The sequence below is a fragment of the Rhamphochromis sp. 'chilingali' genome, assembly GCF_963969265.1.
Source record: "Rhamphochromis sp. 'chilingali' genome assembly, chromosome: 4".
Taxonomy (NCBI): domain Eukaryota; kingdom Metazoa; phylum Chordata; class Actinopteri; order Cichliformes; family Cichlidae; genus Rhamphochromis; species Rhamphochromis sp. 'chilingali'.
Window position 1 is genome coordinate 29,302,940 of NC_137948.1, and position 144,179 is coordinate 29,447,118.

The 144,179-nt window shown below is 40.7% G+C and overlaps 7 protein-coding genes across 25 annotated transcripts in view; 3 read left to right on the forward strand and 4 right to left on the reverse strand.

The window, feature by feature from the left end:
* The window catches only part of tlr3 (toll-like receptor 3), an 8,673-nt gene extending 7,477 nt beyond the window's left edge, over window positions 1-1,196 (reverse strand). Inside the window, exon 1 of the mRNA XM_080880302.1 lies at window positions 1-1,196. This exon is cut by the window's left edge and continues 1,216 nt beyond it. The gene's annotated coding sequence lies outside the window, so the exon portion shown is untranslated.
* A 13,923-nt stretch (window positions 1,197-15,119) lies between these two features.
* sorbs2a (sorbin and SH3 domain containing 2a) lies at window positions 15,120-70,530 on the forward strand. Of its 18 annotated transcripts, none has more exons than XM_080880128.1 (30): window positions 15,122-15,718; window positions 23,633-23,784; window positions 33,521-33,576; window positions 35,698-35,787; window positions 36,995-37,021; window positions 37,150-37,274; window positions 37,591-38,214; window positions 38,897-39,313; window positions 42,356-42,482; window positions 42,846-43,021; window positions 45,204-45,270; window positions 46,025-46,075; window positions 46,205-46,421; window positions 46,562-46,676; window positions 48,311-48,382; window positions 53,062-53,118; window positions 53,938-53,987; window positions 55,867-56,042; window positions 56,482-58,314; window positions 59,766-59,842; window positions 60,076-60,173; window positions 60,562-60,676; window positions 60,787-60,915; window positions 61,501-61,695; window positions 62,344-63,384; window positions 64,178-64,639; window positions 65,105-65,188; window positions 65,507-65,544; window positions 66,789-66,895; window positions 68,266-70,464. In XM_080880128.1, exons 3-30 carry the CDS (start codon window positions 33,567-33,569, stop codon window positions 68,325-68,327), a joined length of 6,642 nt encoding a protein of 2,213 aa, XP_080736254.1. In that variant the 5' UTR covers window positions 15,122-15,718; window positions 23,633-23,784; window positions 33,521-33,566; the 3' UTR covers window positions 68,328-70,464. The 18 variants fall into 18 exon arrangements, with proteins under 18 accessions (XP_080736270.1, XP_080736267.1, XP_080736264.1 ...); XM_080880139.1 differs by having other exon boundaries at window positions 65,108-65,188; XM_080880140.1 differs by having other exon boundaries at window positions 15,123-15,718; window positions 60,127-60,173.
* Window positions 70,531-72,238: 1,708 nt separating this feature from the next.
* LOC308395350 (PDZ and LIM domain protein 3-like) lies at window positions 72,239-86,273 on the forward strand. 2 transcript variants are annotated; one of them, XM_080880159.1, is made up of 7 exons: window positions 72,239-74,868; window positions 80,845-80,996; window positions 81,421-81,505; window positions 81,602-81,789; window positions 83,469-83,596; window positions 84,198-84,309; window positions 85,802-86,273. In XM_080880159.1, exons 1-7 carry the CDS (start codon window positions 74,776-74,778, stop codon window positions 85,989-85,991), a joined length of 948 nt encoding a protein of 315 aa, XP_080736285.1. In that variant the 5' UTR covers window positions 72,239-74,775; the 3' UTR covers window positions 85,992-86,273. The 2 variants fall into 2 exon arrangements, with proteins under 2 accessions (XP_080736285.1, XP_080736286.1); XM_080880160.1 differs by lacking the exon at window positions 72,239-74,868 and adding an exon at window positions 77,396-78,144.
* Window positions 86,274-95,172: 8,899 nt separating this feature from the next.
* Window positions 95,173-97,390, reverse strand: npy2r (neuropeptide Y receptor Y2). The gene is made up of 2 exons (XM_080880158.1): window positions 97,278-97,390; window positions 95,173-96,531 (listed from the first exon to the last, which is right to left on the reverse strand). Exon 2 carries the CDS (start codon window positions 96,507-96,509, stop codon window positions 95,400-95,402), a length of 1,110 nt encoding a protein of 369 aa, XP_080736284.1. The 5' UTR covers window positions 96,510-96,531; window positions 97,278-97,390; the 3' UTR covers window positions 95,173-95,399.
* A 30,903-nt stretch (window positions 97,391-128,293) lies between these two features.
* LOC308395353 (lecithin retinol acyltransferase) lies at window positions 128,294-129,728 on the reverse strand (the record flags this gene model as incomplete). Its single annotated transcript, XM_080880163.1, has 2 exons — window positions 128,294-128,449; window positions 129,243-129,728. 2 exons carry the CDS (start codon window positions 129,726-129,728, stop codon window positions 128,294-128,296), a joined length of 642 nt encoding a protein of 213 aa, XP_080736289.1.
* An 835-nt stretch (window positions 129,729-130,563) lies between these two features.
* On the reverse strand, window positions 130,564-131,803 carry lrata (lecithin retinol acyltransferase a). The gene is made up of 2 exons (XM_080880162.1): window positions 131,077-131,803; window positions 130,564-130,971 (listed from the first exon to the last, which is right to left on the reverse strand). Exons 1-2 carry the CDS (start codon window positions 131,773-131,775, stop codon window positions 130,819-130,821), a joined length of 852 nt encoding a protein of 283 aa, XP_080736288.1. The 5' UTR covers window positions 131,776-131,803; the 3' UTR covers window positions 130,564-130,818.
* Window positions 131,804-138,004: 6,201 nt separating this feature from the next.
* On the forward strand, window positions 138,005-141,362 carry fgg (fibrinogen gamma chain). The gene is made up of 9 exons (XM_080880156.1): window positions 138,005-138,145; window positions 138,230-138,277; window positions 138,399-138,585; window positions 138,707-138,791; window positions 139,225-139,355; window positions 139,631-139,764; window positions 140,176-140,360; window positions 140,526-140,803; window positions 140,903-141,362. The coding sequence occupies exons 1-9, from the start codon at window positions 138,083-138,085 to the stop codon at window positions 141,085-141,087; spliced, it is 1,296 nt and encodes a 431-aa protein (XP_080736282.1). The 5' UTR covers window positions 138,005-138,082; the 3' UTR covers window positions 141,088-141,362.
* The last annotated feature ends 2,817 nt before the right edge of the window (window positions 141,363-144,179 follow it).

The following is a 144,179-nucleotide window of genomic DNA, read 5'->3' on the forward strand; positions in this document are numbered from 1 at the left end:
CGATTTTAAGATTTTCTTTCTTGTTTTTAAGTCTCTAAATTAGCTGTGACGGGTTAGCTCCGTCAAACCTCTCAGACCTACTCTCAGGTCAGCTAATAAGTTGCTTGTAGTTGTCCCTAGAAACAAGCTAGGGCCTTTGCGATTGCTGTGCCCAAACTTTGGAACAGTCTGCCTCTTCATATTAGGATCTCTCCAACACTTGACATTTTTAAAAACCCATCATCACTTAATTGTGACTGGGCTTTTGTGTGATTCTTTGTGTGTGTTTGTTCTGCTTTTTACTTTTTTACTATGTACAGCACTTTGGTCAACCTTTGTTATTTAGAGGCATAAACACAGTCATTTAAGACTGTGTTTTTGTTAAGTTATATTTAAGAGTACACCCTAAACAAATGTACAGAAAGCACACTTTACAGTTTCTCTCTCTCTGCTTTAATTTTATTACATTTATTCACAGAGTATCAAGTTCTCCCTGATTGTTCCGAGGCCTGCAGGAACACTGCAGCGTACAAACTGACATCTCATTACATGACCTGATATGTCCTTATTCAGAACGACAGAGAAGTGAAATCTTGTTGTTGTAAATCTGAACTTGGTGTTAGTAACCACTGGAGGGCAGTAAAACGCTGCTATTAAACCATGAGCTTAAGTAATGCTGTGCTGTTTGTTGGTGGGCGCTATGAGTCCTCTTTCAGGGTACAGCACATATTTATAGTGACAGGTCTTTCAACAGAATGACACAACAAATGTCAATGAGCCCGTATTATACAGTTTGTATGCATCTTTGTGTTGGAGATTGCATTACACATACTGGATAATGTGCTAAAATCTATGGATTTGTTTCTGTTTTGCAGGGTGCTTTAATTGAATATATTATCTGACCCCACATAACTTTTCTTCTTATTATTCTATTAGAAAATAGAATAATAAGAAGTCCTTTTGGTAGGGACCCAGAACAACACAGTTCAGAACGCAATCATATCTACACTATGGACATAAATGAAGCATCAATGTTATTTCACTCCTGACTCTTGCAACCGATGACACTGATTATATTTATTTTAGTTCAAATTAATTATTTAATGCAGGGAGTCAAAGATGTATGACTTCCACCAGAGATGTACAGTGCAGGTAATTTCATTTTAAAGTATAAGTTACTATGATTGCAGCTGTAGGCTGCAGCTAAGTGCATTACATAGGCAGTCCAAATACCTATAAATCTGAAGGTAATCACCATGGCAGGCCTTTAAAAGGTCAGCAGTGATAGAAAATCAGAAATTACTTACAGCTGGTGTAAGTTACATAAAAAAAATTAAAAGCAATAATGTTAGACTGACAATTATTCTTTAAACTGAATTTCACTTGAGATAAAAACCTTTATTTTTTTTATGGAAGCATAAAGATACAAGTGCCAGTTGAGCCAAAGCATTTTCATTATCTTAACATCAATTATCATACTGCGGGGGTTGCATGTCCCATCTTTTGCCATACAACACTGCCGTAGTTCAAACCTGCAATGAAGTGCTACTGAAATAGTTTTCACTGAACTTTAAAAATATTTTTTCCTGTATTTTCAGCCATCATTTAGTTTTTTAACTGTGGTCTGAAAAAAAGAGGAAAAAAATGGACCAATCTTAAGAATTTTCACTGTGAGCGTGTTAACATTTAGCCTCAGAGAGCTGCAGCTGTGCACTTTCTGGATTTATAGTATCATAGAACTGCATACATAAGTACTATCTTTTAAATGTGGAGATAGCAACGTGCGATTAACATCTTAAATCTCTTAAACTCCACAGACCGTGTCAGCGTTTTTCCTGTCTTTTTCATTTTCCATCTCTCCTGCACACTGCTAATCGATTAATTATGCAGAGATGGATGAAGGAAGGTCACTGACCCTGCAGCAACATTTTAACACAGCATGTTTACTCTGTCTATTAACTGGATTAGTGCTATGGATGAGGACAGCTGTGTTGCATGAAAAGGAGGAAACATTACATTGCTTCAGTTTGGAAAAAGAAAAGCCTTCTTCTCTCTGTAGTCAGACCCGAAGATATGTAAACACACCATTCTCTCACCTCCCTTTTCTCCTTCATCCCCCCCTCAGATTATTGGGCTGCAGAGCAGGTACTTCCTGGAACAGACCTGAGGCCACTGATTGGTTTACCCCACCACTTAAGCTGAGGCAGCTTACAGGGCGTTGTGCCAACTCCTGGATTGCTGAAGACCTGCAAAAACTGAAGACAGCTGGCATGGTCAGCACTGTGGTGGTGCTGGTGGAGGTCAAGCTAGTAATGCAATAAATAAAAGCAGGAAGAATAGATTGAAAGGATTCAGCAGGGGGGGGGGGGGCAGGAATAGGGGCAATCAAATGAAGTGAGATCAAAGGCGCATGGAGTGGAAAGGGCTGTGATGAGAACAGGAGCCTCTGCCATAACACCAACTAACTCATGAGATGCACCTTGATCAGCTCGCGAAGAGAAGAAAAGTAACCATCAGGTAACCATCTGATTCTGACCAAGAGGAACAACTTGGCGCTGGAATAAGGGATTAAGAATAAGGAGAAGCACCCCTACTTACCTGTGGACAGTGACAGGCGTTACTGTACTTATTTCACTTACTGTTGCCAGATTGTGGCCGGTGCGTGTTGTGCGTACGCGTGTGATTGAATGCACTCATGCAAAAGGGATAATTGGTGGGAGGCAACAGCTCCATCAGTGGGAGTATGTGTGCGGCTTGGGTTAATCTCCTCTCCCTCATTTATAGATTGAGTCTCCGGAGTGTTGGAATGCCCTAACACAAAAGGTGAGTTTGCCCTCTTGGCTCTTCGCTGTAGCGGTTGTTAACCTGTGCTATGTAATTATGTCAACAGCTTTAACTCACAAATAAATCTTCATCATCAGCGTGTCCAAACCCTCACTACACACTGACTGAGTGACACCTGTGCTTTGGACATCCATTTATTTACTCCCAGAATATGATTGTGTGCGTAGTTATAGGGAGTTGCAGTCTTATAGCAGCATACTGCCATTGTTTGGTGGACATGTGTGGACTTAAAAAAGACAAGCAGTGTTACTTTAAGTCTTTGTTAGCCTGACATTTTTAGCAGCGATGGGATAAATTCTCACAATAGGTGAAGTGGAAAACTGGAATGAAGAGATTTTTTGCAGAGAAGAATGGGGAAGAAGGGAACGGCTAATGCACATACAAGGAGATGTGCAGGCGGTAGAAGCAATGTTGTAGCATGTTCCCTCTGCAGAAAAAAAAAGACACTGCAGCATATCTCCCCCTCCCCAATTTGCTGACCAATGATGTTTGGAGGTCAGACTCCCAGCTCTGCTGTCAGCCCCATGACATACAGCTTGTTCAGGAACACACCTTAAAGGAAGCGCGGGGGAGGGGGGGCAAATAATCACAAGCAAAATATATGCACATATTTATGCCATCTGCTGAGAAGCTAGTGAGCAAAAATGTGCAAATATATGCATTCAGCATACTGTTACCCAAAAAATAAAGCTGCTCAGCACGGATGACTGCATGATGTGTCACCCCGCACAGAAACGGCTGTTTTGTCTTCAGTGCAGGAAAACGAGCAGCCGATGTCAGACGACAGAGATGTGGCCAGATAATTTTTGCACGCACTTGGAAACTCAGATTTTTAACAGTTTTGTCCTTATTTTGACTAAAAAGAGTGCTGTTGAGGAATAAACAAAATAATTACTGCATGTGAGTGTTTCTCATCAGTGGCTAGTGCTCACTAAGTGCTTACTCGGGTCTGTTCTCACTAGAAGTAGTCCCCGGGGGTGACAGGACATCAATACTGAATTGGAATCAGCAGCATGGATCTACTACCATACTCTTAACTCTTTGCAGTGTGCAGTGCAGCTCAGTGATATTCAGTGTGTAAGAGGCACAGTTTGAATAAAATGCCAGACATATGCATGTATGGATTTGAAGGACCTGAAATCAGCTTCTTGTTTTTAGAAATCTTTTCCTTTTTCTAATTTTCTTTCTTTCACATTTGAATTAATCTCTATTGATTTTTGTTCTTATCCTCAGTTACAGTGTTAGAAAATGTTCTGTTATTTTATGCGTGGCCTAAAATTTGCAATACACCTTCCATCTGGCTCGTTTAAGGTGGAACTTCTGTATTAGTCAAAGTGAGTCATCTCTCTCAGTGGCCCATAGAAAACTGCAGATGTGGGCCACATTTAGACCAAACAGCAGTTACTGCTGTCTGGGCAGTGAGTCAGCATCAGAGGTTTGTTTGTCCACGTACTGAACACCTGTAGGTCGAAACAGTAGTTAAACATATTTTGAAGAACTTGTCTTAGGGCTGTAGTTGAGAAGGTAAACTGGCAGTCATGTGATAATTTCACATCTCTATCACTCTGTGTTACAATAAAATAAAAAATTAGAGCAGCTTTAAGGAATTAAAAATTGGCTGTGGCTTTCCTTTTAAGCAGACTTACTGATAGTGTGCAGCTTTTTCAGGCTGATCTGAGAAAGCATGTGACGCGATCTACAGCAAACATTTTTATTTTTGCCTACAGCACAAACAGTGCCCGAGCTGACCCACGACCCAAGTTTTCCAAGGTTGCGAGCCTTTCTGTGAAGAGCTGAGACCTGAGCTTTCTCTGTGTGATAAATGCTGTCGGACATGTGGCCTTTTCAAAGAGAGATTACACATTTCTAGCGCCAGCCTTAAAGTAAAGGAGGCAGCCACAGCTTTGTTCCAACACCTTAAGCTTTGGCAGTCTTAACAACCCAGCCTGCCTGTTATGTTTAGCAGATGGGACTAAATGCCTTGATTTAAAGAGCCAAGCAGACTGAGTGAGTGCTGAGAGTCAGTGGTTTGCTTTTATGTTAAAAATAGGGCATTATATTTAGAATACATTTTTTTTCAGTCTTGTTAATTCTAATGTAAGAGCACAGTAAAGTCCAGCCACCTGCAGATCCTCCTTTAGTATTTTTCATGTAATTAATGTGTAATTACAATATAACTAATGTCCAACAGGGAAGATTGTCCTAAAACAGAAAAACAACGGGAAAAAACAATTTAGGCTCAACGCAGTAATTACTACATGTCTTATTTTCAGCTGATAAATTAAATAAAATACTTTCATTCACTGCTGTGTGAAGTTCATCCCCTTTGGGCTAAACACACAAATATTTTTTCTGGGTCATGTGGTCAAAACTGATTTAGCGATTTAGGTCTCTTTTGATGTAGCAGAGCAGCAATGTTACCAAAGAAGGAAGAGGGAGTTTCAGGGGTCACATTCCTCACACCGGAAAAAAAAATGGACAGACTGCTTTACTCCTAATGCAACAGAACCAGAACGAAGGACACTGAAAATTGAGAGCAAAAGTATTTTGATGAACGAGATAGTCAATATTTGCTGACAATTCTGTCTGCAGTTCTCCCTTTTTAGGCAAACTAAAAGTAAGCACTGTTTTTTTATACACAAAACACTTTGCCCTTTTGCTACTGTTTGCATCCCCTTGTTGGTCTCTGAATGAACTTAGACATTTTGTTTGGTCGCCTAGTTTTCAAATCCCACTGCAAACCATCATGTGTTTGACCTGTATTAGTCTCCTCCTGTTGGCTTCTAATAAATATCCCTGCTCCCCCCCCCCCCCCCCCCCCCCCCCCGGTTTGATAGGATTAATCGAGCCATTACTTAATTACAGGCTTGAGAAGAAGCTGAAAATCTATGAGGAGGATTTACAGCTCTTCCCATAAATCAAGGACAGATTTTTTTCATAACTGCTTTCCACTAACAGGATCATTAGCAAGGAAATGAAGGAAAGAGCTGGTGTTGCTGCTGATTCTGCTATCCAGGTAGCATTTCCAATGCTGGTCAGGAGCATTACAGTAATTACTCACTGTTAGAATGTGAAAATGGTTTAATAAATTTATGATTAAAATGTTCAATCAGGATTAGTAGCTCTAAATTGCAAAAAAAAAAAAAGCAGTGCAATTGTTCCATCATACTGTAGGCTTAGACTGTAGACTTTTGGCATAATGGTTCACTGCTACACTCTCATTGCTTGCTGAATTTGTAAATAATTACCTTACATTGAACTCAGAGACCAAGGATGGGGTCTCATTACAAATGCAAAAAAGTTTTGAAAAGAAATATTCAGTATTTGCTAAGTTAACACAACATCTCTACTACTGACTATTGATGGTGTAAACACTGCTTTAGAGTTGAGATCATGTCTAAGTATTTCTATACTCTGTTAGCAACCTCTTTTATTTTACCATGTAGAATAGCAGAGAGTTTGGTCCATGTTGGCCCAATAGCATCATGCTATTGCCGCACATTTGTCTGCCACACATCCACGATTGTACTGAGATCTGGTGACTGTACATTTGAGTACAGCGAGCTCACTTGCATGATCAACAGTTGATGTTTTGAGATTATACTTCTACAGAATATTATACAACGCATTTTAAAGATAAATGATCCAGTTAGCAAGCTCCTCAGAGGTCAGAGGAGAGTGGCTTGAGTTTTTCAAGCTAATGAAGGCAACAGTAGCTTAAATAAACACAAGTTACAAACAAGGTATGCAGAAGAGCATCTACAGCAGCAGAAGACCACACAGGAAACCGAGGTCATAATTTACACAGGTTCATGAAAATTGAAAAATAGAATATGGGAAAAATGGTGCCTGGGCTGATGATGATCAATTTCTGCATACACAACATAAAGACACGGATCAATCCTGCCTTGTATCAACAATTCAGGCAACTAATTGTAGTGTAATGACGTAGGAGATATCTTCTTGGCACACTTTGGGCTCCAACTTGTTCATGAACACACCTTAAAGGAAGCAGAGGGGCGGGGGCCAAATAATCACAAGCATAATAAATGCGAGTTGTTTAAATCCCGCAGCCTACTTAAGTATTGTTGCTGACCATGTCTATCGCTTTTTGTGACCACAATGCACCCATTCCCTGCTGGCTGCATCGTCATGTCACTGTCATATCATCTCAAACTGGTTTGTTGATCATGCAAGTCACCAGATCTCAGTACAATTGTGGATGTGCGGCAGACAAATGTGCAGCGACAGCGTGATGCTATCGTGTCAATATGGACCAAACTCTGCTATTTTACATGGTAAAATAAAAGAGGTTGCTAAAAGAGTTTGCAAACACTTGAAATGTTTATGCCGTCAGTAGTTAGTAGTAGAGATGTTGTGTTAACTTATCAAATATTGAATATTGAATATTTCTTAAATTGAACTGTAATAAGACCCCACCCTTGGCCTTTTGATTACAATGTAAGCTAATCATTTACAAAATCAACCAAAGACTCTCCAAACACTCAGGCTCTGAGCTGAGAAGGGGTGTCTATCCTCACTAAACACTTAGATGTGCGAGGAATGGCTAACTATGAGCCAGCTGGCATCCCCACTTGCCTAGCACCTCTAACTATCAGTCACTTTTCATACTTTCTACTTCTCCATACTCTCTCAGTGCACTTGCTAATAGTCCATTATCTTCTTTTTTGTCAGGGTCCCCCACCCAGCTGCACATCTATCAAGTTTGCTTTTGTATTTGTTGGTTCTCATTTCTGCATCGGCTCTGCCAACTGGCATATACACAAAGCTTGCATCAGCAACCGGCCACATTTCGCAGCACCACTTATCAATCCACTCAGCAGTCACACAGGAGAGGCCTGGCTTACCCACAGTGAAGAGTAGAGAGGTGTATTAGAAATGTGTTCCAGAGAGTCTGTCAGCAATTACGCTTAGAAGACGCACGTGGGAAACATGAAGAGGTAGCTATGTTGCGTAAGGAGCACAAGATAGTCTGCCGTCCTTTCATGCCCTGATAAGGAAAAGGAGAGAGGTGGATGCGGTTCCAAAGGTTTCAAATGTAAGATTGTGTGTTTCAGTATCAGGGTTAGATCAGATTTAATGGTGTTGCAGTCTTCATAACACTGACAAGACAACAATTACACATGCATGTGATTACTAAGTATTAAGTGTGTGTATTAATCTGACACTGATGGAATGCCATTCATTTTTGCAGGCCTATCATAAATGAAGGCACTGAACAAAACACACATAATGATTCACTTTATTGCTACCCTTTCAGGAGTGTCACCAGTGTCATTTCAGTTCATCCTCTGGACACCATGGAAAGGTCTTCCAAACCTAATGGCTCATCTGTTCAATATTTAGTCAGATATTTCAGTCTGGACCACAGCAGACCTGCTAAATAACAGACTAACACTGATTCACTCAATAGAACTGTGCTAAAGAGCCTATTCATGTATTATCATGGCTAAAAAAAGAGATAGGCCTATTAGGACTTAATGATTTCCATAATGATGGGTTAAAGGGTGAGGATAATTTGGTTATTCAAATTGGGTGAAAGCTGAACTTTAATCTGCCTTAAACGTTTATTACAATATGAGAAACTTACCAGCATTCAGAGTGAAAGAGACATAAGATCTTTAATATCTTGATGACATTGCCTAACATGTCCAATATTTGGCTATTTCCTTCTAGAAAGCATGCTATTCCTCATTTTAAAAGGTTATCTCTGTATGTCAGCTGTAAGTTTGATCCCCCTATGTAGCATCACACAAATTAGAAGAGGGAATGATATAGACAGAAGTTAGTAGTTATCTTAAACGCATCCTTGTGCCCTGCTGCGGTAATTACAGTGTTAATTATATAGCTACACCCTCTGTTGGCCTCTGATTGCTCAATAGCTGCTAAATCATAGTTTAAGGAAACACAGCTAGTGCCTAACTTTGTCTCTGTGAATTGTAGTGCCGGGAAGGTAGCGTATCCAAAAAATGGCAAGCGAAAAAATAGTCCAGGATGTCAGGTGTTGTAGAGTTTGATGGCCATAATGAACGACTTCCTGTGGCATTCTGTTTTGCATTGTGGTGGAAGGAGTCTTTTCCTGCAAATGCTGCTGTGACTGTTCAACATGCCACGGAAAGGGTGTAAAGCATCCAAAACTGTGCTTAACTTGGACAGCATCCTCCTTTCTGACACTGACATCAGAGAGTCAAGCTCTACAGCCACGATCCTACTGGGCCAGCAGCAGTTTGTTGATGCCCCCTACCCTCAGTCTGCTGCCCGTGGACACCACAGACTCAAAGCATGCTGAGCATCATCCAACAAATATTAAAAGACCTCAGCTTCTTCAGAAATAGAGATTGCTTTGGCTTCTGTGTTTTAAGTTAAGTCCAGTATTGTTTTATTCTATTCATTTATTTGAATGAAAACAGTTCCCTGTAAGATGAGTTTATGAGAGTGGAACCTGGGGACAGTACCATCAAAACAATTAGTGAAATTAGCCTAAAAAGCTCAATAGTACTGCAGAGTCAGGTCTAACAATCTGTAGCTTTGGCAATTTACACAATACACATAGTCATTTTATCCGTTGTTGTTATAGGACATATTGATTAGTGGACTTTTTGAAGACTTCACAAGCACCGCAAGCAGACCAAAGACACTGCCGGGAGCATTTCCAAACAGCTACAGATAGATTATTGATTGATTGATTGATTGATTGGTAATTTATTTCAACATGTGAACAATATACAAGTACATTTAGAAAAGAAATGAGAGAAAAAAAATATACTATACAAATTACATACAAAAAAACATTCTGATTAATTTACATGTTGAAAGGGAGTGGGAAGAAGTATACACTTATTTAATCCCACCCCTGTCCCATAAATTATCAGTGAATATTTAGTCAGCTTCCTTACTGATATAATTTGTAATAAAAATAGTGAACAGATTTCTGATATACTATATACTATAATATCACATCATGAATTTTTTGTTTGTTTGTTTTTAAATAGAGACATTCACTTAATTTAAATATTTTCCTTTTCTTTATAGATCGAGAAGATCATATTTTTATAACTCTTTTTGAACAGTTTTATGTTTGGACATTGCTTTAATTCCATATTCAGTTTGTTCCATAGTTTCACTCCTTGAACAGAAACACAAAAACCTTTTCTTGTAGTACGTACCTTCATTGTTTTGAAGTTACAAAAACCCCTTAAATTATAACTTCCTTCTTTCAAAAAAAACATACTCTGAATATTACCTGGCAGTTCTTTATTTTTTGCTTTGAATAGAATTTGTGCTGTTTGGAATTTCACTATATCGTCAATTTTCAATATTTCAGACTGCAAAAATAGTGAGTTTGTATGTTCCCTATAACCTGCATTGTGGATGATTCGAATTGCTTTCTTTTGAAGAGTAAAAAGTGAATGTAATGTGGTTTTATAGTTATTGCCCCAGACCTCTGCACAATAGCTTAAGTATGGTGAAACCAGTGAACAGTAGAGAATATGAAGTGATGTTCTGTCGAATACCTGTTTTGCCTTGTTTAGTACTGCAATGCTTCGTGATACTTTGGAATGAATATATCTTACGTGAGCTCTCCAGTTAAGTTTTTCATCTATTATTACCCCCAGAAATTTATTTTCACTGACTCTTTCAATATCAACACCATTTATTTGAATCTTTGCATTTGTATTTAAACTACTATTTCCAAATAACATAAGTTTAGATTTATTCAAATTTAATAATAATTTGTTATTAAAGCCACTGAGTCAGCAAATTCATTTGGGAGATCTATTACAATACTGAAAACACGTGCATGGGAAATCTTGCAGAAAATTAATTTAGTCCTGCCTCTTTTCCCTCTGCCTCCAGTCTGACTGTGCCAAACATCTTCAGCACTATTGGATTACTGGTAATTGCAAAATATCAAAAACCGAGTCGGCAGCGGTTTTGTAGCAGTATGCTACAAAAAGTGAGCCATGATTGATTTTATCATCCAAATGGCAATAAGAGTCTGAGAATCTGCCTCCGAGTGAGCCTAGGTGAGAATTTATGGCCGAGGAAAAAGGCTGAAATGCGTAATCTGTTTAATTAATTCAAAATATAATAAACATGATAGTGTGCGTTGGTTATGCTCAACATTTCACATGTCTGCAAAATAATTTAATTCAATTACATTTCTGCATGCAGCAACATGCTATCAAGTATAATTTTGTTATTATGGCATCAACCTCTGGTTCCCCTCTCGTCCTCTGAGCTCTTCACAGTCCTTTATATTGCTATTATATTTCAATTCTCTGGTATTCCTGAACTTCTCTCATGCACCATTTTTTTTCTGCTGCATCAGCGTTTCCTTAACATCTGTCAAAGCACTGGAAGAGCAATACTTTATTCAAACTGAAGAGTCATGAGTGACACTGGCTTTCACACTGGGCAATGCTCACTCTTTCTGACTGATTACAGCACAGGAGCAGGGCAGAAGCCAAAGTGCTGGGTTCACGGTAAATTATACCATCCACTGGATGATTGATGGGAGGCGGAAAGATTTTTTTTCCCCTTTTTATTCTATCTGTGTAAGGTGGAAACTGACTCTTGACCAAGTAAAACACAGCTAAAACACAGCTAGCTTGATTAAGATAGTTATCTGACTAACTGCAGTCACGCTGGGTAAAATAAATAAGAGCAAATGGAAGTTAGGGGGTCAAAGATTTACTTTAATACTTGAGCTGTCTCTAATGACTCTGCTAAACAGAGAGAGGACGTAGACTTCAACATCATCGCCCTCTTACAGATCTGCTTTGGCATTTCACCTGCTCAGCTCTTAGACATCAAAGTAAGTCAGGAATAGAAGTGAAAGTAGCATGATGTCATTCCCAGACAATGTCCTCCTGTACTCATACGCCATGCACTCATTCTGTACCACTTCTTTAACACTGGCCAGACGAGTGGACCTCAGTATCAGCTGTTCCAAATGTGGATCTCTTTGGATAGCAATGACTGAAAGATGTGACAGAGTGCCACTGTTCAGATAAAAGAGTCATTTTCTCACAAGATCAGTGTGCCACCCTGCTGTCCTTTGTCCCGTGGGCTATTCTGAGAGAGACTGCGAGGGTGCTTTTAGTATACACTGTATGTTAGGGCTATATATTTATTTATATACATTTATTTATATAAAAACATCAGTAGATTATGAGGGTGTCTTGTGGGAACTTTTATGTATTTTATTTAGAATGAGTTCTACAGTATGATGTAGCTGTAATCATGAGAAAATGAAACAGTTGCAGTTGTTTAAAGGTTAGGTACAGGGATACTCTGTGTGACGTGCAGCGTGTTGTCTCCTGGCTGTGGCCAGCTTCAGTGTGTCTTGTATTTAATGTCAGTATTTGGAATGCATTTAAGACTTTACTAAATGAACGATGCACTATGAGAGCCACCCGCACTGAGGATGATTCTTGAACGTCAGTGGAGACTGGTAAGGATTCTTGCAATTATATTCATTGACCACTTTGTTTGAGTACATCTGTTCATCTCCAAATATCAAAAAAGCCAATCATATTGCAGTAATTCAGTCCATTTAAGCATGTCAACATGTTCTGTTGAAGCTCAAAGCTTTAAAGAAAGGTGATTTAAGTGACTTTAAATGTGGCGAGGTTGGTTAAGCTACTGGCTTACGTCGGAAACTGCTGATCTGCTGGGATTTTCTCACACAACCATCTCTATGGTTTATAGATAGTGGTCTGAGAAAGAGCAAAAAGAAATCCACCGAGCTGGAAAAAAAATGCTTTTGTTGATCCCAGAGGTTCAGATGAGAATGGCTACACTGTGTCAAAATAACAACTTGTTACTACCAAGGTATGCAGAACAGCATCTCAGGGCACACAGCCCATTGAACCTAAAAGCACCAACACATGTCAGCTAAGAACAGGAAACTGAGGCTACAATTTACACAGACTCGCTGAAACTCGCTGAAACCTACCACCAGGTGGGCATTCTAGCCTAGTTATTTCATTTCGATTACTTGAATCTTTAAAGTCCATAGCTTCTTCCCTCGGTATGTCTATACCTGTACCTCCTGTGGATCTCTGCATACCAGACACAATGTATCATCATCGTCTTCCCTGGCCCTGTAAGAATGCATGCCTGATAGTATGCCAGCGGATAACATATCACCTATAAAAAGGAACCCTCTTGACCACAGTAACAGACAGTAAGGGCTGCTTTTACAGCACATGAGTGCTGGTGATAAAAGACCGAGCAGATGCCTGCATACACGCGCGCTCACAGAAACACATATGCACACATACACACTAACAGATGTGGTCTTGCTGACACCTCACAAAGGTCAGCCATCAATAATGCTCTAAATTCGTACAGCTTTCAAGCTGACAGAAGAAAGGGCTCTTTATGGATGTGCTAACGGCAACATAACACCTCAGCTTTAACGCTGCTGATGAAATGCTGTTAATGTGATTGAAGTTATAAGATGACACAAATAATAATCACTCTTACTGAAGCATTAAACAGTGAAAATGTATCAGAAATGTGCAGTATAGTAAAGAAACTCACTTGAAAATCAAATTCAGACATAGTTTAAACATAAATTTGGCATCTAAAGATGAAAACCCTGCATATAATGTTTTCAATAATTTCCATATTACTAGAAAATTAGAACAACTCAAATTTTTGGCTTTGTGTGTGATTCTGTATCAACTCGCTAGACCATGTCTAATGGCCCTCAAAAGGTTTTTAAGAATTTATGAGCAAAAGCTGCTTACTTTCACTTTAGAGTTACAACACATCTGCAGTCTATGTCTCTGTTACACTGAGACCTAAATAGATAAATAGACCAGCCACAACAAAGAGGTATTAAATTAGATAGATAGATAGATAGATAGATAGATAGATAGATAGATAGATAGATAGATAGATAGATAGATAGATAGATAGATAGATAGATAGATAGATAGATAGATATTATTGGACACATTAAAGACAAATTATTAAATGTGCATAAAGAATATCTTCTGTTGGCTATAAAGGCCTATAGTAGATCAAGTTTATATATTATTTAATAGCTGGGTGTGTTCGGATGGGGCTGGGGGAAATGCACTTAGCTTCCAAAGTGAAGCCAATGCAGCAGTGCCCTAAATAGGCATTCTTTTCTAACAGCCACCAGGGGGTGACACCTGTAGTTGCATAAAAGGCTTCAGATCCTACAGAAATCTATGAGATAACAGCACTCTCCCTTTACCTCTGTAAAAACTGACTTGTGTTGCATGTTTTGGGGCATAATGAAAAAAACCTTAAGTCCGTTTTGTAAAGTCTGGTGTCAGAGAGGAGGATTATATTATGTGACTGACAAGTCATTAGCCAGTGAGCGTATAAAACAATTAAAACTGACCTGTTTTAATTGTTTTATGGCCTAAAGTCATGCATGAAGAGTGTAGCCACTTTGAGCATCTGTAGCTGCTGGCTTTCTGCTAGATCTCACCTTAGATAATTTATCTAAATTTCAAATGCAGGACCACACCTCGTACACTCCCCTTCTGCTTCTCTGTCTATATATCTATATATGACGCCCCTGCACTACAAGCTACGAGTTTGTTCTCATTTTTGTTCCTCACCCTCCCTCTCTTTTTCAATTTATTCACTTCTCACAAGTGCATGTGTATCTGCCCATCCCAAGAGCCGACGCCAGTCCCCTCCAAGGCCTTTTCCAAACCGCAAAACAGGTAGCTAGCATTAGCTGATGACACAGAGCTCAAAACTAATATCCAAATATGATCATCAAAAAACCTAGATGGTGCATGCCAAAATGTCAAACTTATGACCAGGTGATGTCATAGTGGACATGTGCATCTTTTATATACAGTTTATGGTCAGCACTCAAATAAACCCACACTATCACAGCAGAGTATTTCCTGATAATTAAAAGATTTCGCTGCCAAATAATAATAATAAAAAGTAGAAACAAATGTATCTAGAAGCAAATACCTACAGCTCACGGTAGGGACATGGTAGCTAAAAGAACTCATTTAAACCTACAAGCATGGTGATGGACAAAATGCTACCAGGACAGCATAGATATAAATCTTAACACAGCTTCAAAGTTATTCCTAGCAAACATCTATGAATCATTTCTTATTTAGGCTTCGAGCCTTAGCCTGTGTCATGGTCTAACCATTAAAACAAACCGTCAGCACCCCGCCTCATATCTGAGGTCAGTCTATTGTGTGTTTCTGCTGCAGATAGAAGGCAAAGTGACACTTTCCTGTTGGTGAGCCGTACACAGGCCTCCCGTGTGCTGTGTGTGTCCTCTGCAAACACTGATTGAACCGCGGGCGTTGCCATGGCTACACGCAGACCCAATGAGAAGCTCGCGGTAGACTGTTGCTGAATGAAAATAACAGAGGCCATTTTGCGAACGAAGCCAAGACATCATTCACTAATAACGAAAAACGGAAACGGAGGCAGAGCCGGTCCATTTCTGGACTGACGCCGCTTCTCTTCTCCAGAGTCGCTAGGGTCGGGACTGCGGCGCGGCTCGCGCATGTAGTCGAGAAAGAAAGGCAGGCGGTAACTTAATTGTGCCGCCTTCTCCTTGGAGTGTCTTAAGGAGAGGGGACAGGTTATTTTCACCGCATTGCTGTCCGAGGCCCAGTGACCCCCCGGGAGAGAGGGAGTAGCCTTCAGTCAAGGTTGGCACAACATCCATGCGCGTTGAAAACAGGTGTACGGTTTCATCACACAGTAGCTCCCGAAGCCGCCGTAGCTTCACGGTGTGTGTCACTTCTGCGCCTGTCCGAGGACTTCACTCGTTTTATATGGAAAAGACATGTTATTAGACATGTTTCGGGAATTTGTCCGGTGAGGTGGCAGCTGTGTTAAGGTAAGTACACACTACCAGTTTGTTGTTTAAAAAACACAGGGGGGCTATATATTTATCTCTCCCTCCGCGTCGCTTTTAGCAGCTGCACCAGCAGCAGCAGCACTAGATCTGACCCTCGGCTTAATTTCGTGGTGTTAGAGCTGGTAAACAAGGCTATTTGGGTTGTTTTAACTGCCTTACAAGCAGTTATGACCCTGCAGTTGTAATTGACGAAACTCGAGAAAATGAATTAGCTTATCCGGGATGCGGTCGGGTCGACTCGGTTTCCATTTAAAGTGCATTCCGGTGGACTGGTGTCTCCAGTGCATTAGAGGAAGATGCGGTTGGGACTGGGAGGATGATAAATGACGAAACCACAAGCTTTTAAGCTTTACAAAGAATATTTCTAAAACCGTAAGGACCGACATTATGAGAGCAGTGTGGGAAGAACATGCAGCCTCCTGATAGTTGTAAACATGAACTGAAATATCCACGTTTAACCTAGATCTTAAACGCTTAGGATAATCTCTATTGTTAGCTTGCACTTGTGCATTGGTCAATACAGTTTCCCGTATGTGTAAGAAAAAAGGATATAAGCGTATAGCAGATATTTATTTTCTAACTGGACGAAGAACATATAACTTATTGAGTTTGGTTTTATGATGATAATAGTAACACTGTTACCCTGCAATTCTTTCATTTCATCTTGTGTGTAATATGTAGAGCAATGCTTCTGCGCAGGGCCACCCTACAGTCATCACTGAGTTGCAGTTTTTCCTTATTCCTGCTTCCTGAGTTCACATTCATCTGCCATTAAAGCTTTATCAGTCAGTCTCTATGCAGATAGGAAAACTCATCTGCTGCCTTGCTGTCTGACTTCCTCAAAGCCATTGCTGTCCCAGTTCAAAACAAGCAAACAAAAATAAAACGGATAACACAGCTTTTTCTGTCCAGTCTTCTAACTTGGTTAAACGGATGATGTAATGAGGGGCAACGGATAGTATCCGTAAGATGCATATGAATGCTGGATGAGCAGGGAAAATGGGGATGTGTAACACTATCACTCCGGGAACCACATACCACTCCCAGTGAGGCCTACCTTTCTACCTGCCTTGTGAGTGTCTTTTGCTGTGTGTGTGTGTGTGTGTGTGTGTGTGTGTGTGTGTGTGTGTGTGTGTGTGTGTGTGTGTGTGTGTGTGTGTGTGTGCCTTAGGCCATACTGGCCGGTGTTTCTGATGTTGTCTTTCTTGTATTTCTGTGACTACACACTTCTGTCTCTGATGAGGAAGCAGCGGGCAGGATGCAGTGTGACGAGCAACAGTTGGCTACTGACTGTTTCGCAGAGGACCAATAACAGGGACTTAAATATACACTCATAATGAGCAATCATAGCATTTTTGATTTGATTAATGGCCAGAGAGCCCAAAACTAAGTGTCTCTGTTGCTAACTCAGTTGCACCTGCTAGTTTAGAGTTACTGGGAGAGAAGCTGTGTGGTGCATGTGTGTCCGAGAGGGAGAGAGAAAGAAAGAGGATCAAGGCAGGTTGTCAGGGAATAGGCGAATGTGATACATTTTCTTCTGAAAGTACAGAATGTAGCAGAGGGGGTTACTATCACAGTGGCCTTTATTTCACTCTATCATTCTCTCACACTCATTTTCCCATGTCTATTCTTTGTTTTGGTGCCCTCTCTTTTCTCATTGTATCCTCTGCTCTGCTTCCTCCTTTATCTCCCCCTCACTGTGCCCTTCTCCAGAGTCTGATGTCATGGCTCAAGTAGTGTTTGAGAAGTGGTGTGTGCCTGCTCCCAGAGCCCATTAACAATGTCCTGTAGCGTGCATCATAAAGTGTCATGCTGATGACTTTTTTTTTTTAAAATCTCATCTGCTGAGCCACTTTTATCTAAAGAAATCCTCTTTTTTGCACAGTAATCAGTAATTCTTTGTTACTGAACCAGAGATACTTTATTCTGACAAATAAGCAACACATTGTAGCACAAAAAAAGACTTGATACGGTCCTGCATTGGAATCATTTTTGCTTAGTTATCTGGCTGTGCAACAGAGACGGCCCCAAAAAGCTGCTGTCGAGGCCAAATGCTGATTGTGGTGTGCAATGTAGTTGAGTTACCACAAAGACAAAGAAAAGCAAAAAACAACAGAGATGAAAGAAGCATGGATAGGAAACACAAACAATGGCTGTGATGGACAGTTCTGATTCTTTATTAGTCCTACTCCATTGTAGAGACGTTCTAGTAGATCATGACTTGACAGTGGCCAAACCAAAATGACTAACATGAGTGCAAACAAGAGCCCACATTACCGGTTGTTCCACATATTTTTTACACTGCCCCCTGGAGACAGTACACAGCGACAGCACACAGACGCAGGTCAGCCAGCCTCTGTTGCACCTGCGGATGACCATACAGGGACCTTAATCCCACCCAATATGGTTTGCTTAGTGGCAAACTTGTGCATATGTATGTGATGTGTAATAATCAAATGTGTAAAAATGGCAATATCTGATCTTATAAAATGGACTTGAACACATTTTTCTGGCTTTGTGAAAAACCTCTGCATCTATACACCGCTAGGGATGTTCAAATTATACTGTATCTGGAAAATTAAAAGTCTAAAAACTTACACTGCAAGTTGACAAGTATATCTTCACCTGTATTTCCAGCCAAGATCTTTCCCTAATTTAATCCTTGCACGTCAATCCTATTTCAGTCATGAGGCCTTTTAATCTATTTCAGTGGTTGTAAGAACAACCACAGGTTTCTAAATATAAAGGCTAAACACAGAAAGTAATACACAGCCAGCTTTGTTAAACAGCAGAAACACTAAGCCTCTGAGTACACTGAGTGGGCCTGCTATACCTCTGTTACACTTCATGTTATTCAAGTCCTGCCAGGTGCTTTCAAATTATGGTAAATCTAGAAAAGTGGACCAAAAGCCCGTGCAACACCACAGTTACTTGCTGTGGTCACATCCAGCTTGTCATACATCAGATTAAGCCCCGTGTATCCCTATATCATTAGGGGCTGAGGCCTAACCCCACTGACAAAGGGCAAAATGCAGGGCACACCCTCAGCAAGTCACTATACCGTCATAGACAGGGCTACCACATGAGGCAAACATGCACGCTCATACATATGACAATTTTAGAATTATCTACCAACCTAGTATTTGTGTCTTTGAATTGTGAGAGGAAGCTGGAGCAACCTGAACAAAACCCCAAACGGGGACAGGGAGAATGTGCAAACTCATCACGCAAATGCCCCCATCAGACCAGCTGGTTCAAATCTAGAATCGTCTTTGAGAGGGCCAACCAGTACAGTACTTGGCCACTCAAAAATGGCCAGATCTGAATGTATGAGTTATACTGAAGGAGTTCACAACACCAGTTATGTAATACATGTTAAAAAAAGTTTGTAGAAAAACAAATATTATTAAACTATTATATCTCTATTAAAGAGCACGCTGCTTTGTGAATATGCTTTTCCTTTTTTGATCTTCAGATTTAAGTGTTTTCCAGTAAGTGACACTTACTACATGCGCAGCTCTTCTGCTTTTTATATCCTACCACTTACTTAACTGGGAATGGCAGGGCCTTGGAGAAGCTGATAATGAATTAGGTGTTGAAACTGTACGGGTGAGAGCATGTCGACACGGCTACTGTAGTCCAGAGTGGCTCATAGGTCAAAGTGTCGGTGCGTTTGAGTGTGAGTTTGTGTCAGTCACTATAAAAATAGTTTGCTTTGGTACTTTAATGAGATCATTACTAAGCTGCTGCTCTGTCCGTTTACTTTAAATTGTCTTATAAATCATTCTTCCACATGCAGCACTAAGTAGGACACACCTAGAAGAGCCAAAATATGATCTCAAGTAAGGAATGTGGTCAAAAATCTGTTTGCTTTGATGTGTGATGCAGATCCTGCTGCTTGTGTTTGTCATGCCAGGTTACAAGATTAAGTCTATAGTTGATAGCACTTATGATAGAACTTTATTGGTCCCCTGGTACTGCCCTGATTTTGGCCTCAAGGTTGCATCATTAGCACCTGTCAGTTGTCAGCTTTTCACCATACCTCAGTGATCCTTCCCACATGATGAGATGTTTCTGGGGGGGCAACTGCTGTTTGATTATTGGGATGTGTTAAACAACTTAATTAAACAAGGATCTTCTGGAACATCATATCCTGAATATTTTACTGATGCAAATGGTGAAAATCACAACATGAGTAATATTGTCGATGGGTTCAATAAATTCTTCATAAATGTTGGCCCTGAACTAGCAGCGGACATCCCGTGTCATAAAAATGAAAATATCAGTAATATAAAATCAAATCCCTTTTCACTGTTCCTCTCAGCTACAAATGAGCAAGAAGTAATAAATATCACATTAAAATGTAAAAGTAAGTCTTCAATGGATTATCATGACATAAATATGTCTGTAGTTAAACAGGTTATTCTGAATATTGCTAGTCCCTTAACATATATCTGTAATTTATCATTTCAGTCCGGTTGTTTTCCAAAAAAAATGAAAATTGCGAAAGTAATACCACTATATAAAAGTAATGACAAACACAGTTTTACCAATTATAGGCCTATTTCTCTACTGCCTCAATTCTCAAAAATTCTAGAAAAACTTTTTAATTCAAGATTAGAAAAATTCCTTGAAAAACATCAAATAATAAATGTTGGTCAGTATGGTTTCAGAACGCAAAGAACCACTTCAATGGCGATAATTGAGGCAGTAGAAGAAATTACTGATACACTGGATAAAAATAAATATGCAGTTGGTATTTTTGTTGACCTCAAAAAGGCCTTCGACACAATCAATCACTCAATTTTACTGGATAAATTGGAAAGATATGGTATTCGAGGGAAAGCTGGTAACTGGTTAAAAAGTTACCTAACAGGTCGGGAACAATATGTTAGCATAGGGCATTACCATTCAGAGAAACTTGGTATTACATGTGGTGTTCCCCAAGGGTCAGTGTTGGGACCAAAACTTTTCAATGTATACATAAATGATATTTTTGATGTTTCTCAAGTACTTAAACTCATACTGTTCGCAGATGACACCAACATATTTTTCAGTAGCGATGATTATACTGATCTTGTAATGACTGTAAACAGGGAGCTAAAATTAATAAAAAAATGGATGGACATAAATAAATTATCATTAAATATAAATAAAACTAAAGCAATGTTTTTTGGTAATTTAAAATATAATATAGAATTACCAATTATCATTGAAGGTGTACCAATTGATAATGTGAGTGAAAACAAATTTTTGGGAGTTATAATTGATAACAAAATTTCATGGAAACCCCACGTCAGACACATAAAAACCAAAATTTCCAGAAGCCTCGCAGTTTTGAACAAAGTGAAACAATTCCTTGATAAAGATGCACTTCGTACTCTGTACTGTACCCTGGTTCTTCCATATCTTACATATTGTGTGGAAGTGTGGGGAAATACATATAAAAATACAACTAATCCATTAGTCACAGTACAGAAACGAGCACTGCGTATTATTCACAAGGCTGGTTATCTAGATCATACTCACAAATTCTTTCTTCAGGCAAAGTTACTTAAATTCCAGGATCTGGTTAATTACAATACATCCATAATTTTGTATAAAGCTTTTACTAAACTTTTACCGGCAAATTTACAAACTAGATTTGAAATTCGAGAAAAGGTTTATAATGTGAGAGGCTTTGGAGAATTCAAATTACCCAGAACTCGAACAACCCGTAAAGGCTTTTGTGTGTCTGTATGTGGTGTGAAAATCTGGAACAGTCTGAGTTTACAATTGAAACAATGCAAAAATATTCATAGATTTAAATTTCTCTACAAACAGTTGGTCTGGTCACAGTATACTCAATGATGGGTTTTAGTGTGCTCTGTAATGTCTGTCCTCTTACCATTGCTGGTATGGATTCCAAAATAAAAAAATAAAAAATAAAGTGTGCGTATGTATGTACATATATGTACTTGTGTGTGTAGATATATATGTATGTATATGTATGTGTGTCTGTTACTTGTAGTTATTACTGCCTGTTACCTGTGGTAATGCAATTTATAATTTATATATTCTGTATTCAGTTATGAAGGCTCTAATTGTTGGTTGCGAGCTGCCGCTTAGATGCTTGTATCTGCCCGGGGCTGTTGATGGGTCTGTATGCAATGATGGGCGTAGCTGCGGGAAGTTTATTGTTTTTTTTTGTTGATGAGTGAGTATAGGGGTGGGATTTAATAAGTTTTCTTCGTCCCACTCCTTTTTCAGGCAAGTTTTGTTTTTTGTTTTGTGTATTTTATGTTCAATATAGGTATTTGTTGTGCCTGAAAATGAATAAATAAATGAATGAATGAAATGAATGAATGAATTATGTTTGTTGACACACTGATCGCTGCTGTGGGGCTTTCAGGAACCCTAAAGTCTGAAGCCTAGGTGTTTGGGAGACATAGTTGGAGGAGCGCTACTCGTCACTGGATCCATTCGTGCCCATGTAGACAGGATTTTTACATTACCACTTCATCATCTGCATGATGACAGCAGGCACAGAGAGTGTTGATCAAGACTTAGCTGTGTCCATGTTTGATTTAAAAGTTGGCAACAGGTTTGGCAGAGCCTATGAAGCTTTTTTTTTTTTTTCTAATTTATGGCCTTATACTAAAATAGTTGCTGGTCAGCTACTGTAGAGTAAGATAAATACATTTAAAATGACAGCAAACTAAAGAGATCCGCCCACTGTTTGGTGGAAGGTTTGTAGTATGAATCTCATCTGTTTTTGTCATATCTCAGGATTTGGTTTATGGAAGCTAATTAATTTCTTTTGTAGTGGCACCTCGGCTCTGCCCGAGCCTTTACCGCACTTTAATTTGTAAGTTGCGGATTCTTGCGCCTCTTCTGTTTATTGTTAAAAACTTGTTTTAAGTGGATGCGTTGGATGTTGTCCAAATAGCATGTTACACAGTAGCTGCCTGGCTGGTTTTAGGTATCCAGGCTCTAAATATGACATGCTAATAGCAGTAGTTACATCATCATTCTAGGAATAGCAGGGAGTCTGGGGTCTAGAGGTGCTTCTGGCTGACCTCTCTCCTGTGTATATTCGGCGTCTGTGTGCATGTGTGTGGTCATTTTCCAAATATACAGTCCCATATGGATTACAGCGCGGGAAAGATTATTAATGGTACAGGTGAGTGGTCATATAATTTGTATATTTAGAGCCTGGTATGACGTTGACAGTACAAGATGTATTTACATGGATTTAAAAAGGGAAAAGAAAAAGTGCAATTGCATGTCATGTCTATGTGGCTGGATATTCACATCTCCGAGGGAGCATTCTTGACACAAAGTCAAGCTGACCACAACAAAAAAGGAAAGAAAGAAAATCTCATGTGAGAAGGATTTAAGACTCCTGTCAGTTTCTGTGTGGATGCTGCCACTTTACATAGCCACAAACTGACAACTCTGGCCACTGTGACATAAAACCTGTTAGGAGGAGATGAGTACATTGAGGTTCTCTTACACCCTTCTCACACCTCAGGCGAGCCTAACATCTGAAAGGTGTATCTACCCGATGTAGCATACAGTAGAATCACTCTGCGACTCCTTTGGAATGTATGAATTGTGTGAACGTGTGCTTAGAAGTAGTTTGTCTTCATGGGCATGCGTGCGCTTATACTGCGTGGCATGCATGCAAACATGTGTGTGGCAAAATAGAGATACTCAGGCCTGTCACTTATCCCCCACCCATCCACACCGGGGGGTTACTTTCCAGTCTCAAAGACAAGCATGCCAGAGTCTGAAAATAACCGTATCTGATCACTGCTTCACCCAAACAGGCAACTCTCTTTCCCTGTCACTCCCACTCTTCGACTCCGTCTCTTAACTTTCTCCTCGGTCTGTTGTCTCTATGCTTCCCAGGCATTGAACGGGGATCTTGGGACTAAAGCTTGAGCGGGAGGAGATACTTGTCCTGAGCAGAGGAGAGAAAGTGGAAGGCACAGGGGGACTTTAAGTCACAACGCCATACGTGACTCTTCTTAGCACTTCTCCAGTCTTTTGGGTTTATGACGGTAAGAGTTACATTTACTTTACTTGATGGACCATTGCACCTGCACTCTGTTGTCTGCAGTGGGGCAGGATTGCATTTCGTTGGCGTTCACAGGAAAACCATTTTTATTAAAACAAATTTAAATCCGAGTGTGGATATTTTGGATTTAACCTGTCCTAATATCTTATATTGCTTTCTTCAAAGACCCTCTTCAAGGCACGCAGATATTGCAGCGCTGTCTACTCGGTTGTCATGTGTCTATATTTACTTGTTATGAACACAGATGCTTTAAAAAGATTTAAATTAAAAGAGATCCGAATAGCTTTTACAGCCCAAACACCCAAAGGGAATAGTATTTATCTGTGCTGCCAAAACCAAAAATTATAGCCCAAGAGTAGAATTTTTGTCTTTTGTGACAGTGGACAGAGGAAATGGTGTCAAATAAAAACAGCGGTTTTGACCGCGGTCACCTAAGAAATAGGATCACAAAAAAAGCTTAGATTACAGTTGTGAGCGTTAACTTCCTGAGCATGACTTTATCAGATTTTTGTGTATTTGTTTGTTTGTAAATATATTTATAAGAACTCCGTAACCTCTTAACTTTTGCCCCAGAATCCTTTCCCTCTTCGGGCCCTTTTACATACTTCAGTCTCTTGTTACAGCCTTTTTTCATGGTTTCTTATTTCCTATTCAACAAAAGCCATGCACCAATTCCTCCATTAGGCCAATCTCAGAGGTGTTGTGGAATGTCACCTTGACCCCTTGGGTACACAGTAAGGGGTGGTTCCCAGCCTCGGTTTGTATCACGGGCGGCTGGATTTGTTTTCTTCCGGATCTCACATACACAGTCACTTTGTGCGTTCCCTGCAAACGTCACAGGGCAACCTCTTCTTTTTTTTTTTTTTTTTTTTTTTTCTTCATTCATATACGTCATTCCAGCCTCATTAAAACTGATTGCAGAGGTCAGCGATACTTTTGTAAAGGTTTTTTGGTTAGATAAATCTTTTTGTTGCTTTTATAAAGTCCACGCTTCATTGTAATGAATAGTTTTCTTCTTCAGCTGATGGCATTTGCTTGGTTAGATGTGTGTCATGTGGAGTGGCAGTTCTATGAAGCTGGTGTTATTAGAAAAATTAAATGAATCTGGCATGAAATCAGGGATTTTTTTTTCTGCAATGTCTGTGTTTAAAATTAAGGATAGAATATTTTGTGGTAGTTATGATTATGAGCTTACCCGGGCTGTTGTTTCAGCCCTTCTTTTCCGCATTCCTGATTACTGGTTGTTTGTTCTAAAGCTGAAAATTTTTTTATTTTACTGAATCAAAGCGAATGCAAGGCTCTTATTTGAGGCTCTCATGCAAATATCTAGAATCCTGGAAATAGGAAAAAGTTTTTTCTAATGTTCTTGACCAGCTTCGAGGTTAAAAGGTCACGGCTAATGGCATTAAATATAGCGCCTCCTCTAATCAAGTTCCTCTTGTCTTCATGCTCGACACTTAACACTGGTACCTGGGGAATCCAGACTATGCATGGGGAATTTAATCTTGGGCACAACAGATAGCCCTGCCGCTTCAGCGTACCTCCTGTCTCAAATCAAAAAATATATTTTTGAACTGTTTGTCTTAACAAAGTCTTAGACGTAAACACTTTGTTTTACATATTGTAATTTGGAATTTCTTTTTGTTGTCATCTCTCTGACGTGTTTGCATATTTTCAGGATACATTTCTTTACCTCGTCACACTTTGTCGCCCTCGAGATGGGCGTGTTTACTCGTAGCATGTGGAAAAACTAACTTCTGCATCCTCTGCAAGCACAAAGGAAAATATTGCTTTTATGAAGTCCACACCAAGTTGTAATGAATAGTTTTCATCGGCTGATGGTATTTGTAGTTCAAACATCATATTTTAAACTCAAAATGTTTCAGATTCCAAGCTGAACAACAGTTGTTCTTCCTTCACTCAGAAAGCTGGAGCTTGACTATTACATTACGTCAAAATGACAAGTCAGGAAACGCTCAAGCTTCATCTTTGAAATTGCTTTGACATTTAGCCTAATGTCACACTGTCCTCTCATTTGCTCACTCTATTATCTTCTCGTAGCTCTGCCTATATTAGCTTGTTGTGTGGGCTGCAGTCTGAATAATAGTTTTCAAGCTTTTGTTAGATATCTTTGTGTGTGTTGTGCTTATTCTTAAGGAGCCGGCATGAAACTGTGGCAGCTCTAAATGTATTGTTGAGCGGGGCTGCTCAGATGTGTCCTCGGGCAGCTTTTGGCACAGAGCTTACATAATGCAACTAATATAAATTTCCATTTTCAGTAGGATGCCAGTTATTTTGCACTTCCTTCACTAAACACAACACAATAGGAAGGTTTTCTCTTCATCTCTTGATTTTATTAGATTTCTATGCACTTTTTTATTTTTAATTTTTAAATTGCTCTCTCCTTACACACAGAGCACATCATAAATTCTGTATAGGAAGACTGAGATAACAAACCCACCAAGTGTCACATCCAATTCATTCTTTTTCTCCCATATCCCCGACTCAAAGTACCAGGGATTGTGTTACATAATTGCATTAGTGCTCTCGGGCCAATGGCTGTGCTCGTTAGCGTCGTTGTGATGCAATCTGGAGAACACACTCTCTGTTGTTTGCCGTATGGGCAGTGAGTGGGCACGCAGGGTCAGTGTGTTGACCTCCCCTGTCCATTCTTACAGCCAGAGGGGAGGGGGGTCCGCTAATGAGTGGCAAGGTTGAGCAAACAAGGCTGATAACAGAGACTTTGTTGCAAGTGGTTGTTGTTCAACTACTGGCAGTAATGTGCTGGTAGAACAGTAACATGGCACCGACAAAACATTCCTGCATCTAACAACAAATACTTTAGAGCTTTTGTGAGAGGCTTAAACTGTGTTCTGCTTGAGGATTGAAGCTGTTCGTTTTGTACTTTAGAAAGGTTTCGTTTTTTTAAAGGAATCATTAAAGACCATTTATTCAGATTTAGTGGTATGGACGGGTATTTAACATACTTCTAACAGGCTGGAGTGCGGGGCCTAAACTGTTTCATGGTTCGAGTAATCCGCTTTTCTAAAGTGAATTGCAGGTCAGAAGTTTCTTAAGGTATGTAGGAAAGGCAGCATGCTGAAACAATAGCACCTCAATCATATGAATGGGAAATGACCGGCATATTACCAGGAATCATTGTGATGTGGCCATTAAAGGATTTTTAACACCGCTGCTCAGCAGAGATTTTGACACATGCCTCTGTGTTAAAGTGCTTAAAATCACCGTGACATGGATTACTCATCGCTTTCTGAATGTAATATTTAAATCTGACTTTGTTGCCACCATTATGGGAGGTTATATTTTTCATTACTTTGTTAGGACATTTGTGTGGCTAAATGATGCCAAGATACTTGGAGTTTTAAATTAAGCATAGACAAAAACTTGTTTGTTTTTTTTATGTTCTTCATTATTTGAAAAAGGAAAAGGTTACAAGCTCTTAACGCTTCCTCTGCAGCTTTATTAAAAGGCTTATAAACTATTTCAATGTTTACTTTTATTAACATTTGTTGGGCTAACGTGGCTACAGTGTCCATTTAAAGCACAGTGGGCAATTCTTTTTACTGTTTTGATTCTTTCGTTTCTTTTACCACAATCCCACACTCCCCACATTTTTACCACAAAAATGCAACACTGAAGAAAAAAAAGCAAAAAATTTGGCTCAGTTTCAGTAATTAAGGAATGAAGCAATGCTAAATCCTGCCTTTTTTGGAGGGGTTGTTGTCCCCGTCGGTTTGGTTTCAGTCTGGTCATGTCTTGACTGAGATTTATGTTGAATCTCCCGGGACCTTCTGTTTCCCTGTTTAAAAAAGGAGTTTGTTTTCTCTGATTCCTCCTAGATAGGTTTTCCAGATTTCTCTGTTTGCTGTTGTTGTATCTGCGTAAAATGCACTGGCCTGGCTGTTACTGTGTAGCATCCCTACAGGTAATACGCAGAGCACACATTCCAACTCGTGTCCATTAATATTTCTGCTGCAGTATTTTTTGTTTTTTGCTTCTTCTTTTTCTCACTGAAGCTTGTAACAAGCATTTTGAACATTGATAAAGCTGTTTTAACATTTTGCAATATGCTGAGTATTGCAATAACATAAACTGTGATTCATCACCTTTTTTCAACTGCGAAGTATGTTCAGAAAGTTATACTTTGTCAGTATCTTATTGGATAAGAAAGATATTGACAAACTTGTCTCACATCTATTATTTTTTTGCATTAAAATCAGATCAGAGTGGTTGTGAGTGTACAACGCCCTCAAGTTCTGGGTAGTCACCACGGGTTATGTGGCAGAACGTGGGGAAAATTCAATACAATCACCAGGCTGCCTCTGACTTTTGGTGACGTACGGAGGCCGCTGTCATATTTTACTTGTGTGACTGCGCCGTTAACTTGTTCTAAATTAAAAGGGCAACTTTGTCAAGCTAAGTGTGTCCAGTGTTTGTTTTTGTTTTGTTTTGTTTTTTTCAGGTGAACTGATTTAATATAAGTTTGCTCATCTTGGGATGAGTTATCATTTATAGTTTTTGATATTTGGTGCCCCTGTATTGATACAATATTGCCATGCAAAATATTTCAATGCTCTGTTGTATCAAACATTTTCCCCACCCTTAGAGTGCAGTCGGGCACATCAGCTGGTCTCCCCAGAAAATAAAGAGTAACAATAAAATTGGTTTGTTTGATTTACGCAACTTATGTGCACAAATCTCAACTGTAAACAGACAAGAAGTCAAAGAAGACATTGCTGTGGTTATAGTTTGTCAAAACAGAGGCCCAAAATATCAAAGTCACTTTATATGGAGAGGCATGCCCAGCCTCACCTTCAAGTAAGCAGCAACAGCCAAACCAAGCTGGACATAAAGTTGATATATAGCTGTTCTGTTTTTCTGACATCATACGGATGATGAATCCGGGCAGCTCTGAGTCTGTTGTTCTCAGTTCTGTGTAAAATACAGAGATTTAATATACTGCAAATGCTACCTATTAAATGTATTGATTACTCATAGTCCAATAAAGCTATCATATACAGTGGTCTTATTGCATTGATTTACATATTTTCTTTCCTCAAGACCAATTGATCATTTAAAGAGTAGGTACAGTTTCAGTCAGCCAGAGTTTACATTGGTTTAACTTTGGCCTTTATGTTGATGTAAATGTAATTAAAGCTGCCATTGAAGCAGGCTGGCTTCGTGTTTTGCAGGACTGTGTGCACACAGAGTTGGTCTCAGATGTTCCTCCAGTGGGACATTCAGGGTCATATGCAACACTTTTAACAGATTTGCTACAAATTTTAATCTGTGAGTGCATCTTAGTGAGTGACCACTTCAGTACCAGAACCTTTGAGGCTGATGTCCCCTCATCACTAATGACCATTCACTCTCACCTGGTGATTTTCCCCCATACACACTCTTCTGCATAATCTTGAACAGCAAAGTATTGTTTTTATAATTATTTTTTTTCAATGCAGTTATAGCTTATAAGAAAACACCATCAGTTGTATAAGGTCCGTTTAGCAGGCACATGATATTGAAAAGTGCTTCTCTCAGCTCTTTAAGTACTCCCCCTAAAAGATGGTGGCATGTTTATTCTTAAGACTCTTGTTTTGTTTATGTCAAAGCAGTCAGTGACTAATGGTATCCTGTCGAACACTTTTTGAGGGCATATCTTTATTTTTCACAGCATCCTAGCTAAGTGACTGTTGTTGTTTTGTTTTTGTTAATACTGGCAAAGGCACTTGTTCCTTCCGGTCTTTGGTGGTCCAGCTTTGTTGTGCTGTCTCCGCTCGGATTTTATGAGATAATTAAAACAGCGCTCAGATTACACATGGAATTTCCCATACATGTACTCAAACTTATCAGTTGTTTTCAGAAGGACATTTGTGTCAACACGTGATTGATTAAGTCAACAATATTAAAAGTCTTCCTGTTTAAGCTTACCATGTGATGAAGGGAAGGAAAATTAAGAAAACGGCTCATGGTGAGAAACTCAGATTAGCAAAAATGTTTTTCTAGTACTGACACAAAACAACACAAACTTCCTCTTACAGTAACAGTCTCTTGTCTATAAATAAAGTTTATAAAGTTTAAGCCCTATTAGTCCAATAATGTAAACCAGGTAGGTCTCAGAGGGCCACATGGCAGACTAACGAGACTTGATGGCCCCGATACTGGACATCACAGCTTTCTGCAGCTTCTAGCTCTGAGTTGTATATTTGCTGTCCCACAGCTATTACACTCAGTAATTATATACACACTGGTCTCCAGAGTGGCCAACCGATGTCTAAATTACAGTCGGTGGAAAAACCACAGCAAAGTAAAAAAAAAACAAAAAATGTCTCGAAAGAAACTTGACATACCAACTTTAAAAAGTAGTACAAGAATCCAAAGCATCTTGCTGGAAAACAAAGTCCTCTTCTTTATTATTGAGTATTTATTTAAGGTTTTGAGAGCTGACAGAGTATCAGATGTTTGGTCTGTCTGCATTTATTTCCAGGCTTCCTTTTCAAGCAACACAGTAAGCATTTTAGGGGAGTATTTGCAGGATTATTTTGGAAACTTTCTTTCAAATAGAGTGAGGCACATGCTAAAGAGCTACTAATGGTCTATCCCAGGCTTTAGACGGGGTTGCTAGATTGTATTTAAAAGCTTTAAAAAGCTCTATATTGACAAGCAGGCAGAGTTGAACTGAGGTGTTGAGCCCGGAGTGTTTTACTTCCAGTGTGTAGCCTTAATATTACACCACGGCCACAGCTGCTGTGTCGCCGCTGATCTGTCCCCAAGAAACATGATGCTGTTTATAATCTGACCATCATTTGGACGCCGACAGCCTGCGACGCCAGACCCATGATTTACCCCTGGGTGCCTGCGCGCGTGTGCGTGTGTATGTGTGCGTGTTTGTTTCTGAGAGCAAGATTTATGAGGACACAGGGTATGAGGGTGAGGATTAGGTCTTGAGGGACAGAAAGTATCCCATGTTGTCTTCATGCACTCCCACAAATATTAGGATTTTATTTGCCAACCAAAATTAGCTGTGTTTGGAAGAATGAAGCAGTGAATATGGATAAACTAATCAAAGACATGGTGCTTGAAGGTTATGTCAAGAAGAATACAGATTAAAAAAGAATTTGTCAGTAAACGTTACTTCATGATAAAAACATGCTGATCCCATCTCTTATTGGGTGATAAGCAGGATACCTCTTGTAATTTAATTTATCTATTTAATGTACTCTTGTTTCGTTCCATCTCAGGGTGAGTTTGCTTATATAACTGCTTTACTGTGGGTCTACCCTGCTCTGAAGCAGATGGACACAGGGCTGAGCAGAGGAAAGTGTAGTAAAAATAATATTGTGTAACTGTAAGTGATAAAAGATTCAGCACTCAAAATCTCAAAGCCAGGGCAAAATATCTATAAGTTATGATAATAAAGATCTATGGCCAAAATAAAAACCCTTACCTGATTTATATTTGGCCCACCTCAACTTGTTACACACCTCTCGAGCATTTTGAGCTCACTGTGTACCTGCTACATTTTATCCTTTTGCACTTGTGCCTCTGCAGTGCATGCTGAATCTCCCCCATTGTCAAAGTGACTACCCTTCAGCTTGATTTTGAATTTTGGAAAGTGGTTGAAGTTGCAGGCAGCAAAGATTGGCACCTAGTCCAGGTGGTGAGTGAAGGTTGTGTTTGTGTGGCTAGAAAACACAGTTATAGTACAGCTGACGGTCTCAGCCTTGGGGTCGAGGATATGATGCAGCTGAAAACTGCTTCTGCATCGCTGTTCTCATCAATGATGATGCTCCTTACAGTCAAGTGAGGAGCATTATCAGGCCAAAAGGGTGATCTAAAAGGACAACCTTATTGGGTGACTGGCCAAATCAGGTAAGGCCTCAGTCACACTGGCTTGGGCCATTTGGCAACCCCCTGGCAACCTCTGGTTGCTGTAGTCTATTCCCCCAGTGTTGGCTGGAGGCATCTGGCTGATGCCTGATAAAAATCAGTTGAAAAGAGGTTGTTGCACAGATGCCCCTCATCTACAAACACTCGCCGTCTACTCTCCAAGCTGAGAAACTTTTCAAAGTCCAACACAATCTGGAAACAAAGAATGTTTGCCTTCATAGTAAAAGTTGTTCATAACTGCTGCAACCAACACGTTTCAAAACATTTACTATGAAGGAAAGTAGTCTCCATCCCCCGTTTGCATCACACTTCTTAGTTTTACTATTGCTTAGCAAGTAGTTTGTTACTATTTGTAGAAGATTCTGTGTCTTCAATTGGGAACCAAAGCAATCACAAGAAGGTTTGTCGTGCAGCACTGTATACCCCTGCAACCAAATCGACTGTCAACAGGCTCCCACGACACACTTTTCCCTAGTGACTAGTGGTTACCAGGGGTCTCCAGTCTCTACGCCTGCGTCAATTGATTTCACAGCAGATGCTAGCAACTGTCTGCTAACCGATCAGGGATTATAGATTTTTCCCTCATGGCGGGTAGTTTCCTGATGGTCTTTAGCCCCAAATGAGTTTAAGCTCTGTGTGACTGGGGCCCAAGACAGTTTCATCACACCTTGTGCATTTCTTAAAACCATTACAAGCAATCAAATAGAATCTGCTGACAGGAAAATAAAGTCCCTGTGATGGTAGATGTGTTTCACTATGTTTTGTATTACAAGTTAATGGTTGTAGCTGCATGTTTTTTGTCTTTTGTTTGTTATGTGTACATAAACTACTTAGTTGTAAATGAAATGGTTCTGAGAGGCTGGTGCTGTAGTTACTTGTATAGTTAGCAGCAATAAATGTTTCTTAGTTACTTCAAACTTAGTCTGTCATTAAAACTGTTTTGTATTTATCTCCTTGTTAAGACTGGAGTTGTGAGTATGGTCTAATACAGTATGTACTAAAATGCTGGGTCATCCATCTCGTGCCACTCATTACTGGGGACAACTGCTAAGGCAGTTTACACATTTATGTCAGAATACAATTGCATACCGTCCCCCAAATAAGCACCAGTAAATGACAGCTGTAATTATCAGGACCTCACATGCGTGCAAAGAGGCCCTAAGCTGTCACAGTGTTGAAAAAAATGTTTGGTGATACATGTGTTTTGTTGGTGAATATAATCTGTTTCATCCTTTTTAACAAACTGGCAACATACAGCTATGGGGCATATAGCCCAAACATCTGTGCATTTCTCTCCTCAGCTCTAAGAATAGAAAGATAAAAAAACAGAGTTAAACAGAATCAGGCAGTGTTAGCGATGTGAGTCTTGTTTCTTTGTAAAACAGGTGTGCTGTTTGCTTGTCAGTTGTAATGATTCTTTGCCTTTGATTTGTGTCCTTTTCCTGTCACTCGTATATCCAATAGTTTATATAGTTTATATAGTTTTTTAGAAATCATTTATTGCTGTTTCTCAGTGAAAAATGATCTATTCCATGTTTACAAAATACTATCATGCACCCAGCCTGCCATCATTTCTCAGAATGGAAAAAAAGCCAAATTAGTGAGCACACTAAAAACTAATCACAGTCATATGCTTGGTTGCAGTAAAGCAGGTACCTCGCTACAGTTTTGTGTTTTAACACCGGAATCTCCAAAATCTGCTTTTGAGGTTTTACCCTCAAGAAGATCTATTTGAGGTCTTGGATTTGAAACTCTATTCAAACAGTTTAAATCTCTTTCTAAAATACTTTGTATTTTGTTTTGTTTTTTAGGAAAGTGTGTGCCCCTGCTGCCGATCAGTAAGAAGTGCTCTTCAATATGAATACAGGTACAGTATATATCCAAAAACAAGTACAGAGTGCAGCGTTTACAGGATCGTTGGGAAGTCCCCCATCCACCTGTCCGATCCATGTCTTGCTTTTGTTTGGAAAAGTTAAAATAATTTTGTCATGTGGGTTTATCAGCCATGACGGTGATGAGCATACATGAAACTTTTACTACAAAACAGTGTCTTATATAAGACTTCAGGTTATAAGTGTAAAATGTATTCATCTATGAGAAAAATGGGAGAAATATAACAAGAAAGAGCATGTTTTACATTTCTGCCTGTCGTCATGTCATGATCATAAAATCATTAGTTTGGGATTTTTTTAAATTTATTTTTTGGTAATAACCCAGTTCAGAATCACGTTGATTTAAAAACAACTAATGTCTCACTTTATCTCTTGTAAATATTTAGGTTAGTGGAAGCTAATGCAGTAAATCATATTGACTTTGATTTGTTCACTTTTGCAGTTCTCGTGTTTGCACAGCTTTTTCCTAATTTTCTATTGAGTGTAGGGGCTGAACGATTATGGAAAATAATCTAATTGCGATTTTTTTGCCCCAATATTGCGATTGCGATGCGATATGCGATTATTTTTTAAGGTCTTTGTCTTCTGTATTATTAAACAAAGACAAGCAATACATCATATAGTATGGCCAATACTATATTACATTAATTTTAAACTGTTCTTTCCTGGAAGACAGACCTCTGTTATGATGACATGAGGTGATGCATGAATTGATGACTGACATTTTTATTTAACTTCTTCAATCACAACAGTATATTTGAACATACACAATAGTTTATTTTTAGCTTACAAACATCTGAGCATAAAGTGCTGACAAGGAACCCTGGTGTAAACATTAAAATGAAAGTCAGTACAATGTGCAGATTGCAGAAATATACATAAACAAAATCAGTGGCTTTACCACACTCATTTTTTCGACATCTGTGAACTACTAGACAGTCATTCAATTAAAAAATAATATTAAATAAATAAAACTAATAAATAAAAAATACACACATCTTACTGATCTCTGCAGTCAGTAACATTACACATAAAGTGCAAACATAATAGCAATTGTATAAACACACACACAAACACGCCTTTAAAGTTTAAAGGCGTGAAATTGGACGGTCTAGCCTTCTAATCAGAAGGCTAGTTCTGATTAGCGTCACCGCTGTCTCGGTGGAGTTTAATAAACTCGGCCGTCTGCTTCTTGCTATCTAAAATATAACCAGACACTGGTGTAAATTCTCGACTGTCTCATACTTCTGTTTAATAAGTTTTCTGTTTGACGTTTAGTCAGCTGTGTGAAAACCAAGGAGGAACCCACCCGGGGGATTAATAAAGTTTTATTTTATCTAATCTAATAACTTTAATCTCAGCCAAACCGATTTACTCACGAACAAACAAAACACTGAAAAAAGCCCAACAATAACATTTTTAGGTTGTCTAAGTGACTTATATATTACGTTTAACCCGAGCAGCGAAACTCCGCGGTGATCTGAAAATGATGTGCCGGGAGTTGTGCCGTTCTCGGCCGCATCAGTAATCCTCGAGCTCCCGGCTAGCTGTCGAGCTGGTGGGTAGCAGACGCCTCTGAAAACGTCGAAGCACTTTTGCAAATATGGGATATCTTGATAAACCGAGCAGATATTTGATGTTTACACAACTACTTTCTCGCCTGAAAATATGTTAAAAGTTTATTTTGTGACCCAGAAAGATTAGTATGAGTAATTTTAAAACTTAGTAGCGGCCGCCATTGCTGGAAACTGGAGTTTGGCTGGGCCGCGCTATGAATTCTGGGATATGGTAGTAATTTGGACAGCCTTATAATCGCAGTATAATCGCAGCCTTTGCGGTTAGAAAATTGCACTTGATCATGTCGCGATATTATCGCAAATGCGATATATCGTTCAGCCCTAATTGAGTGCCAGTAAAAATCAGCTACTTGAAATGCATGTGCTTTGCCTCCAAATCTGCCTTTGTTTGCAATATTGTTACTGTAATTATTATCTTTCCGGCTGAATGCATTTGTTTATGGCAGTATGCGCACAAGCATGTGCATGTATGCTTCAGCTTTTGCTTCTGTGATCATCTGCCTGGCTGTGATTTCTCAGATAGCGGAGGATATGCTCGCAAATGTGTGGCCTTGTCACTCATGCTCTCTCCCATGAAGAGGGTCCAGAGCTCACCAAATCTAGCCACAGGTACTAACACTCACAAACATACAAATGAACATAACTATTTCCCAAAATAACCCAAATAAAAGGTCGCTGCAAGTGTTGGCTGAGCCAAACTATCGGTCAAGGACATGAGGTACATCTAAGTGGCTTGTTGTTGTTGAAAATCCTGTTATGGCTTGAACACATTTGAAATACTTTGAAATAGGCTGTGGCTGCCTCGGTATGCTTAAGCAATGTTTGGATTGTGGGATGCTATTTTTTCCTAATCAGTTCATTGTGTAATTCTTTCATTTCCTTTTGTTCATTTCCTTCTTTTGCTTCCTTCACTCATTCGTCATATTTGTATCTATGTGCTGTTATTCTTTTGCTTCTTCTTTGTAGAAGTGATATTATGTTCTCACATCCCACAATGTCTTCTCCCTGTCTATGTGTATATTACCTTAATGTTTTTAAAGGGTTTTTTTAATATATGTTTCTTTTTTTGGTTAGGCATTACACTGTTTCCTTGACCTAAGCTAAATTATCCTCAGATACTCTGTGTACAGAAAATGGCATCGTTAATGAAATTACTGTTACACTAGATTCACCACAGAGTACTATTGTTTGTGAGTTCAGTGTTAAATTAGATTACAGTTATTTGATTGTATTTTTAGTCATAGGAAGCAAGTTCAGTCACTGAAGCAAATGCTGATATTTTTTTATGCCAGGAGTTTGAAATGCAGAAAAAAATCATTTTGGCATAGATTTTGATATTACAGTTTGATAACTGTCTCTATAGAGTCTCGATTTCTTTGATTTCCTTTTAGATAATTTCAAGTTCACTCAAAGACATTTTTAGGTTATCTCACATATTTTCCTAAAGCTCCAACTTGCCTTTCTTGAAGTGGCTCATAGTGGATTTTAACGTTTGCTTTAGATGATGCTCCTGTTACAGCGTGAAGCGTGAAAATTGCTTCAAGAATGAGTTTTCTGTCTCTATCCTTTAAGCTGACGGGAAAGCAACCTCAAGAGGAAACCCACAGACACGTTGTAGCATGCAGGGGGGAAAATCATTAGCTGTTAAAAATGCAGTAGAAGCAGTTCTTGGTAATTAGGTGTGAATTGTATCTTGATGTTTAAGAGCTTTTTAAAAATGTTTGCACAGTAGGTGTATATTGGAGTTTGTTGCAGAGATGAATGTAAGGAACACTCAGCCATGTTGCTTATTATTGCTGTGTCCTTTTTTCCCCAGGGAGTGATTCTCACTCATCGGACTTGGGTAAGTGCCTGATGCTTTTGGTGATTTCTGGTGGACAATCCTAACACTGCTGTAAAACATCCCACATGATCCCAGCAAACTTGGTCAGAAAACATTAGTAATGGTAAAATTACTAAATTTATCTTCAGATTCTTGGCGGTCACACAGCGCAACAGACGGCCTTAAAAACGGAGATGCTAGCAGCTCATCGCTTGCTGCCAAAGGCTTTCGCAGCGTCAGACCCAATCTGCAGGACAAAAAGTCCCCCTCACAGGTGAAACATCATTCACAGTACACTGACAGACACTCACGCATTTATTTCTGTTGTTGCTATTTAAAATTTAATTACAAGTGTAATTTCATGATGTGATGTGCTTCTGTTGGCTTTTGAGTGTCTGAGTGGGGAAAAAAGTTATTTTTAACGTCATTAGGAATTTGGATAATATACATATATTGTTGCTGTATTCTGAAACAAGTCTTTTAAACTTTCTGATCTCATGCTTTGTGCTGATGATTTTTTTTTTCTGTTTTGTTTTTCTTTTTTGCTGTTTGAACTTACATTGGTTGCCACTTTCTAATTGGCTAACAAGGATATCAGTCCATTGCCATTGCCACCCCCCAGAAAAGAGAGTTTTCACTTCTCGCCTGCAGGCACTAATCCTCAAAATTACAGTTCCCTTATTGGCCTGGCTAATGATTTGAGTCCTGGAATGCTAACAATCACTAAAAATGAGCAAGCAGTCTTGAAAGAGTCCTACACTGTAAGAAGCACATCATCCTACTCATACTCAGAAACCAGTGCAAACACAGTCCAGCAGCTGAATGAGTCCGTTGTCTCGAATGACACAAGCAATGCTAATACAAAAGAACGTAAGGTGTCTTCCCTTACACTAACTCCTGTCACCATCCCTGACCCTCCTGCACACCTCAATTCTTGTGTTGATCCCCAACATAAGACCCAAACCACAGGGTCCCCTCCACCCACTTCCTCACCTCCACAAAGAAGTCCCATCCTATCTCAACCCGTGACACAGACAGCTTCGATTTCTGTCCGCTTGGACAAAGAGAATAAAAAAAATCCTGCTTCATCTAAGACAAACTCCAAAGTGGAACTCGAGGTCTCAGATCAAATGGCAGCTCCAGCTCCATCCCAGGTGGAGATGACGAAGCCTCCTCCTGCAATTCCACCAAGGCCTTCTCCTGCAAAACTGTTGGTACATAACTGACTACAGACCGGTACAGCAGAGCAAAATACACAGTTGTGTTCATTTAAAGGTCACTTTAATCCAGACACTGGGTTTATGTCTTGGCGACATCAAGACTGATTAAAGGGTAACACACCAACTGCATCGTGTCACTTGGTTGCAGTAGGTCCCCAGAAATAACAGAAGTAGTCAAGCTACTATTACAGTGATGGCCCAAATTCTAAACTAGCTTCTTTTCTTATATGTTGAGTCTGACTGTGGCATTCTGTTAAAGCAGATATACCGTAGGGGTTTTAATGCATGTCTCCTACTTGTGTGTGTTGCCCTTTAGTTCATTCTTGTTCTTGATAATACCTTCCACTGAACCAAACAGTGATTCTACATTTGTGTGAACTTGTACTGCATTTTAACCAAGTGTATAATATGTTGTACACCACAGTTAATTACCATGTAATCTGGTGCTTTTTCTGTAAAGTGTGAATTAACAAAACATCTTCAGTTTCCAGCATTAATGCGTTCAGAAGAGGGTGCTGCAGCTTTATGACACAGTGTGGTTTCACAACAGTAATTCACCTGTTGTCACATGTTATTTTTACACATCCCTTTTGACGCCATGTCTAATAAATTATATCACTAAGCACTCTCCTCCTTTCCTCCTTTTCCAATGAATTACCTTTTATTCCAACCTCAGGGGCCTCCCTCGCCTGACCCCACAGCACGGCACTCCCCCTATCGCTACCACAGCTCAGAGTCACTTGACTACCTGTCAGGTCTAATGCCCAAGGCACTATCACCCACTCCGTATGTCCCAAGTGGAGCTGGTGGCACAGCTGGTGCGGCCAGCGGGCCAAGCCACGGCGCAGTCAGCAGTGTGAGCTGTGCCTCGCCCTCGGCTTCCCCCGTTACCGTGTCAGCTCTCAGCCACTACTCGACATCCACGGTCGGTCTGCTGGACGAGCTGCAGATCTGTAGCCTGGACTCGCCTGTCGCCTCACCCACGCCATCGCCCACTCTGAGCCATGTCTCTACCTACACGCCCACTGCTGGCCGTGATGATGTGCTAACAACCTCTGTGGCCTCCACTGCTGCAGCAGCCACTTTCACTAATGTAATTATCCAAGTCACATCTATAACATACATCATTACCAAGAACAGTTGGTTCCCACGCTCCCTCCACTCATTTTGATGGCTGAATCAGAACTCTACAAAGTGTGTGATCACTACCAATTTTTAACTTTCACTAACTGTTATCTACACCCTACCTGTCAGATACTGAAATTAAATCCAGCCCTCTTCGTTCCCTTATTATGTTACTGTCTGTACTCATTCAAACATGTCTATGCGTGTCTATATTTCTCCTTTTGTCGTTTTTGCCATCGTGTTTCTTAAGGCCAGTTCATATCAAACATTCATGATGCAATGGAGTGATTTTTTTCTAAGGTGAAGGTGCAGTACTCTGCTGGAAGCCATTAGCTATGGGTTATTAGCATCTAAAAAGACTGAACTCCTGCTGTTTTTCTTCTTTCTTTTTTTTTAGCACTGCAGCATGTGTTTGGACTGTAATTATGTGACCATTCAGCTCATTATATTACACTGCAAATAGACATATTCTACTTTATTGTTTCTCTATGTTATGCTAGGAGAACATACATGTGTATGCTGTGTTTGCAGTTATGCAAGTATGATATTGAAAGCAGTAGATTTCATTTTGGTAAACTTGTTTCTTAGTATTTTAATCTAATTTTTGCCTTTGGGGAGAGCATGCAGTGCTTTGTAAATGCATGTAACTACACTGCTAATCACTATGTGGATAACAAGTGTTTGCAAAAGTACTCTAAATACAGAATTCTTCAAACCTTTTTTTTCAATGAGATATACAATGTTACCATGAGAAGTTAATTAGTCATTTTTGTTGTTTCTTCCTGTTAAAAGGGAGTTTTTCCTTCCCACTGTTACGGTACAAAGTTTTTGGTCATAGGGGGGTTGTCTGATATTGGGGTTTTCTCTATTATTGTAGGGTCCCTACCTTACAGCATGAAACACATTGAGGCACATTGGCGCTTTATAAATAATACTTTATCTTTCTGCTATATGACCACTATGACTAAAATATCACATTGGCCTTTCTTTATTCAGTTTATTAAAAAATCATATTCTAATAAGTAGCTTTAATTAGTATTCTCTGTGTAAGTAGATTAGGGTACTACAGGCAGGCAATCTCACTTGAACCTATGTATAAAAATAATTGTGTGTGTGTGTGTGTGTGTGTGTGTGTGTGTGTGTGTGTGTGTGTGTGTGTGTGTGTGTTTTTTTTACATAATTTTATACTATTCATATGACAACATAATAGCATTATATGCCAAGCACACTTAAAAAAGCAATTCATTTTTTAGTCAGTCTTTCTTTGGGTTATCTGAGTCGAAGATGATGGTGCTCTGGCTCTGTAGTACCTCCCTCTTGCTTCACCATGAATCTTTGGTGTGAACAGGCAAACTTTAAAACTGAAATGCAGTGCTGTGAAAAAGTATTCGCCCTTCATGAGTTCATAGATCTTTGCTTAGTTCTCACACGTTTCAGAAAATATAACTATGCCACCCACAGCAGCAAGTATAACTGTCAATGATCTGTGTCAGATCGCTATGAAGGAATCTTGAAGAATTATTTCAGTTTAGCAGCTTTGCGGGGTTTCCAGCATGAACAACCCGTATAAGGTCATGCCAGAAAGTCTCAATGAGATTAAAGTCCAGACTTTACCTTTTGGTTTGGTTTGGTTTGGTTTGTTGGTTGTCTTTTGTATCCAAGTCTTGGGGATCATCAAGATGTTTTCTGGTAAATGTGAGACAGTCGCTCTGTTCTTTTCGGTCAGCAGTGGTTTGCTCGTTGGAACTCTCCCATGGATGCCATTTTTTTTTCTCTTAGTAAATTAAATCATCATTTAAAAACTGCATTGCTTTTACATGGGTTATCTTTTTCTAATGTCAAAATTTGTTTTATGATCTGAATCATTTAAGAGGGAGAAATTTGGGGAATAACAAAACTATGAAATCAGGAAGGGGGTAAATGGTTTTCACAGCACTGTACAGACTTTTTATTCTTTTTCAGTTAATGTAACTTCTTCCTGTGACATATTGAATGGGAAGAGCATCCCATTGTAAATATATCATGTCCACTATCTTGTTTATGTCAGATGTTTGTTAACTAAATAATGAGATGTGTGTGAATGTGAATGGGCTTACTGTCTCTGTTTTAGTCTTTTGTTTTTTTCTTTTTTCATGTATTTTATGTACACTGTGACGTGTTTCAGTGAGTGACCCTTCCCCCCACTAACTGTCTTTATGTTTTAGTCACTTCAGATTCACAACTTACTGTGAATCACGTTCACTGTATGTTCACATGTCCATCCACTCTTAATCAGAACTGGTTCTTTTACCCGCTCTGATTGGAACAATGTGATGACTAATGTTGGATGGTAAGACTTTGTAATAGCCATTGCTAATAAACCACAAATTGATTGTTAATTAATCTTTACTAAGCGGTTAATTTACTAGAAACAAACAATGATTTGTTTTAGTGTTAATGAAGTTATAACTTAGATTTAGTAGCTGTTACATTATGATGTCACCAACACAAGCAACATTTTATAAACTTCTGTTATGTGTTTATTGCAAAACTGCATTAGCATTTCGGTAATGATTAACCTGCCTGTTTTCACTCCCGGGGGATTAAATGCTGCTGTTTATTCAACTGTGCAGGTGTCTCACATGTATGCACAAGGTGTCCTTTAGCCTTGGTCTTATATTGGTTCCTTGAATATTTACCTAAAACACAATCTTTTCATAAACATATGCAGTATTTTGAGGGCCTGCACCAAACCAAACAACAAATGTAAACAGCAAGTGACAATAAAACTACACACCGACAGAGACGTCACTGTCCAGGTTGATTTTTAGTCCACTAGTATCCATCCTTAGCAATGGTTATCATGAAGTGTTATCTGGCGGCTAATCCTTTTGTTTCCACAATTTTTTAAAAATATATATATTATGTTAAGCCAATGTTATAGAGCTTTACAACTGTAAGTAGTGTAGGTTTTGTCTGCTGTTGGTGATTTTCTTACACTCCCTGTTTCTGGGTTTTGGGTCGCTCCTAGGGCCAGGTTCTTTCTCACGCAATGAATGGAAGTACTAGCCATCCACATAGGCCGCTGTCTCCCCCGTCATATCCTCCACCTCCTGTCTCACTCCACACGGGGCTTCAGAGACAGAGCAGGAGTTCAGGTGAGTCACTGATCTGTGGTGATATATGACATGCCTAAAAAGATTGAAAGACATTAGACTTAAGACTACACAAGCACATGCAGAAAATAGAACCTAAGTTCAGTCAGATAATTGAACTGAAACCTCTCACAGAGGAACAAACGTTACATCATTGCTTACATCATTGTAAATGTAAAAGGATCTTTACAGTGTAACTGTAAACGTTAAGATGCCAAGTAAGGTGTATGTATCTATGTCTCAGGATTCATATATAATCTATATCTGTAGCAGTCTATCCATTACAAACATTTAACTGGAGCTTGTGGAGGACCTGTATTACTAACACGTCTGTCTCCTCTTTCTCTGCTTCCTTCTTGGATCCAGAGGGCAGTGAAACAGTCACCAGAGAGTCTGTGATGTCAGGGCACACCAGCATCAGCAGCACTGTGCCCATTGCCCGTTTCTCAGAAGAAGAAAAGAAGGTGTCGGTCGTTAAAGCCCCCCACTACGAAGGCATCGGCCCAGTTGATGAGTCAGGCATTCCTATCGCCATCCGCACGGTGAGAGAACTCGTACAGTAGACCTGCTCTCGTAGATGCTGTAGTAAAGCAGAGGAGTTTCTTTGAAGCCATTTTCTCCTGCCTCCTTGTGTGAACAGGTTTTTTTAAGCAAGGAATTACTTGAAGCTGTCAGCAGCTTTTGACCCCATGTTCAAAGACTCTCTCCCGCTCTCACTATCTCAGTTTCGCTTCCTTCTGTGTGCTAGTCATGAAGATGAGCTCAAACAAGGTCTTTGCTTTGGTACTACAAGGTCCTTGCTGATTACTTGTCAAGGAGCGTGTCCCTGTGTGTTATCTCTGTTAAGGCTTTCCGTATATTAACACTTCACTCAGTTATTGGTTGGTTGAAGAGCAGCATTTAAAGGAATGCTCGCTGAGCTACAAAATGAGAGAAAGAGAAATGGGGAGAATAAGAGACGAGCAATAAACGAAAAGAGTTGAAAAGAGACGAAAGCAGGAGAGAAGAAAAACAGATGCTCCTTGTTTTAAGCGGGCAAACATTTTTGTGGCCACTCTGTTTGGTAACCGTGGAGAGTGAAGTGGTAATTGGCGCGTCTCTTGGCTGTGCCAGTGCTGCGTGCACAGTCACATGCTCTTTCTCTGTGGAGCCAAACTGCCTCCTCTCTGACCGGAATCCAGGCACATTGTTTAGTGCTACTGAATAAAGAGAGGATTAAGTCTCTCTGCCATTTGATGGGTCTTTTTTTAAGTGTCTGTTAGATCTATACTGTTTACACAAAGGCACACATACCAGGGTCTCTCCTTGATTCTCCAGCCACAGCAAGCAGAGCCCCCACTTTGTACCAACAAGGATTCGACACCTTTGTGGTTCAAAACTGAACCTGCTGAGGCAGCTTGACTCGAACATACGCACTGATAGTCATACCAAAACAAACTGACATAGTAGTCATTCAGGTAAGTGATAGTGTGTCATTTGTGGCTATTTAAACTATGCATTTAAATATTCTGACCTTACATAAACATCATGTTTTTTTAATTGCTCACTTTAAGATCTCAAAGTCATAGTTAGAAAGAAGGACCCCACAGCCCTACTAAGGGCTGCAGCAAGTGCCTGATTTTAGAATATTACAAAAGTAGTTGCCCATGCTACAGTATCGTTTGTCCTGTTCACACTTAATCACACTGAGAAAAGCATAAAAAAGGAGTGGTAAATACAGGCCATATGCTAATAACGGATCATTTTAGCCCATTGCTAAGTAATGATGTCATGTAATAATAATGTATCATGCATAATTTGAGTTTTGTGTATATCTGTTGAAGGTTATTCTCATGAAATTAAACCTATGAGATGATTTTATAAGGTGTTATAGGCACAAAATGCTAAAATTTAGTAATTTTAGCCATTTTGTTTGCTTGCAAAAATGACAATATAATAGTTGATATAACCAAAAAATGTCCTAAAGGTCTCTGAGGAATATGCAGACACAAACAGAGGTTCCACATATTATCCACATATTTAAACACTATCACTGCCAAATATTCTAAAAATCTGTTTTTTCACAGCTCTTGTGTTTCTTTTCATATGAATATTCAGTGTAAGTTCTTGGTGAGACTTGTATGGTTACTGAATATTATCAAAATTTCTGTCTAAAAGCTGTCTAAACAAAAGACTATCTTAACCTTTTAACAAATGTCAAGTGAAAAACAGTTATACAAGTTACAAACACACTATATGTGAAAAGCAGCCATACAGAGCAGGAGTTGTGTGAATAAAGCAACTTTAGCCAGTGGTCAGACACTAGCCTGATATTTGATGTAGGGATGCACCAACTAAACGTTGGCCCGGGTTTCATAATTAGTGCTTACTTAATTTAACGGGTTTGTTTGTTTAATCAACAGAAAACGACAACACACAAGTGGCCATGACAGAATAACCTTATTGGCAAATACAAATATTTCTCTCGGATAAGACGCAGTCTTGGTTTTATTCTTTATATTAGTTATAGTTATATTAGTATTAGTCTGTTTATATTAGTTAAATTATTTATATTAGTTATATTATCCCTGTGTGAAGTATAAATGCTTCAACAGGCTTACTGTGTTTTTTCAGCTCTAGAATGTCCAATAACATGTTGTGAGTCCGTTTATAGTTTCTAAATTCAGCCTTCACATTTGTGTTACATTTAACGGCACATAACTCTGGTTATTTCTTTGTCTGCAGACGGTGGATAGGCCCAAAGACTGGTACAAAACTATGTTCAAACAGATTCACAAAGTTCACAAAGCAGGTAAGGCCTCTGCTGTAGCGTGCTGAAATGATGTGCAACGACTAGATTATTAGACATTTCATGCAGAATTGGTCATGTATGCATGCTGTTTGTATGCGTGTGCATATTTTGTGTGTGTGTGTGTGTGTGTTTGCATGCCAGTTCTCATTAAACCAAAAGACCCAGATGATCCCAGAGCCAGAGCTCGTTAGATTGCGAGCAACAGCCTGGAGAGGAGGAGGAATGGAGAGAAACCTCTAATAGACACAGAGCCATCCTGGGAAATCTGCTCTAATTTTGTGGGCTTGACAGAATCACAGAATCAGTACAAGGCTTGTTTGTTCTAAACTGCTCAGCCTTCTGCTACAAGAGCACACACAAAAAACTCATGCACTCTCAGATACACAGACTATTTCACGGGTGTGTGCGCTGAGAACTCATCCAAAGGCTCATTATGGTCTTGATGCATTTTATTTTTTTGATTTTACTGGAAGCACAGGCAGTAGTATGCTTTCCCCATCCTGCAACCTTGATTCGTTTTAGTCAGAATTTCAGTCATCTTTCATCTTTAAAGTTCAGAAAGAGTTCTGGGAAAGTGGATCATGTTGCTTTGGTGCTTTTAATATACTTGTAGCTGAAAAGAAAATCACTTGTGTAACTGTTCATTTCCAGGCTGGTTAAAAGTGCTATCTTTGAGGACAAACTTGTACCCTGTGTACAACAAAGTGTGCTTACACGTGTTCCCAATCAACTGTTTTGTACATTTCCTCTACAGATGACGACTATTCCGACACATACAATGCTTCATATGCTCTCGTAAACAATGGTGAGACCTGCTCCTGTGTAACACAAGTTGTATTTCCTAAAAATCAATAACTTCTTCCCAACCTTCCTTTCTGGCTTACTGGCCTCATTGCTTCTGCCTCCACTCTCTCCTCCATCCTGTCCTTGCCAGATAACTACAGCCTGTCATCCAGCACCACCATGGCCCACCCTGCCCCTCGGACACATACGTACAGGCCTCTGTCCAAGAGCCCCTCGGATAACAATGAAGGGCATCTTGGACCTCGGGAGCTTTCACCATCCCCTGTACCCCCACCACCTCCACCCATGCCATCCCTTCTCCAACTGAGGGCGAGAGACAGTGATCGCGAGAGGGACTTGACAGACGCGTAAGTGCGAACTTTCTCAATATTAACTAATATTGATGATATATTGATATGCTGTAATATTTTTAATAATCTTTATTTTAATGTCAGTTATCTCAAGCGTTTTTTTCTGAAAAAGCATGTGTTTGTTTCTCTCACACCAGCAATGAATGGGGTCCTCCAGACCGAAAAGTGGACACGCGAAAGTACCGCGCAGAGCCCAAGAGTATTTTTGAGTACGAGCCTGGGAAGTCCTCTATCTTGGAGCATGAAAGACCAGTGAGTAATTATTATTATTTTTTTTTTTTAAATACTGAAATTCCCACCCCTCTTAAAATATGCAGAGAAATGCCTCCCTGTTTATCTTCACCCTGGCATCGTGTGAGAACATCAAGTGATTTCCTCACAGTGTTTCTTGGTATCGTTTGGTAGAAGATTAAATAATTCAGTCACTGCTCAGGCTGTTTTTAGAGTGAAAAAATAGTCACAAGCAAGAGCGCCTTTTTTTTTTTTTTTTTTTTTTTTTTTTTTTTGAAACTTGCTAGTCTGGTAGACAGACATTAGTATGTCATTATATTGTTGGCTTTCACATGGCTCTTCTTCTGTCAGAGACAATGTGGGCGTTAAAAGCTTCCAGTGCTTACATCCGCTAGCGACAGTACTCAGTGTTAATGTTTGTGTGGGGTGAAGGACAAAGCAGATAGCAGGAAAAAAATGCAAAAACTGACTGTGTTGACAGGCGGGACTGAAAAAAATAGTATTTGAGATTAGGACGGAATAATGAATAATGTGTTATAAATGAGTTGTGTTTGCAAAAAAAAAAAGGCTGTTTCGCAGATGTTTTATGTGATGACTGCTGAGAGTGCTTCCAGGGCAATAATGCATGAGTCACTTCCTGATAGACAGAGGTAATAAAGGAGAAAGCTGTAGAAGGACCCACGCTGTCTAATGTGCTGCTCGGTATAATTTTTTTTCTCCATTAACCAAAGTAAAAAAGTGTCACCCCTAAAACAACCTGTATGTTGATGACGCACTCGTTTGGGTAATTATGGCCTTTAAGAGGCAAAAAATGTTTTTCTGTTACTCTTGTTCTTTAGATGTGTGTGTGCAAGTGTCCCTAATGCATTTGTGTGATTGGCAGTCTCTGCTCCAGGCTTCTGTTTTGTTTTTTTTTCCAGGGTGACTCATCCATCTGAAAGCTGAATTTCCTTTTAAGCCAGAGATGTAGCACTACAACACCTACAAAACATCTCCTGGCAGTTTTTCATTTGGCATGAAAACTCAATTTTATGTGGGATTGGGGTTAGAAAGAGCAGACAGCGTGGTAAAACACACAATGCCATCTCTACAGTTCAAGTAACAGTAAATGGAAACAAATCAAACAAGCTGACCTTTTATTAAAATGTGTCTTAAAAGGCATCAAGACATACAAGAAAACTAAGGCAACTAAAACATTAATATGGACATCATTTTAAAACGTGAAAAACATCTAAATGTTGTCTTTTTTCATTCACAAACATTCACTTCTGAGTGGTTCATGGTGCTGTTTGTGTTTGATGTTTATAGACTGTATAAATGCATACAGCAGCACAAAAGCGTAGTCAGTTACAGTTATTATTTACATGTTTAGCCTGAGCCCTTTTTGGATTGTGGCAGTTTGTTGCTCTAGTCTAGACTGACTGACCACTGTACTGTAGGAGTGAAACTTGAGCTGTAAATGGGCTCTGCTGCAACACTTTTGTTTCCATGGGCAAGCCTTCATCCTGGTTCATCCTGTGCCCATCTCCCTTTGCCACCTGTGCCCATTCCTAACCACGAGGACCATGTCTCTCTTTGTGTGTGACTTCTTTCCACACTTCCTTTCTCCTGTCTTTCTTCTACTTCCTCTCTCTGTCACTGTCATGCTTTCCCAGACCTATGATGACATAGATTTAGAGAACGAGCCTTGGTATAAGTTCTTTTCCGAGCTGGAGTTTGGGCGGCCGGTAAGTCAGGGCCTAGCTACTCCTTTAAACACAACTCTGTCATAGGCATACACCCACTATCTCCACTCCACCCGGGACTTTTTTTTTATGTCTGTGCTATTAGACTGGGTGGGGCTAGTTGTTTGGGCATGTGATACTTGTTTGGTGCTTGTTTGGTGCCCCCTTCCTTACCCCCAAAACACCTTTGTGACAAACTGCGGTTTATCTCTCTGCTGCTGGGTTTTTGGTTCTTTGACTAGCAGGCACTAAAATGCTCACACGTGAACCTCGACACTTTTGTTTCAGTTGGTTCATTTCTGCATCTTGTTCAAAAATAAGCAGGAAATGGTTTAAAGGCAGTGGCCTCCAAACGTTTGAGATAACTTGAGGTCATGAACAGTCAAAACATTAATAAAAAAGATGCAGTAGCAGAGATTCGACTGATATTTACTTTTTGCTCTAAACTCTTTCTTAAATAATTTGTGTAATTTTGTTCAGTATCTATCATACAGTTCTTTGCGAAAGTCTTTAGCCACTTCTAAATTCTTCATATTTAGCATCTAAGAAGCCAGACTTTCTTGTAATTTCTTTAGTTCTCTGGGCTTTCTGAAGTTTTTCTTTGGACATTGGCTGCTTTTTCAATCTGCTTTTTCATTCCAGTCATTCTGCCTCACCATTTTCAGAAGAATGTGTTTTTGTTAGCTAAGCCTCACAACGCTGACCTATGAATCATTCAAGCATGAAACAGGCTCCTAAGTCAAGGAATGAATCAGTGTTGTCTCTACACATACAGTGGGGCAAAAAAGTATTTAGTCAGCCACCGATTGTGCAAGTTCCCCCACTTAAAATGATGACAGAGGTCAGTAATTTGCACCAGAGGTACACTTCAACTGTGAGAGACAGAATGTGAAAAAAAAATCCATGAATTCACATGGTAGGATTTGTAAAGAATTTATTCGTAAATCAGGGTGGAAAATAAGTATTTGGTCACCTCAAACAAAGAAAATCTCTGGCTCTCACAGACCTGTAACGTCTTCTGTAAGAAGCTTTTCTGTCCCCCACTCGTTACCTGTATGAATGGCACCTGTTTGAACTCATCATCTGTATAAAAGACACCTGTCCACAGCCTCAAACAGTCAGACTCCAAACTCCGCCATGGCCAAGACCAAAGAGATGATGAGATGAGATGAGATAGCCTTTATTTGTCAGTTGCAGGTCTTTTGCCCACAACCGAGATGACAGACCTTGCCGACCATACATACAATACAAACATCACATTGGGGAGACAGGTCAGGCCAGGTAGCGAGGAAAAAAAACATTGAAATGTACAACACAAAAGGATAATACAGGAATGCACAGGTATCAACTCACAATAACACAATAAACACAGACAAGCAACATGGGAAAGAGTTCCAGTGTGTACATCTGATCTGGGACCGCTACAATCTTTCGACTGCGCCTCCAGCTGACCCGATGTCCACATCATGGGGGAGGTAAGCGTTGGGGGTGGCGTTGGAGCCGGGGTAGGGAGGGTGTTGCGTCAGTGAGTGCTTATCAGTATCAGTATATGTATGTGTGTGCGTGTCCATAGTTCAGCTGAGACAGTGTCCTTCGCCCTGCCAGAGCTTTCGAAGGACACCAGGAAAAGTATTGTAGACCTGCACCAGACTGGGAAGAGTGAATCTACAATAGGCAAGCAGCTTGGTGTGAAAAAATCAACTGTGGGAGCAATCATCAGAAAATGGAAGACATACAAGACCACTGATAATCTCCCTCGATCTGGGGCTCCACGCAAGATCTCATCCCGTGGGGTCAAAATGATCATGAGAACGGTGAGCAAAGATCCCAGAACCACACGGGGGGACCTGGTGAATGACCTGCAGAGAGCTGGGACCAAAGTAACAAAGGTCACCATCAGTAACACACTACAACGGCAGGGAATCAAATCCCGCAGTGCCAGACGTGTTCCGCTGCTGAAGCCAGTGCATGTCCAGGCCCGTCTGAAGTTTGCCAGAGAGCACATGGATGATACAGCAGAGGATTGGGAGAATGTCATGTGGTCAGATGAAACCAAAGTAGAACTTTTTGGTATAAACTCAACTCGTCGTGTTTGGAGGAAGAAGAATACTGAGTTGCATCCCAAGAACACCATACCTACTGTGAAGCATGGGGGTGGAAACATCATGCTATGGAGCTGTTTTTCTGCCAAGGGGACAGGACGACTGATCCGTGTTAAGGACAGAATGAATGGGGCCATGTATCGTGAGATTTTGAGCCAACACCTCCTTCCATCAGTGAGAACTTTGAAGATGAAACGAGGCTGGGTCTTCCAACATGACAATGATCCAAAACACACCGCCCGGGCAACAAAGGAGTGGCTCCGTAAGAAGCATTTGAAAGTCCTGGAGTGGCCTAGCCAGTCTCCAGACCTCAACCCCATAGAAAATCTGTGGCGGGAGTTGAAAGTCCGTGTTGCTCGGCGACAGCCCCAAAACATCACTGCTCTCGAGAAGATCTGCATGGAGGAATGGGCCAAAATACCAGCTACTGTGTGTGCAAACCTGGTAAAGACCTATAGTAAACGTTTGCCCTCTGTTATTGCCAACAAAGGTTATGTTACAAAGTATTGAGTCGTATTTTTGTTATTGACCAAATACTTATTTTCCACCCTGATTTATGAATAAATTCTTTACAAATCCTACCATGTGGATTCATGGATTTTTTTTTTTTTCACATTCTGTCTCTCACAGTTGAAGTGTACCTCTGGTGCAAATTACTGACCTCTGTCATCATTTTAGGTGGGGGAACCTGCACAATCGGTGGCTGACTAAATACTTTTTTGCCCCACTGTATGACAACTTGTCAAAGAAGCAGTTTTAAATATTACCTTTAGGCACTTTGTTACTAGCAGCCTGTCACAAAAAACACATAATTTGTTCCCATTTCTTTAGCTAAATCCATGAAAATAGTTGACAGGCATAACATACTATTGTTGTAAAACTTGGTGTGCAGTGTGAGTTTTAAAAATTTCTAGGAAACTGGACAAGTTGGGGACAAAATAAGAAATGACCTAAGAAGGCATAAAAAAATGGTTACAGCTAAAAGTCATGTCCTCGAGAAGTAGGAAAAAATCAGTAAAGACCTGACAAGACCTGAGAGATGCAGCTAATCCTTCAGCTGATTGGCAGCAGGCTTTATAATCATGTATCTGAATTTGAAACTTTTTGTTCACAAATTGTAATCAGTATGTACAGAGGAGGTCTAGAGAGAGGTACAACAGTGTCTGCAGCCATCTATAAAACACAGTGGAGGCACTGTCATGGTTTGGGGCATTTCAGCCTGTGGTATTGGGAGAAAGCGTCTGGTGGCTTAATTTTTCAGCATGATAATGACCTCAAAAGCAATGCCAATGCTGTAAAGCATACCTAGGAAGTAAAACACTATCAGTTATGTATTGGCCTTCCCAGAGCCGGGACATTAATATTAATGAAGCCTTGTGGTATCATCTTGACAGAGAACAAAACAAAAGGCAGAAACACTGAAAAAAGAGCTGCAGCCTGGAGAACTATTGCTGAAGTCTACTTAAAGAAATGACAAGAAAGCTGCCTGAGAGAGTTCAGACTGTGGTGAAGAACATAAAGAATAAGAATGGCTCAAGACTTTTGCGTAGTACTGTACATGCCAGTATTTATTTGTCAATCTGCCTTTACATACCCTGTTTATTCATTTGATCCTTGCAGTACTATGAGGGAACTCTCTGCATACTTTGAAGCTAAATGCTTTAGTGCCCTCTGATGGATGTAAGTGGTAATAATGTCATAGTGACTTGAAACAGAGATCGCCTCCAGTCATAAATGTGGGATCAAATTACCCACAACCTGTCTGATTTACAAAGTGTCACATGGACATGCCTCTGTCCATGCCAGCGCATGACATCAGGTGTTGACTTGCTGGGCTTATTCGAAATGTTCAGGTGAAAATTTCACATTCAGATCTAGCATGACTTTCTGTCTTCTCACAGTCATGTTTAGCTGTTTTGTGAGATTTCTACCTGCAATGTTTTCACTGTTTCACATCATTCAATAAGCCCTTAGAGTGTAGACATTTTATCTGACTGATACGGCCACGGTCAGAACCACACACTGTGTTCAGTTTTCGATTGAGGCGATAAGTCACAGCATTTGATTGTGCAAGTCCTTGCACTCTCAAAGAAACACAATGTCGCAGCTTGTGCTTCACTTTGCTTTTTGCTTACAGCTTGTTCTTACACTCTGCATGTGTGTGTGGTAAATAGGCACAGTTGCGTGTGTTGGTGTGGTTTATAGACTGGTGTAGTAGGCCTGCGTTGTTTTAGCCTCGACAATCTGCAGTTTAAGGGAAAAAACTAATAAATAGAATACATTAGAAAGTGTATATCAAAGAACGTGTGTGATGAATAGATATATGTAGGTGTGTGTCAATGTGTTGGTGTAAGTGCACAAGTGTCTGATACAAGCAAATCACATGTGCTGTGGTTGTCTGTGGTTACTCAGATTCTCTAACAGGTGTCACTCTCTCCACATGTTTTTTTTTTTTTTTGTTTGTTTCCCCCCCATGATGTCACCACCGCTTCTCCTCCTTCACCTCCTCCATCTTCACCTTCTTATTCCTCCTCCTCTTCTCCTCCCCTTCCTGCTCACTGCTGCTGCTTGGGGCTCAAGCCTCCTAAAAAACGGCTGGATTATAATCCAGACATCTCCGCTCGCCAGCGCATTGAGGTAATCTCACATTCACAAGTGTTCCAGTAGTGTTAATTGTACCATTTCTAACCCGTTACAGCAATCAGGATCTCGATTGCTAAGACATATTTAAGATACGACTGCTAAAAATGAATGTACTGTGAGTTTAAATTAAAATGCTAGCCATTTACTAAAATTTGAGTGGGTTGTTTTGTGAAGGCTGTTGAACATTTGAAGCTTTGAAGTGCTGGTTCACGTCATTCTTTTTTATCAGCCTTTGGTAACATTACAGTATGAGCTCAAAACTTTAGAAAACCAATAGATGCTTCAGACATAAGTGTCCACCCATCATTTTTCTCAATCCAATTCAGTCTAGTTCATGATCATGGGGGTTGGGGACTTGCACCTACCCAAGTCATCATAGGGTAATCACACATTTATCCCAGTATAAATGTGATTGCAATCGATGCTGTTGATTTCCCTACTTTTGTCATCAGCGTTGAACACTCTATACCACTAAGACCCATTCCAGCTGATCCATGCCAGTTTTTGCAGGGTAACATTTGCCCCCCTGAGCTGAACCTCCATAACACCCTTCAGTGCATCACCTTTTCCATCATCCTTCAGAGCAGCACGACAGAGACCAGAAATTTGTCTTCGGTATGTGTGCACCAGCAGGGCCTTTTCTTGGTCAGGTGTGCCATGTGGAACCAGCATCCATTGCGCCTTACGCTGGGGGAGTGTTTTGAGTGTGGCACAGCAACAACCGCATGCAGGCTGTGTATTGTAAGCTGCTCTGCCTCAAGTCTTTGTTCCTGCGGGGCTCACTTTTCTCTTTTGTTGTCTGCCCTATTCCAGACATCCCTCCACATCACTCCTGCTGACAAGGCTCCAGAGAGACCTGCAAGGTAACTGCTGCTTCTTTTATTTTCCTCTGCATCACCCTCATCCCCTCTTCCCCCTCCCCCATCCTTTCACCAGCAGCTGTCCGTGTTGTGATTCAGCTCAGTAGAAAAACTAAGGTCTTTCTCATATTGTCGCTCGCACAAACATCTCGTGCGTGTGCAGTAAATGATGACTTGTGAAGTCTTAATTTTGCTTTTGTCACTGATGGTAGGGCGCTTTGCCTCGTTTTTTTTTTTTTTTCATGAGCTGAGCCAGAATAAATGAACCCAGCAAACCTATTGATGCTGCTCTTCACCTCCTGTCCTTCCCTCAACCCCCATTCCTCCCCTCATCCCACTCCCTTTCATCAATGGCCTGCTTATTCAGATGCATTATACTCTGTGAAGAGAGAGGGCAGAGCGGGGATGTGATGAATAGGCCGGGTCATTTATTTAACTGTCCTGAACAGAAAGCCCCCTTGGATTTTTAACATTTAAAACTCAAGTTACTTTATTCCCTTTGTTTTGTTTTTGGATTTAAGTATAATCTGGTACTTTGTATGATGATCTTAGATATACTAGAAATGTATTCAAGGTTTTCATATTGATCATAGTGATTTTAACATTCTCTCAATATATAAAACCTATAAAGTATTCTATGTAAAGTCAAAGGAGCTTGCAAAGAAAAGCGTCTGGACTTCTTTAAGTTGCTTGAAGACGTTTCACTACTCATCCGAGAAGCTTCTTCAGTGGCCTTCTTCGGGCCTTCTTCTTCTTAAAGTCAGCAAAGAGGCACAGAAAAGAAGACCAGACACCAGCGAGGGAGGATAAGAAGGACAGACGCAACAACATTGTCATCCCCTATGTAGCCGGTGTATCAGAGAAACTCAGGAGAGTTTTCTCCAAGCATGACACCCCGGTGCATTTCAGACCCAGTAACACGCTCAGACAAAAACTGGTTCACCCGAAAGACAAAACGACAAAACACTGACTTAACAATGTGGTGTATGCTGTACAGTGCAGCGAGGAATGCTCAGACCTCTACATTGGAGAGACCAAACAGCCACTTCACAAGCGCATGGCACAACACAGAAGAGCCACCTCCACAGGACAAGACTCAGCAGTCCATCTGCATCTTAAGGATAAAGGACACTCTTTCGAGGATGCCAATGTTCACATTTTGGACAGAGAGGACAGATGGTTTGAAAGAGGAGTGAAAGAAGCCATCTATGTCCACTGTGAGCGACCATCTTTGAACAGAGGCGGGGGTTTACGACACCAACTCTCTGCCATCTATAATCCAGTTTTGAGATCCCTTCCCAGACGCCTTAACGCCCACTCACATCCTGGGCCATCTGACCTCAGGAATTCGCATGATAAGGTGGGGCCAGGTTTCACAATGAACACACCCGAAACTCTGGCTGATTGGGACCCACACCCAGTCTCACACCTTGGCTCAGGCGATTAGAGGATCATCAGGGGGTCCTTTTGTCCCTCTGTGGGGGGTTACTCCCACTAGTTTTATATCTGGGACTCTCCACCATTTGACCTTAGAACTGAAGAAGCTTCTCAGATGAGAGGTGAAACGTCTTCAAGCAACTTAAAGAAGTCCAGACACTTTTCTTTGCAAGCTCCTTTGACTACGATGACCTGGATGACTGAGAACCTTCACAGACATATTCTATGTAAATTTAACATCTCCTTTTGTCAGTAGCATCATTTCTTACAAAAGAGGTTATTTCTTAAAACTACTGGGTTACTTTTAATTAATTTTTTGCCTGTTGTCAATTCAACTACTCATGACTTTGGTAAATAAACAGTGCTCCCACAGGAGATTTATAGTGTCTGTATTCGCCTTCTGCAAACTGGATTCACTGACTGTTTGGCCCATTCTTTATTGTAGTGCTGCCAGTGACTACAGGAAGAGAAGGAAGTCTGAGCCGTCAAGCTCCCAAGTGAATGCTCCATCTCAGAGCCGAGCTGCAACTTCCCCTAAACCAGTGGATGCCTACAGACCCAGCAGCAGCCTAAAGAAACCCGTCATTCGTTCCTCACCATCCTCACCCTCCAGAGCCAAAGGTAGCCACGCTTTCACAGATGCAGCTTCTTTCACTTCTGGGTATTTCATGAAAAGAGATATTTTTTTGTATTTTGCTGTTTGGCAAATCCAGAAGAAAGTTACCATTACTGTTTAGCCACCAAAGGCTCACCCTAGGTCAGGTTGTGTTTGTTTTCCCTTCTTTTCCCAACACATGCATGTGAACTGTGCTTATATGATTTTGTTGGGTTTTTTGCAATATGATGCCTTTCTGGTATAAACCTTAAAGTTCACTGATTGGTGGAAGTCTGAAGGAAAAAAAAAAAAGAACATCAAGTCATCTGTTTTTTCCATCCATTCTTCTCTCCTGTTTATTCTCCCTCTCCCCAGCTCTTCTACTGTTTTGCTGGGTATTATTTCTTAACTTGCTTTCCTCCTTCTTCTCTCTCACCACGCTGCTCTCTATTGGACATCTAAAAGGTGGGGACGCATGCAGCATGTATTCAAACAGTTTGACCTCTCCAGGTCCTTATCAGCAGCCCTTTGTTCCCCCAGTCCCATCTGACCCTCTCAATTCAAATGAGGATGGCAGCCAAGATGGCAGCTCTTCCTCCAAACAGTCTGTCTGTTGTAAGAACAGCTGGCAGACAAAATGCCAGAATGCTGAGACGTGGAGCAGTGCAGAGGCTGCGCCAGCTTCTCCTGCCAAGCTAAAGTCACGCAGTTGTGATGACCTACTCAACGATGGGCGTTCTAGCTCGGGTGGACGAAATGCTACCCGCTCAGAGAGTGCTGGGTCACTGGTATGCGATGGAAATCTCTCCACAGTATCATCATCTACTCGTTCATTACCCCGTCTCCATCGACGACGAGCACACGACTCGCCGGGCTTTCTCCAGCTCTATCGAAAGATGCACCAGATCGACAGAGCTCAGCTAATTCCATCTGAAGTCATCCGGTCGGTCCGTGCGCGCATCCTGGATCTAGAGCGTCAGCCTCATCTGCTTCGGCATCGCCTCTCTCCTTGGACACCCTCCTGGGGTGTGGAAGTGCCACGTGATATGGTGCCAAACCGCATTTCTGAATATGAGCGTCTTATTCAGAAATCCAAATCCATGCCTAACTTGGGTGATGGCGAGGTGCCTTCAGGCACCACCACACCAGGTGGCTCATCATCTCGAGCTAGCAGTGGTGGTGGTGTCACACCCAGTTATCCAAAACGCCGTTTTTCAATAGAGTCTTTACTGGAAGAAGACAACAATGGAAACAGTGGAACAGTACCTCAAACCATGGATCACTTACACCGACCTCGTAGCCCCCCTGAGGGACAGCCTCGTGTTGGACCAGACCCCGGGCGTGGACGGTCCTTCCCCGCTCCTCCTGTTCTCCAAGGCCCCCAAGCCAACCCAGACTATTCTGACAGTGAACAAGACGCTGTTGCCTCTGACCTCAGTGACTTCATTCAGGTTGAAGGCTCGTCATTTTGCAGTGAGAGTGACTTTGACCATTGCTCACTAACCTCCTCTGAGAGCCTATACGGCTCTTCCACCCTCCACCACCATCACCACCACCTCCGTCACCACCACCACCATCACCACCATCATCCTGGTCACCAGAGTCTTGGCCAGAGCCAAGGCTACCAACACCGCCATCTCATCAGCACCTGCAAAGGCCGCTGCCCGGCTTCATATACCCGTTTCACAACCATGATACGTCATGAGCGGGAACGCGCGCGACAGGAGCACCAGAGACCTTCACAGCAGACCCGCAGCAGCCATTCCCAAAACCAGAGCTCACAATCCCAGCAATCGATGTCCAAGCTGGCCTTCCTGGTCAGTCCAGTGCCTTTCCGCAGGAAAAAGGGCTCACCACCTACCTCTAGAAGATGCAGTGGGGGCGGAGGTCGAGGTAGCAGACCCAAGTCTAAACAGGCAATTTACGAAGCGCTAGATGCAGCTTTGAGAGACATATATGAGCACATTCAAGCAGAGAGAGGCCACAGAAACCCTCGGGCACCTGATGATAGCATCCTGAGAAGAATCTTGGCAGAACTGCTGCCAAATGTGCCAGAACGCAGCTCCTCGTTGCGGGGAAGGAGGGGGTGTTGGCACGGCGGTCACTCCTCTGCATCGTTGTACCCAGACAGTAGCCCCACTGGGTATGCCTCATATAGAGGAGAGCCCTCAACACCACGGTTACAGTCACCACGGATACAGTCACCAATCAGTGCCTGTTATGGACGACAGTTGGAGACCTCAAACAACAATGATTATGGAGAGGAGCAGGGCAATGGAAATGGTCTCTGTTACTCAGGTGGAAATAACACACATGTAACACCTCAGATACACACTACACTTAGCAGTCACTTAACATGAGTGTGTTTCACAACAAATACATGCATGCATACAAGCATAAATACACGAAGGCACATATACATCCACTTACATTTATCTCAGTGTCTCTTTCAGTTTTGTCTGCACTCGTTGCCCAGTTCTCCTCATTGATCTGCCGACACTTCCATTACCATGCTTTTCTGTTTAATTGTATGGCATTGATTAAGACCCATTTACTGTAAATTCTCGAGACAAATCTGGCTATTTGTTTATTTTGTTAAGTTAATGTGAGTGAAGCTTCCTGCTATTTTTTTAGTAAAATAAGAGGACAGTGCTTCTGCTTTAATTTGAAACACTGCACAGAATGTGGAGTTTTATTGGCAGATCCTCAATGAACAGATGAAGAAAACAGTGGAGAAGCTGAACTATTACAGTGAAATAGTACAAAAGTACAGTGAGGGATACAAATAACATGGTCCAAGTATAATAAGTCTGTTTTAGCACTGATGAAAAGGGTTTGAAACAGGAGAGGGATTGTTTCAAATGCTGGCTTTGTTTTATGCAATTTTGGAAGACAGATATTTGAGAATTTACAGTATATTGCTCTGTAATCCTGTCTCAAAGATGTAATATTTCTTTACACCTTACTTTTAGGCTCCTAATGAACGAGTCATTAACTGGATTTTGGAGTTTGGCTATACAAAGAATTGAATTCTCTCACCAGAAGCCGAGGTTTACGTGTAGACTTGAATTTATAGTTGGGTTTAGGCAGTGTCTAAACCTCAAATCACAAAACAGAACAGGATGTGTAGTTACTTCAGGTGGATATTGATCAAACACTTTTGTTTTAAATGTGTTGTCAGTGAATGTGTTCAAAAAATCTACTTTCATGTTCAGAGTAAGAAATAATAATCTGGTTACAGTTTCCTTCAAACCGTATTTGTTATTTCAGTTTATTTGTAAAGAAATATAACTTCTAAGAGACAAGGTTGATGTTTGGGGTAAATTGTTGTGAATGTTCCTTTTTTTTTTTTTAATGCATTTTGTTTTTCTTGTATCATTTGTCTGTTTCAAACATTTATTTATAGTTATCGCATTATTACCAGGTCATTTTCTTTCCCGTAATCCTTTTGATCCTACGTTTTTGTTGTTTGCCATATTTTTTTGCTCTGTATTCCCCGTGTTTCATTTTGTTTTCCGGGTATTTTGTAGCATCGCATGTGTCTATTTGTGCTGTTGTCCAATCACCTTGTTTTCTCCAATGAAAAACAAATAAAACACACCTGTTTATGACCCAAGCTTCCATTCCCTCATTTACCTGTTTGAGTGGCATCATCACTGTTTCCCAGATCACACTTTGTATGGTAGGTGATGTGGCATGTTCGCTTAGTAACTCCTGTGAACCTTTTCATGTGTCTCTGCTAATCACAGACCAGGACATCTCCAGGAGTTCCACACTGGATGGACGCCACACACCCCAGAACAGAAGACCCACTCCTGACAGAGAGGTACAACATTGGAACTGGTGGTGCACTTAACACATTTATACACGGTGCATTTCTCTCAAATAACATGTAATCAATGTGCTCAAAAGGGTAACGTCTTTGTCTTTAATTTCCCAGTTCTGTAGCACATTGATATTTATATTTATTCTTAAAAATTCAAAATAATTATGTTACATACGTGTTTCATATACCTGGTAATGCTTGTGGGCTTTCTTTCTCTCACTCCACTCTTTTAGGTCTCCCATAAACAGATGACACAACTTATTCTGTTCTCTCTCCTCCATCAGAAACAACCTGCAAGAGCCATTTATGATTTTAAGGCACAAACGAGCAAGTGAGTACAACAAGCTTAGAGTGCACGTGTGAGAGAGCCGAGTCTAAGAACGCAGACATCTAACTGCACGTCAGCAAACTCAATGTCCTTTATTTACATTTTGTAGTTGTAATATTGCTTTCATGTATACCAGTATAACACCTTACCACCATAATCTGATGGGGGTTTTTTTTCTTTTAGATGTATGCATGAATAAAGCTGCTTTCTGCATTGCTGTCTCTTATTATTTTGCTCTTATTACTTATATTATTTTGCTTTCCTGGCTGACATTTTGTCACCGATGCTCGTGCTGCAGAAGTCACCGTGTCTTGTTCAGCTGCTATGTTATGTCCATGCAGTGGATGAAAGATGCATGCAGAGGCCCTTCACTCATAAAACTGTGTTACAGGGAGCTGACATTTAAAAAGGGTGATGCAGTGAACATCATCAGGCAGATAGATAACAACTGGTATGAAGGAGAACACCGTGGGCGAGTGGGAATATTCCCTATAGCATATGTAGAGGTAAGTCGGCTGCTGATTTCTGGTCTGAATATGGCTTGGTTGTATTTGAATATGCATCTCCTCCAACATGACACGCATACAGGTTTACACCATTTTTCACACATTTACAGAAGATGCCGTCTTCAGAGAAGCAGCAGCCAATCCGTCCTCCTCCTCCAGCACATGTCAGAGAGATTGGAGAGGCAGTGGCCCGCTACAACTTTAACGCTGATACTAACGTGGAGTTGTCACTGAGAAAGGTATTTCAACTTAAAGCATGTTTATAATGTTTTTGTCATTGATTTAAATATTTGAAGTGCTGGCTTTTGCAGTTATATCTAAAGGTAAAGATGTTACTAAATTGTAGTAAAAAAAAATGCAGTCCTCTGAAGAACTAAATTCCCGGTATTCTCTGTTCCATAGGAAGGAACTTCTAATCAAATGCAGTTTGATAAAGCAGACATATTGTATAAATTCCTCTATTCATATCAGATTTGAGGCCTAAAGCTAGGCCAAAACTGAGCCATGCAACAGGACAATGATCTCAAGCACAGCAGCAAATTTATAACATAAAGGCTGAAAAAGAAAAGAATCGATGTGTTACAATGATTGAGTCAAAAGCAAGAAAGTGCATAATGATATGCGCATAAATTGATGACAAAGAACTGAAGCAACGCCGTTAAGAAGAGTGGGACAAAATGATGTAAAATGACATGGGGAAAAAAGCCACATTGTGGTTTAAGTAAGTGTGAGAGGACCTGCTGTGGGGTCCTGTTCATTCCACCGTTCCTGATTTGCAGCTAAGTGCCTTGTTTGTGTGTTGTTGGTGTGTCTGATGTGTGCAGGGTGAGAGAGTGATTGTGATAAGGCAGGTGGATCAGAATTGGTATGAGGGGAAAATCCCAGACACAACCAAACAGGGGATCTTTCCTGTGTCCTACGTTGACCTTGTCAAGCGATCTCCATCCAAAAGCTCCGCCCATCACATAGATCCACATGGTTACCCCAGCAACAGGACACCAAGCTCCACACCCGTCAAGGTAAGAGAGTCTAGAGCCTGCTTACTCGTCAAGCCACAAAAAACAATAGAGCAACTTCAGATCAGATTTGTGCCTTGAAGATATTGATTAAGTTATACTTGAACTTGGCTTTTATTATTTATTTTATCAAAGTTATAAGTAATCAGAGCCTAATTATTGTTAAATTACATTGTTACTGTTTAAAATCACGTGTTTGTGTGATGGTCTCTTTATTTCCTGTTTTATGCAGTTTTCCTCACAGTTGTATGGGATGTATGTATAGTCAAAGTTTATTACAGAGGACACTGTTTATTTTCAAATGCGCTCTATAAATAAACTTTACTTGACTGTACGACAGTGCAATAATGTAAATAATGCATCTCTTTCAGGGGCTTCATAAATTCATTAAGATGTGATTTTGGGGGGTATTTCTTCATCTTAAAAAAAAGCTGTTGGTTATCAACTTGCACCCCAAATAAAAAGAAAATAAAGATCCAAAACTTCCCTCTGGTGTAACGGTAGTCTAGTAATTAGTGAATACTTTAACTATAGTAAGTCTTCTGTTCTACCTTGAAGAGTCAAAACGTACATAAAAACACACAGCACGTCTCTGTTCTAGTTTCATAAATCACCCACTGTTCCTTCTTTTTTTGCTTTATTTTCATGGAGCCTTTCTATCATCCACCTCCACCACCCACCACCCACAAACCCCCCTCCCCTCACCCCTCTTTGAGAAGCCTTGACCTGCAAGCCATCACCACCGAGTGGCTGTCCCTCACAGTGGAGCCGTCAGCATCCACTCAAGCTCGCTCCCTCACGAACACCCCTCTGCCGCCCACACCGCCTCCTCTCCCCTCTGACCTTGCATCTCTCCTAAAGGCTCAAGAGCCCAAAGCACTCTCATCTGCACAGCCACAAAAAAGTTTCACCTTGTCATCCCTAGCAACCACAGCCTGCAAAGAATTTTCCAGAACGCCCACTTTTAAAGACGCAAACCTCAGTTTAGGTCACACCACAGCTGTCTCACCCATCTCCCCCCCTACTCCTCCTCCTCCAGACCCCCATTTCTCATTAACCTCTCCACTGCCTGACTCTTCATTTCAATATAACTGTGGCAGAGGACTGCATATCACTGAGGAAGACTCAAACTTAGGAATTACTACGCCTGAGGTTTTATCAGAGCCGATAAAATCAGCCACACCTCCTGCACAAGAGCACAAATCCACAGTACGAGTAAACAAAAGCAGGGAAACCCCGGACACTAAACTGCAAGTCAAAGACCCTTATGATGAGCTGTTGTGCATGTTTTTGGATGGTTCCAGCAGCACAGATGATGGTGATGTTTTGAGATCATCTCCAGTAGATTCTTCAGCAGCTAAGCTGACCAAAACGTCCCAAAGCAGGCTCTTCCCATTAAAAGCGGAAGAATCCCATCAGTCGGACGTAAAGCCCCCAGCGGTCACTCCTGCAAGCAACTCAACAGGCAGCTTTCAGTTAGCAGTGCAGCTTCACAAGCCTGTAACAATGGAGCCCCTATGTGTTTCGTGGGGAGAGCAGTCAAAAAATGTGAATGGGCAACGTTTTGACTCACATAGACCACCGTCAGTACAAGCAAAGGAATACACTGAGTTGTTCATTGAAGAAGACGATGAAGCTAGAAGTGAGAAAGAGCAGGATGTTAGAGTTTTAAATCAGATGCACAGCCCACAGGTACAGCATGGTGTGCACTACATCTGTTGAGTTTGGAAATGCTATAGGGCCTTAGAAGGGACATTGAGGAATTAAGTTAATATACTGTATGATGTCATTCCCTGCCAAAATTAGCAAGTGTGTCCCATCGTCCTTTTTTTATGTTTTGTTTTGTTTTCTCCCATCTCCTGCTGCGCGACTGCAAAATGCTGAGGCGCATAGTGCGTATAAGTCGCTAGCACTATGCTGACTCATTAACTGCAGAGCTCCAAACCTCTTCTGGCATTAACATCAGCATAGAAACTGTTCACCAGGAGCTTCTTGGCATTGGTTTCCATGGCCGAGCAGCTCCTGTAGGTGCAGTACACCCAGGGTTGTTTTTTTTTTTGTTTGTTTGTTTGTTTGTTTTTTTTGGGGGGGTGGGGGGGGGTGTATTTAGTGTTCAAGAGGCACTTGAGTTCTCTTTCCAGTTTTTTTAAAAATTGTGTTATCTTTGGCATCTGATTTAAAAAATAATACATTATTTTTATTATTGTTATCTAGTCTAGTCTAGGGCGCATTATAGACTTGTGTTCTTATTTCCATTCAACACTGATCACAAGATTTTTTGGAAACATCTCATACTCAGTGGAAACTAGTGGATATATTTTTGTTAATTAGGATACTTATCACAAGATTGTTTTTTTTATATATATATATATATATTAATATTATACTTTCCTCCATGTCCCGTCTGGGGTTTAGTAAATCACAAACAGAGCAGCTCATCCCGTGATTACACTTGAGTATTCACATGTGTGTCTTTACCCCGTAGGCTGAAGTGTCTCCATCTACTCAGTTTCCCCACAATGGTCGCTCCTCCCCCTCCACACCACCCCCTGTGACCTCCCTGCTTTCCACTTCTTTTTCCTCTGCTTGCCCTTCATCCTCTTTCTCCCACACACAACAGCAGCACAATCGTAGTATCGTCCCTTCCTGTGACCATGCCTCCCCTCGTCCTCCGTCCCTTCCTCAGCTCACAACGTCACTGCTGCCTCCAATTTCTCCATCTGTCTCACCACCTCCCCTCCACTTCCCTCCAGACGATCCCTCTCAGCGGTCTGTCTCTCACCCCTCAAGCTCTCCTTTTCTTTCTAGTCCGGTCACGACATGTCCCATCTCAGAGCCAAATTTTCCCCTTCCTCCCGCTAACATTGCCCCTCCACCCTCCACTCAGCGCTGTCCCCCCACTGCCCCAACTGTACCACATCAAGGACGTAGGTCGCCTAAGGTGAAGGTAAAGCTGGCATGTAACGAGTATGCCGTTGATTTGTGGTGATGAGGATGATAAGAACTCTCATAATAGTGTATTTCTCTAACTACTAAGACGTGAACTGAATTGAGAAGTAACTGATTGGTTATATATATCAAAGATTAATTACAATTTATAATCAGATTTATAGATGCAATGCAAGCAGTACTGTTAGTTTCAGGCACTAATTCTCATTATATTAACATGTAAGTACCCAGCTGATGATTTTAGAGGCAGCAGAATACATGCTTGAATAACTGTTAATAGAGTTGTGAGCTGTAACTGTACTGTGTTGTGATTAGGAGGCTTTTTATTGGCATCAGCATGTTGATGATGTTTTACAGCATGTCTTTAGACTCTCTGTCTGTGTGCAGAGCTCAGAGTCGAGGTTGCTGTTGGTTACTGTTAAAGATTATAGGTGTGTTGCTTCTGGTCTTTCTGCCTGTTAAGCAGGATCCAATTGTTGGTGGTAAACCCCCTCGTAGCCCCATCTTGTCCCGGAGGTCCTATCTGTCACCCGTTAGAGGTCGAAGGGTAGGGGGGCATGTCTTCATTCAACCATGCTCATAGTGCACTCCTGTCTCTGTGCAGGAGGGAGATGTTGGGAATAACCATATCATTCATGACTGATAACGTGCTACAGTATGCTTTTTTTGGTTCATTTCTTTTTGTTCTTTTGTCATATGATGATTTATAATTTCACTTTGTGAGAAGATAAAAATCAAAAGTATCTTAGAGCAAAAAAACTTGCTAAAATCTTTTCTCCTCAAACACTAAACAAAAGCTCCACAAATGGCAAAACACAAATTTGTGTTAATCATTTGTGTTTCTCTCTTTGTCTCTAAAACTCAGCGGTCAGTACAAGATGCACTCCACGGTGGAGGAGACCCGTAAGTAGTATGATTTTAATTTTTTTTTGAATTGCTATTAACATCTTTCTCTGTGCTTTAAAAGGCGTGCGTGTGTGTGTGTGTGTGTGTGTGTGTGTGTGTGTGTGTGTGTGTGTGTGTGTGTGTGTGTGTGTGTGTGTGGGTGGCATTAACTGTAATCAAAACAACTGCACCCATCCAGTTTAAATTAGCTGTACTTAACTGCAGTGTTGGTCAAGTTACTTGAAAAAAGTAATCAGTAACTAATTACTGATTACTTCGACAAAAAAGTAATCCCGTTACTTTACTGATTACTTATTTTCAAAAGTAATTAATTACTTAGTTACTTAGTTACTTTTTAAAAACCCGATTTACAACCTGAATAGGTGATAAAGCGATAGATCTTTCAGCCCAATTCTACTTTTTCTACATAATCCATCATACAAAATGTAATCAAATGGAAAAGTCTCTTTTTTAAACTTGTTTTATCAGTTTTAATCTTTTAACTTTATGCATCAAGCAAAAATTTAATTATATGCAACATTCTCTGACTTGAATTAGTTTAACATTTAAACCTATTTTTGACACATTCCAGCACATAAAATAAAAAATAATTTGTGTTTACACTCACTCTTTCAAATAGATGCAAGTAAAACACAGCAGGAAATAAATAAAGTCAAAGACTCAGCGGTCCTGTTGCTCTATTTTCACCTGTAAAGCAGGAGTGGGTTAGGCAGAGGTTTACCCTGGTGCAGGTGTGCCGCGGTCAGTTGAAGAATCCGCGAGTTTCTCTGTGAGTTTCCCATTACGTCGTAGCTACTCGGTGCTTGCTTGGAAGTTTTGGGGTTTTTTTCGCTGTAAAAAGAATTTTTCTTCCCACGCACGATGGACGCTAATGTTTTTGTCACTTTTTATGGAATCAAACTCAAAGTAAGGTCAGTACTTCCACGCTTTAAACGCTGCACGCTCATACTCTCTCCCACAATCGATATACGATCCATTGTTGATCTGCACACAGCTGTTGTCACTAACGGCGCACTCGCGTCCGTCACTGTCGTGAGACAGTCTCGCAAAAAATCACGGTTTTAGTAACGCAGCGTTCCTACGGGAAAGTAACTGTAATCTAATTACCGTTTTTGCAATAGTAATCCCTTACTTTACTCGTTACTTGAAAAAAGTAATCAGATTACGCGTTACTGCCCATCTCTGCTTAATAGTGAAGAAATACTTGCCAAAGAATAAAAATCAAATCTTTTCCAACCCAGGTACCAGGCGCTGTACAACTACATGCCTCGCAATGAGGATGAGCTGGAGCTGCGGGAGGGAGACGTCGTTGATGTGATGGAGAAGTGCGATGATGGCTGGTTTGTTGGTAAGATGAACAGACATCAGCCAACAAAAGTAATAGAGATAGAAATACAAAATGCATTGAGCCAAACACATGATGAACTAAAAGTGAGTTTATCACTATATAAGTGTATAAAGTAGTAGAATTATATTGTTACACTTGCCTGCCTCTTCTATAAATGTATAAAATCCAATCATCCAGTCACATGGCAGCATCTCAATGAATTTAGGCATGTAGTAATGATCAGGAGGACCTGATGAAAATGTACAGGATTTTCCCAAATAACCATCTCTGCAGAACAGCCTGAAAAATAGAAAATGGCCAGACTGTTTCCAACTAATAGGAGGTCAGCAGTAACTAAAATAACCACTCATTATAATCAAGTTATGCAGAAGAGCATCTCTGAATACAAAGAGCAGCAGAAGACCATACAGGGACCCACTCCTGTGAACTAAAAACAGGAAACCGATGCTACCATTTACATGGGCTCAGAAAAATTGGACATCAGAAGATTGAAAAAATGATTTCTGCTGCAGCATGCAGGTTGTTGATGTCATTGTGCCAATGTGGATTGGAATCTCTGAGGAATGTTTCCACAGCACTTTGTTCAATCTGTGGCACAAAGAATTAAGGAAGTACCAGCAAGACGTCGATAATTGTCATAATAAATGAAGCAGAAATGAGCGCACTGACTGAATAAGCAGGAAGAATGCAGAAAATAAATACAGTCAATGTTTAACTTGATAATGACTCCAATAAAGTGCTGAACTACTTTCAGTTAAATTAGGAATTTGATAACTCTGTCCACCACTGTATATATCAAAAAAATCGATATAATTTTATAGATACTCACAAAAATCACAGAATTTACCTCAAGGAACTTTTACACTTTATACAGTGCATTTTGTGCTTTTGTTTGTTATTTTTTCCTGTTGTGTTTGTGCTGGTTTCTAGCTTTTTAACCATTACTAATGTATGAGTTAAAGGTTTAGTCAGTTACAATGGACCGAATGGACCATGAAATTAATGTGATTTGAGAACACCAACTTTGGACCCCCTCCTTAATTTAATGTCTAAAGTCAGGGTGTAAAGACAAACACGACCTAAAACCTTCTAAAAAATAGAGGAAAACTAAAGCATAAAAATGTAGAAAAACTAGACACACCACTAGATGTCAGTGTGGCTTCAGCACTGACTGTGGGAGAAGACAAAACAACCATATCCCTCACAGCTGAGCACAGATTAAGTGTCATTTCTTTGTTTTTCAAAAATGAAACTTGCTTAAATCTTGGTGTAGTTCCACAGTTGGCAGATTTCTAGACTACAGCTGACATTTGTGCCATAGTCGTGTTTCAGCCCTGACAGTTTCCTTTCATTGTTCTGTGTTTGTGAAGGGACCTCTCGAAGGAGCAAGTTGTTTGGAACCTTCCCAGGAAACTACGTGAAGCAGCTATAATGATTCCAAACTCCCGCTGACCCCGCCCCTTTCTATGACCCGTTCGTCGCCCTCCTCAGCACAGCACCCGCAGGACATCAACAAAGACCTGCAGCACACGTTTGTGTTTGCGTGTATGTGTGTGGCTTGTCAGCTTCACACAGACAAAATACTTAGCTCTAACTAGCCATCTTTAATGGAAGACTTCTATAAAGTAATAATGCATTTTTTAAACTTATCTTTTTACCCTTATTTTTCTATTATGGAGAACCGAAGATTTGTGCTGCACCCAGTGACCTTTGACTTTTGACAATAACGGAAGTATATCTGCAGTGATGCTTTCCTTTCTTTTTCAGTTGTTTAAGGACATTAAGATCACCAAGAATACCTTTTTTTTCTCCAGTAACTCAAAATTTAAATCACTTATAGTTAACTTCAGTGTTTATTTACAGATGTCTCCACAAAGATTTAGTGCAGAGAGTGTTAAAGGAAAGCAGTATTGTGTCAGAGGCCAGATGTGTTTTGGCAAATTAGGAGCCAACGTGTTGCATCATCATGCCAGGTAAAAGGATGGTTCAGCAAATGTTTTTTTGTTTTACTTTGGGGGATATTATTTAATAAAATGAACAATAAGTTTAAATACTGCAGACGTGAAGAAAAACACTATCACAGACTTAGCTCCAGATTAGTAAACACGTTGTTGCTGTTCAGTTATTTTCACGTTAGAATTGAAGCACTTTTACTGAACTTGATCACAAACAATCTCTTTGGTTTCTTTTTTTAACCTCACTTCAGATTTTACACAGCAGAGGTCATTTTGACTGCGCCTGGCTTCGGGGGAGAGGAGTGTGTTGAAAGTGTATGCAGAAAGGTTACTGACCTTTTTTAGGTATTATATTTATTAGAAGACGAAGGCTGGTCTCACTGTGTTATACGATGATTTTTAGAAAGAACGGAGCACCACATTGTTTTTTTTGGGATTTTTTTTAAGCATATTTTAACAGTACCTAACTTACATTTGAATGATTGTTATTTTATGGTCATCATTATTCAAAGTCCAGGTTCTGAGTGATTACAGAAAAACAAAAACACAATGGTTAATGGGCTAAAAAGAACTTACTGTTGTTTTATGATGAATTTATTTAAGTCAGATACAGGACGGGAATTTTGAAAACCTTTGGAAATCACAGAACTGCTGTTGGATCTTTTATAGCTGTTGTCAGAGTGAGTGGGTAGTGTGTCATTACTCATGTTTGTACTGTTGTGAAATGATTGGCAATTTCCATCTTAGCGTGTCGTTCTCAGTAACTGATCTCTGTTTTGTTTTCTTCACAAAGAATGGACACTGACAACAAAACGATGTAAAAGCACCTTAAAATATTTTATCATTCACTGTCCTTCACGTCACTCTCTGTCATTCACCATTTCAGCCGGCGTGAGTTCACTGTGTGCGAGTGTGAGCGTGTCGTGTTTTTGTAAGCCTTTTTTGTTTTTGTATGTGAGCTGTAAAATGGCCAACATCCACTTGCTTTATAAAGTCGGCTTTTTCTCATCCACCATCACGTTTGGTTTCCTCTTTCTTTCCATTTCGCATCATCAGTGGTGCTAACCCGCATTCTTCTGAGAACGTCTCGTGTAGCCGGGCTCGTAGGATTTTCTTTGCTCCAGTTCGTCGTTTTTACGTTGGTGGGGTATTTAAAGTGAATTTACTGTAGGTAGACCGAGTAGAGTTGGTGATCGCTGCCTTAAATCCAGCTCACTAATTTAATAGCCATGTATATGTAAACCTGTGATGCAAAAACAAAAAGAATAATTTATGCATATGTAGTTTAGAAAGTGTATGAAAGTGTGCAGAGAACATACAAAGTGTTCAGTGTTTAAACGTTAGGCCCTCTGCCTGCCTTTGATACGAGCGTAAGAACAAATTCGAAGCAAGGAGATGAATTTGATTGCTGATATGTTTATACGTGTATGAAGGTGTAAATCTTATGTTATTCATGTTATTATTGAACTCAATGCACACTCTTGGACCTGAGTATTTCTTGTAGGACTTGTTGGATGATTTTAAGGGGCTGTATTGCTAATAAAATCCAGCTGGTAGATCAAATATTCCAACAATTTTTTTTCTTTCAGCTCAACAGAAAAAGATTATGTCATCCACCTGAAATGAAAATCTCAGGTGCCATAGGCAGAAATCTAGAAATCCCTGGCATAAATCCTCTCCTACCAGAAGGTCACAGGACACACGCGTGAATTAATGTTCACTTTTGACGTCAAGCAGAATTTAAAAACTGCAAAGCGGTTTGCATCGGTATTGGACTGAACAGAGTGAAAAGTTCTGGGTATACAACCTACACAGATGTTCTTAGGTGCTCACATTAAGCATAGGTTGAAAGCTGATTGATAGAAATGTGGGCTGGAATACGAAAGCGAGTAACGTCAGAATTCAGCATGAAGGGTTTTTCCCCCTTCATTAAAACGTAAAACATCAAAAGAGCAGCACGAAAAGCAAAGGAAGCACCTGCAGAGAACAACCGTTTAAACCGTTTTTAACACTTGGTTTCACTTCACTACTAAGAAGGTCTTTGTCTATTATTACTTCAGCCCTATTCTCAGTAGACGCTAAGCTAAAGGACCAACAGACCGATTGTCATGGACACCGCCCCCTGGTGACAGTAAACTGCTACAACGTATACACGACTACTGGAAACTACCAATGTATAACCGGTGAAAAGCCCTGTGGTTGGAGAAATCTTGTGTCGGATGCTTTTTCTTTTGTTTTTTAAACCAGAAAACAGAGCCCAGAGTAGCTGGAGGCGGGTCGCTCCCTCTCAGACTTGAATTATTTTATTGTTGCCTGCCCTAGCTAAGGTAGGACATATAATTTAGATGGACACGAGTACCTACTAATTAGTGCTAGCTGACTAAAAACACAAATTTTGTAGACTGGAACTCAAAGCAGGGCACGTAATTCCATTCCCTGCAACCAGGCAAGTGTTTGTGGTGTCAGTGCCACAAAAAGAATTCAAACATCCATTTCAGTCCAGTTGACTTCAGGTCAGTGTTGGTCAAGTTACTTGAAAAAAGTAATCAGTAACTAATTACTTATTACTTCCTCAAAAAAGTAATCCCGTTACTTTACTGATTACTTATTTTCAAAAGTAATTAATTACTTAGTTACTTTTTAAAAACACGATTTACAACCTGAATAGGTGATAAAGCGATAGATCTTTCAGCCCAATTCTACTTTTTCTACATAATCCATCATACAAAATGTAATCAAATGGAAAAGTCTCTTTTTAAAACTTGTTTTATCAGTTTTAATCTTTTAACTTTATGCATCAAGCAAAAATTAAATTATATGCACCATTCTCTGACTTGAATAAATTAGTTTAACATTTAAACTAGTGATGGGACGTATCGAGGCTTCGGAGCGTGTGTCGAGTAATGGAGGGGGCGTTTCCGCGAAGCGCGTATCGAGGCTTGCTTCATTTATGGGAGGAGCTGAAAATGATGACGTCCGAAGCCTCGCTGCCCGGCTGTACCACGTGACTGGTTCATGAAGCGGTTCGAACTTTGCCGCAAATAATCATTTTCCATACTGCCAGCATAAATATACACAGTATACTGCCATCACTACAATATACATGTTTTACACACTCCTTTTGTTGTTGACATTTACAGGCTGTGTGCAAAATGCCACACTCTTCAAATTCATGCCAGCTATTATTTTTACGTCCAGTAGGTGTCCTGCTAGAGCAAATGAAGCTTCATGAAGCTTCGCGTTGGGGTGAACCAATTGGATGAAAAGCTCCAGTGCTTCATGGGGCTTCATCTGCCCATCACTAATTTAAACCTATTTTCTGCACATTCCAGCACATAAAATAAAATATTTTTTGTGTTTACACTCAGTCTTTCAAATAGATGCAAGTAAAACACAGCAGAAAATAAATAAAGTCAAAGACCAGCGGTCCTGTTGCTCTATTTTCACCTGTAAAGCAGGACTGCGGTAGGCGGAGGTTTACCCTGGTGCAGGTGTGCCGCGGTCAGTGGAAGAATCCGCGAGTTTCTCTGTGAGTTTCCCATTACGTCGTAGCTACTCGGTGCTTGCTTGGAAGTTTTGGGGTTTTTTCGCTGTAAAAAGAAGTTTTCTTCCCACGCACAACGGACGCTAATGTTTTTGTCACTTTTTATGGAATCAAACTCAAAGTAAGGTCAGTACTTCCACGCTTTAAACGCTACACGCTCATACTCTCTCCCACAATCGATATGTGATCCATTGTTGATCTGCACACAGCTGTTGTCACTAAAGGCGCACTCGCTTATGTCACTGTCATGAGACATTCTCGCAAAAAATCACTGTTTTAGTAACGCAGTAACGCAGCGTTCCTACGGGAAAGTAACGGTAATCTAATTACCGTTTTTGCAATAGTAATCCCTTAATTTACTCGTTTCTTGAAAAAAGTAATCGGATTACAGTAACGCGTTACTGCCCATCTCTGCTTCAGGTGACGTAAAATCACTGAACTGAATCCCCAACCCCAGAGGCAATCTTTTAATACAGGAGTTGACAGAGATTGACTCTCTTTTGGAGCCAGTAGAGGAAACCAATCTGCAGTAAAAGGCGGTCGTGTGCCAATAAGAAGGCAGCTGCATGTTCAAGTAAACCATCTCAGTATTTTGGCTCTCAGCTACAAGGACATTTCTTTCTTCTTACAAACAAAACTTTTGCAAAAGGTCACAAATTCTTTGCGAAGAAGCAAAGAAACAGCAGTTGGTGTCTGTGAGTGTGGAAGGTCCGCTTCAGTCCAAGCGATGTAAATTTCACCATCAGGAGGGGAACGTGTGCCCTGCAGTTTGTCACGACACTCTGGCTACAATCCACCATATGCACGGCTCCTCTAGGCAGACTTGAAAACAAGAATAAATAAAGGATAAATAAGGAGAGCTCTTTCAGTGGGTCTGCAAACAAGCAGAGTCCTGGTTTCAGTCACGTTCAACAGCGCTAGATTAGATTAGATTAGATAGAACTTTATTAATCCCTCAGTTGGGTTCCTCTGGGAAATTCGATTTCCAAAAAAGCACAGCACCGACAGAAGTTACAGAGTTACTGTGTTGCTATTGGTGGATTTTGAAGCTTCATCACACATTGAACCAGTAGAGCAGTCCTGATCTATGTTGCATTAAACTTGCATGACATATATAACTGTTCCATTCCTCAGGTAAAGCAAGGTAAACATAAAGTTCATATAATGCCTATATGCTTATGTACTTGAACGCTACACGTGTGCTAAATATGGTTTTGGTGTTACAGAGAATGGATGCCTAAATCTGTACTCTTACTGTTACGGCCTGTTAATTCTGTCCAGAGAGAAAGAAATGTGGAAACACAAGTGATTCCATGTCATGGCAACCACAGAAACAAACCATGAATCTGATCCACGCTGAAATACTGCAAGTGGGAAAGGGTTTTCAAGGCCGAAGGCGGAGTTTGTGGTGTGGATTCATAATGGCACATTTACATGATGAAGCCGCTCCCTGTTCAGGCTAAATGGCTATCACTGTTGACACAGATTAGTATGCCTTACTCACAGGCATGGACCATTTGATGTTTTTATTTATTTTTTATTTTAACTTATTAATAGTACTACACAGATATGAAAGGGGAGCAAAGAAAATTCTGTATTGGCTGAAAAATAAATTCCTGAGATCACAAAGAGCGAATTCAGATTTTGGCCTAGAAGAAGTCTTTAAAGACATGAAAAATGGCTCAGTTTAATAGAGTAGACAAAGCCCGGTTTCTGCTGTAAACACAATAAAAAAATAAAAAAAACTTCAAGTCAGAGCTGGATTGTTATCAAGCTCGGCTAGGAGTGAGAGTCCTGGGTCCCTTCCAAATCAATAGTGACTGGAATGTGCCTGTGAGACCTCCAAGGCCTCAGAGAGAAGCTTTGCCTTCAGACCAAATAAGGGCAGGAGCAGCAAGACCCATCAACCAGAGCAAGAGGAGGCCAGCCAGACCTCGAGCTGCCCAGGGATGAGAAGCATTAGTGGGGGCTGGCTTCTGACAGAAGCTGGTTTACATCTTCAGTCTGTGTGTGGACACGAGTTCATTTAGGTAAGCAGTGACTGAGCCAGAAGTGGTTATGAGTAAAACAAGCAATGCTTTGGTTTTACCTCATCATCATGACAAACACTGGCTTCTATTCGGAGAGGAGGAATAGTACTGTAAAAGAAGCAACGAGACACGCTCAAACAGAATTAGTACAGACTTGAGAGTCAGTTCCTAAAATCTGACCAATTACCTCACTCACGGGGCGGGAGCTGTCCATCCTCCTCCCCCTGACCCCCTCACTTGGTTCAAAATCTCCATCACTTTGATATTCCACTGCTCTTTAACTGTGATCCCCACAGTGTGCAGTTTACTGTCTGTGCTGCTGTCAAAACAGCAGGGAGACTTTAAAGGGTCATGCCACTTAACGTGGTGCTGGATGGGCCGGCCCCCTGGGGCTTTCGTCTGACAGGAGGAAAGGACTTCAACCAGCCCCTGACCATCTCCAGGGTGAGTGAGTGAGTGAGTGGCATAATGTCTGCATTATAAGAACAGAAGCAAAGTGATATCAGTTTGCCAGTTTTTTAAGTAGTTCTTTAAATCATTTTTTTCTTTTCCCAGTGCATTTTTCAAATAGCTTGAGGGTAAACATTGTGCTTCCAGACGATTCATTCTAGAAACATTCTGGTGTGGTATGAAGCTTGCACCTGTGCCGCAGTAAATGCAAGAGGCTTAGATACAAATAGCAGCTTGCATTGTTATCCAACATATGTGCACACACGCACACGAATACACACACAAACACGGATGTCTCATTGAGTAAATTTTGAAGCATGGAAAATATTTCCAAAATCATACTCTAATCCCGCTGCCTGTGTGAATAATCACCAACTTAAAGCCGATGATCTAAACAAATGTTTGGACAAACCTGTGTGAACCTCCTCACGTTACAGGACGAACAGACAGTGCCGACGCTGGAGTGATGAGCGCAGCATTATGAAATGTCTGTTAGAACAGTGCAGCTGTTGAGAAGAAAGTACACCAACTTTGGATCAGCTTACAGCATCAGGCAGCTCGTCATCCTCAACAGCACAGAGAGAGATAAAAGATGAGAGAAGAAACAAAAATAACTCGCAAATACAAAAAAAAAATTCCAACTAGATTAAGTCATTTGGACATGTGAATGACTGACTGTAGGTGGACTTGGAAGATAAGAAAATGGAGAAACTCTTATCTGTATGGGGTCATCGGTGATGAAAACGATAATTTCCTGGAAGAAATTAGGTATTTCCTGTTGACACGAAGTACTAACAAGGGAATCCTCACAGATACCAATAATGATGTTGTAAATTTAGCACAAATTAAATGGTACAGTTCACATTCTCTGTTTCTGAAAATATGTTAAATATGTTCATGTATTTTGTAGGCCAAAGCTGGATAAGAAGATAAATACTGTAGATAAGTGACTGGGTGTTGTTGTTAGTTTAGTACAAATATGATAACAGATAGTCTTTTATATCTCAAACCTCACTGACTCTTTATGTTGCTGTCCTTAAGTCACCAGGCTCTAGTCTAATTGTATAAATTTTATATTATTGTTTTTGTGGTTTGCGTGTGTGAGAGTGCAAATAGCATTCTAATAAGTAAGTTTTGGGAGTGCAGGTAAACTTAGAGAGTCCAACTATCTGTTTCGCTTCAGAACGCTAAGCTAGGCTATGCTAACCAGTGGCTCCTATTGTCTCATTTTTAAAGGAAAATTCAGGTAATTTTCAAACCTATTTATATCTTCTAATTTGGGGGACCTAAATGTTTTTTGACCTAAATAATTTTTGACCAAAATGTTTGTACTTTCTAAAATAGAGCAAGAAACCAACGACCGTCAAGCACGCTAATCCCACTTAGCAAAGATCTGTGTGAATGTAAAAGCTTGTTTTTGCCACCAGCAAACTTAGACTGTTATTCTGAAGCGCCAGTCAAAGCTATCATAAAATGTTTTTTCATTCATTTATGGAATCATATCTACAACTTCAGAAAAGTGGTGTAGCACCTAGCTTACTAATGCTTGGGCAGGAAACCTCGCTGCCACTCTTTCACACACTAGCAAAATTTTTAACAGTACCAAGTAGTTCAATAAACTTCAATAAAACCCTCCAACATCTAAAACAGAAGCCATTAGATGTAGATGGTAGAAATTGCTTTCCAGTATGTAATTTATATTTTAAAAAGGATTATATTAACTATTTTGTTTTTTTAGAGCTAGCTAACTTTTGCTGCCAAAATCTAACCTAATCATACCGTCAAAAGCAAAGTCTCAACAGATGTCCTAAACGGGATGTGAACTTATTCCTTATGGGTGAAAAATCTGTCATTTTTGTTGTAGTCTCTGTAAAATGGTGACTTCCTGTCAGCTTTTAGTGTAACTTCAGATGTTATAAAATAAAGTGTCCAGCCATGCTCAGCTCAATGAATTTGATCATAATACGGTGACTACTTTAAAGTCTTCAACTTTAAGCATTATTCCAAAGTGGAAGCATTTAGGAAACACAGCAATGCCAGCCACGTAAGTTGCTGAGCGGGGATGAACGTGGTGCTTAGGAGATGCTCTGCGAACTGCACAACTGCAGACGTTCATGGGGTGTAACATGTAGGTGATCCAATATTTTTTGAGCATAGCCTGTGAGTAAGAAAACCAGTCTCTGTTACTTTGATGAGGATTATTTCTAAATGAGATTACATCGTCCCTTGTAGTTGGAAGTTTTAGCGTTTTTGTTCCATATTGGTCAAAATCAAAACTTTTTTTTTTAGCTTTTTAATAATTCAGACTCCACAAACCTAATAAACACATAAGAATTTCAAAGGATGCACACAGTTAACAGACATTTATATTGGCTACTGCTCCAAATAACTGTTTTGATCACTGCAAAATACAAAAGTTAGGATTTTGACGATGAGCACTGCTTTCTCCATCTGTGTTACAACTTGCCTGTGGGCTGAATCCCCAGAGTCAGCCAGAGATGGAGATCAGTAATCCTGTTATGTATGATGGGGTTATGTGAATCTATATTTAGAGAGGGACCTCAGGAAATACTGACCAAAAGCAATTTTAGCTCACAAACCACCAGCTCTTTCCAGTAAACTCACACCTGTTGTGTTAGTGGACACTCAGAGGCCTGTATGAGCACAGTGATGAAAGAAGGCTGAGATTGAAGAGAGAGGGGAAGCGGAAACGAAATGAGATCAGTAATATGAGAAGCTGTATCCTCAAATGCATTTGTAACAGAGACAACTGTTAAAAAAACCAAACCCCAAAACAAACTATGATTAAAAAAAATGGCTACAGGGCAGATTAAAAAGCTGCTACTTCAGTGAACCCACAAGATTTATTTGAGAGCACAAGTGATTCGACTCGCTCCGTTCAATGCCATTTTTGGTTAGGAACATCCTCCCCTTCATGAGCCGTTGGTGTTCCCAGCTGGTGAAAGTAAACACAAGTGATAATCATCTTTTTCTTCAGCACACAGGGGCTGTAAAGTGGGCGCCGCTCTAGATTTACCCATGAAGATCTGCATCTCTGTGTGATGTCTCCATGAGGGGTGTAAAGCACATGGATTCAATTGCCTAACATGCATTACGTGTCTCTGCAGGATCTCTGTGAGAGAACTACTCCCATGATGTCATTACTTTGGCTTAATTTTTAAGACTACAACTGTATATGCTTATCAGAGTCCAGCGGTCCAAACAGGCAGAAAAAAAAAAAAGAAGATTGCAGCTGACAAGAAGGCTGAGGTACTCCTTCACAACGAGCTTCAACCTGTCACATTCCCAGTCTTGCTACTTGCATCCCCTATTTTATCCCGGACTCTTAAGAAAATAGTTTTAGAGCAAGCAAGGGAGGTAAAAAGAGAAGAGAGAGGCAGGACGGGAGAAAAGCAGAAAGAAAAGGCAGGCAGGTGGTTGTAATTTAAACAAAGACAAACGTTTGACATGACAGCTGAACTCCGAGGAAGCAAAAGAATGTAATTAAAGAAAAAAATAAAAGCATGGCTGTGTACCTACTCGATCCAGACATGAGAGCAGCGAGACAAAGTCTGACAGCGCTCTCAAACAAATGCTCCACTGTAAATTACCGCTCCCTCTTTTGGAAGCATGAGACATCCCCTCACCACTTTTATCCGCTGTTATTTATAGGCAGATGACCTAATTTAAGTTTCACCGTAACATCTCAGTGTAGCTCAGTCTGCAATGTCCAGTAATGCAATATGACTGAGCACAGGTCGTGCCCTGTGTGGCGCAAGTGGACATTTTGGGTACTGTTTGATGTTGCCTCGGGAGAGGTGAGCTGTGACCCTGGTGGCTTTCTGGCAGTTCTTGCTCTTTTTTCCAGTCACTTCCTGACCATCAGAATACATATTACCATCTGGACGCTGTCACTCGGTGTTTACTTTGGCTCCATGACAGGAGAGTTTACACACATGCATACCAACCAGAGCAACGTCTCTCTGTTAGCAGCTACTGTGGAGAGTGCACGAGCTGCTGAATTTATAGATTTAGCTCATCAATGGTCTGAATTGTGTTTTGAATTTGTGTGTGTGTGTGGGGGGGAGGTTATAAAGCTTTGATCCAAGCAGGGGAACAGAAACAAGGGGCCCAGCCCCTGAGTACTGTATTAAAAGATGACGTGCCAGTGATGGAGAACAGACTTTTCACAGCACTGCAACATCTGGACGTACTGGACTGTATAAAGGCAATGTACAGAGGGAATCCAAGTCAAGGGCAGAGTTTCTGTTTAATAAAGCTAAAGCTTCAATCCATGTAAGAATCTTGACCATAACGTAGAAATGAGATCACCGGAATATGTTGGGGTTTTGTTTTATTTTTTTACTCAAGTCTTTGTGTGTAAGCATGTATAAGTTTAAGCATATTATGTATTTGCTCGTTCGTGTAAGGTGTTGTTGAAAAGAACTGCATTTGGACTCTATTGAAGCTGGATTTAAATGCTCAAACATGCCAAGTTTTCTGTTTTTGAGAAAAGAACACTTTGTTATGATTGTTAGCAAACTATGATACAACAAACAGGAAATAGTTTTAATACAGACGTAAATATCGTGCTCATTTTCCACTCCCTCTATTGATAATGATACTAATTCAGGCTGCTTCAACCTTTTCCGCTGCATAACTTGGTCTTCTGGTCCCAAACTTTTCCCATGACCCCACCAGCTACAGCCGTACATCCCTGAATTCGTCGAGGGCATGTTTTTGTTTGTCACTGAAACTGAGAGGAATAAACTGATATGAAAATTTAGTTAAATCGTAGGACGAAAAGCAAATGAAGACAGCTGCTGCTGAAATTAAAAGTTGGACGTTGGACAGACTAATTAGGAATTAGCTAATGAATGGTGTGTCTTAGTAAAGTGTGTAACTCCCATAATTTTCAGAAATAGTTGCTTGGTGAAAAACTTGTTGTGTTTCTTAAAGATCCCCCATTCAGTGTTCCCAGGGAACACTGTCTAGGAACTGAAACAGGCCATAGAATATGCTTGTTAAAGTATCCTTTGTCCTACATGGAGCTGTTTGCATTATTACTGACCGCCACAGTAAAATGAAAGCACACCCAGTTTAAAATTTATCTGGACTTACAATTGGATAAATACACCCTCAGATGAACTGTGTCTGTGAAGTACACCTGTATTGCTTAAGAGGATAAGTAGCAGCCATGAGCTACTGATCAAATTCACCAGATTAACTGATCATCAGCAAATTTTGGGAGTTTGCTTGCCTGGAGCATTCAGGTGCCAATCAATCCGGAGAGGGTTATAAGGCAATTTCTAAAGTCCATCATTCTACAGGGAAACGTTATTTACAAGTCAAAAACATTTAAGGCAGCTGCTAATCCTCACAGGAGTAATCTTGCCCCAAGGTTGGGCCATGCATCTTCAGAGAAACACTAAAATTACCAACAACTACATCCTAGACTCTACAGGCCTTAGTTGGGACAGCAAATATTGAAGTTCATGGCAGTACGTATAGAAAAGTCCTGTATGGCTTATTTGGAAGAGTTACTAGGAGAAAGCCTCTTATCTCTACAAAGGCTAAGTGCTACTTTCAGTAAAAACCAAACACAGCATAGCAGCACAAACACTTTGTACCAACAGTCAAGCACGGTGGTGGAAGGGTGAGGATTTGGGCTAACCTTCAGTGAACTGAATGGGTTCTCTCCGTGTACTCTGACTTCTCGCCACAGTCCAGAGACATGCAGTCAGTGGGGTTAGGTTAATTGGTGATCTGTCACTGTGTGAACCCTGTGGCAAATTGCCGACCTGTCCATGGAGTACCCTGCCTCTCACCCTATGCCAGCTGGAATAGGCTACAGCAACCCCACGACCCTGATAAGGACAAGCTGAAGAGAATGGATGGATATTTGTTTTTCCTTTTTTTTTGTTATCCACTTGTCTATGATGCTCGCCTTGTTTGTTGACTCCCATCCAGATCACTCCTGGCAGTAAGGCATCTGCTGCCAACCTGTGCCCTGGTGATGTCATCCTGGCTATTGAGGGAGTCCCAGCAACAAACATGCTGCATTGTGAAGCTCAGAACAAGATAAAGGAATCCACTCATCAGCTCTGTCTCACCATTGAAAGGTTGCGGGAGTATACACATGCTCACAAACCTTTTTTTGGATCATTCAGCTTTTGATTCAAGTTAAATTTGAAGTTGGATTTTTTGGTGTTAGCTATTTCACAGGTGTTCGCTTTACTATAAAGGTATAAATCCATGACTAATGTATCCACATTCTGTAATACAGATTGTTACTGCAATTATTTTGTGTGTTGACCCCTTAATTTTAATAATAATATCCACTGCTACTACAAAAAAAGCTGTGGGAAAAAATGTGGAAGAAATATGTAGCCTGTGGTACTTAAGGAAAGACATAAATCTAAGGTCAGTTTAGATGTTTTATGTGCCAGGATTAGGCTCACATGTGCGCACAAGCTTCAAAAACAGGCATTTAACAGTCAGTTCATCGTGGTGAACTTCTGACCAGGATCTGCCTTTAAATTCCAGAAACGAATCAAGACTGTGGACTCCACGTGCCATGGAGGACGGGAGAGCTCACCCATTTAAAATAAACCTGGAAGCAGAGCAGCAGGTCTGTGAGACTGTATGTTTAGTAGCTATGATGCCTTAAATCTTTGTATCTTGTTACTGCTTCAGTAGTGTCCTTGCTTCCTTCTTCTCCTACCAGGAATATAAACCAATTGGCACAGCTCACAATAGAAGAGCTCAGCCATTTGTGGCAGCAGCGAACATTGATGACAAGCGCCAGGTAGTCAGCACATCCTACAACACGCCTATAGGCCTCTACTCCAGTGGCAACATCCAGGATGCTATGGAGGGCCAGATCCGAGGCTTGGTCCAGCACAAGCCTGAGAGGTGATCAGTGCAAATAATCATTAGTTTGTCTAAAAGCACCACATTACACAAACTAAGTGCTAAAAACCTGTTGCTTAGAAATACTTTTCCATCAGTCATTGTGTTGGTATGTTTAGAAATATAAAGGTGCGTAAGTGTAAAGCCTAATGGTTCACACACACAGAAAAATGTTAGCACGACAGCATGCCACACTGTGCCACCAACACATTACATCAACAGGAAACTTATGCAATGAAGCTCCCAGCGCACAGTTTCAGTGCTTGATGTTAATGTACAAGGAGATTTGGAGGTCTGCAGCTATTGAGTGAGCAGAGCATTGGTGACTTTTATGCACTACCTCAGCACTTGGCAACCCTGCTCTGTAACTTTGGGGTCTGCCACTTTGCAGTTAGGGTTACTAAATGCTCCCACTTTGCAATGATATCACTTACACTTAATTTTGGAAGAAATTCCATGTACTAAATTGTTGCAAGTGCATAGCTGGCATCTTATTACACTACTATGCTTGAATTCAGCGAGCTCTTTAGTACAACTGATTCTTTATTGGTGCTTTATTTTATACACCTGTGGTTGAAAGCACCTGAATCCAAAGCCCAACAGGTGCACAATACTTTCACAATACTTTTGTACACATTATATACTCCACTTAACCAACTAATGTAAAGCTGTTCTGCGTCACTTGCCCTGTGTGTCTACTTTGCCACAGCAAACATAAGTGGAAATTCTTACATGAGCTTAAATGAAATGAGTACACATACTGATTCTCTGGAGTAGTTTTTGCCTTGTGGCTTTTAGTCTCACTTTACAAAGGCCTTCTTCCTCTGCGAAGGACATCATTGCATCGTTGTAATTATACACAGCAAATAGCTGTTTACTCTTCTATTAAGTATGTGGGAAGCTTTTAAGATTGTGCGTGTGTGTGTTTATGGTTGAAAATAACTGAGCTGACCTAAGAATATTTAACCAAATAACTGATTAACTAATTACTTTCCTCTGGAGCCTCTCTTATGGCAACTCTCTTTATTTGAGTGATAAGGATCCAGCAATACAACAACAGGAATGAATAATAACCACTGTAGATCCTACAGAGCTACTATTGCACCAATTGTTTTTGCCCGTTTTACATAACTCCCCTCCAGAATCACCCGTCCAGTGAGTCACACAGATGTGCTACAGCATGTTAGCCTTCAGCCTTCCCATGCAGTCATATGGATTCCATTAGCTTGTTTGATGTACGGTGTCTTAGGGAATATAGGAAAGAATCTCTTTGTGGCTCAACCACAACTTCTGAATAGGTCACATCCGACCAAAGCCACTCACTCATGCATTACTTCTGCACTGATTTAGACGAGCACTGCAGCACATTATCAGTACACTGGAAGGGATCATTGTTTATTAAACCATAATTATGGTTAAATTACAGCTCAAATTGTACGTTAATCAAATCCGTGTGATTATTTTTGTCTCGCATCCATTTTCTCCTTGTAAGGCTGACCCATCATGCTGCGTGATCGTCACCTGGTTACGCACATTTGTTGCACACACTAGACACCAACTTTAAAGCGTGATGGGTGAAACTTTCATTGGGTTTTTTTTGTCAGAATTATAAGAAAACTCCTGTATTGCAGTTAGTAGAATTTGATGGGGTTTTTCTGTGTGTGTCTCGATGCACTGCTCAGTCCCAGAGCTCTAACCAGCATTGAGGATTCTGACGTTTACCGGATGTTACAGAAAGACCAGGAGGATCCCCAGGAGCCTCGGCAGTCTGGCTCCTTCAAAGCCCTCCAGGAATTTATTGACAGTGATGGTGAGCTCTCTCCTAAATTATGCATCTCTTCCTCAAAAAATCAATTCATAAATCATTCATAATTCTTCCCACTTTTTCAGTCTTCACCTGGTTGTAGTGACACTGACAGGCAGTAGTTTTGTCATCAAACACTTTTCAGTTCACGAGATGCTGTTTTTTCACATAAAGTTGCCGTTTTAAACCTTTTTTTTTCAGCTTTCCCCCTGTAAGAAAAATAAAGAACAAATTTGAAGGTTTCATATCTTTTTCAACCCTGGTTGGAAGAAGGGCTCAGGGATTGATCTAAAAACCCTTTGGCTTAAAGTCATAGCTGAAATTACATGTTGATGACTTACCTGTGGCATTAATACATTTTCAATAAATTACACTGTGATTTACTTGGACAAAAAGGACTGAAAGTAAGTAGATCATTTATGCAATACTGTGACAATGTCTCATATCACACCCTATTAAAGCTCCACAGTGTGTGTCATTCTCCTTATTTTTGGAGTATTATTAATACAAAAGCACTTTTCCACGAGTCTCGTGGTTTTTCTTTTCATGTGTGTGTTATGATCACGCAGGGTTTTTGTGTTGAGTGGTTTCTTTCTAATGTGATCAGGCACTCGCCCCATTGTGACCAGGACAGTAAAAGCGCCCACAACCAAACCAACTACGCCCACAGGAAACCTGCAGAAACTGCCTGTCTGTGACAAGTGTGGGAATGGGATTGTGTGAGTAAAAATAGAACGACTCATCTGCGATTTACATTAAGACCATCTATGCAGAAACAGCACAGTTCAGCGCAGTACACCCAGAGGCTCTAGCATAGTTTGAAGATCGCAGAAACTGCATAAATTATATGCGCTCACCTGCTACCTCATTAGGTACACCTGTTCACCTCATTGTTAATGCAAAAATCTAATCAGCCTAATAATGCACTGAGTGGCAGTAACACAGTGCTGAAGTGAAAACTGAGCATCAGAATGGGGACGAAAGGAAAGTTAAGTGACTCTGAATGAGGCATGGTTGTTGGTGCCAAACAGGCTGGTCTCAGTAGTTCAGAAACTGCTGACATACTGGGATTTTTCCCCTCACAACCACCTCTAGGGATTACGGAGAATGGTCTAAAAAAGAGAAAATATCGAGCGAGCGGCAGTTCTCTCTGTGAAAATTCCTCGTTGACGTCAAAGGTCAGAGAAGAACGGCCAGACTGCTTTAAGCTAATACGAAGGCAACAGTAACTCAGTGCAACCAAGTTATGCAGAATAGCATACGTGACCGTGCAACACGTCGAACCTTGAAGCAGATGGATTGGAGCAGCAGAGGACCACACCGGGTACCACTTCTATTAGCTAAGAACAGGAAACTAAAGCTGCAGTTTACATGGGCTCAGCAAAACTGGACCACAGGAGATTGGAGAAATGATGCCTGGCCCGAGTCTCAATTTCTGCTTCAACATTTGGATGGCAGGATCAGAATTTGTTATAAACATGCAATTAATGGATCCATCCTTCCTTGTACAAACAGTTCAGGCTCCTGGTATGGGGGATGTATTCTTGGCACACTTTCAGCCCACCAGTACTGGCTCAGCGTCATTTAAATCGCACAGCCAAACCATCAAAAACTGAATTCTTGAATGTGTCAGTAAGTTCACTGCACTCATATGGCCTCCACCATCATCAGAGATTGCTAATATAGATGTGCAGCACCTGTCTGATGGACCGAAACCTCTGAGAAATGCTTCCAAAACCTTGTTGAATCTGTACCAAAGAGAATTCAGACAGTTCTGAAGGAAAAAAGGGATCCAATTCTGTACGAGCAAGGTGTACCTAATAAAGTGGCCACTGAATGTCAGCTAGAAACACAAATGTCTTACATTTTGAAACTCAATACATTATCAAAAGCTTCTGGGACTGGGGGAAAGAGAAGTCTGTTAAACCTGTGTGTTTTTAGATGGGCAGCAGAGGGCGACTTTTCTGGTTGCAAAAACACAAGTCGCATTGAGGTTGCACTGCAGGAAAACAAGTGTTCCAGTTATTTGGGTTTGTGTCCATCTATTGTCTTTACACTTGGAGCCTGTTTAGAGTACATCTACCAGTGTTTCTAACCTATAAACAGTTAGCACAGCAGTAACTGGGTTCTATGCTTTATCGTGAAGCTGTACCACTTTTTAAGTGCCGTATATTCTGTGCTCCTGACATCAGTTTGTTTTTGATGCTTCAGTGGGACAGTGGTGAAAGCTCGGGACAAATATCGTCACCCTGGTTGCTTTGTGTGCTCTGACTGTGATGTCAACCTGAAACAGAAGGGCTATTTCTTTGTGGAGGGACAGCTGTACTGTGAGATCCACGCTCGTGCCAGAATGAGACCAGCGGAGGGACACGACCTCGTCACAACATTTCCCTCTGTATAGAACCCTGCCTCCCTTATATGAGCACAGACACATAAAATCTAGGAAGCCCTTCTATTCCTTACATATGTGTTCATGTGTTCGTCTGCACTTTGGTGCTGTGTGTAATAATATTTCAGTAAGAATACACTCTTCACTCTTACTGATATGATGTATTTTCTAGGCAATAATGTAAACACCTGGTTGCTTAGAGAGTCCAGCGAAACCACAATCTGTCTTTCCAATAAAGGCCTCTGCTCATAATGTTAAAGGTCTCTGTATGTGTAGCCTTAATAACAACAACAACATGGCTAAATTACGTCCTCAACATGTCTTGAAGTTCTCCAGAGGCCTGGTAATGAAATAAACATTTGATTCAGGTGTGTTGGCCCAGTGTGACATCTAAAACCTGCAGGACACCGGCCCTCGAGGCCTAGAGTTCCCCACCCCTGCTCTAACAGATCCAGCTCTGTTTATGCATAGTTTAAGCAAGAGGTGTCGGACTCCAGGCCTCGAGGTTTTAGATGTCACACTGGGTGAGCACACCTGAATCAAATGATTAGTTCATTACCAGGCCTCTGGAGAACTTCAAGACATGTTGAGGAGGTAATTTAGCCATTTGAATCAGCTGTGTTGGATCGAGGACATATCTAAAACCTGCAGGACATCAGCCCTCGAGGCCTGGAGTTCGACACCTGTGGTTTAAGCTAACAGATGTTAGCAAATTAAAACGATGAATGTATTTGTTAAAATTCAACATGTACAAACTCATTAAATCTCTGGCATGGTTGTATGCCCATCATTGGTGTGAAATATCCACCTGCTTCATATTTGAAAGGTGGATATTAAATGTTGGCCGTTTATAAGCTTTATGGCTATAAGCATTTGTTAGCCACGACAAAAAAAACCCCCACTCCACTGATGACTTGCTCTTAGCCAACACCCTTAACGACTTCTACTGCCGTTTTGACGAGCCATCAGGCAGCCTTCACACCTCCAACGGCCCCAACAATAGAGACACTTTGGACACTAATTCCCCCACCTCTCCCCCCTACATAGAGCCATCACCACCTTCAAACCGTTCACCTACAACACCCCCCTCCTCACCCCACACAAAAGAGGATTTCACACCACCTCCTCCCACCACAACTCTTCATATTCATGAAGCAGATGTGAGGAAGCAGTTTAAGAACCTGAATGCTCGGAAAGCTCCCGGCCCAGACGGTGTGTCTCCTGCCACCCTCAGACACTGTGCAAACGAGCTGGCCCCAGTGTTTTCTGGCATTTTCAACTCCTCACTGCAGGCATGTCATGTGCCTGCCTGCTTCAAGTCCTCCACCATAATCCCTGTCCCCAAGAAACCTAGGATCACTGGACTAAATGACTACAGACCTGTGGCTCTGACATCTGTGGTCATGAAGTCTTTTGAGCGCCTAGTTCTCTCCCATCTCAGGACCCTCACGGCCCCCCTCCTGGACCCCCTGCAGTTTGCATACAGAGCCAACAGGTCTGTAGATGACGCCATCAACATGGCCCTACACTTCATCCTGCAGCATCTGGACTCCCCAGGAACCTACGCCAGGATCCTGTTTGTGGACTTCAGCTCTGCCTTCAACACCATCCTTCCAGACCATCTCCGAGACAAGCTTTCCCAGATGAATGTGCCTGATCCCATCTGCCGGTGGATCACTGACTTCCTGACGGACAGGAAGCAGCATGTGAGGCTGGGAAAGAATGTCTCGGACTCCCGGACCATCAGCACCGGCTCCCCTCAGGGCTGTGTTCTTTCTCCTCTGCTCTTCTCCCTGTACACCAACTGCTGCACCTCCACCCACCAGTCTGTCAAGCTAATCAAGTTTGCAGATGACACCACCGTTATTGGACTCATCTCGGACGGGGACGAGTCTGCCTACAGGAGGGAGGTTGAACGTCTGGTGTCCTGGTGCAGCCACAACAACCTGGTGCTGAATGCCCAGAAGACAGTGGAGATTATTGTGGACTTCAGGAAGCACACAGCCCCACTCCCCCCCATCATCCTGACTGACACCCCCATCACCTCTGTGGACTCATTCCGCTTCCTGGGTACCACCATCACCCAGGACCTGAAGTGGGAGCCCACCATCACCTCCGTCATCAAGAAAGCCCAGCAGAGGATGTACTTCCTGAGGCAGCTGAAGAAATTCAACCTGCCAACACGGACGATGATGCAATTCTACACTGCAATCATCGAGTCCATCCTCACCTCCTTCATCACCGTGTGGTACGCTGGAGCCACTATCAGGGACAAACAGAGACTGCAGCGTGTTGTGCGCTCTGCTGAGAAGGTGATTGGCTGCAGACTCCCATCTTTGCAGGACCTGTACACCTCCAGGACACTGCGGCGTGCAGCTCGGATCTCAGCTGACCCTTCTCACCCTGGACACAGTCTGTTTGACCTGCTCCCCTCAGGCAGGAGGCTCCGGTCCATTCGCACCAGAACCTCTCGCCATAAGAACAGTTTCTTCCCCTCTGCTGTTGGACACATGAACAATAAACGTACGACTGTTCCCACCACTAACACCTGACCCTACGCTGTGTACACTGCATCATTCTATGTTTGGCACTGATCACCACCTGCACTCATGCACATATCTTTCCACGTAGCACTTTTAATTCTTATCCCTACTTTTATTTTTTTCCATGTCTATTTAAGTGCTATTTATGACAGCATGTTTGCACTGAAGCACCGCAGCAATTTCCTAATGTTGTAAACCTGCTCAACATTTGGCAATAAACCCCATTCTGATTCTGATTCTGATTCTGACAACATTAGCTGTTAGCAGTTCACATGCTAAGTCTGGAGTGTTTTGTAAAGCAGTGGATTGGCACGGATGCTACCACAAAAGGGGAATTCAGTGGCTCAGTCTATATGTGAGAAATTTCAAGATCCCTTTCAGACTAGCTAACAAATTTTTATGTTTGTCAAGGATGTATTTTGAAGTAAAAGCAAAGCTAAAATTAGGCAAGATGACCAAATCAAGTGGATCACCAAATACTATGTAGTATGTACCATGTATATAGCCACGAAGATTGTAAAGTCATCAAAGTGATTTCACTTACTGTGGTTCTTTTGGGAATGTGTGTGGCCTTGATTAAAAACAGCAGCCTCATCTCTCTAATCTACAATTTTTGAGGAAAACCTCATCAACACTGGCAGCAACCACCCTGTGAGATCACCTATATGCAATACGACAGCCACTCCTTAGTTCGTTGGCCTCTTTGTATTGTTTGTTGTGCACCATATCGCACAATTCCTCTTGAGTGAATGAGTAGCTAACCTTGTTATGCACCATTTCAAAGAACAATGGAGAGTTACACAACTGAGTCTGCAAAAGAGCAAAACAGGCAGATGAATCTGTCACTGCAGACGCACAAAACCGCATAACTTTATTTTTATCCTCAGTCAACATCCGATTCTAATTTCCAGGATGTCAGATTGAAACTGTGGTAGCACACAATTGGAGTCATAAAATAAAAATACAGCATGTGGTTAAGTGTTATAAAATCCTTGAAATTCTCCATGATCTCAACTATTGCAGTGCTGGATCTAGTCCAGTGTTAAATAAACAATAATACTCAATATTACCAATACTATGATTAACTGTCTTAAAATATTGGAGAGTAACTTTAGTTTATATGACATGAACCTGTTGAGACAGCAGGGGGAGCCATAGCATTATTGTTTGTTCTGTTATGACCATTCTACATGATGTTTCTGAAGTGTTTTGAGGTTAAATTAATTACCTAAGTAGCAATTGTGGTGAATTTTCTCTAGGTCCGAATTTAACATTTAAGATAATTGTGAATTATTAATCAAGAGATTGTACCTAAATTAATTTCTTTAATCTGCACTCATAAAACATCTTGATTAACGGCTGCTAGTCAAACCCTCCAGCACTTTCTAAGCTTTTTAACCTGTCAGTATATTTGACCTACATCTTAATCAGGTGCTGGAAATTAGCCAGAAGTTTCACACATTAACCCGAGCAGGAGGTTAAGTCAATTAAAACATAATTGCTATCAACAACACGTTACTAATCTACAAATCTAGCACGTTGAATATTCAGAAAACTCTTGCAGAAGCTGGACAAAATCACAGTCAAAAGCCATTTACTGTTTAGGTTTATACTCTTTCTCTGAGGAAAGAAAAACTTCTAAGGATACAAACAAACTGTGACACCTAGAGCTGAGCGATTCCAACGAGGAAATGCTCGGGAGGTTTTATAACATTTACTATTACAACATAATCAGTGACGCGCCTAGCTAACAAACCTAGCTTTATCCACTCCGAGGACCAAGTTTTAAAAAAATAAAATAAATAAGGGACCAAAATGCCAGACTTGGTATCTCACACACCAGTTGGAGATGTCACGGTAGGTATGAGCTACTTTTTATATGATATATGAATGGACATTTTCTGTTTCTGTAGCTGCTGCTAACATGTTGTTTGCTTATACAAAATAAATCTGATGTTGGTCACATTACTTAAAAGTTTATTGGAAAAGGTTTGCACACAAACTTTCACTTTAGATCAACACATTAACATACATTTTAGACTTCACCTGCACCACTTTACCATCTGATGCAAATTTCAGTCAACCAGATATAATTTATTTCAGTTGTGCAATTAACGTATAGTGGAAAGAAAATACTGCTTTTCCACTCATTTTCAGTCTAGTACTTGTACCTGATCGTTTTCAGATAAATGTTGTTGTTTGTTACAACACTTAACATTGACCTACGAATGATTCAAGCATAAAAAAACGACCAAAGGATGAAAAATTGTTGTTTCTACAAGTAACTGACAGCTTAAGAGAGAACCAAGATTTAAGTTTTACTATGACGCTGTTGCAGAAACACAACATTTGTTTCCATTTCCTTTGTTGAATACGTCAGAAATGTCAAAGATAATACAGTTTGACAGACATGAAATAACCATGTTGTACCAACACACTGATTCCCAAAGAACTATTAGCCAAAACCTTGGCATATCCCAACATGATGTGCAGTGTGTCCTTTGAGGAAACTGGACAAGTGTAAGACAAAAGAGTAAGTGGAAAGCTTAAAACTGATCTTTGGCAGATAACCAGTGTCTGAAAGTCATGTCCTTGAGAAATGGGGGGAACCATCCAGCAAAGACCAGACACTGGACCTAAAAGATACATCTGAAACTTTGATCCATCTACTCCTCACTGAAGCTTCATCAGAAACGCTTTCAGTGGAAGGGTGCATATCAAGAAGCAATTCTTCAGGAAAGGAAGTGAAGGGAAACGGCTGAGGTGTGCCAAATTACACAGGAACTGGACTGAAAATCAGTGGCCTTGTAGTAATTCATCTAAATTGAACATTTTAGCTCAATCTGTCGTCAGTATGTATGGAGGAGGTCAGCAGAAAGGTACAACAGTGAGTATCTACAGCCATTTGTAAAACATGGTGGAGGCTCTGTCATGGTTTGGGGCTGTGTTTCAGCCAGTAGTGTTGGACATCTTGTAAAAAAAAAATCAGATTTTGATTCACCATGCAGTATGACCTGGAAAGCATGACTTCATTTTTTCGCATGACAATTATCCCAAACACACTGCTAATGCAACAAAAGCGAAACACACTGTGGGACATGGGGAGTCATGGATTGGCTTCACCAGAGCCTGGACTCAGCAAGCAGTGTGGGGGGATCATTTTGACAGAGAGCAGAACAAAAGGCAGAAACATCCAAAGAAGAGCTTTGAATGTCCTTTAAGAAGCCTGGAGAACTGTTCCTGAAGACCACTTAAAGAAACAAGACAAGAAAGCTTCCAGGCTGTCTTGAAGAATAAAGGTGGTCATACCGAACATTTACTTTCAAGCTCATTAAAATTATAAACCTTGTTTTGGCCTTATATGCTGTATTTCCATGTGTGCACATTTCAGTAAATCACTGCACTTATTTCAAATTTTCCTGGGAAAACATGAAGAAATCAGGGAGGACTCAAGACTTTTACACTGTGTTGTATATATAATAACAGAAAGCCACTCAAGTGGCTGAAGAAACCCAGGGAATCACCAATAACCAATAAAATTTTCTTCTCTACATGTGAATCAACTGATTAGTATCCTGCCACACCATCTAATTATTTCACAATGGGAATACAATTAATTGGCAAAATCAATGCTCACGATATCTAACAAAATGTCATTAATTAAATATTAATACATGTTGACAGAAAGTCGTGAGATTGACATGGCAGATGACTTAAGTGCTTTCTTGTATGAAAGCCAAAGGACATGGCGATCAGCAAAAAATAATAAAATCGAATTTGTTTTCAAGCTATTGTTCAATTTATTTGATTAGTATGTACCCTCATCCTGGACAGATGCTTTGTGACAGCAGCACCTGCTCTGCCAAACAGCCAAAGAAACAATTATTGATTTAATGCTGAATACACCATGAATAGCTTACTAAAAATGGAGACCCACAGCCAATATCCCAGTCCCTTGGGTCCTCACGTACACGTAAAGTAAATCACTAAGGACGCGGTCAACAGGAAGAACACTTTAAAACCTGAGTGCCGAGATAATCAGTGTAAGAGTGAATAGTGGTGATTACAATGCTCACTGCAAACAAAGACAATTCGGGGAGGGGTGGGAACTATTTTACTTTCCTGTTGAACTCAGAATTAAATTAAAAAACAAAAACATGCAAACATCTGCAACTACAGCTAAGACACCACTGAATATCAAATGATTCTCAAATTTAAAGCAAGAACAGAATAATTAGTGGAATTTACTTCACATGCCATTTCTTAAATTTGTTACATTTACATGTCACGGATTAAAATGTATTTCATATTCATTATCTATCAATAAAATAAGTGTGTATGAAGGTTAATTCACACAGGAAGGCAATAACGTCATCATTGTACACAGTTTTATAACTGTGACCACAGATGATCACAGTCAAAATTTCAACGTATTCACGACTCCTGTACTTCAAACCATGCATTCAAATCATGACCATTAACAAGAGCATCAAAGAAATATTTAAAACCCAGTCAGATTAAGTGTTGTTTACGATGCAGATTAGTTAGAAAAGAGCCACTCTATGTCAGAAATAAAGTTTAGGAGTTTAGCATTAACCACACGTAAAAGTTTAAGGAAAAATTAAATAGATGCAAGGATTTAACGGTAATACGATAATTCGGGTAAAAAGCCTGTTCTTGGTTTCACTTGCTTGTCTCAGCTGGGCTCTTCTGCTGAATCGTCTCTAAACGTGTTGATGCTATGAGAAGCACAAGAAAGCACATGATCAACATAATGATAGTATATTTGAACCATCACTGCAAACACTGAGCTCATAATAGCACATTTTCATTTTGCCACAGTTTGTTAACCTTGTAAACCATTACAGCTTTGCTGCTTTCTTGCATGTTGAAAGTGAATGCTTAAACAGAAGCATGGATACGTTAACTTTTCCAACTATATCTTTACAACCCTGGAAGCCTGAGCTGAACTGGCAACTTAAACATTAAATTCACTGGATATTCAATTCTTTCAATTATATCATAATTTGTCTGTTATTTATTATTAAGTATTTATTCTTAATTGCCCAATCCAAGTCAAACACTTAGCAACAGCCAATTTAGTACAGCCTAGGTTCTATTTATTCTTCTTATTTTATTTATTCTACATGCTCCTGTGTAAAAGACTGCTGTCGAACAAAGATTCATGGAACAAAATGAGTATTAAAGAATATCTGCAAGAGCAGATATTCTTTAATACTTTGTAATCTGATGCAGTTGTGCAGAACACTGCTTGTTAAACACCACACGTGTTTCTTCCAACACGTTGGTGAAGAATGAAATCTCTTGCAATCATTGAGATAACACTTCTCTCCAGTCTTTGCCAAACATACCTGGAAACACCCACACATGCTTGAAATCAGTTATACAACAGGCAGTCTGAACCTTAGTAGCTCAACTCCCTTGTAAGAACTCTGCAAACTTTGAGATAAAGAGGGTGGGAGGAAGAGGAAGATAAGGGGAATAGGAGGGAGAAGATCAGAACCAAGAACATACCTTGGTCCGGTCCTCTTTTTCAAGCAATGAAAGGCATGCAAGTACATCAATGTGATTTCAGTCCACTCGACAGAAGAGCAGGGTGATATCTTCCCCGTTGCCAAGCCACGGATGGCACAGCTCGTGATGTGGACGATGTGACGTGTGGAGCATAACAAATGACAGGATCAAACAGTACATTTTTTCATTATTCCGTATTTATTTTGTTTCAGTGAGTTTCTATATAACCCTATAAGAACAACCAATACAGCTGTTAAACTTTTCTGTTTCTGTGTTCACAAATGTGAGCAGCAGATACAGTTATTGCCCCTCTAAAGGTTTAATTGTTTGAAAAGCAATTGCTAGGTTAGACTGCAAAGTTTCATTTTGACATAGAAGTTTGGTGTTTGTCTTCAAGTCTTGTGTCTTATCAGTGTGTGCATTTCTAACACAACAAGACAAATTCCTTAAAAAAGTGTGGCAGGGACCAAAAAAAAAAAAAAAGTAAAATAAAAATAAATTAATGATTACAAACATCAATTTTTTTTAATTGCTTATGATAAAAATGCTTACTGTTTTAATTATTTATTCATATTGTGAGAAAATAATCTAATTAGCTAATTAATTAATTAATTAAACATGTCAAGACTTTGCTACATTTCAGTAAAATGTGTCGATAAATACGCCATTAAAGTCTGTGCAGCCTGGCATCAGCGTGAGCAGGAAAATAAATGATTAGGGTGAACAATCAGAAAAACGTGAGATTATGAGAGGTTTTTGCTTTTCAGCTTTTTTGTCACAATAATATATTGTTGTTTCATTCTAGTGTCGATGAAGCTTATTCTGATGTTTGAGAAGATTTTGTGGCAACTTAAGGGTGGGAGCCGAACCAAGAATTTGAAGGAAAAAATCAGAAAAGCTTAAAATCAATTCATGTTATGCAGATATTGTAAGAGAGCTGTACTGGTGGCGTTGCTGAACAGAAATCAAAATTGAGAAGAAGTTCATTATTGCAGCGGGTATTTGTCAGTTATTTTTCTGACTGCAAAAATGTAGATAACACCAGTATATTGCGGATGGCAGATTGGATCCGCCGTATTTTAAATGATTAAGATTAAAGACGTATACATGTATGTTACGAAGCCGTGAGTACAGTTTCACAGGTGTGTTAATGATGCCCCCCTTTGTTGCTCTATTTGATGTTAGAAGTTAGCTATTTTAAAGTTTAAGCCCTTTAAAACATTTAAAAAGTCATTTTAATCATCCATTATTATGTGTGGTCAAAATGCCCAAAATAAACATAAAATACACACTTCACATTTGAACAACTAATTATCAGTCCATTCCCTTAAATTGTGCAACTTTAGACATTTGTTGATTTACAATCAGTACAAACCCCATCTTCGTCTTTCTGTGTCTCTCTGGCTTTGGAGCATCTTGCGGTCACGCTGGAAAGCGGGAAACACTTAAACACAGACATAAAAGCCATCCTGTAGTTGTTGTTCATCCAGCCGTACAGGATGGGGTTGACGAATGTTGAGCACATTGCTATGATATGGAACACAGTGAAAAGCAGCTTGAAGTCCTTCATGTACGGCACGCTGCTGTCGATGTCAACGGCCAACTGGAAGGCGTGGAAAGGCAACCAGCTGACGGCAAAGACCACCACCATGGTCAGGAGCATCTTGGTGGTCTTCTTCCTTCGCTGATTACGGTCATTTCGATCGTTTCGATGAGCCATGTGATTCTTCAGTTTATTCCAGATGCGAATGTAAGCGACAGAGTTGATTATTAAAGGCAAACAGTACTGAATCAGAAGCATCGATGTACTGTAGATGGCTCCATTCATGCTGCTTCCCGGCCACTTCTCCGCACACACGTGAAGAGTCTCGGCCGGCGACAGATCAAGCATCTCGTACTCCCTGAAAATGGCAAGGGGACTAGCCAACAGGGCACTGACGGCCCACGTGATGACGATAACAACAGCACACATGTCTTTGGACATCTTAGTCTCCATGTGGTAGACAATGTTCCTGTGGCGGTCCAGAGCAATGATATTCAGAGTGATGGTGGACACGTGCACAGCCATGCCTTGAGCACAGGGTAGCATGAAGCACAACACCTGACCAAACATCCATTTGCCATAGAGGGTGTTGACAAGGGTGGAAGGTAAGCACAGCGTGTTTACGAGCAAGTCAGCAACAGCCAAGTTTACGATAAAGAAATTGGTCACGGTCCGCAGATTTTTGAACTTGTAGACGACATATATCACTAAGGAGTTCCCAGTGACTCCAAACAGGATGATTGTGCTGTAAGCAAGGATGAGGATAACTTGAACTGCAACCAGCCTTGTGCTGTCATCCTCCATGAGAAAGTTCTCACCATACACTGTGTACGCGGTTGAGCAGCAGTTAGAAGGTTGAAGCTGATAATCTTCTACTTGAGTCATGTTTAATTGTTCTGCTGTGTTCATGACTAAAAGAACCAGAGTAAATCTGTGGAACAAAAAGTAGATATGGACATTAGTTGTGGCTCATGTAATAGTCTATTAACCATTAGCCAGTAGTTTATATTGCGTGCTCTATTAGTAGTATTAGTATTAAGTCTGCATTAGTCAAAATCACAAGTAAGCTCTGTAAAATGCAAATCTACACGTGAGAAGTCACTGAGGGACAGCCCTCATTTTAATTAATTCATACATTGAAAGTTTTTTTTTATGTGGTTTAACTTTGAAAAGTCCACCATTTATGTTAAATATCAGCCAGTTACCAAAAACCTCACAGTTACACTGGAGTTTTGACAGAACACTTGTTGGTGGCACATAGGTTTGCTTTGGGTGATTGCAGATATTGACTCCGAAGGCTTGGCTTCTATCCAAGAGCACAATGCGCTTCTGATGGGGTGGATTTCCTTTTAAGAGGTCTTGGAATACAATGAACGCAGGAACCAGAGCCACATACTGTAACGAGCAGTGCCGCAATTATCTTTCAGTGCGGCAAACACAAATCTGTCACTAGCTGAGAATACTAACCCCCTTCTCAGCTGCTGGGTTGTGAAAATCTTAAATTAACATTTACATGCCCTATAGGATGCACCGCGCTTTTGGGGGGGGGGCTTGTAAAAAATTGCAAATGCAACAGTTATTAAGTCATGTGGCAATTTGTGATGGCTATTTATCAAGAAAAAACACGTGACAGTTTGAGTATAAATGAGACAGCTACTCTGATCAAGATCCACTCACCTCAATCTGCAGAGTGAGATTGTTAGATTCCGCTCATCGTTTGTGCCGCTAGTAAAGTTTTGGTGCTTTTCTTCTCGTTCCTGTCATGTCCAGATGAGCAAACCCATTTAAACACCAGCGGGGGGGGGGGGGGGGGGGGGGAGAAAAAGTGTCCTTATTCTGAGAAACAGCAGCAGCAGCAAAGCGCGCAACAGTTTGCCAGTGCGCACTGCGGTCCGTTTGGCGTCGAGGGTTCATTAACTGCTCTGTGAGACTGAGCGATACAGAAAAACGAGGCGGGTTAAGTAACAGAGAAGAAACGAGAACGCGGTCTTTTGGGGATCTTCATCCTGTGAGAGTACAAAATGTAATAAATGTGCGCCAACAATAGGAAAACCTAAAAGTGCAGATGCGTAGCGTGCTTTATATGGAGCATTTGAGCAATAGCAAAGTGTAAAGACTGTGAGAAGATGAGACTATAAAGTCAATTATAAAAATGTTTTATGTAGAAAATAAAAAAAAATAAGCTTGGCGACAACGTGCTTGTAGCATCTGCGTATTACAGGGACTCCGCTGATGAAGTCTGGGTGTGCCTCCGCAGACTGTTACGCAGCACCGGTAGCAGCTTTTTCTTTTATCTTTTGGGGTTTTTCATAATTAGTATTTGCAGTTTAATAACTGCGCCTAGAACATAAACACTATTGTATGGTATTAAAAACTCTAAACAGATTCCTCCAAATGCGTCAAGGTGCAGCTAGGACGTGACTCCAACATGTCCTCGAAATGCTACTTGCAACAACAAAATTTACCGTGACTTAAAATCAAGTCACAAGCTAGAGCATATTTAGCATCTTCTCAACTTTGTAAGCAGTGAGTCAAATGTGACATAAATTTACCACCCACGCGTTAATTATCTCTGGACACTTAGGAGCTGAACAGTGGCGTGTCCAGCGGGGGCCTGGGGCACAGGCCACCCCCCCAACCAGACTGGCCACCCCAGGTGCCACTCCGAAGCTAAAACAATAAAATTTAATGAAATATCAAATGTACGATTATGGTTTCACAGTGAAGCTCAGATATCCGAGGGTAAGTGAATGGAGCACCGGCTTCTGCACTATGAGCATCATGTTAGCAAAGGTAGGAGAGCCAAGCACAAAAGACGGCACCGCAGAAAACATTTTTTCTGCGAAAGATTAACAAGTTAACATAGCTGGACTAGCCATCGGACATTTGCATGGTGGGCTGATGACTTGTTTTTTTTTGTAACGGCATGAACAATGAGAGGTGGTGGATTGGCCAGATGCTGGCCAATGTGTAAAAATAACTCAGTTGTTTGGTGGTGGCTATGGCGGAGCTTCCACAGAGGCAACAGGTGGATGAGGGAAGGTGAGGCAGGAGGAGAGACCCGAGGCGGCCGCCGGTCCAAGTGTCAGGTGAACTGAACTTCAGGTAAGAAGTTATGACCTGCAGTCTATCTGGGTCAGATATAAACCAAGTTTAGGTGCAGTTTATTTTTGTTAAGCTGACTTTTTACAGTCAGTTACAATACCTCGTACTGCGTGAGCTAGAATGACGAGTTTCTATACAGCTGTTCGGTTGCTATGATGTTACTGATAGTGAACTTTATTTTATTCATAAGGTTAGTTAGTAGAGTTGCCAACAGCTCCTTAAAAAATGGAATGGTCCCTCATTCAGAGAAAATATTACACGTTTCGTATTGAGCTGAGAAGAGACGCAGTTTGTCCCGAACTTCAGCTAGGATGGAAAAAGACACAAAGCTGGAGTTATTCTGTCTTTACAGCTGCCTCTTCTATTGCTACTTCAATCATGAAACTGATCAGCTGATCAGCTTTTCTCTCTTGTTTATTTATCGCCCACTTTGTGCCAGAAACAGGAAACCAGCGGATGTCACGCTAAACAACAGCAGCATGTTTAAGCTTGATCAGCTGTTGTTAGAATTTATTTAACATTAATTTCTAGTATCAGCTGATGTTTGCTGGAGCCACAGCTGTAAAGCTGCTGGTCATGATGTCGGTTTGGATATGTGGTGAGAGGGAAACATGAAGATGAAACCAGGAGATGTCCTTACTGGATCATCAGAGCTGTGATGGAGAAACAGGTTTACCTTTTAGGTCACATGAATGAGTTGAAGGGAAGTTATGAACTGTTTCTGAGAGACAAATAACACCAGGATCCTTTTTTACGTAGCTGACAGCTGGTAACTGTGCAGGGGCGGGTCTAGGAAAGTGTTGCCAGGGGGCCAGGTAGGGCATTAACAGGGAGAGGGGGGCACAAAGAAATACTTTTCTTTTTTTATTGTCAATTCAAATATCTAGCTTTTATTAAATAATTATCTGAATCTTGCGAACAAAGTTTTTATCTGACGTAAAATGTATAGAAATCATACATATACCAACAAGACTGTACATCACTGTCACAACAGCATTTGTTTTCATTCAAAGTCTTTATGGCTTTAATACCTGGTGGGCCGGTTTCTAGTCAAAATGCCCAATTTTTTGTCCCAGTCCAGCCCTGCAGGTTAATACTGGCAGTGTCACCATGCCAGCTGACTGTATTTCATTATCAGCCAATGCTGTTATTTATACATCAATATTACCAAAGTTTACCATAAGGCAGCATAGAAAGTATTTACTTGCTTTCAGGTTTTATTCAAATGTTAGTCTTTTCATTTGTTTCCCCACTTTTTTCCTGTTTCAAAATCAAACACCAGTTTGTGAGAAGATTATCTTCTTTTTTTTAACAGGCATTGGTTTTGCATTGGCATTGGCTAATTTGCCAATTGTATGTTAAAAATGTTCGTATTTTAATATTCAAAAATGTTTTTGCCCAAAACATATGTGCACTACATGTCAGTAAAAATACTATGCAAATATTGATGTCCTTGAATGCTGAGTAAACACTGACTGATTGTATCTCTTCTACTTTATCAACGCAGTATCTAAAAACTTTGCACCGTAGTGGTTAAAATCTCATTCTAATAAGAGTTAAAAGCGCATTCGGTTATTAGGTTTACAGGGTTATTGAATTATGGTTAATGGTTGGTAGAATTGTTTTTAACATTATCTGCCAATTACATCTGCCACCCTTCTCCAAATCTGTGCCCCTACCTGACCCCCCAACAAAAATTTTCTAGACACGCCACTGTATAGTGTATGTAATTAAAGTTGTATGTAATTGATGTTGTTTTCTTTTTGATTGTTTATTAGTATGTTTGCATTGTTAAATTACGTTGTTACATGAAACAATATCAGTTTCAGTTATATGAGCGTCCGTGAGTCTCTGCCGCTTTTTTTCACTGATGCCATCAATCAGCATCCTCTGAAACGTCTTTTTTCCCCACAAACTCATCATTAGAGACCTCACTTTTTATATTCTGGTGAATAACAGCGCAGGTTCCAGCTTAAGGTCTAGTTCAGTGAAGCAGGTCCATTTCAAATTGTTAAGCCTGCGGCTTATAATTGCAATCATTTGATTACCGCTGTTATAAACCAAGTCACCATGTGGCCATTAGGAACTGAGTTACTGTAGAACTGTCTCCTTGGCAAACGCCTACCAAACTTGCCCATAGAGCTACAACACAGATGGTGAAATAATGAGGAAAGAAAAACAGGAAACCTGGGCAAGGCTTTCAGGAAGATTGCAGCAGGCTGAGCAGAGTGTAAATGATCTTCTTTAATATGGTAGCAAGAAATGATTCTTCATTTGTCATTGCAGATGCCTCACACTGTGATTTAAGGCTTCAGCTCCTGGTCAAGGAAAAAAAGAACATTTTTGTATTAGTAAGAGGTCCACATAGATTATGTGTGTGTGTGTGTGTGTGTGTGTGTGTGTGTGTGTGTGTGTGTGTGTGTGTGTGTGTGTGTGTGTGTGTTATTACACGTTTCGTATTGAGCTGAGAAGAGACGCAGTTTGTCCCGTACTTCAGCTAGGATGGAAAAAGACACACAGCTGGAGTTATTCTGTCTTTACAGCTGCCTCTTCTATTGCTACTTCAATCATGAAACTGATCAGCTGATCAGCTTTTCTCTCTTGTTTATTTATCGCCCACTTTGTGCCAGAAACAGGAAACCAGCGGATGTCACGCTAAACAACAGCAGCACGTTTAAGCTTGATCAGCTGTTGTTAGAATTTATTTAACATTAATTTCTAGTATCAGCTGATGTTTGCTGGAGCCACAGCTGTAAAGCTGCTGGTCATGATGTCAGTTTGGATATGTGGTGAGAGGGAAACATGAAGATGAAACCAGGAGACGTCCTTACTGGATCATCAGAGCTGTGATGGAGAAACAGGTTTACCTTTTAGGTCACATGAATGAGTTGAAGGGAAGTTATGAACTGTTTCTGAGAGACAAATAACATCAGGATCCTTTTTTACGTAGCTGACAGCTGGTAACTGTGCAGGGGCGGGTCTAGGAAAGTGTTGCCAGGGGGCCAGGTAGGGCATTAACAGGGAGAGGGGGGCACAAAGAAATACTTTTCTTTTTTTATTGTCAATTCAAATATCTAGCTTTTATTAAATAATTATCTGAATCTTGCGAACAAAGTTTTTATCTGACGTAAAATGCATAGAAATCATACATATACCAACAAGACTGTACATCACTGTCACAACAGCATTTGTTTTCATTCAAAGTCTTTATGGCTTTAATACCTGGTGGGCCGGTTTCTAGTCAAAATGCCCAATTTTTTGTCCCAGTCCAGCCCTGCAGGTTAATACTGGCAGTGTCACCATGCCAGCTGACTGTATTTCATTATCAGCCAATGCTGTTATTTATACATCAATATTACCAAAGTTTACCATAAGGCAGCATAGAAAGTATTTACTTGCTTTCAGGTTTTATTCAAATGTTAGTCTTTTCATTTGTTTCCCCACTTTTTTCCTGTTTCAAAATCAAACACCAGTTTGTGAGAAGATTATCTTCTTTTTTTTAACAGGCATTGGTTTTGCATTGGCATTGGCTAATTTGCCAATTGTATGTTAAAAATGTTCGTATTTTAATATTCAAAAATGTTTTTGCCCAAAACATATGTGCACTATATGTCAGTAAAAATACTATGCAAATATTGATGTCCTTGAATACTGAGTAAACACTGACTGATTGTATCTCTTGTACTTTATCAACGCAGTATCTAAAAACTTTGCACCGTAGTGGTTAAAATCTCATTCTAATAAGAGTTAAAAGCGCATTCGGTTATTAGGTTTACAGGGTTATTGAATTATGGTTAATGGTTGGTAGAATTGTTTTTAACATTATCTGCCAATTACATCTGCCACCCTTCTCCAAATCTGTGCCCCTACCTGGCCCCCCCAACAAAAATTTTCTAGACACGCCACTGTATAGTGTATGTAATTAAAGTTGTATGTAATTGATGTTGTTTTCTTTTTGATTGTTTATTAGTATGTTTGCATTGTTAAATTACGTTGTTACATGAAACAATATCAGTTTCAGTTATATGAGCGTCCGTGAGTCTCTGCCGCTTTTTTTCACTGATGCCATCAATCAGCATCCTCTGAAACGTCTTTTTTCCCCACAAACTCATCATTAGAGACCTCACTTTTTATATTCTGGTGAATAACAGCGCAGGTTCCAGCTTAAGGTCTAGTTCAGTGAAGCAGGTCCATTTCAAATTGTTAAGCCTGCGGCTTATAATTGCAATCATTTGATTACCGCTGTTATAAACCAAGTCACCATGTGGCCATTAGGAACTGAGTTACTGTAGAACTGTCTCCTTGGCAAACGCCTACCAAACTTGCCCATAGAGCTACAACACAGATGGTGAAATAATGAGGAAAGAAAAACAGGAAACCTGGGCAAGGCTTTCAGGAAGATTGCAGCAGGCTGAGCAGAGTGTAAATGATCTTCTTTAATATGGTAGCAAGAAATGATTCTTCATTTGTCATTGCAGATGCCTCACACTGTGATTTAAGTCTTCAGCTCCTGGTCAAGGAAAAAAAGAACATTTCTGTATTAGTAAGAGGTCCACATAGATTATGTGTGTGTGTGTGTGTGTGTGTGTGTGTGTGTGTGTGTGTGTGTGTGTGTGTGTGTGTGTGTGTGTGTGTACTCTATGTCAGAATAAAATGTTTTTTTCTATTATACAATTCTTAAATTGTATCTGTTTCACTAAATAGCTAGTGCAGGGATAAATATGTAAATGAATCAGAATTTATTTGCCTCTTATTTCATGTTTTATTCATCCTATTTAGCCTCTTACCCTCACAGGCTGCAGCCTCCTGTGACCCTGACTTGGAGAAGCGATTAATAGAATGGATGCATGGGTGCATGGATAACCTTTTTCTTTTTTTTACAGTACAATTTTGTTATTCATTGTCTCAGCTCACATCTTAGAAATTAGACTTATTTGATGCACTCAACTGGCAGCGAGCAGGTAATTGAACATGACAGCATTTACATAGACATCATTGAATTGTGCACTGGAGACATCAAAAACAACTGAAGCAAACCTAAATACCTGCAGAATTTTGCTTGCTGTGTGTCTGTAGAGGATGACACGACATATATCATTCTGAACAACAAAGTGTTTGATATGATAAAATACACAGAGAAACGTCTCTGTTGCAAAGAAACCAAATGTTAACCAAATAAAGACAGTGGTCAGTGCTGCAGAACCTGATGCCATATTAAGATCCAAAGACCAGATGTCAGTTTGTACTTAAAGTGATTATGCAGGGGACTGTATGCCTTTTCCCCTGTGGAACATGGTCCTGCGCCCTGCTGGACCCTTCTGCCCCTCCTTGGGATGAGGTTGCTTGTTGGTTCTGGGGTACATGGCTGGATGTTCTGGTGTGGACTTTGGCCCGCTCCCTTGGAGGCTGGGCGTGGCTTAGACCTCCTCTTTGTCAGCAGGCTCTGGCAGGTGCGGGATAGTTCTAGGCTGCCTGGGACCCTCAACTCTTCTCTTCTCAGCTTGCACCAGGGTGGCCAGCCTCTGGCAGGGTTGACTCTGAGACTCTCACCCTTTGGTCGTGGGCATCCCATCTGAGGCCTCAATCCTTCTCCTGCTGGGATGGGTGTGCGGTTGTCACCGAGATGTGTGGCCACAGGTCTAAGGTACTCTTGGGGGCTGCAGATAGCGCGGTTGTCCATCTCTGGTTCCATCTCTGTCTGCTTCTGGCTCATGGGAGGCATTATTGTGGCTTCCCACCCTAATTAGCAATTACATTTGTGACAAAGACACAGGCATTGTAACACACTCTCTCTCTGACACACTCATTAACGCTACAAGAAAATTGTTGATTTATGTATCTGTGTATTTTTCATTTTTGTGTGTGCTGCATGTTTGTGTTTTTCTTAAAGGAGCAGCAGTTGGCGATACATTCTGCATTTCCATTCGTACTCTATTCTTTTATTATATTTGCCCAATATTTCCCCAGCCCCCGCTTCCTATGAGTGCTAGGCGCTCATACTGTACCACATATAATGTAATAACTGAAATACTCAGAAATAGAAATAAATAAATCAACAGATAAAAGATTCACATGAACAAGAGGAGCCTGTAGAGACTCTATGTAGCTGTTCTTGTAAAAGCAAACTGAGTTTAGCACCACAGTGCATTCAGATCACAATTCTGACTGTAAAAGCTGACAGCTAGAGCAACGTCTCTTTTTCAGTGGAAGCTGACGTTAACCGATTAAAGACAGTGATAAACCAAACGTTGCTTGGTCAGTGCTGCAGAACCTGATATCATATTAAGATCCAAAGACCAGATGTCAGTTTGTAGTTAAAGTGATTATGCAGGGGACATTTTGCTGTATGCTGTTAAACGTGTTACCTTCAGTCAGTACTAATGGAGTTAAAACTGAAACATGTAGACAAATCCACATCAGTTTTGTCTCACATGGTCAATTCTTTGTGGATGTCCAAATGAAATGTAAACCTCTGACATGATTATTATTTGTACTTTAAATATTATTTTTACTTTATTTTGAAGAGAGATGACACAAAAACAGGAAGAATGGCATGAAAAATGCTACACTAACGTTTGCAAGTGTTTTTGTTATCGGTGAAACTGAGTTCTTACTTAAAGCCAGCTTGCTTGGTGTGTTTACGTCACTGTATCTCAAAAGGTGATCATGAGTCTCTTCACTCATGGCTGCTGCACATTTTCATTGTGCACAGCAAGACACATGCAGGGCTTCCAGTGTAGTCAATTAAAATTAGCATTGCCACACTGCTCTCGCACAGCCAGGGCTAATAGCCGCGCTGCCTTCTGGTTGACTAATTTTCTGCCTCAGTATTTATCATAATTACTGCAGTTGCTGCTGTGTCATATTTACTCCTAGTAACTAATAAAGCTGTAATATGCAAGCAACAAAAATAAACAAATAAATAAATAAGGGAGAACAGGAACAGGAAGATATTGTGGCCAACAATAATAAATTCATAGAACTCAATCAAAAGATAGCATTTATGGACAGTGTGTTCAAAACACTTGTTTAACATGCAGAAAAATGAGCTAAAAAGCTCAGTAAAAGCGATGAAATGGATCTGAGGAACATGCTGTTCAGAGCAAATAACAGTGTTGTATACAGTGACACTATATATTTTCACATCATTGCAGGCTGATACAGTCGTTTTGGTAGTTTGGTTTACTTACAAAAGCTTCTAGATTTGACATCGGAGTAGTTCTTGGACTTTATTTGCATGTAAACGTGGGCGTCATTTGCATATGTGAGTACGCACTGATATCCCCATGCTCATGTTGTTGTTCCTATATCATCATAATAAAGTTGATCCAGGATCAGCATTGCAGCTGACCAATGACATGTCTGACCATTCAGTTACCATTACCAAAAATTTGGCTATTGTTATTAAAAACGAATCGCTAGAAAGATATAAATTTGGCTAACAGCAAACTTACCTTGATAATATGCTTATTATATTGTATAAATGAACTTTGAAAAACACTTGAAAGATGAGATTTTTATATAAACAGTTTTGGCTCATTTACAGTAGCTGCGTTTGGTCTGTTTAAATCTGTAAGAAAGAGAGTTTAGGTAAACTCACTCAAGCAGTTTGTGCAGCAAATATTTTATAGCCTCACACTGGTGGAGTCACGATGTGCGTCACTGTAATTTCAAGCACATCAGCGCATCAGGATGCACTGCTGTTCAATTCCGTCCTTCAGTGCACATCCACTCTCCAGAAGAGCATATTTCTTGCCATCTTCACCCCACTTATCACTTTATTGGCTACTGTATTTTGAAGCCTTTGAAGCCTTTTTCCAGTCTTATCAAACACCTGAAGCACTTTTGCACCGCAAACCACTTTTACCATTTCACGCACATTTGTATAGCGCTTTTATCCTACACATTTTTTATCCGTCCAAAAGCTAATTCCACACCACAATAATACACACAAGGCTTGAAAGAACTGCGGATCAAACCATAAACCCTCTGATAAGTAGTAGTAACTTCCTATACCACAATTACAAATCTCTGTCACAGAAATTATGTTCATAGATTAGTTATTTTCCAAATCATGTTCTGGTGGTACAGTCAGTGTCCTGAAGAGAACCACGTTAAACTTTGGTGGTATTACAAAAGGATTTTGATAGAGCAGAGGTCCCCAACCTTTTTTGCGCCACGGACCGGTTTGTGCCCGACAATATTTTCACGGACCGGCCTTTAAGGTGTCGCGGATAAATACAACAAAATAAAACTAGTACCGGTACCGAAAAAAAAACAAGATTTATTCATAACACACGTGAAAAGACCCAGGAAAACCGAGTTAACGAAAAAAACGATAACAAAATAACGATAAAAACCGATAAAAACCCTGAAAACCATACATTTCACACCCGAGTCTCACTCTTGCGGCCCGGTACCAAATGACTCACGGACCAGTCCGTGGCCCGGGGGTTTGGGGACCGCTGTGATAGAGTTTAAATACATTTATAAACACTGTTTGTAAAATTGCACCCATTCATCCTTTCTCTTCCGCTTATCCTTATCAGGTTTGCTGGAGTTATCATAGGTGAGAGGCAGGGTACACCCTGGACAGGTCACCAGTCTGATGCAGGACTAACACAGAGAGACAGACAACCAGCAACACTCACAACTCAGTTTAGACTCACCAATTAACACATCATTAACTGCATGTCTGTGGACTGTTGGAGGAAGCTGGAGTACCTGGAGAGAACCCATGCAAACTCCACACAGAAACAAGGTTGGAGTCAAACTCAGGACCTTCTTGCTGTGAGGGAACAGCACTGACCACAGCACCACCATGCATTTAATATCTTTAGATTTCTGATTTACATAATTTAAAATGTTCTTAAGAAGAAAGCGAAATTCACTTTTTACCCCTCAGTTGCAAAAGGCTGATGGGTTATTGTCATCACCCCACCAGGCAGGCAGGTGGACAGCATGGACACCCAAGATTGTGAATGAATAACTGGAGAAGGAGGTGATGCGGGGTTTTGAAATTGATGCCATATGTGCATCTACTGAAAACCTTGGACAAATTCAAATATCAGTGAACCTTGATCCCGAGGTCGAAGTCAAAGGTCACATTTTCTGAATATCTTGTGAATGCAATAACTGAACATGGAAGTCACCTATGATAAAAATTTATACCACGTGTGCATGCACTAAGACGCTGAGGCGTGGCACTGGCAGCTACCACTATTTTTATTTTTATTTATATAGCACCAGTTCACAACAACTGTTGCCTCGTGGCACTTTGTATTATAACGGATGTGAACAATCCCCAATCAGCAACATTTAGCCACAGTGGCAGCAATGAACTCCCCTTTAACAGGAAGAGACCTCCAGTGGAAGCAGACTCTGATTTTTATGGGAAAAAAGTTGTCCAGAGCATACATAAAAATACAAAATATATTTTGTGACAGAACTAGGAAATGTTTGAGTGCCCTGGAAATATTTTAAAAGGACAATTCCAGACATTTAGTTGAGTAACTATAGCCACTAATGTTAATGTTTGGACCACGTTTGACAGTTAGGGTAGGGAAAACTGGTGACAGCAATAATAAAGCTCAAGGCACCTACAGCTCAATGTCTCAACTGTAAAAAAGTCATTCAAATATTATCAGTTTGTGTGTATTATAAATATTAAAAAATGATTATAATGAAATATAAGAGTGTTTACGCACAGTGTACTCCTGCTTTAGCTTTTGGGCTCTTAAAATAGATTTAGCCCACTTTCTTCTCATAGACACAGACCTTTTTTTTCTTAAAGCTGCCATGTGAAATATGTCTCGAGGTATTTAATAGAAGCTGAATAAGGGAGACATCTGACACCGTGTGAGATTATAGAAATGAAAATTAGATTTCTCTTAGTGAATCCAACTTAGCCCTGGAAATCGTCAATTTTAGAGGCGACAAAACCCAGTTACACTTCCATCTCAGCAGGGTCTGTGCACCTGCACTCCTTTTATTAGAACCTGTGGGGTTCAGCCCATTACATCAACCTATCTTAAATCAATATGTAGTGCTTCTCTGCGGGATTAGTGCTTAAGTGTAATGGTAAGGCAATTATCCTTCTTTAACTCTGGTCTTGGTCTGCCTTTGATACTCAGACGAAAGACAGACATACACTTGCACCTATAGAATGACTCCTATAAACTCATTTAATGACTCGTTAAATGTTCACATTGTAGATGTCCAGATGGAAACATCAAGAGTTGGATCTTGGACTTAGTTTGACTTATGCAGAAGACGTTATATGTGGTTGTGCAGTTTTTTCATGCCCCACATACATTTTTATGTCATTTTAAGTGTTAGTGTGCTTGTATTGCTTTTCTCTGCTCCACTATTGTTGTTGAATGTGTTTGTATGTTAAAAAAAAATGAATAAAGTTCACTTGACTTCACATATCAGTGTTTTTATCATTTATTCTTATTTTTATCAATAAAAAAACAGTGACCACAATGAATTTTAATTTGATAAAGGCAGGAGAGACATACCCATTCATGCTCACATGTGTTGGTTCCTCACCCCACCAGTGGGGACTGCCCACGATCTTAATCTTAATTCATGATCTACTTAATCCGGTTGTTCAGTGATGACACGACGAATCCTACTTCCGGGCCTAAAGTAGTCTGCGTTTAATATGGCTTTTGTGTTGTTAACATGTTTAATGTTTTGTATTTTCTTCTATTTAAACAGTCTACTAAAACAGTCAGTGATCACTGTTGACCTCCCTCGGCTTTTATTACCGCTAATCATTTATTTAAGCTCAGTTTTTAAAACTTTAGGATGTAACTACAGCCCAGCCCATGCAGCAGTATATGAATGACTAACCTCGTATTGTGGATGGATTATCTCAGTTGTTCTCCTGGCTGAAGTTTGGTCCTTTTACAGCATCCTGCCATGCGATTACATTTGTTCCTGACCACCGAGAACACTCACGTTAACTTTTATCGAGCGGGAAAAAAAAGTTAGCTTGTTTATATTATGCTAACATAGCTGTGTCGCTAGCGGTCACGTAGCACATCATTATATACCAGCTAGCCCAACTTCAGTAACCCTACAAACGTCACTGCTGTTTAGTTTTCTGTCTTCATTTATGTTGGAAGTGATAACAAAGCTGCACGTTTTAATTTGTTTCCAAAACCCCGCAGTCAGGACATGCTATATTGTATTTAGATAGAAGCTAGCGAGCTAACTTCCTGCTAACTTCTAACTCCGTTAAATGTCATAAATTCCGTTTTCATGGATGCCTTGATGTTAAACTCAATTGTTACACCTGGTAGAGCAGAACACTGATCATTTTATTAAAGATGAAAGACTTTAGGGGGCGCTCGTGTGCAGCTATGGAGTAGACGTGTTTTCTGTGCTCTCCGTGCCTTCTCACTCATAAAGTTGCACTTTAAGTTTATTTCTAGCTGGGTAGTTTTAAAATCTGTTTCGTGGACTGTCGGAGCCGATCTTTTGTCATCATGCCGAAGAAAGATGAGAGCCAGAGGGATACGTCCAAGGCGAGTCAGTCGGCGGCAGGTAATGATGCCATATTAGCGGCTATCGCTAACCATGGAGCTGAGCTTTCCAAAATAACCTCGCTCGTGGACGGGTTGAAGAAGTCGGTTGAGGGCCGTCTCGATGCAATTGATGCAACGCTAACTTCTCTCCAGAAGAAATATCATGAGTCTGAGCGCCGGTTTGAAGACCTATGTCCGCTAACGATAGCCGATTAGCAGCGCTGGAAGCATCGTGCAAAGAGCTACAGGTGGTTAACACTCTCCTCAAAGCTAAAGTCAACGATCTGGAGGGGCGCTCTCGCCAACTCAACGTGAGGATTGCGGGAGTTAAGGAAGGGGATGAGAAAGGCAGCCCTACCGACTTCGTTGCTAACCTACTTCCAGAGCTTTTGGGTCGTGAGAACTTCAGCAGGCCGATAAAAATAGACCGAGCCCACCGTAGCCTGAGACCGAAGCCACAGCCCAATGAACGGCCACGTGTCATCATCGCTAAAGTCCACAACGACCGGGATGTGTTTGACATACTACGACTCAGCAGGCAAAGGTCTCCTTTGCTGTACCGCGGAGACAGAGTTTCCATTTTTCCTGATTACACTGCGGAGGTCTCGGCGCAGCGGCAGGCCTTTGGTGGTGTGAGGAAGCGGCTGATCGACGCCGGTGCTAAGTGCTCTCTTCGCTTTCCCGCAAAGCTCCATGTCGAATATAACAACACATCGAAGACTTTTATGTCGCCGGAGGAAGCTGCACGGTTTGCTGACTCCATTGGCTCTGCAAATGAATAATAATTCACAAGTGACTTACTAATTTCACGACATGTTTACATATTCGCGCATTTTCTGCAGTAATGTTCTCTACCCAGCTATGTTGAATGTTTTGATCCAACATCTTTGTCCTCAGCTGATCAATGCGCAATATAAAGGTTTTTTTGGTTTGTATACTGTGATTTACATACTGTAGAGTTCATCTCTTTCCCGCACTGAAACGGTGTACAGTGCCTATTTTGCCTATTGGGTTTTGCTTCTGCAGTATTTGTGTTACGTTGTGATATTGGGGATATGCACATGTTTCTGTATGCTCTGTCTCATTTCTGCATATTTGCAGTTTTGTTGCAACGGTTAAAGTTTTATATCCATCTAGATATTTGAGTTGGATCTTTCGTACTTGGTGCACAATTTTGTTTTTCATGTTTGTTAAATAGATTATATGTGGGGCGCACGGGGCTCCACGGTATTTTTTTTTTGAGTATTAGCGTTCAGTCAGGCTGGCCCTGGTTCCCGGCTGCCTCCCTGTTGGATATAGGGGGTGTTCCGCTATCTTTTTTTCTGCGGTTTGTGGGGTGGGTGGGGGTGGGAGGGGGGGGGGGGGGGGGTCTACTTGTTTCTAAATATGTATCGTTTTTGTTTTTTGATGTAAGTGCCAGCTCAAACCTCAAAGCCTTCATTTTGTCCTTCCACATCGTCGTACACCATCCACTCACTTAAGATGGGGATGAGCCACATCACTTTTACGACCTGGAATTGTCGGGGTATGGGCAAAGCTCTTAAACGTGGTAAAGTATTTTCGCATTTAAAATCTCTGTCTTCTGATATAATTTTTTTACAGGAGACCCATATCCAACCTTCAGAGCAGAGGCGATTAAGATCGGTATGGGTGTCACAGGTGTACCAGTCCGCCTTTTCTTCCAGGGCGAGAGGGGTTGCCATTCTTGTTCGCAGAACTATTCCTTTTATATTCAAAACTCAGATATGTGATCCAGGTGGGAGGTTCATACTTGTTACAGGTACAGTCAACTCCACCCCTGTAGTCCTCTTGAACATCTATGCCCCTAATTTTGACAACCCTGACTTCTTTAGTAAAATATTCAATCTTGTTTCACAATACAATGACCATAATATCATTATCGGTGGTGATTTTAATTGTTATTTCGATCCATTGTTGGATAGGTCTTCTGCGTCCCTGGCCCCAACCTTGAGAGCTGTTTCTGTACTCAATACTCTTACTAAATCTTTGGACTTGGTTGACATTTGGAGGCACCAGCATCCGTTAGAAAAGCAATACTCTTTCTTCTCCCCTGTCCATGGCAGCTTCAGTAGAATTGACTATTTTCTTATTGATTCCAGGCTTATTTCGAAGGTGGTTAGTTCCACTTATCACAGTATTTTAGTTTCGGACCACGCACCTCTCTCAACGGTAATTGACTTCAACCTATATACCGCCCAATACAATTGGAAATTTAACCCCTCTTTATATCTAAATGACTCTTTTACGGTTTACCTATCTACTAAAATCGCAGAATTTTTACAATTTAATGATAATGGTGTAGTTTCAGACTCTGTTTTGTGGGAGTCCTTTAAAGTCGTTATTAGAGGTCATATTATTGCTTATCAAGCTTCTCAGAAGAGGGACAAACTCAGGCTGCGTACTAATATTGAGGCAGAGCTGGCTGTGTTGGAGGAGAAGTATCGCGATACCGGGGCTGCTGACACACTTAATACCATTCTCAAATTGAAATATGACTACAACCACATGTTGGGGGAGCAGGTCATGAATTGTATTTGTCGATTAAAACAGAAGCATTTTGAGCTTGGTGAAAAGGCTGACAAGGTGCTTTCCAGACAGCTGAAGGGCATTCAAGCTGAAAGGGCGATACACAGAATTCTCTCTGCAACTGGCCAGTTGCTGTCTGATCACAAGCAGATAAATGACAGATTTCGCAGTTTTTATTGTCTGTTATACACATCTAGTACCATGGCCACAGTTGCTGAAATCACTAATTTTCTTAATGCTTTAGACATCCCGACTCTTCCTGAGGCTGCACGGGGCTTACTCGATGCAGACTTTACGCTGGAGGAAATTAGAAATGCAATCTGCTCCTTTCCTAATGGAAAAGCTTGTGGTCCGGACGGTTTCGGGATAGAGCTTTATAAGACACATATTGACGTTATCGCTCCCCTGCTACTTCGGATGGTAAATTGCGCAGTGTTAAACGGCTCATTCCCTCATTCTTTCTACGATGCCCATATATGTCTCCTCCTGAAAAAAGACAGAGACGAAACTAATGTTTCTTCCTATCGTCCCCTAAGTCTTCTCAACTCAGACCAAAAGATAATTGCTAAAGTCCTAACCAACCGGTTAAATAAGCATATAGGCTCTATAATTCATCCTGACCAATCGGGTTTATCCCCAATAGATTCTCTTTTTCTAATACTAGATGTCTCTTAAATGCGATGTACTCAACGACACTGCCCAATTCTGCGGTGATTTCACTCGATGCCCAGCAGGCTTTCGACCAGGTGGAATGGAGTTATTTGTTTGCTACTCTTGAAAAATTTGGTTTTGGGTCGAATTTTTTGAATATGATTAAGTTGCTTTACGCTTGCCCTCGTTCCTCGGTCCTTACCAACCATGAGAGGTCGCTCCCGTTCCTCTTACACCGTGGGACAAGGCAGGGTTGTTGCCTCTCTCCAATGCTTTTTGCTTTAGCTCTTGAGCCGTTGGCCATTGCCATCAGAGCCAATTCCCATATCTCTGGTATAAATTGTGGCACATCAGAGTACACCATCGGTCTGTATGCAGATGATATCATATTGGCTCTTTCAGATTTAAAGATCTCCCTTCCTCCACTTCTTAAGCTGATTGACAGCTTTGGCCGCCTATCAGGGTTCACCATAAATTGGAAGAAGTCTGTTCTTATGCCGCTGTCGTCTGGTCTGGGCCCTGATTTCCTGTCTAGTTTGCCCTTTAAGGTCTCCCAGGATTATTTTTCATACCTGGGTATTAACATCCCTAGGAACTCAAAACTCCTCTTCAGGCTTAATTATTCGGTTCTAACTGATGAGCTCAAGTGTATGATAGATAGGTGGAAACTTCTCCCACTTTCAATGATTGGCCGTATCAATATAATCAAAATGGTTGTGCTCCCTAAATTCATGTACCTATTCCAGAACGTTCCTATTTTTCTCAGGTCTTCCTTTTTCAAAGCGTTGGATGCCATTATCATGCCTTTTGTTTGGGCCTACAAGCCCCCCCGCATCTCGAAGTCTCACTTGCAAAAGCCCTCGGACGAGGGTGGTCTGGGCCTTCCAGTTTTCAGACATTATTACTGGGCCTGTAATGCCAGAGCCTGGGTCTTCTGGAATCTGCCTATAGTTGGTGATGCTGTGGGATGCAGGTCCAGCCCTAAATGGCTCGAATTGGAGCTTAGCACTGCTATCGAGCACACTGGAGCATCCTTGCCAGCTATCTTATTTTCAAAATCGGTTATTAAAAGTGCATGTGATGACTTTATTCTTTGCAACTCCATAAAAATATTGAATCAAATTAAGAGAATCTTGAACCTCCCGGTAGTGTCAACTTTTGCCCCGATCTGCCACAATCCTAGCTTTACGCCTAGTACAATGGATGCTGCTTTCAAACAATGGCCTGTCAAAGGGTTAATTGCTATAAAGGATCTTTATATTGACAATCATTTTGCCTCTTTTGCTCAGCTTCAGACAAAGTACAATCTCCCTACAAGTCATTTTTTTCGGTACTTACAAATTAGGAATTATGTCAAGCAAGCATTCTCAAATTTAGATACCATCCCCATACAGCATGTCTTTTACAATATGATGAACAAACCTCCCACCTCAAAACACTTAATTTCTCGGCTTGTCAACCTTTTTTCTTCGGCAGCCCCCTCTTGCCATATTAAAGAGGCTTGGACAAGGGACACTGGTTTGGTTATCTCTGACGATCTATGGGCTGAAGTGTTAAGTCGGATAAAACTATCCTCTGTTAACGCCCGGCTTCAGTTAATTCAATTTAAGGTTGTCCATAGACTGCACTATTCCAAAACCAAATTGAACAAGATTTTTCCTAACGTTTCCCCCAAATGTGATAAATGTAAACTTGTGGACGGTACTCTTGGCCATCTTTTTTGGTCCTGTTCTACGCTTACAGCCTTTTGGACTAGTATTTTTAGTTTCTATAGCACTGTTTATGATAGGCAACTGTATCCTGACTGTCTTATGGTGATCCTGGGCTGCTCCGGCGACTCCTTGGCACTTCCCTTTGCTGTTCAACAGGCCCTCATGTTTGGTATGGTGATTGCCAAACGTCTGATTCTGGGGGAGTGGAAATCTGCCTCCCCTCCCTGCTTCAAGAGGTGGCTCGAGGAGATGGTCTCCTGTCTATACCTGGAAGAAATTCGGTTCTCTACGTCTGATTCCATGGAGAAGTTCAGGAAGATATGGGGGCCCTTTATAGACCATATTAAGAAGGACAGTCCACGCCCTGGGTCCTGACCACATTGTTTTAACTGCTTTCATTCTGAGCTGTTGCCCATAACTGTTTTTGCATGATTGTTATCAGCTCCTCCTAGCGATCTTTGGATTTGATCTTGTGGATTGGACTCACTAGATTGTGAGTTGTTTGACATGTATACCAGTTGCTTTGTTTGCTTCTCTGCTGTTTTTAACAAGTGCTGGCCTTGTACCCTGTTGTGTGGTTTGTTGCTCTGTTTTTTTTGGGGGGGGGGTTTTGTTTTTTTGGTTGTTATTGTCTTTATTGTCTGTGTTCTTCTGTCCCGCTGTTTGTGAATGTGTAAAAAAAATTTGAAACTTGCATAAATAAATACATTAAAAAAAAAAAAAGATGAAAGACTTTAGACAGTTTTTCAACTCTCAGTAATGCCATAGTGATCGTTTGATATATGGACCTGCAGCAGAGTTTAGGCCCAGACACGGCTAGTGACATCAGACTTAACAACCGGATAGGTTGTCACAGAGGCGGGCTCAGTTATAGTTATTAGAGCGCTCTGGCCAGGCTGAACATTTAGAGTCTTTGCATCTGATGCTGTGAAATTCTGATAAGTGTCTCATCTTGTGTTTACATCATGACAAATATAAATTTATATTTTATATTTTTCCCCTCATAAGCTCTACATTACACATATATACCTGCTCAGTGTTTCACATTTCCTGTTGTTCTTTCTAGCATCTGTTTTCCTGGATTTGTTCTGACCGCTTGCCTGGCGTAAAGTCTGCTTTCATCTCACTAGTTCTATCTATAAATCCTGGAATTAAACGCCCTCTTCTCTGAGTCAATCAGATAATATTCTCCTCTTTAAAAAAGGATGTTTCTCTTTACTTTTTTTGCAAAACTTTTTTCTCAGTTTTGATACTTCTGCAAAGGAACCCCTGAATGTATTAGTCAGTTTAGGTCAGTTTGAAATCTGTTATTTCTGTTTCAAAGACCTGCACACATCTAAACGCTTTGCAGGCAAACACAGATGTGTCAAAAAAAATCACAATAAAGATTTGTGGGTACTGACGTTGTTTTTTTTTGTTTGTTTTTTTTATCATTGCTGTTGTTGTTGTTTTTATCATCACCTTTTATGGATAGGGGTGTCCTCCTTTAAGTTCCTCGGCACCCACATATCCGAGGACCTATGCTGGTCCACAAACTGTAACAGTTGTTATCGTAATGCAGTGTATCACCACATGGCGGCGCCTCCTGTCTCACGACTGGTGTCACCCCCTTTTTGTTCTTCTTCGCACTCCTCCTGTAATGGATGCTCCCGTGTGTACGCGGACTAGTGTGCTCTTCAGTAATGTGTGGTAGAGGTATATGGAACGCCAGGACTGCCATAATGAATTAATTAAATACACCATTAAATAATTAATTAAATGTGGCAATAATTAATTAAAATTGGAATTAATTAATTAAATAAATAGTTATGACACATGTAATTAATTAATTATTGACACATTTAATTAATTATTTATGTATTTCACATTTTAATTAATTATTGACACATGTAATTAATTAATTATTGACACATTTAATTATTTATGTATTTCACATTTTAATTAATTATTGACACATTTAATTAATTATTGACACATTTAATTAATTATTTAATGATATATTTATTTATTTCATTTTGGCAGTCCTGACGCCTGGCTCTCGTCATGAAATAATTTTATCTGTCAGCCTCACCCATCAAACTCAGGGGGCGGGGTTAACGCTGCCCATGCAGCTTCTCTAACATTTGATTGGTTGCCGTGCAAAGTAAGTCAAAACAGGTCGATCCTAGAAAATCGATTGCTTGTGTAGACTTGGGGCAGCCAGTTATCCCAGAATGCAGATCAAATCACAAGCAGCAATGGTGGTGGTGTAGTTTTAAAATACCCCGTTTTTCTGTCACCAGCTACACTTTTAACAGTGTTTTAGCCGCGAATGTCGCGACGTATGTCTGGTCAGGTTGTCAACATAGAACATGTTTGCAAAAGTGCTCAGATGTTTTCAGAGATTTCACTAGCTCTGCTAACAGTTAGCATGCAGAGTGCACCGAGGGGGTTACGTTAACCGGTTTGTTTACATATTCCACTCTCCGTGTTCCACATGTTGCATTCGCAGATTCTCATTTTCACCGAACGATCGTCTCTTTCCGCCTGGTCTTGTGTCTCTGTGCTTCTGTAACATAAAGAACGAGCTGACATTTTTCTCACGAAACCAGCGATCAGCTCAGCAGACCCTCAGTTTACCTGCATGCATCCTCCTCCTCATCTGTCAGCTGTTTAACACCTGCTGCTAATTCAAGAAACACGCCTAGTTACCTGGTGATAGTCACAGTTTAACTGGGCAGCCGGTGCTCGATATAACGCAATGTCAGCGCATTTTTCTGCACAAGATAAGTAAATATAGTGTTTTCCCCGAGCGCAGAGCTGCTGGAGCTCGTTTCCTTACAGAGCACTTTATAGGCGAACAGCTTTATCAGCGGCTGATGTCCAATCACCGGCACACAGCTTTCAAACCTCAGCTGAGTTTTAGCTCTCAGTGGTTAAACGCTGGACTTCATTCACTCAGGTTCTGTCTGTCGGGTCACGTTTACTTCGCTGTTTTATTTACAACTGAGCAAATCGGTTTGGCTGAGGTTAAAGTTACGTTTCATAACTGCATAGTTTCACAGACGTTTAATGGTTCACTGGCACATGTGTTAGACTGAACTATCATCTAAATATCATCTGTTTTTTAATAGTTATTCAACTGTATTCTAAGCACCAGCTGTCTGTTAGAATGTGATTTTTTTTCTCTCTCTGTTGGCAGAGGTATAAAAATGCGCAGGAAAATCTGACGTGCATGGCGAACTTCACCGACGATATTTAGGGAGGAATAAACACACATCAAACATAAATGAACCATTTGTCTGTCTCCATAATTGAGAGAATTTTCTCTTCTTATGTCAACACTCTCTCTCTTTTTTTTTCTTTTTTTTTGCTTTTTCGGTCATGTTATGTTTACCTGTCAAAGGCTTGTTACAAACTATGAAACACATTGTGCAGACTTCTGGATGTTAGAAGAAAACTAATACTGCTCATGAATGAGACTAAAGGCAGGAAGGTGTCCTTTAAAACTAAACATGTTAATAGGACCTCCCTGTTTATATCATAGTTTATGATATAGCACGTGTATTTCAGTAATAGCCTGCTGAGGCCACTATACGTGCTGGCCTCATATCAAATGTGAAGGCAGACTGAGTCTATGTTTGACGTTTTTTATATCTAATCTTCCTTTTCAAGCATTTAAACAGCAGCGAGTCTGCAGCTGAGGGAATACAAATTCAAATTGTCGGAACAGGTTTGCTCGTTTCTTGGATTCATTTGGTGATTTATTAAATGTATAACTGTTATTCTAATCTGCTGCTGAGTCTCTTACACTTTTCTTTATGCTGTATATTTTCACGTCTCTGGAATAGTTGGCAGTTAGATAGTCAGCTGGGAAACTTTGTGTTAACTCATGGAGCTGAGGATATCGTGGATATGCTGACCTCGCTGCGTGGTGTACAGAGCGAGGTCAGCATGATTAATATTCACAATAAAAATATTAGCCGAACATCATGAAGTCTGTATGTGTTTCATAGTGTCGAACAACCTTTGTACAGTTAAAGCCAGCAGTTACTACATGACGGAAACACCAACGTTATCTCTTTTATGTGTTTATACACAGGTCACGCTGATTACTGAACAAAAACCCAAAGATCAGATGTTAAACAGATTTATTTGCTCTCTCTCCTCCTTAAACATGTTTTTAATGTTAGTTATAATTCAGAATTGGCGACTGAAACACGTAGGACACATAAGAACATCAGGAAATAAAACATCGATAAATATAACCTCAGTAAAAGAAGTCAGCGGGGGTTACTACAGCTGTGTACCGGGGCCTGCGCTTTGTCGGTGGGATTGCTTGCGAGGCGAGCGGGTCTATCCCACGCTTTGCCGTGAGACTGGGCAGACATCTCCGAAATCATCGAAACACTTTTGCAAAGAGGCTGTATCTTGACAAACCGACCAGACACATGAAGATTAAACCACTACATTCTCGGCTAAAAAAATATTAAAACGGTATTTGGTAACACACAAACAGGGTTTTTCAAAGCTCAGTTCTGTTAGCTTCCACATGCCGGTTGTTGTGTGCTAGAAACAATGGCCACCAGGCCAAAGCAATGGTTTTGACTCGATCAGCGTTAACCCCGCCCCCTGAGTTTGATGGGTGAGGCTGACAGATAAAATTATTTCATGACGAGAGCCAGGCGTCAGGACTGCCAAAATGAAATAAATAAATATATCATTAAATAATTAATTAAATGTGTCAATAATTAATGAAATGTGTCAATAATTAATTAAAATGTGAAATACATAAATAATTAATTAAATGTGTCAATAATTAATGAAATGTGTCAATAATTAATTAAAATGTGAAATACATAAATAATTAATTAAATGTGTCAATAATTAATTAATTACATGTGTCATAACTATTTATTTAATTAATTAATTCCAATTTTAATTAATTATTGCCACATTTAATTAATTATTTAATGGTGTATTTAATTAATTCATTATGGCAGTCCTGGCGTTCCATAGAGGTAGCACTTATTTTTGATATTGTAAATAAATGAGTACTTTTTGGAAAGTCAGAAGCTGTTGCTCATTCGCTATCCACCTGCACACCTCCGCGGCTGGCTTCATCTCCACCGCACGTTACAACTGGCGCCCGAACTTTTTCCCCTTGGACTTCAGACGATTTTTGCATCCCGCCGAGGATTCTTCTCTTCTAGCACGTGAACTGTCTCGGAAATCCCCCAAGTTTTGCGGACGCTTGGACGTTTTCTCCAGCCATGGCCGCAGCCTCAGCTCAGGTGGGACCCGACTAATTTCTGGATACCGCGGTGTGCCGCTGCTCTGCTTGGGAGAAAGAAAAAGAGAGAAGCTGACTCCGCGACGCGAATGGACTCCGTGGATTTGTTATTTGGACGTGCTGTTGGTTTCGTCTTCTAAGGATTAATTCTTCTGTGGAGAGCCTGGACACGAACATTTCTGCTGGCTTTCCATTCCCCTTTCCCTCTGCTGAGACTGACTGTAGCACATGTAAGTGAGAACTTGGCCGACTACAACCGTTGGTGCTGGTCTTCGGCTCAGTATAACGAAACGATTTAAAATTAATCTTTGCATTTTTGTCTTTCTAGTCTGATCTGACTCTTTTACTACTATATCAATAACTACACTGTGCCCTGGAGCGGCTTAATTTTTTTGAAATCACAATGGCACACTGCCCAGACGACTCTGACTCAGACATGGAACTTACCTCGTTACCTATGTGCCAGATAGTTGAAAATGTGACTCCTAGCCTTAGCCAACAAGTGGTGGAGTTAAGAACTGAGGTGAATAAGCTTAGTGATTGTTTACGTGACTCACTGAACATACAGCAGAGTTTACTAAGGCAGTGGGACCAACTCACAATGGGGAGCTCCCCCCCTCCTGCAGTCCCACAGTCTCCTGTTTTCCCAATGGCCACATCGACACCTCATGTTCCCGCGAGAGACAAAACTGAACCCACCAACAGTACCAATCCGTTCCTGCCCAGCAACCCATTTCAACCTACAAATCCTTTTCTCCCATCTCACTCACTTGAGCTCAGCAGCACTTCCAGAGTGATTGCGGCAGCTTTACATCACGCAAAACTGGAGCCTCCTGTGTATGCTGGGGACGGCAAAGTGCAACCTGAGGACTGGTTAAATGCAGTTGGCACATACAAAGCCTCATTGAACCTAACCGATGGGCAATTGCTAAACGAACTGCCACACTTTCTTGCAAAAGAGCCCGGGAAATGGTTCAAGGCATTGAGCTCCCACATCACATCATGGGCTCAATTCTGTCAACTGTTTAAGACAGTTTTTCTGCCCTCCGACAACCAAGAACGCATCCTGAGAGGAATTTTGGATCGTGTTCAGGCTCAGGACGAACCACTCCCAACCTTTGTTGCCCACATGTTGAGTGAGTTTGACAAACTGAAGAGTCCTCCACCTGAAAAAGACAGAATCGACCTAATTAGTAAACATGCTCTTGAAAAATACAGAGTTGCCCTGTATGGCGCTAATGTCACTTCTGTAATGGACCTGCTGCTACGTGCTCATGAGCTTCACTCAGTGCTTGGACCACAAAGACCACAGCCTGCTTTATGTAGCAAAGACAACTATAAGCCTGAACCTTACTGCTTCAAATGCTCTCAGCCAGGGTTCACCACACGCACCTGCCCAAACTGTAACACCCAACCTCATTTGCCACAACGAGCCTCGAACACCGCTAGGCATGGCCCAGTCCAGCCATTGCCGGCACCTGGCCCCTCTGACCCTGGCCATGAAAAGGTGGAATTAAGCAGCACCACATCCCAGCCACAATACAGGCAGTCGGGAAACTACAGGGGGGGGAGGACATTTCACAGAGGCCAACCTTCCCCCAGTTACTAACGGAGCCTCACACGCCCGATTCACTACAGGGTGGACACAGTCTTGGACACTTGGAAGACAATTTTTCACAAGTCCACTGGAATACCCCACTAAGAACGAAAGTGAACTTCAATGCTTCATCTGTGGATGCTACCCTCGACACGGGTGCTTCCCTCTCGGCTGTACGAACAGATCTCATTCAAGTAAATGACTCTCACCCTAGAAACACAAGTGAGTGGAATGGTCCTGCAGTTAACCTCGCCAATAATGCTCCCTGTATCCCTGACGGTGTTATTTGGCTCAATATTGGATTCATGAACAAGAACTTTTACCAGCGTTTTGCAATAATACCAGATTTGTCCTCTCCTTTCATTCTGGGAATGGATTTTATGGCAAGAGCTTCTGTTTCTATTCACATTCCCACTAGAACCGTCTACATTGAGGACATCCCCTGCCCACTCGCAGACGATGAAGAGGACCTTCAAAATGATTACTCACATTCACCTGGAACACTGATGTCTTTGGACTTGGTTCGCTCAGACTTAACAGCCAAACTGTCTGAAGCAAGTCTCTCAGAGAACAACAAGGATGCTTTACTCAATCTGCTCAGCAAGTTTAGCTCCTTGTTTGATGGTCAACTTGGTCGAACGGCTCTCACTGAGCACGCCATAGAGACTGGCAATGCAACACCTGTCAATCTCCCACCCTATCGCACGTCACCTGCTAAGAAACGTGTGATTGAAGAACAAGTACAACAAATGTTGAAGGACAACATCATTGAACCTTCCACAAGCCCTTGGGCAGCTCCTGTAGTCATTGTAAATAGAGCGGCCACGGAACCAAGGTTTTGTGTGGACTTTCGAGGGCTCAACCAAGTTACCCGAAAAGACTCTTATCCCCTGCCTCGTGTAGATGAGTCTTTGGACTTTCTGGCAAGAGGAAAGTTTGTCTCGACATTGGACTTAGCGCGAGGCTATTGGCAGGTTGCTGTAGCAGAGGACTCGAAGCCTAAAACTGCCTTCATCTCTCACTGCGGTCTCTTCCAGTTTCGGGTGCTGCCCTTTGGGCTCTGCAACGCACCTGCAACTTTTCAGAGACTCATGAACTCTGTGCTTGCTGGCCTCATTTACAAAACGTGCGCAGTCTACCTGGATGACATTGTTATCGCCTCACCTACCTTTGAACAGCACTTAGTGGATCTTGAGGAGGTGCTGGGCAGACTCCAGGCTGCTGGCTTGTCATTGAAGCTCAAAAAGTGCCAATTCTGCCTCGATGAATTCACCTTTCTCGGGTACCGCATCACATCATCAGGTGTTAAGCCCGATCCAGACAAAGTAAAGGCGGTTAAGGAGTTTGATACCCCAACCTCAGTGAAACACGTCCGTCAGTTCCTTGGCTTGACTGGCTATTATCGACGCTTCATTCAGAATTATGCCCGCCATGCCGAACCTCTTCACGCCATCACCAGAAAGGACAATGCTTTCCACTGGGACGACAGCTGTCGAAGGGCCATGGACACTTTGAAGGATCATGTCACATCAGCCCCGATCCTGTCATTTCCAGACTTCAACCGTCCCTTTTCCATTCACGCCTATGCATGTGACATTGGTCTTGGGGCAGTGTTGATGCAAAAGGATGACAAGGGTCGTGAGTATGTTGTGGCTTTTGCTAGTCGCTCCCTTCACAAAGCTGAACTCCCCTACTGCACTTCAGAGAAGGAGTGCCTCGCTGTGATATGGGCTCTGGAACACTTCCGCCCGTATGTTGAAGGTGTTCATGTTACTATCTTCACTGACCACAACAGTCTCAGGTGGCTCATGACTCGTCAAAACCCAATGGGCCGACTCGCCCGCTGGTCACTTCGTTTGCAGGACTTTGATTTCACAATAGTGCACAAACCTGGTGCACAAAACAAAGTTCCCGACGCACTGTCACGCAACCCTTTGCCTCTGACCTGTGACAGGCCGACTGATCTTTTACCAGATCATGCTGTTATGGGCAGCCTGGACATTCGTACTCTGCCCCCCGTCATTCTGGCTGACCGTTCACAATTGAGACAGCTGCAGTTAGACGATCACGTCACAGGTCCACTCCTCAGAGACATTGAAGCAGACTCTCTGAACAGCTCGGACAATGCCACCTTGTTACAGTATGTTGTGTATGACTCTCTTTTGTATCACAGGGAACCCAAGTCCACATGTGCTTTGCACCCTTTGAAAGAGCTGAAACTGTTTGCCCCTACTTCCTTGAGAGGCACCTTGCTGGACTATTACCATGACCACCCCACAGCAGGTCACTTGGGTGTTTCTAAGACATTGGCTAGGCTGCGTTTTAGGTTTTTCTGGCCCAAAATGGCAGCTGATGTGAAACGCTATGTGATTTCATGCTCAGTGTGCCAACTCACCAAGCCAAGTCAGAAAAAAGCAGCCGGTCTTATGGTTCCCATTGTCCCCCAGAAACCCTGGGAGTATGTGGGTGTGGATTTTGTTGGGCCACTTCCCCGCACCCCCACTGGTAATGCTTATTTGATCGTGTTTGTTGACTATTTGACTAAATGGGTTGAAGCCAGTGCTGTCAAAGAAGCTACATCTCAGGTAGCAGCTGGTAAATTCGTCACTGACATTTTTGCTAGACATGGTACACCCACTTACCTGATTTCTGACAGAGGGTCTCCTTTTGTGAGTGAGCTTTTTGAACATGTTGTTTCTGCATTAGGCTCGGTGCACAGACTCACTACGGCATATCACCCTCAGACAAATGCTACTGAACGCGTCAACCGGACTCTGAAAACTGCAATCCGCGCTTATGTAGGTGATAAGCACACATCATGGGACAAGTTTCTCCCTCAGATTTGCTTTGCTCTGCGCACCGCCCCTCATGACAGTACAGGTTTGACTCCTGCCATGATGCTTTATGGTCGTGAGTTAGACACCCCGCTTGACCTTATCACTCAGCCTTCTACAGCAGGTGTTGATGAACCGGGTGTGCCTTACCCTGAGACTCTGAGAGCCTCCCTGCAGGAAGCTCACGACCACGCCAAAGCAGCTTTGGACTATAGCCATGACAGACAAAAACATTACTATGACTTGAGACATCGACATGCCTCGTTTCGTGTTGGTGACCTTGTGAGAGTTAAGACACACCCCAGGTCAGATGCTCAGTCTAACTTTACTGCTAAACTTGCACCACTGTTTCAGGGACCATTGTGTGTATCTCAGAGACTCAGTGATGTTAATTACAGGCTCACTTGGGTGGACTCCGGTGTGGATGCAGGTGTTTATCATGTTGTGAACATGCAACCGTTCCATACCTGGGACTCTCTCACTTCCGAAGAACATTCTGTTTCATTGCCTGCTGAGAGAGAGACCGCAGAGGGTCTGAACTCTGACTCTCAGGCCCACCCTGGCCCCCCTGCAGACACTGACATTGGCTCTGAGCCATTCCCCTTTGATTTACCGGACATTGACTCTTCTTCTGGTGTGGGCGCTGTTCCAGAGAGTGTTTCACCCAGATCTGTCCAGCACCCAGCTGCTGGTGGACATTACAATCTCAGGCCCAGACGTTGCCCCAGAGTTACGTCTGGCTGGAGCAACAAAAGATGGACTAATGATTTTCACACAACCAGGCTTGATCTGAAGTGAAATGTTCTGGTTAAACCTGTTTGATGCTGTCTTGTTGCATTGCTACTTTGAGTCATGATATGTAGATGTTTCTGTTTGCTCTACTTAATCCAGTTTTGTGGCTCTTTAGTGCGTTAAGGTTCATTCTTGGCATTTACTTTAAAAACAAAAAAAAGGAAAAAGTGAAAAAACTAAGAAGACTGATTTTCCACTGTACATATTCGTCTTATTTTCACCAATTTCATTTTTAAATGGTCTTTTGCCCTGTGTGTGTGCACCAATCTTAGCTGTAACCTCTATGTATAGGGTACTGTTAGGTGTGGTGTGTGTTTTTTCAGCTGTGTACGGCTGAGGACAGCCTTTTTCTCACCAGGGGGGACTATGTAACAGTTGCTATCGTAATGCAGTGTATCACCACATGGCGGCGCCTCCTGTCTCACGACTGGTGTCACCCCCTTTTTGTTCTTCTTCGCACTCCTCCTGTAATGGATGCTCCCGTGTGTACGCGGACTAGTGTGCTCTTCAGTAATGTGTGGTAGAGGTAGCACTTATTTTTGATATTGTAAATAAATGAGTACTTTTTGGAAAGTCAGAAGCTGTTGCTCATTCGCTATCCACCTGCACACCTCCGCGGCTGGCTTCATCTCCACCGCACGTTACAAAACACATCAGCCCTAGTAAAGAAAGCCCAGCAGCGCCTCCATTTCTTGAGGGTTCTGAGATGGAACAGGCTGCAGACTGAACTCCTAGTGTCCTTCTACCGTGCCACTATCGAGAGTGTGCTGGTGCACGCCATCCTGTGTGGTACGCTGGTTGCACAACAGCTGACAAGAAGAGACTACAGAGGGTCATCAGAACTGCAGAGAAGGTGATCGGCTGTCCACTCCCCTCCCTGAACTTAATTGCCAGCTCAAGATGTCTCTCCAGAGCCAGGGCAATTATAAAGGACCACCTCCATCCTAACCACCACCTCTTCAACATCCTGCCCTCTGGAAAAAGGCTCAGATCCATCAGGTGCAAAACCAACAGACTAAAGAACAGCTTCTTCCCGTGGGCTGTCAGAACTCTTAATGCAAACTAAGAGTGTGTAAAGACTTCCCCAACACATCCACCCTGACACTGCTGTTGATCATCTATGTGCAATATCTCAGTCTTTCCATGTTCTGTGCAATATTTTTGGCTCATGTGCAATTATTTTGGTCCACACCATGTATATAGTTCCACTCACATATGTATACATATACACTGTTTTTTATTTTATTCTATTTATTTAATTATTTATTTATTTTCCGCCTTTGTTGTATATTGGTTTCTCTTCTTCTTACTTTAGCACCTTTGTGGTTCAGCTACCCAATTTCGCTGTGCAAGAAACTGCACAATGACAATAAAAAGCTCTAAGTCTAAGTTGAACTGTGTGTTTGCATAGCCATATACTGAATATTTACAGAGAATTTATTAAGATGATTTCACAACATTGTACTGCATATATCACTTTCCTTGTTACTGTTGAAATGGGAGAAGATTAACAACAGTCTCTGCAGTAAGCAGCAAAAACATTTAATTCTGAGCATTGTTGTCTCCGCCTATTTTTCCCAGACAAGGCGTTGTCAAAAACGATTGAAATAGCAGCAGATAATAATGTAATGATATGACCTATGAGCCATAAAAGTAATGCAACATGAAGGGAAATTCAAATTGTTTAACAGAATAACAAAAACGAATTACAATAGAAGGAATTTATTGCGCTTTTGTCCACATGGTACAAACAGTAATTTATTCTACAACATACAAAAGTAACAAGTTGTGTCATTTCTGTGAGTCTTATCACAATACAATTTGCATACACCATCACACTGACATATATTGTATTCGTCTTCTTCTTCATCATCTTTCTCCCTTTAGGCGTCACCACAGTAGATCACCTGCCACCATCTCACCCGATCCTTAGCGGTCTTTTCTGTCACATCAACCCGCTGCGTGTCCTGCTTCAATACATGCACGAACCTCCTCTTTTTCCTTTCTCTTTTCCTGCTGCTTGGGGGGGGGGAATGTCCATCATAATCACATGTCCAAACCATCTCAACTTTTCCTCTCTCACTGTGAAACCTGAGCTGTCCCTCTGATATATAATCTTCATTCCCAATTAAAATCTTAACATCTTGAACTTTCATTCCTCTTCAGAGCACAACTCCATCCTTTCAGGTACTCCCTCACTGAAGATCACAATGTCATCTGAAGACATGCCTGACCTCATCTGCTAACCTGTCCATCACCACTGCAACCAAGAACGGGCTCAGAGCTGATCCCTGATGTAATTCCACCCCCACCTTGAACCCATCTATCACACTTACTGCACAGCTCATCCCTGTACTCTATCATATATCTCAGTCATTATTTTATTTAAATGTCTTTGAGCTTTATTCAAAGTCTTTAAAGTTTTGCACCTGAGTCATAATACATTTGTGCTAAATAAACCTGCTAAACTACAGTAATATCACAGCTTACTTAACAGTTCAGAAAACTACAAGAAAAAAGAAAGAAATTAAAACAGCCATATATAAGAAGTTGAAACAACAACCTAGAAACCTTGTTTCCAGTGTTTTCAGTAACACAGCAAAAACAGGGCCAGAGTCCTTTCTCTCAGGTCGGTCTCTCCAGGGGTCATTAGGCAGCCATCCAGATGGTGAATGAGACGAGCAGGATGAGTACAAACATCAGCGGCGTCACGCAGCCTACATACAGCGCAGTGCACACGCCACACAGTGCAGTCAAAAGGGCGCTCAGTCTGCTGAACACGATCTTCCGTATCGTAGTGCAGAACTGGGGGGAAAATGTCAACATTAGGCTGTGATAAATGACAAAGTGTGTGAGATAAATTTAGAAAAGTAGAAGATGTTTGTTCTGAAAAGGGAAAGTCTTAATGACAACAATGTGGACACAAAGTAACACTAGATGGAGCTGCTCGCCTCAGGAAATAGTTAAGTTCAAAATAACAAATGCAGGAAAACTTAACCCCCCCCCCCCCCCCCCCCCAAAATAAATAAATAAATAAATAAACATAACCTTTAAAAGGCAAGTCTTTGTTTCAATATAAATCCCTAAAAAGTACTAATAAACCATTTTTACACACTGTTTAGTGAGGTAATTATAAAAAGTCCACCCTATTTGAGGAAAAGTCTAAATTAATGTTTTTCCTTTCTAAAATAACACCTATGTAAAAAATTTATATATAAAATGTCTGGTACAATATATATGGTCCTGGCTGCTTTAATTATATTTCCCGTCTGCAATAGATACCAGTAGATTTCTTTCTAATATGGTTTTCAAAATAAAGTGAATAGCAAAATCTACTGTCTTCTATAGGTTTTTTATTAAAAAAAATACTTTGCAAAATTCAATCAAACAAATATTTTGTAGCAGTCTAACTTCCTTAAATGCATTTATTCTGTGTGTGGCAAGGTATTCAAAAATTATGTTTCTACAACAAGAATAGACACGAGGTTTAAACGCAGTGACAAACAACCTATTTAGTCTTGTTTGAAGTCAGACTTGGAAAAAAGTGAACTTCATCCTTTAGTCTTGCTGCTGGGAGGCCTTTCTGTGTGGAGTTTACCTGGTATGTCTGGTAGCTGATGGCCATTCCATATCTGCAGTACATGACGTAGTGTTCACAGTTGTACCACAGCAGGCTGTAGGTGACTGAGCCCAGGAGTTTCTCTGCCCTCCGAGCCACCTCGTCTCCATCTAAGGGAGGCTGTGCGCACACTTTATCCACGTGGTTGATCAGGATCTCGGAGCCATAAGCAAAATCTGCCACAGAGTCCACTCTGACGCTTGCTTCTTTGGTGATGGCCCCCAGGATAAGGCGGTTATTTGTTACCATCTTTGCAATCGCAGATTTGTTTTTGGTGATCGCAGGCAGGATGTCCGGAATGAGATGAGCCACACGATCGTCCCCCAGGTAAATCCCGAAATGTGTGAATAATGTCCTGGGTACCTCAAGCAAGTCGCCGCGCTTGTACAGAGATAAATCATATTTGGGCTTCTCTTCCTTTTTAGAAACTACAAAGAAAAAGCTGAGCAGTTGGTAGAGAAACATGATGGCAGTGTGCAGCACACAGGCTGACACCTGACCGTTTTATTTATAACAGAAATGGGAGGGCCGAGTCTGCCGAGGAGGATTAAATGTTGCTCAATGTTTTAGTGTGAATTTCACAGGAAAACAAAGGAGCTTTCTTTAATCCCTTTTCTGTGTGGTTGGATTTTGAAATTCAGGCCTATTTGTGGGGTATTAAGGTGAAGCGCCCCCATCAGGAAGGCTAATTGGGCAACAAGTTCAATTCCAATTTAAAGGTCACAGTTATTGAGCCATTACACCCAAAGAAGCACCTTTTGTTAGTTTCTTTGTTGCAGACTAGATCGGCCTCCAAGTGTTCAAACCAGTCTCATTATTATTCAGTGATTTGTTGAATATTGAGAGAAATATATTAGATAGATATCTGTGATCTGTATTTATCGTAGGTCTGGGTGTGAGTGGTTGCTGGTTGTCCAGCAGCAGATTGGCAGCCTGTGTAGGATGTACCCCGACTCTCAGCTGAGATAGGTTCTTATAATTTCATGTCAAATACCCTTAAAGCCAAATGTAGTCCTGTGATGGGTTTGACTCTTTCTTGATATAAAAGTATAAAGGTTTGCGATAATCCATCACTTGCTCTCTATCTGTTTGTCAACTATTGTTTTGGAGGCTTTCTCACGCAGCCTGTTCCACAGCTGACCCTATGACCAGTTATCTGCCATTAGCATGGGTGATGCAGGCCTCTTCTTCCACTGGCATTCATGTGGCGATGTAAGAAGAGTCAGATTCACACGAGGCAAACATGTAAAAATGCATTGTTTATTAAACAACTGTCATATTCATAACCTTTATTTACATACAACATTATTATTGATTTAGTCCAATGTTAGCAAAAATAACTCACTGTATTCTTCTAATAAAGAAATCAGTTTAGTCCCCACATTTTGAGAGTAAAATAAGAAACTAATGATGCAGTAACAACATAATACATCAAACACTGTTGGCCAGTGAAATCAGAGAACTGTGACAAAGCATGAAGCTGGAGTTCAGTGTTCAGGGAGGTTTTGCCAAGTAAAAGTTCATCTTCTTTATTGGCTTCTTGCCTTGAGCTCTTTTAACCAGCCATCCAGAGAGTGAAGGGAATCAGAATTGTGGGTAATGTAGTTAAAGGTGCCATACCAAAGTAAACAACAGAGATAATTCCAAGCAGCCCGGAAACGATAACAGTGCGCTGGTCCCTGATGATTGATTTTAGGACCTCACAGAACTGCGGAGGGAAGAAAACAGGAAAAAAAAGTTATTTATCATTGTAACATTTCTTAAAAGTCTCGGCATACTTTAGACATGGCCCCAGGCAATTCGGGATGTTTACCTGCTCTGTTTGCCGGCTCCTTGCTGCTCCGTACCTGCAGTACGTCACGAAGTGTTCACAGTTACTCCACAGTAAACTGTACGGAAAGGCTCCTATGAGCTTTTCAGCTCTCTTGGCGACGGTGTCGTCGGGCAGAGGTGGCGTCTTCATCATCTTATCAGCATGGTTCACGAGGATGCTGGCGCCATACGCGAAGTCCTCCAGAGTGTCTACGCGCACCGTGGCACACCTGTATATGCAGCCGAGGATGAGCCTCTCGTTTGTGATGACAGAGCTGATGAGCTTGTCGTTGCTCGTGAGCACGGGGAGGATGTCTGGAATCAGGTGGGCTACTTTGTTGTCGCCTAAATAGATGCCGAAGTGAGTGAAGAGGGATCTGGGAACCTCTAGCACGTCTCCCCTGCGAAGGGGTGGCGATGGAGTGCGTCGCTCAGCGCGCTCCCGCTGCCGGCTTTCTAACCAGCTGGACTCAAAGAGTTTGAACTTGAAAAGAAGGGAGACCTTCTCCACCAAGAATGTCAGCAGCTGCAGCATCGTGAACATATGCGGAGGAAGTACACCAGAGTGCGTGTGTGGAATGGCCTTTTTATCCTTCCTCGCACGAGGAGGAGAAAGACCGTCCAGAAAATCCCAAGGGCACGATTGGCCAGGAGTAACTTTGCGCACGTGCGCATTCTTCGTAGTTCGTCTCTTTAGCATCTTGCCTTTAGTTGTTTTCTGCGGTGCACACATGCGCAATTGTTTTCCGCTAAACCGCTTTAATCTGTCTCACTGAGCGCAAAACGAACTCGTGTGAAATATTAGTTCAACGAGGAACGGCAGAGTACGTCTGCGTTCAGACTGCAGATTTGAAATGTTAAACAAGATGAACTCATCATGATATGCATCAAAAGTTTTTGAATACACTGTAAGTTAAGGGAAGTCCTCTTTCACAGAGGCTGTATAAACTCTATAAACTCTATTCATAACAACTGTACTGCTCTGATAGCCACTTGTGCTCCAGCCTTTATTGTGTTTAAAAGTGTAGGAGACAAACAAAAGCAAAGTTATAACTACAAAGGAAAATCTCTTTTTAAGTTGTGTTTTTCTGTATTTTGCATCATGTCAGCAAAGCCTTTTTTATTTATTTACTTAGTAAATGACAGATTTCTGGATATTCAGTATCAATACGTTTTTAAAAGCACAAGCTTAAGAAAAAGAACATTTGCATGAACAAAATCATTCAGTCACATACATGTGGCCAATTTAAAATCAACAGTTAACCTAATATCCATGTATTTGAACTGTGGGAGGAAGCTGTGGAAAGAACCCATGCAGATGTGGGTTCAACCACATCTGCATGGGTTTCAAAGCCAGGGGTGTCTTGCTGTCAGGAGATGGTTCTAACCAGCTCACCACTTTGCTCCAACTGAGTTTGCTCCAACTGCTCCAACCGAGTTCGATGGTGTTAGATACCTGTACATAAAACAACTAGAATAATATAAAAGAGTATTTAAAAAAAATAAAGTTAAATGAAAACTTTGTTCTCATTGGAGCTTTTTTCTGTCAAGCTAATTATTGTCATGCAAACTGTTTTTTTATTTGTGTTTTCAAATTGGACAATTAAGCTGATTATCACCCAAACAGGCATTTCTGGGCCGTGGATTTTGTTGACTCACAATCCGTCCTTTTCCATCATCAATCCAGGATCAGTCTACCAAAATAAGTTGGATGGCCTACACTTTCCCAGAGGAACCATATGATGAGATTACCTTAATCCTTCAGGCTTCACTTACACGCTCATCTTTAACCCAGATACAAATACTTTGAGAAACACAACAGCTTGTTTCGTTTTGTGCTTGTCTTTGGATCATTTGTTGCACATTTGTCTGCTGACCTCGATTCTGCAAAATCCTTTCAGAAAAGGATAAATCGTTGCTGGTATTTGACTGTGTCTGTGAGAAAGCCGGTTTAATGAGGTGTGTGTTTGATTAATGACCATAAAAAGCAATAAGCTATACAGCTCACTATAAAACTTGAGTTACACTCATAAATTATAAGCAAAGATGAAAATCAAAGTCTCATATCAATATTTGTGCTGGAGGTGTCCTAATTTAAGCTATGATTATGATTAATTAAGATTAATCACTTTAATTTCAGCGTAAATTAGTATTAGTAAGAAATGTTTGTCTTTTATTATTAGTATTATTGGATAGATGAAGTCTAAAAATGCCAATATCTGCTTAAGGGAAAACCTACAATGTGTAGGTATTGCATCTAGACCTAAAGGTAAAGTGATTCTCTGATTTATAATTCAGTGTCTAAAACAATATTTACAATGAGAGTTCATTAAAAACTCTAATTGTGATGAATGAAGGACCCAAGTAAAAAGCAATGGGTTGCAATCAGTTGAAAAACTGATATCAGTCTCTCACGGCAGCAATGGTTGTTAGCAGTAGCAAACAACGAGATATTTGGCTCTTAGCTGGGGGTTATTTCTCTGTGTAGCTGACATCTAATGTCGAAAAAACATCAACGGGCAACAAGTAGCACGCACAGCTGTGAATTCACCTGTGGATGATAATGAAGAAGAAGCCACTTTCAGCTGCTCCCCACAGTGGGTGACTCCAAATTTTTGATTTTGTAGAGATTTGCACCAGAGGCTTTTTCTGACACAATCCCAAAAGGGATTTGTGTCTCCAGCTGGAACCAGCGACCTTTTGCTTGCCAAGTAAATGCTCTAGATGAAGTAATGTTTCATAAAAACTGCTTCGTGGTCCAGTTTTAAGGAAATCATGAGTAATGTTAGGCTATTCATGACTTTGTATCTGATGAGTGCGAGGGCCACAAACAGTGCACAGAACATTGTTATTGTTATGCATTCCACAAAGGTTCGATCTGATGTATTTCTTATTAACACATGAATGTGCATATACAGCAGACAAACACAGGTAGTTGCATTATTAACATAAAAAGTTTATTTCCACAAAAACACACCAGCAGAAACAAATAAAGTCTGTGTGACTTAAGCTGACTACAAATCTGTTACATTACATCCTGATATTAGAAGAATTACTGATGATGATAATGTACTTTTTACTCATTAGTTTGTGATATGTGGACAACAAAGTGTCAATGTCCCCGCATGTGTTACTGCAGATCACACCACCTTCAGCTGAGGCGACTTAACGTGACCGCAGGTTGAACCCGAATGTGGCCAAACCGCAAACCTTTGCCCTCCATCCTGGGGAGATTTACGCCACAGTCAAACAGCTCCAGAATTATAGTTGTGACCGCTGAAGCATCCAAACAAGGCTCTTTAAATTTAATTCCTGGTCAGATGACCTGTGAACTATGCTGACTTTGTTTTTCAGCTTTGGTGCTTAAGTTGATTACTGACATAAGGACGTATTTTCCTAAGATGTGGAATGTGGATGTTTTCATTTTAAAGAAAACTGCATTTATTCTGCATAATATTCTTGTGACCTATTTCCAGAGTATGCACAGTCTTTGTAAAGAAAACTAAAAACTTGCTTTTTTGGTTGCTTTGCATCCTGATAACGCGCGAACAGTGTAAGAATGTCAGTCGGGCATGAGCATGTGAACACATCGACAATGGCCCAAAACACATCTAAACATCCTGAACCCGGTGTTTAGAGAGCGTGCCTGTGTCTTCATGGCACTTAGAGAAAGAAAGAGGCACTTTCCATCTGGTGTCTCTAGAAAGTTCAGCAAAAGTTCAACACTGTTTAGGTTCATGGGCCTGGCAGTTCATTCTCAGGTCAGCGAGGCTTTATATCCATCCTGGGCTTGTTTTTTTTCCACATAATAAAACTTGGTCACACAAAGGTTTATCATTTAATGTCAACATGGGGCCCACAGATCAACCATTATTAAGCTATATTAAGTCACATGTATCTTTACTGTTTGTTCTGTTGTAATAACAAGAGGTGTGTTTGCTCACAGCACCTTGCAGAGATGGCCACAGAAAAAACTATTTTCAGCAGCTACACCTTTTTAAAACTACACAGCATCTTTGGAAGGATCTGTTTACTTAGTTGTGCCAGTTTATTTGATTTTTCCACCATACTGCAATATTATAGCAGTGAAGTCTGCAAACAATTTGCAGTAGAATTAAAAGTCAATTCTTTCATAAAAAGACAGCAGAGGTACTTTCAAACTCATCTGCCTCACGAGAGCATGTTTCCTGTAACTGTGACTCAAACAAGCAGAGCAGCATGAAACTGGAGCCTTGTGATGAGCTCAATTGGTGCTTTTACTGGGATACACACACAAAATTGCATTAGTGCCTGCATTTTTACCTGTAGTTTAGTTTAATGCTAACTGTATTGTCTCGCAGTATGTTGGTGGGGGTTAGCTTAACCCTCCACGGCATGATCCATCCAACTGATCCTTAAAATTTAATTTAAAAAAAAAAAGAATGGCAGAACACTATTCAGTAAAATGAGGCACAGAAGAGAGTTTGACCTTTGACCCGGGGATGAAGCAATCCTTCAAGGAGCCAAATCCGGATTGGACGTAATGTCAGCTGCTGTTAAGACTAGTGTCTCCTTTATCTCTTTAAATTGAAAAAAACATATTAAAAATATGCATGTACAGAAATTTTTTTTTTTTTAAATATTAAAGTATTTAAAGAAGTAAGACACACTTTAATTTAATTCATTTACCAAAACAGCATTGTTGTAGGTCATTTCCTACAACATTATGCAGTTGCATTACAATAATGTTTGGTTTCTAAACTCTGGTCCTTGAAACTGCTTGTTTTAGGTTTTTAGGTGCTTCTCTGCCCCCACAGCACTTGATGTAAGTGATTTAATACCCACCTGATCATTTGACGTATATGAGCAGGGATTACAGTCACGTTCCCAGAGCATTGTGTGATGGCATATATTAGCTGATTTGTTGACTGATTTGTCAACAGGGAACCCCAAGGGTGAAATTCATGTGATAGAGTAGTATAAAGGCTAGTATAAAATTCCTCATGATGTATGCATGTATCAGTATGTGTATTTTTATGTAGCAAGAAGGCTCAGGGCTCAAATGCACTGGGTTCATTAACTCAGTTAGCTGTTATTTCCCAACACCATAATAAAGGTCAAAAGCCATCTGGGTCTGCGGACACTGTGGAGTAAATCTGAATATGTGTTCATGTATTGTCTTATGGGTATTAAACAACTAAGTACTATTGGTAAATGCAATAAAAATGTAAATTCCCTCAGAAACACAGTATTGTCTAAAAAATGTAATCTGCTAACACTCACCCTGCATGCAGATTAAATGTGCATTGATGATGAGATTACTTCAGATGGCCTGAATGGGACTATATGTCCCTCTAAAATAAAGCAACTTTATAAAATGTTTTAAAATGGATTCATCCACAACAAAGCTGTTGTTAGTTACACTGATGTGTCCATGAAATTGGAATTAGCCACTGACAAAGAGTGCTGCAGTTACTCATTAATCATATCTGAGCTTTCTTTGACCACACGCCACAGTTTGGGGGTTTTCTTTGCTCTTTCACGTTGGTCTGTATTTGCTTCAGTTTGACTCCAGCTCAGACAACAGTAACGCAGCAGCACATGTGGTCCTTATAAATTAAGCCTGTAACTTAGCTGCTTTGTTTTCCTAGAAAAGTAGATTTTTCCTGCAGAATTAAGGAAGAGGATCGTTAGTGTTCCCCTGCATACATACAGACTGCAAAGTCCACAGGGATTATTCCACTATGATTATTTCCAACAGCATTTTGTTCACAGACACTTTGTAACAGAAACTTGTTTTCATGAAACTTCAGTAAGGCAAAGCTTACTTCGGTGCACTTCAGTGCTGCTTATGTAGCTTATTTTCAAAGATTTAGATAGTTCTGAAAATGGTGTTAGAGTTGTCTGTTCTCGCTCAACAACAACAAAAAATAACCATTTAAAAGTCAGTTCACTGCATCAGTTTGGTGGTGTGTTTGGTGTCCTGTGTATACAGTATGTGTCTTGTGGGGTCTATTGTGATTCCACAGCCACTAGTGGTTGGTTTTACATGCCCGTGCAGTCAACTTTCAAAATAAAAGTTTCAAAGTATCACAGCCTGCCCTGTTATTGTAAAACAGTTTATCTAGTAAACATATTTTAGCGACATTATAAGGCTTGGTGGATTCACTACAGAAAGGTTTTAAAGGCTTTACAAGTAGTCTGCCCGTTGTAGTTATGATGAAGGCCTTTCCTGATTTATACCATGACCATATCATCACATGTCAGAAACCACAGATAACTACTTTGCTAGGGTTGGGGGACCCTTGTTAGGATAGTAAAGAATAGTAATAATTTTAACCGGCTGATTGAGAATCAAAGTGATCATTAAATAAAATTACTGTTGTTGGGAGAAAAGTCTTATTCATGCAAGTGTAAATTAAGCAAGCCAGAATAATTTATTAATGTGTAATTTTGGTTATTGTCAGTATGGACACTTAACACTATCTTTTGTGTTGTTAATAATTGTCATTTTTAATCAGTCTAAAATATAAAATCCAGTTTTTGTTCACAGGAACATATTATGGCATTTTTACAAGGATTGCTTGTTGTTTGTTTTATCAAGCAAAGATTAAGAAAGGTAAATAAACTATGTTACAATCTGAACTCTTGGCTAGAACGAGCTCAATTACGCTGGTTTCCAAATTCAATAATACTGTCAGGTCTTAAAGTGCAAGATGAGTCACGATTTCTTCAAACTTGCTGACAGCCTTACCATCACCAGAGTTTACAAAGACGTACAGTACATGGCGATCTCATACAAGTGTCCTTTACCACAGCTATGAGTTTCAGACCGCGTCAGCTCCTGACAATGATGGCTGTTGGACATTTGAGTCACAGGATTTTCACAACAAAGTGAGTGGGATTGTTTACTTATGAACCCCTTATCAAAGTCTGGACTGAGGACCTTGTTCAGATAAATAACCAACAGAGTCGAGCTGCTCTTCATTCTCCAACGAGACGAAACCACAACTGGCAACCAAAGAAACATGGCTCCATCACTTCTTACAACAGCAGGGGGACTTTTATTACTTTTCTCTTTCTCGTCAGCAGTAAGTCACTGAGCACTGTTGCACTTTTGCTGATGTAGTTTTATTGAGCATAAAAATTGTATTGATTGTTCCTTTTTTGTGCAGCAAATCCGAGGAGACAACATACAAGAATGCAGGCTCAATGATGGCTTTGTAAGTGCGCAGCTTTAAGTCAAAGCTTTAAATGTTCTTTCGGGATGGATTATATTTCTATAAAAGCACACTATCGTAAAGAGTTTTGTTTGTTTTGTTGACATGCTCCATCTGTGTTTAGGGAAAATACTGTCCAACCACATGTGGAGTTGCTGATTACATGCAAACATATACAGAAACGGTGGACCGGGATTTGGACAGCTTGCTAAGGGAACTGGAAACAATTGCCAATTTGACTCGAGGGGCTGAAGAAACAATTACCTACATGAAAGATACAGCTGTGGCACATCAAAAGAGCTCTGACCCGGGTAACGCAGTTATTTTGTGACATCTAATCATCTTAACACTTACATTGATGCGATCAGGTTGAGCAGCATATTGATGCGAAATCGAGAATACGGTCAAACCAGCTCATTTTTTCCATTTCAGACGTGCATTTCAAAAAGTCAACAAGTATCCTGGATGATGTTGTTCGGTTTCAGAAGACCATAACTGCTCAAGAACGGCAAATATTGTAAGTTACCTTACCAAAAGTTCAATTTATACTCTTATAACAGTTAGTTACTCCACTGCATTTGGTTACAATGCTCATCTGTTGATTGATTTTTTTTAAATCAACAACATATAAATGATTCTTTTTGTTAATATAATGTGTTGTTGCTGAATAAACATGAACTTCTGTCACGTTCTCAATGTGCAAAACACAAAACTCTAAAGGAAGCTTGAAACTGAATCTCGATACATAGCAGCATCAGTGTCCACCTATTCCCACAGTTCAATGCACTCAGGAGACATTTGTTACCCACCCTATGTCCCTAAAAATCTTTGATCTTATACGTTATATTAGATCTTTGTATAAGTTTGGGTTCATACTCAGGATTCATCTCAGCTTTTTATCTATGTATAAAACCAAGGTACATGTCATAGACTGTAATCCTCCCTTCCAGTGAACTTCAGAACGTAATCTCCTCCAATGACAGAAGAATGGCAGACTTGAAACAGCTCTCGAATCAGCTGCAGCAGAAATGCAATGAGCCCTGCAGAGACACAGTTGAGATCCAACCCACCACAGGAACAGGTAAAAAAAAGAAGAAACAGACCTCTAGGTCCGTTTCACAACAAGTTTCTCAATCTTGTCTCATCCAAACAACATTTTGTTCTCTTTCAGCGTTTAGTCACAGGCTAAATCAATATGCTGCTTCAGAGCAGAGCAAACATTTATCCTAGATGTAATGTCCTGTGACCTTTTCTAGTGGATGTGATTACATAATTATTTACCCAACTTAGAAAATATTCAGGTTTTTGTGTTTCATAATAGGCTGCTCATTTTTTAAAATGCGTTTTTCTAATCAGACTGCCAGGACGTTGCAAACAAGGGCGCCACCACCAGCGGTCTTTACTATGTGAAGCCAATAAAATCAACGGAGCAGTTCCTGGTCTATTGTGAGATTGACAGCTTTGGACGTGGCTTCACAGTAATTCAAAGGGTACGTATCATCTGAGGCCACAAGTATCTTGATCTTACATTAAGTGATTCCTGTGTATTTATTTTGGGATGGAAATGAATAATAAGAGTCAGACAAAAGTCACGTACACGTGAAACCTAAGAGTAACCAAAAATCGAGGCTTTGGCTTTAAAAACAAGTCCTCTTCTGTGTCATTAGCATTTCTTTGGACCGTCCCTTTGACTTGAGAAATCACGACAGTGATTTAATAACAGAAATCATAAAATGAAACGTTTGTGATCTATTTTAATTAATCTCTAAATTTATGTAAAATTAAATATTCACTACAATTTTCATTAAGCCATGAAGGCATTAAATCATTAATGTTTTGTTAAGTAAGTGGAGAAACCACCCAATAAACTGATGAATCTGATCACGCCTTCCTGCCTACAGAGACGTGATGGCAGTCTGAACTTCCACAAGAACTGGGTCCAGTACAAGGAGGGCTTCGGTTATCTCTCACCAGATGACACCACAGAGTTCTGGTTAGGTAACGAGAAGATTCACGCGCTCACTACCAGCACCAATTTCCCCACTGTGCTCAGGATAGAGCTTGTCGACTGGGACGGCAACAAAAGGTACACACACACGATAACAGATTATGTAAGAAAGGGACTTGTGGACAAGGCAAACATGACCGCTCTAGTAGCGATGTTAGCTTAGAAGAAGAAAAGAGATGATTCAACAATTGTTACCAAAAACTAACTTTAGATCCACGATTCTCGGTGGCCGTATTTCTCCAGGTATGCCGACTATAACATGTTCAGAGTGGGACCAGAGATCGACATGTACCGGATGACCTACGGTTTCTACTTTGGTGGAGATGCAGGAGATGCATTTGATGGTTTTGACTTTGGAGAGGACCCCAGCGACAAGTTCTACACAGCACACAATGGCATGCAGTTCAGCACCTTTGACAAGGACAACGACAAGTACGACGGAAACTGTGCTCAGCAGGATGGCTCTGGCTGGTGGATGAACAGATGTCATGCTGCACATTTGAATGGAAAATACTACCAGGGTAAAACCCTCCTGGCTAAGAGCAGCCATAGTTAGCATAAACAGAGACAAATGCACTAATTAATGTGAGGTCTAAACTGTTTGCATTATCTTTATGCAGGTGGCAGGTACACTGAAAAGGATGCTGGTGAATATGGCTTCGACAATGGCATCATTTGGGTCACGTGGCACAACCGCTGGTACTCCCTGAAAGAGACCACCATGAAACTCATTCCCCTCAGCCGCATCACAACAGGAGGACAGCAGGCTGGAGTTAAACAGTTTGGTGGACTTGGAGATGGTTAAAAAAAGGGACCAGGTTTTTGTTATGCTCTCACTAACAGCCCTGAAAATTCCTTAGACTAAATAAAATGCCTCCATAGAAACTTACTGACTTTTTGTTTTTCTGTAATGTCTCCAGAATATCTGAGTTCCTTTTTCCTCTTCACTGTTTTTCACATCTTTAAATAAAGCTCTTTGCTTCTCTAGAAATGGGTGGTCAATATTTATATGGATCAAGTTGTTGTCAGCTCAGATATACATTAATGTAAAGTCAGTTTGGCTAGCTGCTGAATTATAAAACCAACAAAAAATATGTTTAAATGAAACAAAAATCTGTCTTAAGGTATAATGAACAGTCAGTTATATACACCTGTGTGTGAAGACATGCCCTGACATAAATGCCACCTTAAATACTTATGTTGTGTCCACTTTATTTGCTGTAATAAACCCCACAAACTGAATGCCACATCAAAGCCCTCTTACAGAACTTATTGCCAACTGAGTTTACTCTAAAAGCAACAAAACACGGAAACTAGGCCATGATTTTTTCTCTTTCATAAAATGAGCAGTTGTAAAATATCAGCATTGCCAGCGACCATCAAAGCACAACACCAAAAAGCTGGAAACACTTCAGTACGAGTACATAAAGGGTTCTTCAGAGAATATCTTCATTACAGTAATGAAACGTAAGGTAGGAGCTTAATAAGCATGCCCCTTATACCTTCAACCTTTTTATTATCGAAGAATTCATTCAATTTGCTGTCAGCGTTAATGTCGTTAGAATAACATTAACGCCATAACCGCATTAACACGTCAAATCTCCATATTTGCCCCCCGCCCCCCTCCAGATCTCCATCTCCATCTTTGCCCCCCTGGACACAATCAACGAGTTAACGCCATTTTAACGAGATTAACGCTGACAGCACGAATATATATATATATATATATATATATATATATACATATATATATATATATATATATATATATATATATATATATATATATATATATATATATGGATACAGTTTTTCACAGTTTTTCACAAATTAATTAGATCCCCACCCAATGCAAGGGAGGTTTATGCCATAGCTGTGTAAAAGCAAGTAAAAGTACTAAAAATACTGACTAGCAATTCTTTATTATTTTTTATGTGCAAGCTCTTTAAACATAATATTTTTAATGCCACAATATAGTTATTTTTGTTATTCATGAATTTTCACATTTACTGTTTTTCAAAAAGCAGAAAAAAATGCAGCTTTAAAAAAATAGTTATTCATTTACTTGAATAATAAATACATTTACTGAAAGAATTATTCCATTAATTTGTGAGAAGTTCAGTGTGCCAGATCAAATTTGTCTATTAGAAATTGAAATTTAAAAAATAGCAACATAATTTTTGTTGTCGTCATTAACGATATAATTTTGGTTTAAAACAATTTCTTGAGAGATTTACAAAGTATTTGTGTTTTCCTGTTTTTATGGCAGGTGGTCTAATGAATTAGTTACTGTGTGATCTCAGCATGTTGCTAACTGAACAAACCGTGTTGTGTGCTTGTCTGACCTAAAGCCATTTGTCGTATTGTTGCAGAGTTATTGGAAAATCACTGCCGTGTTTCTTTTGAACCACACCAACACCATTTATTTATTTTGTATTGTACTGGTTGTTCTTGTCCAGACGCATCATCAGACTCACATCAATATCTCATGGAGTTCAAATTCCACCAGATCCTTTGTACATAATTATGCCAAATGACACATGAACTGCTATGAACACTGACCAAAGACAGTCGGTGATATTTTTGTTCTGTTTTAGGGTTTTTTTTTTATTAGTTTTTTAAACTAATCTCACAATAATGTCAGTAAAATATTCATCTTAAAAAACTAGATTGTTTGAATTTGCCATCCCACGGCACAGGCATCGCCCACACACAGCTAGGTTAAAGTTTAGACTGGATAACCTTTGATAGATGTTCTCTTCTGGGCAAACATAGTCAGGTACAAGAGGAGGGATAACCAAACTATGGCCCGTGACACCCCCCCCCCCCCCCCCCACCCCAAATTAACAAATAACATTCTCATTTTATAAAAAAATTTTTTTTAAATTCTGACATTTCTGTGATGAATACTGTGTAAAAGTATAAATCATTCGGTGTTTTCTGCAGTAAGAGAGTCAGACTTATAATAATATGTATTGATATTTTGTATTTTACTCCTCGATTGAAATTATGTTCCCATGTAATGATTTTTTTGGTTATGTTTACATCGTAGTCGAATGCTGTAGTTTGTAGTCAACTTTTACTTTTGTTTGAGTTATTTCGAACAATTATCGAGGTAAATAAAGTATGTTACAAAAGAGACTCGGTTTGAGTTGCAAATCCAAATCTAACAATTTCATCATCTCCTCAATGCAAAAAATGAGTAATTGTTATTGGGAACTTGCTTTGTTGTCATTAAGTGTTAGGGGCTGGGTCTGTGACCCAGCGTTTTGAGTTTATTTTGTATTTTTGTCTTTCTTCTGTTAAATTGCATCAATGTTGAGTTCTCATGTTATTTGGTTCAGGGTTCATTTGTGAGTTTCTTGCCCTCTTAATGGGGTTGGGACCATCAGTTGTGTTGTGCAGAAGTCATGTTGGTACACAGCTGACAGCCCTATATGACAACTGTTAGACTTCATATTATGAACTGAACTGAAGGTCAGTCAGTCCAGAAACTTGCTAAAACTTTAAATGTGTCCTCAAGTGAAGTTGCAAAAACCATCAAGAACTACGACGAAACTGGCTCACATGAGGACCTCTCCACGAAAGGAAGACCAAGAGTCCCCTCTACCGCTGAAGATAACAGCACCTCAGATTAGAGCCCAGATAAATGCCACAGTTTATTTTAGTTCCAGTAGCAGACACATCTCTACATCAACTGTTCAGAGGACACTATGCGAATCAGGTCTTTATGGTCAAATAGCTGCTAAGAAACAACGACTAAGGAAAAGCAACAAACACAAGAGATTCGTTTGGGCCAAGAAACACAAGGACATTAGATGAGTGGAGATCTGCGCTTTGGTCTGATGAGTCCAAATCTGAGATCTTTGGTTCCACACGCTGTGTCTTTCCACGACG

Excerpts from the sequence above, each read along its gene's own strand:
- LOC308395350 (XM_080880159.1), top strand. The coding sequence starts at position 74,776 with ATGCCACTTAACGTGGTGCTGGATGGGCCGGCCCCCTGGGGCTTTCGT. Across the intron at positions 80,997-81,420 it reads CTCTGTCTCACCATTGAAAG|AAACGAATCAAGACTGTGGA; the intron begins GTTGCGGGAGTA and ends TTTAAATTCCAG. Across the intron at positions 84,310-85,801 it reads AAGTGTGGGAATGGGATTGT|TGGGACAGTGGTGAAAGCTC; the intron begins GTGAGTAAAAAT and ends TTGATGCTTCAG.
- lrata (XM_080880162.1), bottom strand. The coding sequence starts at position 131,775 with ATGCTAAAGAGACGAACTACGAAGAATGCGCACGTGCGCAAAGTTACT. Across the intron at positions 130,972-131,076 it reads GGAGCCGGCAAACAGAGCAG|TTCTGTGAGGTCCTAAAATC; the intron begins GTAAACATCCCG and ends TTCCCTCCGCAG.
- npy2r (XM_080880158.1), bottom strand. The coding sequence starts at position 96,509 with ATGAACACAGCAGAACAATTAAACATGACTCAAGTAGAAGATTATCAG.
- sorbs2a (XM_080880138.1), top strand. Across the intron at positions 45,271-46,024 it reads TCACAAAGTTCACAAAGCAG|ATGACGACTATTCCGACACA; the intron begins GTAAGGCCTCTG and ends TTTCCTCTACAG. Across the intron at positions 66,896-68,265 it reads CGATGATGGCTGGTTTGTTG|GGACCTCTCGAAGGAGCAAG; the intron begins GTAAGATGAACA and ends GTGTTTGTGAAG.
- fgg (XM_080880156.1), top strand. The coding sequence starts at position 138,083 with ATGGCTCCATCACTTCTTACAACAGCAGGGGGACTTTTATTACTTTTC. Across the intron at positions 138,586-138,706 it reads TCAAAAGAGCTCTGACCCGG|ACGTGCATTTCAAAAAGTCA; the intron begins GTAACGCAGTTA and ends TTTCCATTTCAG. Across the intron at positions 140,361-140,525 it reads GACTGGGACGGCAACAAAAG|GTATGCCGACTATAACATGT; the intron begins GTACACACACAC and ends GTATTTCTCCAG.